The sequence below is a fragment of the Acanthochromis polyacanthus genome, chromosome 21, assembly GCF_021347895.1.
Source record: "Acanthochromis polyacanthus isolate Apoly-LR-REF ecotype Palm Island chromosome 21, KAUST_Apoly_ChrSc, whole genome shotgun sequence".
Taxonomy (NCBI): domain Eukaryota; kingdom Metazoa; phylum Chordata; class Actinopteri; family Pomacentridae; genus Acanthochromis; species Acanthochromis polyacanthus.
In genome coordinates this window covers 17,364,780-17,508,958 of record NC_067133.1, presented here as the reverse complement: position 1 = coordinate 17,508,958, position 144,179 = coordinate 17,364,780, and the positions used below count along the sequence as shown (strand labels likewise).

Sequence of the window (144,179 nt, the reverse complement as noted above, 5' to 3'; positions counted from 1 at the left end):
TAGAGAAAGGGGGAAGACAGGGAGGCGGCTGTGACTGTAATGTACTGCAGATGGCAGTAGTTGAACAGGCACAAGCAGGTGAAGCCATGTTCCGTTTTTTTTTTTTTTGTTGACTTTTTTTTTTCGCCTCGAATGTTAACTCCTCCACAGGTGACAGATGAGAACACAGAGCTTCCCCAACAGTGTAGTAGTACTTTTAATCTAGTTCAGATTTATGATGTCAACAGAGGGAAAATTCTCCCTTGCTTCTTGTCTGGGATGAAATGGAGAGTGTGGAGAGATATTAAATAAAGAGGAGGGTGTTTTGGTGGGTGATAGGGGGAAAAAAAGAGGAGGGGGGTTTGCCTCATATTCACCAAAGTCAATGTCCCATGTGATTCATCCCACAACCTGTTAGAAGTCTGACTGAGGGAAGGCATGAGGTGAACTGATAACCAAGCACTACATGAGACAGGAATGAATTGAAAGACAAAGTGTAAATTGCAGCAACTCCAGGAGTGATGAAAGACAGAGCTGAAGAAAGTTCAAATTGGAACTTAAAACAGGGCAGGAGGGGGAAAAAAAAAGATGATGAACAGCCAATACACATTGACTCTATCTAGTGCCTCATTCAACATGTACACCCTGTGGCTGGGTTCCTCATTTCCATAAAAGTCTAGGCCTTCATCTGACAAGAGAGAAAAAAAAAAAGCACTTGCTGCAGCTTCACGAGAACACAAAGCATGAAGAATATTGCATCATGGCTTTATCCTGGAGACACTCCTATGTGGTTACACTTGACATATCCATTCACGCATTAATGTGCTGTATAAGGACAGTTCCATAAAACACTGAACCGCGTGCAGTCAATCCCCGTGCTGCTGCACTGCAAAGCAAAGCCAATTAAGAGCGTGTTTCCGAAGTAGAAATGAGGAGCCAATCAGCCAAGTCAACGCCAGCCGCAAATGAGGGGTCAATCTAAACGAAAAGGCTGTGTTCTTAAAAGCTTTAGAGGAGCCAGCGCATGAAAGATTCATACAATGGACTAAGATTTACAGTCCTGTCTAGACTCAAAGTTTGTCTATCCTGTCAAATGCTGCACAGAGAGATCTGTCACAATGAAACATCGCCACATCATACTGCCAAGACCAGTTGTTTGTTGCGTCTCGAAGATCTGAGCATGACCTTAATGATCTGTGCAACACTGAGGCTTGGATTACCACGTTACTTGAGTCAGCCGCTGAAAGGCAGGCTCCATGTTATATTTTGATTGTGTGGGCAGGAGCTGATACCCCCTCTGCCCTCCCCACGTGGAATACGACGCCGGCAGCGGGACACTCTGGGGAGGTTTCAGCAGGACAAGGCATTCAGCCAAATAGCGGCGCCACGCAGCTCTTGCAATTTGTCTTCCTCCTCCTCTGGACACACCTCATGAAAACAAATGAACTCTCACCTTTGCTGCTACAGCCAGGAGGTGCGCAACATTGTTAGAGGCAACAGTTCATTGTAGGATGCCAGGGTTGTTATGGGCTCTTGAGCACCGCTCCCTTAGGGTTCCATCCAGACTTTTCCACACTTGTGATTGGATTCCACAAAAATTGAGATAAAAAAAAGATATATAAATAAATGAAAGTGAATGATACTTGGTGACCTCTCATGTCCTGTGATGTTTGGCCTTCGGGGTTTCACAGACGAGATAAAAGACGGGAACGGAAAACAAGTGTTGGAAATTCACTTGAGGGTCAGAGGCCAGATGCTGCATAAGCACTTCTGCTGCACAAAGATCATAAAGCAGTGGGTGGTCTATTGATTTCACAGCCTTTATCAGTGTTTCCATGTGGCCAGTGGCCGAAACACTGTGGAATAGACATGTCTGTCATCTTTATGTGTGCGTTTACAGTGCCCAGGAGAAACAATGAGTGTTAGGGCCTCATCTGTCTTTTTCTTTCAACTGCGGGAAAAATGTGTCTGTTTTTGTTTGTTTTCCTCATCAACAGTGATTTAGAGGAGCTTTTTCTTCATGTTCACCAGCAGCGTAATATAGTGGTATCAATATAAAGTGTTTGAATTGCTGGGAATTGGTTCTCCGGCATACTAAACAACAGAACAAAGCTACAAAAGCTTTGTTGGTTTTTATTAGAGCTTGGATCTCATTGCAGTAGCTTTGGAACATGCTGCAGAATGACTGGAGAAGAAACACGCGTAGTCAAACAGCAAAGCAGGTTGTAAACAAACCAGCTGATTACCTAAACCCCTTTGTTTTGGAAGTAAACCTGAAATTGAGAGCCGTTTGTAATATTCATTTTCCGGTGAAGCTGTAAACGTTGTGATGAAAATTTACAATGGACAGTTTATGTCATAATTTTTTTAAACCTGGTGGGCTTGTTTAAAACTTGATTGTCTGACCACCAATTATTTTTCGTCTTTATTGTTAATGCTGTCATTTTTTTTTTTTTTGGAAATGTTGCATTACTCCCAGATTTTAGCAATAAATTTGGAGATTAAAATGGCTGTCACTGTCAAAAATGACACTGATCATGAGTGGCCACTGCCAGTTAAAATGATAAGGGTATACATACTAAGACGTTAGTGTAACAGCAACATATGAAGAGTCTAGAATTGACTCTGTGACATCCAAAATACAAAAAAATATCTACACAAAGTTTGCAAATGTCAGCTACTGTTAGCAAAAAGCTAGTGGTCACTAGCAGAATAAGCAAGGCATTAAAACTGCAGTGTATCAAAATAAATGCTTTATTCTTAACTTCAACTTGAATTGGTAGTAGAATGAACGTCATGCTTCCTCTTTCCAAAGACCCATTCATATATTTATCACTTAAAGGCATTAGAGGAGTTTTAATTTCCTACTACTTTGAACGTAGCATACGCATGCGCACATACAACCTCTCCCTCACCCCCCCCAACCTCCCCCCTCTTAACATTTACGAAGAAACGCCCCCCTCCAGAAACTTGCCGACAGCCACAGTATAATGCAATAATACATTTTACCTGTCCAGAAGGAATTTAGCAACCAAGGCATCTGTCTTTAGGTCCATTTGTTGCTTGAGCTGACGCCATCGCCCAAATGACTCACCAATAATCACTTTCGTTTTTGCATTCTAGCGATCCAGTTGTCTTTTATTTTCTCTGACCTCAAAAAATGCCTTTCTTTTACGGCTGGGTCCCCCTGGATCTTTATCTGCCATTATGTAAAAAAAGATGAGCAAAACAAGTCGCCAGCTAACTACGAAGCTATACCAAAGCAACACATACAGAAAACACATAAGTCCAAGGTGTACGTAATCTACGTAACTAGGCCTGAGTTGGAAGATTTTTGATTGACAGGAAAGGGAGCAAACCAAACGCCTCGGTCCGAGCGCATTGATTGGCTGATGTTTTTCAGGTCCTGCCATGTCCACAGTTACTTTTGTTTTATTTTTTATTCTTTTAGAAACCATACATACAAGTCCACTAAAGGTCAGTATATTCATTTTATGTGAATCAGACAAATTAAACAACAAAAACATCCTCCATAATGCCTTTAAATAGAGGAGGTGAGGAGTAAGGGGAGGAAGAAGACCCCGCCTTCTTTTCCCTCTCCCAATAGGTAGAGATCCAGGAAGAGGAAGTGCAGAAAAAGTGGGGGAGTGGCCTGTGAGAGTCTCTTTGGGACCATGCGGTCATCTCGGGTAAGTTTGTGTTGTGAGATAATGGCTGTGTTTTTGCTGTGTCTTGGCTTTTCTTTTGAGATAGCATTAGCAATTAGCAGTTAGCAATTGCTACTAGCATCTTAGATGAAGTATGCTTGTATAGTCTGTCTGTGGTGAGCTTGGTTGGATTGTGTAGGAACAGTGTGTACTGGCACTGAGGGGGTGAATCTGGGATGCCAGAGTTCACTTCCTAGTTTCAGGAGGTGTTGTGGGACTAAAGAGACGAAACACTGTTGAAGGGAGGCTTTCTCATAATGAAGCACAGAGATGTTAGGAATCACTGCTCACTGATGCGTATATTGTAGGTCAGGGATCAAGGTCCTTCACTGAGTGTGTATCTTTGTTGTTTGAAGCACAAGTGTCTTGTGTTTATATTAACTGCTGCATCAATTAGACAACAGAACAATCAAACCACAGGACTTTAATATGGGAAACTGCAGTCATTTTCCTGAGTTAAAGGCAATTTTATCTTTTCTTAAAGCATGATTGTTTTGTATCCTTAGCCATGAGTTTATTGTTGCCATTTTGATGATAATGCTCCCCTGACTTTAAAAATCATGGTAATCCAAACTGCAATGCTTCCCCAATTGAACAAAGTGGCTAAATGAAGCCAAATTACAATCTTTTTCTAAGCTGTCATGCTTGTGACTAAACCATACCAAAGCTTATCTATAATACTGTCAGATTATTAAATAGTGATTTGCAATGGTTTTACTGATCACAAATGTTTTCTGCAGTGTATGTTGTTGTGGACATAATACAAAAATGACATATTTTGTTTAATTTGGAAAATCCTTTCAATAAATCAGAAGAATAACAAATTTCCACTAAAATAAATGTCAACTTACATAATAATATACTATACTGCAATAAGCCACAATTCTACTGTAAACCAAAATGCTCTAGAGTGCTTTCCAAAGTCCTTGTGTACACCAGTTATACTGGTGTGATAAGGTGTTTCCAATTTACTGTACCAACAGAGCTTCCTATGCTCTTCTTGCCTTCCCATCGATGCACTCGACAAGTGTGAAGAAATGGCATGAACGGTTCTTGAGAAACAGCCCTATCTATTAAAAATTACATTCCTATATACAGATTTCTCGCTATTCAGGGAAACCTATTTTCTCCCAGGTTATGTTTGTCACAAATATGCTTCTAATCAACATATCTTTTCCATTCATTTTGTTGCGGTACCGTCGCTCTATTTCAGCAAACCAATCACATATGAGATGAGGCGGGACTCGTCACCCTGACAACCCAGAAAATGGAGAATAAGCTTAAAACATTTTGTGAAATGTATATATTTTAACCAGCAAAAAACTTATTTTTCAACTGACAACAAGCACACAAACATAGTTTTTAAAAATTTAATAGTGAGGTTTAAAGATTAAAAGTGACAGATTTCCATCAGCACATCAGTTTCCCAGGAAGCCTGAGCCGACCTCGGATCACATTCAGGTTAATTATGTCCACGTCTGTAAATAAATGCAGGTAGTCCCCTCTGTAACCTTCAGCTGCTGCTCATACTTACCATGATTGACTTCCTTTGGAGGCTTTGGGGATTAGGTTGACCTGGTAGACGGGTGGATCAACTGTTTCTGTGTAACTCTGCAGCGTAATTACGGGGGGAACGTCACAGTTCAATTTATTGAATACCTCACCGCTGTCATAATTTTATGCGGCGATTAACTGTTGTGACTTCTTTTCTCTCCAGCAGTCTTTACAATCAAGTGCTGTTTTCAACTCCCATTTTGCAATGTCATCGGCACTTTCTACCCAACAACCATCTTAGAATTTAATTTATAAGTACTCAAACGATGTGTAAGCGCAGCATTGTACAGCTGTTATTATAGTAGCAATATTTAGATAATCTATAATATATTGGCCTTATTTTTTAAATTTAATAAATCTGTCAGTACTTTTCAAATGATCAAAGTTTGCTCAGATATGAAACCCATACATATGTTGCGATAAATGAGCTTGACTTTGTATTTTCAAGTGAATACAGTCAATTTCCAAGTAAAAGTGCACCTCAGCAAAATAATTTTGCGCTTTCTCTAGATTCATTACATAGATCTTTCTGATGTCTGTCTCCTTGACCTATTCGCAATTCTATATGAGTAATGGATATGCTCTTCATCCCATTAAGATAGTAGATAAGGTACTTAAAGGCCACTGAGTGTAGACTGCTATCAGATTTTAATCCTCTTCCCTGCTTATTGTAAGGTCGCTCCGCACCTGACTTACTAACGGGAGAGAAAAGATTATAAAGTCAAATAGACAGTAAGTGATTTATACTTTGAATGTCTGAAATTCGACCACAGAAAAAAACCTGATAATGATCACTTTTATTCCACTCTAAAAATACTAAATAAGGCCGCAAGCAAAATAAAATGAGCGTTTTTGTCTGACCTTACAATGAAAGTTAAAGGAAAAGGATCTAATGGAATATTTTCATAAATGAATTAACATGGATAAGTAAAAAAAAAGATTGTATTGGCAATAAGTTTGCCATAGATTTGTCCAAATTAAGAATATTTTTTTGTCCTGTCATTAGTAATTGCCATAACAGTCGTCGCAGTCATCATTTTAGTTTCCTTGACACCAAAAACTTGACAGAAAAGAAAGAAGAAAAACAATAGCAGGCACCCTGAGTGTATAGTATAGCCTTGATTGTAGGTACCTTGCCGTGTTGAGATAATTCAAGTCTTTAACCCTGCAGTTTAATCAGTGTGTTGACTGAAACAATGTTATTTAAGTTTCCAGTAATCATCACTTTGCAGTGAAAGTGTATTTTTTTAGACAAAAACAACAGAAATAATTAGCTTTAGAGAAAAGAAAAGACCGGTTTTGCATTTGTCAAAACAGATCCTTTAGTTAACATATTCAAATATTTAGCTTCACTGTCTCCTTTACTTGCTTTGGAGAATGAATGGGATTGAATCCGGAGGAGTGGAAGGTCAGTGGCAGTGAGCGTGCAGGTGTGCATGTGTCAGAAGTTAATAGAGGCAACGGTGGCTCTGTAACAGATTACAGCAGCTCTGTCAAAGGAAGAAGGGAGGCAAGGCCCGCGGCCCATTCATCACCAGCCCTGTCTTCTCTTCAGCCTCAGTCTCCTTAAGCCATGTGATAAAGGTGCATGTCAGCTCCTCTCTGCTGCTCAACTGCATCCAGTCCCTGCAGAATCCATACACAGAGGATCAGGTGCCTTTGCAGTTTGACACTGTAGCCATAGCAATACCAACACTGCTGCCTGCCTGATAATGTAATGTACATGTGGAACGGACCTGCTTCATAGACACGGGATTTGAACACCTCTCAGAAGTACTTTACTTATTGAAATACCTTCACGTTCAAGGCGAATCTGTGCAGAGTTATTTATACATCACTGTGTAACTCAGCAATCTTTATTTTTTACTATAGGAGATTATATATGCCCAAGCTTAAAGTTTCTTTTAAAAAAAATCCCCAATCAGCTCGACTACTCAGGGGGATTCTGGCATTAACTTTGCCTGAAATAGACCGGCACTGTCTTACTGTGTGGCATTAAAATCATACGATAACTTCATTCAGCCTTACAACCACTTGGAAGTCATTTCTGTTTGACCTAGATTACAACATCAGGGGATATTTTCCCCCCATTAGTGACACAGGCTTATGTTTGCTCTCAACTGGATGTGTAGGTGGCTGCTGGTTGAGTCATTTCATGAAGGATAATCACACCATGTTTCAATATAATGCTGGCATTTCTACATATTAAGTCAAGGGAAATGACTGCTGTGTTTTCTATTATTACATCTCAGAGAAAAATTGTTGACATAATCACGATAAAGCGTCTGTAAATGACTGAGTCAAGCCTTTTAAAACAGCAAATAAAACAAGTATATTCGCTGGAGCTCTACATATCGTTAAATCAATCAGGTCCTTGGTAAAACGCACCTTCGGTTTTGTTTGCTCCAGATCATTTCTTATCTTATAGATTAATTTGATTTCACCATGTGCAACATCACAACCTCCCCATTATCACCTGCAACAAAAGAGAGGCACATCTGCTTGTTGCATTCAAGGAGGGCTTATCTGTTGAAAAGTTTCGAGATAAAACACAAAAGCCGGTTACGAATAAACTACTCAGGTGTGCAGTTCAGTCACGGCTCAGCGGACATCTGCAGATGGTTGGTTGCTGAACAAACATTAGAGTATTTAAAGAGTTCTTTTCAGTTTTGACAGAAGTGCAAAGGACCTGCTCGAAAAAACTGAATCGGAGAGTTTGTTGTGTTCAAATGTTTGTGACATTAATGTTCAAAATAAACGATCCGATGCCAGGTAGACATTTGTGCTGCATGTCAGGGATTCATTCCATGCAACCATACATGTTGAAACCTTAGCAGCAATTTGAAAGAACGATGTGCAACCTATGTGGACAAGGATAAACAAAAATAATTACTTGTCCTCCCTAAGGACTCGCATATTGGACCGCTATTCCACACATTGCCAGACGGCTGAAATTCCTCTGTGCTTTGATTAAGTGCATGCAAAAGCAATCAATAAAGTCACGCTTTGCTGTTTAAAAACTGAGATCACCCAATCTGACACATAATTTCCTCCGTTGTTTATAGACCCAGGGCTGAAATTATCACTCGATGACCAATATGTTACACACGGCATGCGGACTGCGTCGTAAATGCATCTATTTGTTTTAATCCTCTGTCTCTGCCTTTGCATTATGTCTTTCCATTAAGCCCGAGAAACACAGGCATTAGGCCGGCTGCATTTCAATTGCAAATACAGACACGTGTCATAACTTCAGTGCATGCAGGTCATACATAAAAAGCACTAAATTCATTTACATTTAATAATGAAGCCATCTTTCTAAGAGGATAAAGACTGATTCTCTCACAATAGCACGGAGGCAGGAGGAGAAGTATAATTTAACATTTCAAAGGCATAACAGTGTCTGGCATAAAGGCGGGCTGCAATATGATGCTTGCTTCATAATGAAACTTTACTTTTCATTCTACAGTCCATTTCATTTTCACCCCTCTACTATGTCCTGGGTCCTTGAGGTACGCTAGATGAAATGTTCCCCCAGAGTGAATAAATGTCGTGCAGAAACCTGGTTAGGCGTGCGTTCATTTCGCAGTCAGTTCCCTTCTGTGCCTCCAACACAAGAAGGGTACTTCTGTTAACAGCTCTGCCAGCTGAAATCTAATCCAGCTACTTGAAGTCTGCTCTGAAATGATATTCCCTCCTCCATCTAACAACACATGGTCTTAGAAAATGCAGCTCATATCAAAGTAGCGACAGCAACAGAGACATTAGAGGAGAGGCGAGGTGTACTGTCCTCCAGAGACAGCAATTTTTGGACTGATGAGGATTAAGCTGGAGGAAACTATTTCTATGATGATGGGGATCAAACAGATCACATGAATTATTAATCACAAGCATTTTGTCCCTGATGCCCTGGGGAAAAAACAGCGACTGCTAACACAATCCACATCTCATTTATTTTATGAAAAGTTATTAAAGTATATACTTGAATTCAAAGTGTTGGTGCGAGGAGAAAAACATGGAAGTAATGAATGTCATAGTCCTGCTGTATCAGAGAATATGGCTTTTTGTAGAAAAACAGAGATTTATTGCTCACCTATGGCTAAAAAAGTATTTGTTTGCTCTTTTTATGCAGCACAGAAAACAATTTGATCCATAGGTTCATACAAGGACCTCTGGTCTATTCTTGAAATGAAACCGAGGCACCAGAGGAAAACATCAGACTCAGAGCTCTGAAAAAAAAACAAAAAACACTAGGATTGAACAGGTCATCTGTTGTCATGGATGCTGTGGAAGAAGAGTCTAGAGAAACAACAGTTCACTTGGCTTAGTGCTGCTATCAGCATGCAAACATGCCTATAATAACATCACTTAATCCTCATTAGGGTCACGAGGGAGCGGGAGTTTATCCCAGCTGACTTAGGGCGAAGGCAGGAGACACCCTAGGCAATTCACTAGTCTATCACAGAGCTACATATACAGACAATCACACTCACATTCAATTTAGAGTTACCAGTTAACCTCAGCATGTTTTTGGACTGTGGGAGGAAGCAAGAGTACTCGGAGAAAACCCAAACATGCACAGGGAGAACATGCAAACTCCATACAGAAAGACCCCAGGAAGGCCAGGACGCGAACCGTGGATCTTCTAGCTGCAAGGCAAAAGTGCTAACCACCATTCCACTGTGCAGACCCACCTACAATAATAATATAAACAATGTATGTTTATCATCTTCAACGTCTCAGTTGTTAAGTGTCACCATGTTATCCTTTGAAATGATAACTTCATGTAAATTAAAGTTGAGGCTGTAATAGTTTTGCAGGCATTCATTTAAAAAGTGCAAAAAATAGTAAGAATTTTTACCAAATTATTGCAGTTCAGGGCACCAGAGTTGAGGGTTCTCCAAATTTATTGCGTTTCACTCAGAGAGTAACATGAATTTTAACCCAATCAATCCAACAGCCTTGAGATACTTCCATTCTGAGGGAGGAATACCAACCTGTCAGCGTAAGAGGAGAATTTGGAAGATTCAGTTGGACTACAAATGGATGTGCCCAAATTTGTATCAATCTATCTTGTAGACATGGAGGTACTGTAGTTCACTTGATATATGAAAACTCTGATCTCTTGGTAATGCTACATGCTAATTTGTCTTACTTTATTACATTGATATGCTACTTATGCGGCTGAACAATGGTTTTGTGGTTAGTACTTTCGCCTTGCTGCTAGAAGACCCCTGGTTTGCGTCCCGGCCTTCCTGGGATCTTTCTGCATGGAGTTTGCATGTTCTCCCTGTGCATGCGTGGGCTTCCTCCCATAGTCCAAAAACATGCTGAGGTTAACTGATACTTCTAAATTGTCTATAGGTGTGAATGTGAGTGTGATTGTCTGTCTGTATATGTACCCCTGTGACAGACTGGTGACTTGTCCAGGTGTCTGCTGCCTTCCCCCTAAGTCAGTTGGGATAGACTCCAGCCTCCTGCAACCCTAATGAGGATTAAGTGGTGTATAGATAATGAATGGATGGATTGATGGATGCTACTTCAGTCCAAAAAAATTAAAATTTTGAGACATGTTGTATTTCTTGGAACAAACTGAGAAAATATTGCTCAATGCATCTTCCAAGTTGGAAACTGTTGATCATTAACATACAGTATCAATAAATTGTTCATTGTCTGATAAAACTTCATGCATGATATTGACGTTGTGTTTTTTTTGTTTGTTTTTTTGTAACACACCCTAAAAATAGAACTAGCAAAGCAAATCAGTAACATATAAGGTTATGTATGATAATACAGGAGGTCACCAAAGTCGGTGACACTATAGAAAAAGTCAGTGAATCGGCAATATCTGCAGAACTTATGCTCTGGGGATCACAAAGATATTTCATAGCAGTGGACTGAGAGGGCAAATGCAACGAAATGACCAATCTATATACCAATAAGATGTCAAACCAGATAACCTCATGCTCTTTCACTAAAAGCAGGATCTGCTTCTGACGGCGCGGGTGCTCTCTTGAGAATTGGTGCTGTATTCTAAATTTATATCATTGCTGTTATTACTGCACTTTATCTAGATACACACTTACTTTGATTGTTTAAAAAAAAAAACACCCCAAAGCGTGTGTGCAAACCTTCGCTTGCGTCGCCGAGCGCTGCGGAGCATCTCTGAAAACCATTAAATCAAATTGCCGCTGTCTTGCTGAATTATCGTCATCCCGCATTAACTATGTGGAGCTACATATAGTCGGTGTTTTTCTTCCATATTCATTAATATAATAGCCTTGAGAGAAATATTAATGTGAACCAAACATCCAATCACGGTGGCCCAGCTTGCTTCTGTTGATAAAAGCCTGTGCCACATTACAGTGTGATGTAAACTCGCTGCAATCAAATTTTGTTTTTCCACCTCAACGCCTTGGGCACTTGGGCCTAAATTTTGCCAAGGAAACATCACTACAATTCAAAGCCCTGCACTCCAGAGTATAGAGCTGTTTTTTCTCTCTGCGCCACAGAGTTTGGTGCTCCCCCTCCTCTTGAGAGGATGTGGATGGTGCCCTCAGCACTCGTCTGTGATGGCGAGAGCTGATGAAGAAGTACAATGCCATGGCCAGCGGTCAGCAGTGTTTATGAGGAGTGTCATCACGGCTGACAGGCTTCCTGCTCCATGATTTATACACTTCCAATCACAACAGGCACCTGCCGAGAAGTAACAACTCGCCCGCGGAGGAGTGGGGCATTGTTTCATGTGAGAGGTGTCCTCCGTTCCTTGTGGATGCAGTGGCATTGTTTGATATTTGAAATTCAACAGCTGGAGTACTTCAGCAAACGGTTGCAGAGACACGTTTCAGACATGATCTGATAGAAAAGTGTTCTTTTTTTCACTTTATAAAACCGTCACATTGATAATTCTTTCATAAAAGCATGAATATTTGCAATACTTCGCCCCTGACACAGCCATGATGTCACGACCCAGTGGTTTGTTTGGTTAGTCTAGTTTGCTGCCTGGTTAAAAAGCACTCTTGAGTGTTGGGTTTGTTTGGGAAAATCGCTGCTGATGGTTGAATAGCTATACACTACCGTTTGAAAGTTGAAAAAGAATGCAATTTTTTTTTCAATGAAGATAACATTAAATTAATCAGACTAAACATTGTTAATGTGGTAAATAAATATTCTAGCTGGAAACAGCTGATTTTTAATGGAATATCTACATGGGGATACAGAGGAACATTTCCAGCAACCATCACTCCTGTGCTCTAATGCTACATTGTGTTAGCTAATGGTGTTGAAAGGCTAATTGGTGATTAGAAAACCCTTGTGAAATTATGTTAGCACATGAATAAAAGTATTAGTTTTCATGGAAAACGTAAAATTGCCTGGGTGACCCCAAACCTTTGAACGGTAGTGTATGTTTTTTGTGATTTAGATATAGTGGTGCATAACTAGGTATGGATTATTTAGCTTATGTACTATCTTGTGATAAAGACAGTATTTATCAAGTATGATGATGCAATAGATCTATATTATTTTATGTTTAAATTATGATCAGCATTATAAATCTGCATACAGTTGAGTGGATATTCTTCTCACGGTAATATATAAATATATTTATAGTTGTTTGTCCCTTTTTTTGTTGTTCTTTGCAGTTTTATTGTAAATAAGTAAAAAAAACAACTTAATTCAAGACAGCATATGTGATATTAACTTCATTAATTTTGTTTCCTTGTTTATTAGAAAAAGTTTGTGTGATGCTCCTGAGGTTGTGTCAGAAGGCTTTTGATGCATGATGTAGAATGTATAATCATAATCTGGATTTTTTTTCTTTTTTTTCCCACCGAGAAGGGAAGATAAGTCAACCTATAAAGCCCTCCTTATGAATCATCCTCTCTACATTGTTTTGCGGCCCATTAGGAGGTTGATTCATCTCACTGTTTCAGTCACATGACACTTCCTCCTGCAGCTTGATGCACTATTACGGATTAAATAACGCACCCACTGACTGCATAGCACTGTGTCTATAAGACAGACCGGTCTAATTTTTCTTGAAAGCCATCTTTAATTGAAATCACCGTTTGTCATTTCGCCTACAATCACTCATGGCACCTCATAAAACAGGCAGTGACACAAGTAGAGCTTTGAAATTATATAATTAAGTATTAAATAGGTGATATATTCCTGATTCTTTGGGCAGTTACAGTCGCACATTTTTATCACTTTTTTTTCCCTATTAAGTGACACATTTTTGTTCTTGCAAAGCACAGATAAGACTAATTGGACAGTTGAGAGTCTCATGAATTGATGGCGTGGCTGGAGTTGCTTTTCATTCAAAACGTGGCGTGAATTGATAAAAGGTCGCTCTGCAGCTCCTCCGTTCCCTGTGACCTTCACTAGGCTTTAGAAAGATGTTTTTGTTTTGCTCCATTTAGGTCTGTTTTTGCTCTAATTTCTGCAGACTTTGCTCAGCTCTTTTCACCCACACATGCAAGGTGCACGCATCGAGCTCATTTTTATTTTGTCTACTGTGTTTTTAAGATATTTTTCTGTGATTCCTTTTATATGCTTTTCAAATTAAAGTCACTTGTGTGCATAACCTCCAGCTTTTCAGATACATTGAAAGACTGCAGCATTTAGTAAATAACTGAGGACACATACAAAGAACCATTTTCTACATGTTTGTATGTGCCGCTTTTCTGATTGAAAAGGCAAAACATAGTGATATGGCAATGAAAAGGAATGACAAAATAAATTAGAAAATGTCTGTCTCTGTTCTAACCTTGGCATGTATGGCTTAGCCAATTTCTGCAAAAATTTAAATATTGCCATCTGCATCTCCATGGCCAAATTTGACTTTATAACTCAGAATGATCCTAATCTAATATGTACTCACTGCTATGTTGCTTCTCCCACACTGTTCCAACAACTTCAGCCTGGTCCTCTGTTCTTCCACCATGTCACACTTTAGTGATAAGGACTCAGTATATCCTGGAAGAAATGGAAAAACCAAACCAGAATCTTTATCTGTCGACATAGTGGATAAACTTAACCTCTGGCTGGGTGTTATCAAACACCAGTGAGCAGGACCATAATTCTTGTCCATGTGAACATTTACCCTGTGGTCTTCTGTCAATGGGAAGGTACTGTACATTCTGAAATCCTCCATCAGGACAAATGTTCCTTTTTGCACTCTGCCCGTCTTGCCTATGATAAATCCTTTAAATTACACTCCACGCGTGTTCAAAGGAAGAAGCACGACGTTATTTCTCCCATTTCTCCCAGCACAGACTAGAGGAACATCATTTGTATGGAACAAGACAAGGCGCAAACATTCCATTTTAAAAAGTCTGTTTTGAAATGCGTGCACGGAATATTTTAGCACGCGCTCACCAAACTTTAAATGAGGCATTTATTTAAAGAAACGTCTTTGTTAAAGTCGCTACGATATACAGAAGAAATGACGCACTATTTCAAGCAGCGCAATTAGGACATAAGGGTTAAAACTCCTGTGGTTAGAAGCTTAAGAAGGTGCATCAGGGGGGGAAAAAAACGAACATGCAAGACACAGGGAAAAGCTAATGAATTAGAATGCCGTTTAGTTTAACCATTGACTGATGTGCTTTGGGGACAGCTTTTCTATTACACAGTCTCAGGGCTGCTACAGTTAAAGCTCCATCACCTATCAGTCTTGGACATTCAAACCTAATTAAAGTGTAATTTGAAGCTAAACGTACACAGAATTTCTTAACATTTCATGCTCAGTGTTACCAGATTGCATGGTGGAATGGCTGTGGAGATTTGCAGAAGAGTTGGGGGGGAAAAAACAACATTCCAGTTTGGAAAGAAGCCACTCAAGAAGAAACTTGAACTGACTGTTCCCCTATATTTTTCCTGAAGCCTGCTGTAAACACTGACCCTCGTGTTTTTCTGACATCTGATGCAGTGTGTGAAACTAAATCCCAGCCCAGCAGAGCAGAACAATTGTGGAAACCCGCTCTGCATGTCAGTTATTGGTAAATCAGGTGGAGAATCAGAGACAGCTGCCTCCACTATTCTTTGTGTGCATGAAAATGTGCAGCACTCTTCCCAGCTGATCTGGGCCTCTGTCTTTGACAAAACACTGCAATGTCCACACGCAAACAGATTATGGAATGTGTATTTTCCATGCTGGTTACATCCTGATTTTCCCTTTGATCTACATAAACAGACACTGATCTCAGTTATAAGAATTATATTATTACTTTTAGCCTTTATCTCAAAAGGTAAATGAACCAGTCATGATTAGAATCCACAGAGGTACTAGTGCATCCCTTTGAAGTTGTGCTTAGACACAGTCGCAGCCATGTACCGACAGTGTTTTCCATGTTCATTATCATAGCTTAACATATTAGGCTGCTGACATTTTGATGAGTTGGGTGGATATAATACTTTGTGTAATTGCATCAGCTTGATTTTGTGTGTAATTTAAACTCAAATTTCTTCATCAGTTCATGTAAAACTATGTTTGACTATGTTTAACTTCATGAAATTAGTTTGATAACTTCATTTTTTCTTTGTTCTTGGTTTAACCTTTCAAGTCCTCTCTCCTGTCTTAACCTGACTATTTCAGAGAATTAAGACTGGTTATTAAAATATAGTAAATGGCTATAGCTGATTCATTGTTTTTGTAGTCATTTGGCCAAAATTAGGCCCAAAATTATTCTCAAATTAAAAACAAATCCTACCATAGTTTTTGAGACATTTTAATCTGAACCAAAGTGTTGACAAATAAATGTTGACATGCCAGTTTCACCAGATACAGAATAATCTCTGGGCTCGATGAGGAATATTTACGCAACAATTTGCATCAGTCTTTTTAAGTTATCACAGCTTCTAAAGAAATTATATTCAACCAATGCAGTAGATTGGTTTAGATGAATCCGATTTTTCTCTACAATCAAAGATGTTTTTTAATTACCAGTGTTAACCCTTTAATGCGCAACATGGCTCAAAAGTGACCCAAATCCAATAGAAAAATAGTGTCTGCTGACCCACACTGTGTGTTAACTCTCTAAAATTGTGCAGCCCGGTTAAGGCAGGGACTTGAAAAACTAAACCACGTACAGTGTAAAGAAAAGTGAAGCTATTGAAACCAATTTTTTGAAGTTGCCTCAATTTGAATGTAGTTTTAAATCAAGAATATGTACATGTGTGTGTACCCATCAAAATAGTGTTTGCAACGGAAGAGGTTTATCCAAACCAGTGAATTAGATTTCACATCTCTCAATTATGCATTTCATAAAGTGCTGGGGAGAGGTCACTTGAATTACTTTTTAGATTTTATGGGTAAAACATAGTCAGAACATATTGCATCAGACTGCACAACATGCATCTAAGTTAACTACTGATACATACATCTTTTCTGACTTGCTGTTTAACAGTAGGATGCATGCTGGTCAAGAGAAGATATCAGTTTTAGAAAATGAGTTATTCTACATTATTAATGAAGCATTTTATGTGTAGCAGCTGATCTGACCAGACGCTCTGCACCTGTTCCCAGCAGTAAGGATAATATCATCGTGCTTTACGAGCTGACTGTGTGCTGAATACTGCGTTTGAAGGCAGATTCTATGGAGTGAGCAGAAAGCACGGTGTTCGTCATGCTGCCACAAAAACAGAAACGTTAGCCAAAAGCGGTTGACTAATTTCAGTAATTCACATAGTTATTGAAGACTGGTTAAAGTAATCTGCACCCAGCTGAATGGATACCTGCAAAAAAAAACAAAAAAAAAAGAGAAAAAGGCTTAAGCCTCTATGAACTCTATGACTTCCCGTGCTCTGCCTGTCCCTGGCAGCAGTTATGCCAGCCATTGCAAACCCATAAACTGATCTCACTGTATAAGAGAATTTGACGTAACAGCATCTTTCAAAAAAAAAAAAAATCTTATTTGCACATTAATAATTGCAAGGGTTATTGGCCAAGTAGCCTGGCCCTACCTACAAGTCATTACTATGTGGAAGTAGGGAAGAAAAAAAAAGTGGATTTACATATGCATGACCAGCAGAATGCAGATGCATTTCTCTGCCAGCGCTATTAAGGGTGTTCTCCATTCACTGCACATGGTTTGTGAACAGTATGGCATTCTAATTTGGCCATTTCAGAGGTATGGAGTGCACTCTATGCAGCTCAGCCCCGGAGTCAGAGTCTGCATGTCTCATTTACTGCAGGAGTCGAGGCCGCAGGAATAATTTGTTTGTGAAACCCATCATAAAATCAACCGAAAGTAAGATCTCACTCTGACTTATGTCTCGCCGGGTCATTTTATCTTTCAGCTCTTGCGGAATGAAAGAAACATACGGTGGCGTTTCTTATTGCCAGACTGTCTTCCTAAAAATGAAAATGGGGTCAGTTTAGGAAGGAATCACATGCAGTTTACCCTGCAGCCTGAATGACTTTGTGGTCGCAGCTTACAGATGGTCTGCATTAGCAACCAGTCAGCTAACAGGTGTAGCGGCGACACCAACAACGGAAGAACGGAGGATTTGTCCACCTGTTCCACCGATTTACACCGCTTTTTAATCACTCGTGTTTGTTAATGTGACAGAAATATTTGTTGCAGCAGCAGAATTAATCCTTCTGTGCATTGTTTCATTTCACTCAAAGTGTGAGTCCTGGAATCTTTAAATTTCGTGTCTACCTACCAAAACAATGTGGATAGATTCCACATGGCACTCGCCCATGCACCCACACAGACACGCACACAAAAAAATAAAAATAAAATAAAACCACATACAAACACGGAACCACACAGAAGCAGACCTTTTCTCACCAAAGCTGCCAACTCTCATTCAATGGCTTTGTATCATATAGCACACATCCTTGTAATTACACAGATTGTAGTCACAAAATATGCAAATGCTTCATATTGGGAGATTTCTTAAAATATCAGAGCAAGACATTCTGACATGAAGCCAGTTGCAAAAGTGGTCTCTTGTTCCTATTTTTTTCCCATAAAGTCTTGAGTCATTTTTACGCATCATTCAGATATTTTCAAAGTACAAGCTGCAAAATGCTACGTTTTGTAAGTATTCATGCTGTGCCAAGTTTCTGATGTGCTCTGCTGCGTATTTGTTTATATCTTGGAGACAGAATATGTGATTTATAGTTAGACTGGTGGGGGTGGCAGCAAGGGAAGCTGTTATGTTCTTCCTTTTGCTGCTTGTCGTGCGCCGCTGCTGTTCTCTCCAGCTTGCTGTACGTTCACCCCAATATGCACCCTCAGGCAGTATGCCTTTCATTATTTCTTTTGAAACTTTCATCTGAAGTCTCTGAGGGATTAGCCCTCTTGATTCCTGACACAGTCAATGAAAAACAAGCCTCATATACAGAGAGGCTTACAGCCAGAAAAGCCGTGCTCAGCCCTCCCCTCGTCTCTCAATGTGAAACTGTATAATGGTTTGCACAACAAGTGGAGTCTCCTCTCGTGTTTTGGCCGTTTTGGCACACTCACAATTTGTCTTGGATTTTGTTTGCGAACGGGATGTTCCAGAAAATTACCAATTCAGATTCTGCGAAATCATTTTATACATTTTACGACTGTTGCGTAATAACAAATTGGTGCTTTTAGCGCTGAGAAAAGGATAAAGAACACCCAACTTTGCAGCTCTATGTAAGCTTTAAGTGATTTTTTTTTTAGCTGTTTTTGGCCTTACAGAATGGTTGATTGGTAAGCTCTGACTAATCCACTCCAGCAAGATAGTCCTGTTGATTTGTGTTTGCTGAAGGTGTAAGTAGGCTATGTTATTCACCAGCGTGTTTGCCATGTCCACTTGAAACAACAATAGTTTTTTTTCAGTGTTTGTTTTGTTGCATAACACGGAGATAAACCCTTGATGCAATCACTTGATGCTTGATCAGAATTAAATAGCTGTCTTATATGCCAATAAAACCTACTGGACATACAGGAGGAGGATGGATGAATAAGAGGCGATAATGAATATTTTTGTATTAATAATGTATCCGGTGTGGATGTAAAAGCATGTGGAAGGGGATCATTTGCATTGACCTGCAGAGAATTATCACCTGCCTTTATGGGGCTTTCGTTGAGAGGCCCATCTGTGATGCGATGTGGCCGAAACTCCCCCTTTTGATCATTCACGCTGGATTTGGACTCAAAGCAATAGTGGCAATTAAATAATGATGAGAAAGGACACACAGAGAAGCATAAAAATGTGAACTCTGACTTTACACAACGCTGTGTCCATCTGTTGGTACGCATTTAGCTGCCAGCAGCTCACACTTTAACCACAGCATCATGTACAGCTATGACGGTGCAGCGTATCCTGAAGATTTGATTCATGTTTCTGATAAACATTCTGCGTTAACCGATGAAATGAACAAATTGTAATTATGACCTGATAAAAGAACATCTTGTTGAGCGGTTTGGCATGTATAATCATGTGTTTGTATGATGTAGATGAAGTGAAACCAGGTTGTGTGTGCTTTATCTTTTAACCATATTTAGAGGAGATTTTTTTTTCTTCTCAGCTTTACATGTATATGAGTCATTCCAGACTTGGAGAACATTTTACATATCACCCATCAAATTTAAACAATCCATGTACACAATACTAAAACATACCGTTGTCGTGTGAATTCACTTGTCCTGAGACCAAATCTCAAAAAACTAAGAGAAAAGAATATTTAAAAAAAAAAAAAATTAAAATAAGTCTGGATTTCCCCTTAAAATGCCATTTTTCTCTTGTCCCACCCCTCTGATTCACTAATGGAATCTCAAATTAAACAGGTAAAATGAAGTTCAAATCTCGTTTTTTTTTGGTATTATTGTTTCACTGATGTCTTTTGAAACGGTGGGAACATTTTTTAAAACAACATAATATTTTCAGTAATAATTATTATGCATGAAAAGTGTATCCCACAGCCACTCTGTTAGCATAACCTTTTTAGCTGGTAGAAAAAAAGAACAGTGAATCACTGGAATTAACATCATCAAACAGTTTTCCTGTGTCTTGCTCAGGGACACTTCGACATGAGTACAACAGGCCAAGGATCGAACCAGCGACCCTCCGGTTGCAAGACGGCCGCTCTACCCACTAAGCCATACCACCCCAATGCTTTGTGTTCTCTTCTGTTTTTCATATTTTCATAACATTGTCAGTCTTGATTGAATGTCTCACTCTACCTCACTCAATTAGCCTAGCCGCGCTAGACAACCCACGGCAACGAATTTAATTCTCTGCCAGGGTGGGTCTAGTTACCCTCCATAAGACTCGAGGCTGGATTCTCCTAAAACTGGCCGGACCAATCACCATGAAGTGTAGAGTCAGAAGGCGGGCGTAACGAAGTGACGACAGAGGCGCGATGATTCTGACAGAAACAACCGGCGCACAATAAACAGTTATCTTTCGACTTGGCTTTGGCCACAGCCCTTAAAGATTTGAAGCTAAAATTCAACTTGAAAGATAAACAAAGGACGGCACTGAAGTGTTTCATTGAGAAGAAAGACATATTTGGACTTAAGCCGACGGGATATGGCAAATCCTTAATATACCAGTTGGCTCCGCTGGTTGGGAAGCTAATGGGACTTAGCCACAATCCGCCGGCGCTCTAGGAACTCCGTCAGCCTATTTGTTGCGTTGATTGGTTGTATACCTACCCAATTGCTGCAGAGTGATTTGAAAGACAACCTTTTAGCCCGCCTCCCTCCCTGTTGAGTGGCCCTACCCTTGTGCCTTCAGAACATGGGTCTAGCGCGGCTAGGCTATCATTCAATATCAGGATGAGACAAATTCTTTTTAGTTTTTTCTTTACATGTTTCCAGCAGTAAGTTTGTCCTCTTAGTCAGCAGTAACACTAGCTAAATATCTAACTTCTACTCCCAAGAAAAAGCTAACATTAGCATTGATTAGCAGCCCTCTGATTAGAGTAGGGTTAGCAAACAACAAATAAAACGTCATAAAAATGGTACCATTGTTTGTAAGCGGAACTAATCAAACATTTGATAGTTTATTACCTATTATTGATGAATATGTGGCAGAAAATCGTTAGAAAAAAATTTGAAGCCCAAATGTCCTCCAATTCTGAAATGATCCACAAAATGGAGACACTGCAAGAAGTAACAAGCTTCCTTTTGACAGAAATCAGGTTTTTTTTAAATAGATTTTTGTGCTCCTCTTTATTTACTCAATTGTTATGCCTTCTACAAATCAAATTCTGCACTGTAGAGTTGAACAAAAGCTCTCGATTGTGAACCTCATCTCTGTATATTGACACAAATTGGTCTATTTTCCCTTTGTGGCTCCAGATTTATAAACCGAGTTGACTTTTCTTCAAGTAAAAACATATTTCTGTGTAAAGCTACAATGAAATTGGTGTTTAAACATATTGTGTTGGTTCTGAGTTGTTGTAAAATTGATGCAGTCTGACTCACATAGGCTATATGTATAAACTGGCTTATGCTTTTCCTTATGTTGCCATTTTCAAAATCCACATTGCTACCAGGAAGAACAAGAACCTCCAGGCAGCTAGCAACCTGCCACAATAAAAATTTAAAGTTTTGCATAGGGTTTGTGGTCTGAAATAAGAGATACAACTGAGCTGGTTTGTTAAATTCAGTTATCCAGGAATCATAAGCAGCTCTGACATGCTCTCTTGCTGCGAATATTAATGCCTGGTCTGATAACTATTTTTTAATAAGTCAACCAGACAGCTGTCTCCAGGTAATCATATCCATTAGTGAGGAAGAGTTTCAGAGAGCAACCGTGGCTCTTTATATTGAATTTCAGCTCATTGTGTAGCTGTCCAATTTTACTGTTTTGGTTCACTCTCACCACTCTCTCATAGAGATGGTTTCCACTGAAGTCACAGCTTTTTTCAATGGAAAAGTTGTTAACCCCCATGTAGACGACACGCTGATGAACATGGAGGAGCATGTAGCCGCTGCACAGTCTAATATTTCCCCTAGGAGCAGGCAGAGACCATAAACAGAGCTAAAAGCATGAATATTGAAATATGCCCAGAAACAATATCTAAATGAATGGTAATTTACCTTCATAACTGCTGGCTATGTAAATGAGCAAGATTGCCATATTAACTAAAAAGGTGATAATATGTCTGTGTTGTTTTCACAGTTAGCTTTCATTGCTCCCAAGTGGCCAAAAAAAACCCCCAAAAAACGTTAGGGGTTCATTTAAAATGGAAATTTGCGACCCCTGACTCCTGCACCTTAAGACTTGGCTTGGAACTGTGATTTGACTGGCAAAAAGACAGTTCTTGTTGGGGAAAAAAAGCAAAACTACTGTTAATTTCACAAGGTTATGCTCAATTTGGAAACAGGAAACTGATGGACCATGTTGAGAATGTAGATGCTGATGTAGTTCAGAGTGTTAATGCAATTGCTGCTCTGCAATCTTCATCAGATTGGTACAATATTAATTCCACCCGACGGCTGCTACACGAGATTGAAGGTAACACTTATTTCAAAACTCTTTTAAGTGGTGAGATATAATTATCAGCAGGATCAATGCTACCAAGGCTGTGTTTGAATGGCGAAATGTTGCAATCCTGCCTCCTTGTGCTGTAAAAACTGTGAGTTATTAAACAGAGTCTCGGAGTCCCTTTGGGATTTACATGCTGTGTAATGACGCACTCCCTCCTCGTTCTCTTTTGAGCTTACTTTTGTCAGCAGTTTTATTACTTTGCACTTTGCTACTAAGCAGGTGGAGCTAATCTATCTAGTTTGCCCTTCAGTTATGGTTTACTGTCCGGGGGACTGGACACAAGTGTCTCCAATAATCCCTTAATTAGGCAATGATGGACTATTCATTTAGTATGCAAAGCTGCAAATCTCCCCATCCACTGAGCGAAGCCCTCTGCAGTCATACGGAGGCCAACGCTAATGATCTCAGCAAGTGGCAGCAATCCATTGGAGCGCTGCAGCAAGTGCACATTAATCTTGCGGGTGATCCAGTTGATGAATGACCCCGGCCCAGAAGCCCTGGCAGATCCCACCTTAATTATGCTGAGGGAGCCACACCTGGGAGGCACCGGGGGACGTTGCTAACTCAGGAACATCGAGTCAGGAGAAGGCCTGTGGTCCACAGGCGGCTGGCTCCATGCAGATCCAGTCCAAGCAGCACAGCATTGCCTTGGGAAAAGAGAGTCTTTCCAGCAGCTCCGCGGAGGACATTAGAGCCGGGCCTGACTTCCAAAGCACAAATTGTGAAAAGGGCAAATGGATGTCATCAGTTCAAGACACTGAAAGATCATTACCGTGAAAATGTTTTTTAGGCCAAAGAGAAACTCATTCGAGATTTTGCTTTTTCTGTGATGACGCTTCCAACTGAGGATTTTCACCACTTGCCCTAATTGTGCCCCATTATCTGGCTGTGCCCTGGCATGTTTAAAGAATAGAGCACAGCGGGCCGAGGATTGCGTCAGTCTAACATCAAAACCCTAAAGATAGCACAGTGGCACAATGGGAGGGTGAGGGAAAACAACAAAAAAAGCGATCGAAAAAGCACAAGTAAACAATATGAGTGAAGAAGAGAGACACACTAAATCCTCCGCAAACTATTTGATCAGACGCCGTCTTCCAAAGTAGATATATTCACTTCACAAAATCCCTTATCTTCAAGGTTTATATCTATATATTGAAGAGGGAAAAAAGCACTGATAGAGCTAATATGCTTGAATTTTATGATCTCAGATGCCTTTTGGCTTGAGGACACGTGGTTTTCAGTGTACAACGGACAGTGTGAGGGGACCAGATGATGGGAAGAGTCTTAAAATGAGTTTTTGATCCAAAACAGAGTATTGGTCATTTGGAGCCAGGGGAGAAAAAAAATCTTGCTTTTGTCCCTGTCACGGTAAAAGCTGTTCTCTCTTGCCCCAATTTTAACTACACTGAATATGCTTCAGGTTTTTGTGCAACGGACACCTTGGAAATTACCTTGATGGGGAGAAAAGGCTGAATCAAAACACTCTGCGGTTTAAGGGCTTTCTGGTTGCCTCTCGACGATCCTTTGGGGAAACTCGGTCCATGTGATTTACACCTTCATTTTCCCCTCCAGTAATGGACGACTGGTCCTCGTGTCCTCGTAGGATGCTATTGAGGATATGACCCATTCGCAGGGGTTATTGGATTCTCTGACACAACAAACTCCAGGAGGGTTAATTTGTCCCTTTTCATGCAGCAAAGCCACTGTGACTTATCTGGGAGCAAATTTGCGAAATCTCGTTAGCTTGTGTTTCGAAATAGGGATCAATAGGGATTTCTGCTTTGTTTTATTCACATACAGGAAGTAGGATTTTTGAAAATTGTATTTTTATTCTATCTATCTATCCATCTATCCATCCATCTATCTGCAAATAGGCCAATTGCTGCATCACAAACGTCCAGCAAATTGATATAACTGCATCCATGTACAATAAAGTTAAGATCCAAAAGGTCAGCTGAAAATGGTACAAAGCCCAGAGGAGTTCTCTTAAGGGCCGGCTGAATTTAATACACATCCATCACTTTTTATCATCTAATTAGTCCACAGTGTGGCAGCCTGGTCAACACTGGAGAGAGGCAGAATTATTGATCAAGTTAAGGATAGTATCTATCATTTCACCTCAGCATTGACTCTCCGGCCGTTCGAAAACCGGGAAGACAATATCGCTGTAGCGGCATGTGATGAGAATCGTGAATGCCATTCACAACACGGGGTGCACCGAGGCAATTTGTTTGTTCTCCTCAGCTGGCCCACTGGCTAATAGACTCGTTCCACTGACTCTGCACTGCAGCAGCTATTCAGATAGTGAACCACAACTAAACAAAAAATCGTAGTCAGCATTTAGAAGCTTCATGTAAAATATAATCCTGTAGTTAATGAGCTTAACTGCTCTGTAGGTAACTTCTGATAAATACTGCCGTGCCACGCTTTAATGAATCATATGCACCCACCACAGACTGGATAATGGTGGAATTGGATTATATAGTTTAAAAATTTCAATTTAATCCATACAGACCTAATAAGACACTTCTTTATTGTTGCAATAAATAAGAGTATTGCCATTATTCTATATTAAAAAGCCAGACAGTGTTTACTGTGGCAGCACCATGGGACAAAAAAATATGAAATTATGTTTTGTTTTAAGCAATAGTTTTTTGTTATTGGAGCGTATGGGCAGAGGTATTAGAGATGTATGATTTCCACTACATAGAAACACAAGTGGAAATGATGAAGCAATATGTAGATTTAGGTGTATCTTTTCTTTTACCACACTTTGTTGTCTAGTTTGAGAAAGCAAAAACAATTCATTTCTCTGTTGAAATGAAAACCTGTAATTCAGTCCAGGGAAGTTCCTAGTCAACTGGACGTATGGAAAATCATAATCTAAGCAAGAAAACAAAAGCAGAAATGAAACCGATAGTGGATGAGTCAGCATGCTACCATTTAAATAAATAAATAAAATTCTAAATGCAAAGTCATGAATTTCTCCATAAGAATTAACATCGCACTCTGTAAAGCTGTCGCTGCATTCTATATAGAGGAAGTACATAATGATTCATTCAAGCATTGTCTCAATTCCCAAGCCTTAAATGATATGTCTACACCATACATATCCAATGTAGTCATGTATTTTGCAAGTTTCCTGAAATTACCACCAGCAATTTTGCTATAAATTGACTTATATAAATTGTCTGATTGACAAACTGAGTTTACTTCTGAAATCAAATTTGCAGTAAACAGGTGCAATATTATACTAAAGATCTATTCCTGACTTCCAAAAAACAAGCAAAAATACTCGGGCTGGGACTTAACCACACTAATTATGATTAATTAATTACAGAAAAAATAACAAGTTAAAAAAAATGCGTTTAATCGAACCTTTCTCAGTTCCCTAATTTTTGGCACACTGTAACAGCAATGAACTGTCCAGTCCAGTAGGTGGCGATAATGCACCTGAAGTCTGTTTTCCAGCAATGAAGAAGATACACAGGATGCACTCAGTGCAGAAACGTTGGACCAACATGGCGGCTTGGCCGCAAACTTTCTCTTTTATTATGAAAACTGTTCAGCAAAAAGTATTTCTGAAAACACGTGATGCAAGAAGTAAGCTGTCGTATCTGTCCTCATTTTATTTCAGTAACGGCTAGCTTAGATGTTTAACCAAAGTTTCTTGATTCGTCGCATCTCTGTATTTGCGCAAATGAGCTCCAGGGCGACGCACCATACAACAGTCCTGGTACTGGCAAACAGTGTAGCCATTCCATAATACACCGCTTTTCAAGACATTGAAAGCGCTTGAGAGTACAAAAAGTCTTAAAACATTGAATATAATCGCTACAAATGCACTTTGAGTTTGCACTAAACTGTGAATATAGCAGACAGATGAAAAATGCACACATAAATATAAATGAAACAACACACATTGTTAAGTTCACTTATGTCTATTGATCGATTCAGTCGTCAACCAAAATTTGCTTCTTATGTCAAATATTGCTATTTGTCAAAAATGAGATCCATCATGATGAATTAACTACAAGGCCTCTAATTAATTAGATTAATTTTCTAAATTGCATCAAACCACTAAAAAATATGTTTATGAATAAAAAAATGAAGACTAACCAAAGACAAATACCACGTACAGATCTTGCACTTGCATTGTGTATTTCAACATTACATTATTTTTCTCAATTCCCCCTTCAGCAATTAAGAAGAATACCAAGGTTTGCTGAATCCTGAGGGTCATGGATAATGTGTCCTCTAAATGGAGAGCAAGGCTACATTTCCACAGCCTCACCACAACTAGTTTTGCTCCTGAACCAGGCCACGGTTACAGTCGTCTCCACTGAGACGTGTAACATTAGAACAAACAAATCGATACTGTCAATTAGTCATTCTGACAGTTGACCCTGCTGCGTTCCACCGGCAAATTCAGCAGCTCAAAAAAAACAGCTTTCTAGCAACAATAATAAGGCAAAATGTGACGGCTAACTTATCTGTTTTCAAACAGCCCACTCAGGAATTTGGAGTTTTTGCAGCTGTGCAAGAATTACAACAAGACGACAGTGGACAGTATATCCAGTGAGGGCTGGCGAATGTGTCGGTTCTGCAAAACTGTTTTTATTTAAAGCAGGATCAGAGGATGTAGACAGGGTAAACATGTATGCTTTTTCCTCCACAGTACAAAGGATAATTTCCATAAATCACAATTGTATGCAGTTGTACATTCCAAAGCAACACGCTGAACAGTGAGGTAAATCAATATGTCTGTTTGGCCTTCAGTTTCATTTCACTTTATTCCTTCTCTGTCAACAAAATGCACATAACTCACAACGACAATCCTAAGCATCCAAACTGACTATAAAGCAGATCTTATGTTGACTTTTTTGAGCCCTCGCAAAAAATAACATAGATTTATACAATAACTAGGTCAAGGGTGTGTCAAGGATTATCGTCAAACACTCAATTTACTACAAAACCAGGACCAATTTTTTATTTTTTTGTCTGAGACCTTTGCAAAATGCAAGAATGAATATTTTAACTGCATCGCTGTGGTATAAGGAGTTTTTTTTCTATACATTAATAGAATTTTAATTTTGTACTTTACATATTAAACTATATGCAGACATGACCCATCTAAACCAACTCATGCCGACAAATCAAAACCAACTCATCTCTCTTGACTTTCACTGTTTTCTTTAGCGTCAAAAATCAGTCAATAGGCTTTTTGTTCTTGACCTTCCAAATAGAACTGAGGTGCCTGCAAATTCCTTCGTGTGCTATGTGACATGCTGGATGCAAAGAAAAGAAGGGTGGAAAAAGAGGACAGAAGAGGAGGCCGCTTTACAGTGCAGACCTTGAGATCAGGTCAGGATTTTGTGATGACCTAAGCATACTGCCAAATCCAGGGTTGTAGCTCAGCAATGTTGGGATCAAAGTGCTGAACGGAACTCTTGTCTGGCTCCATTTTCTCCCATTCAGTCACTGCCATTCCCAATCACTCACTACATTTGTTTACAAATGCACGAATCGCGCCTGCACATACCAAATAAGCAACAACTGACTCAACGGTCAAACCAAAAAATCTGTGGAATATTTTCAATGAAGACAAAACTCCAAAAGTGTGAACTGACTTGTATTAGTTAACACTTGGTCCAATTTGTCCAAAATGATGAAACAAACGGCTTTTACGACTTGTACTCATAAATTTGGCAGTGTACAGAGGGTCTTCGGTTTATGACGCCCTCGACCTATGGCGTTAAATCTTTATATGGAAGTAGTTGGTGAGCAAAGTGGCTGAATTTGTCATCACATGGCGCTATAATACAGCTTTGTTTACACTCACCAGTTGTACACCACCTTGGATTGTGCTACATTTGGTAACTTTTTTCCCTTCATTATGGCTCCCAAGCATGATCAAGTAGCTCAAGTTGTAAAATTAGTGCAACTTATTTTTTTTCTTGTAAAATGACTCAGACATGTAAGTCAGTGGTATTCATGACTGTTCCAAAGAACTGATCGATATCGTGATGCACATGACGGCATTGTTTACATTTTCGTCGAAGTTCCGACTTACAGCGAAAATTGACTTACGTTGGACTGTAGGAACGGAACTCCAACGTAACTCGAGGCCCCCCTGTTCATGACCTTTTGCCCCATTGCTGTACAAAGGAAATACATAACATTGCACACATTAACTCCAAAACTTAGGTCAAACAAAACCAGGTTGCTGTCGAAAATGAGGACTAGTTCTCAACTAACTTACCTGGTAAAATAAAGATTAATTAAATAATTAAATAACTTCAGCATAAGCTCGTTTGTCCAGCACTCCATCTTAAAGGGAAGTTTTTGCTTTCATTGGACAAACTCTTCAAGTCGCTGCAGTTATTTGGCACACCCAAACCCTCATCAAAATGTACAGTACATGCCCGTGGTGTGCAGTTGCAGAGTGAACCACATATTTGCAGATTTTGTTTGTGTTTATACATCCCAGATTCTGTTTATATGCAGGGCCCCAGGCCTCAGGTCTCTAGATGCATGGAATTCATGTCTTTGCTTTGCCCATTTAGTTGCTTAGCTTCACATATGCATTAACCAGATTTCTGATTATGTTTGGTTTGCTTCCGAAAGAACCAAACGCTTTCCACAGAGGTTCGTGTGATTCTGCTCCAAATGCATTTGCCAGGCCCCCAGAAATAAATCACAGGAAGTCTCTGGCAGAATGTAAAGGTGATTTATAGTAATAAATGTGTCATTTCCGTTTAGTGTTTCAGTAGAAGTTCCTTATTTTCACAGCAATTTGACATTATGTGCTCTGCAATATTTGGTTTTAATTTTTTATTTATTTTTCAAAAAATACATAACATCATGTAACAATTCTTCTACCCCAGGCCCAATAATAAAAAAATCTTTATTTTTCCAATCTTTCTGCAAAGAGATTCTACAAAGAAATTCATGAGAAAAATGCCTTCAAGTATCACTCGAAGGCATTTTTCTCATGAATTTTGTTATCATCATCAAATGCAGCCAACACCAGTGTGGATTCTCCTCAGCCTGAAAGAGCACTGTTTCTGTATCCAGATTACATTGCTTTATATATTTCTTCAAGAATGAAACACGTGCCAGGTACTTTATTATAAATGTATAGTCTATGATTAATTTAGAAGATGCAAGAAAGAGAGAAGAATAAATTAGAACATTGTATAAATATTGCATTTGTGGCCAATGAAAAGATGATTCTTTTTATGCTCATTTCAATTCATAAGCTGGGGTTCCTTTAAGAGTTCACGGTCACTCGTATTCATTCTATCATCTCCTGTCTGGTTTCAGCCTGATGAAACATGCTTGCAGGCGGCAGCCCCAGTAGAACAGCAGCGTGGGGTTCTGCTGGCCTGGCCACAGCGCTCTGACTTAAATTACACCGAGCACTGTAACAGTTTGCACGTCTGTACCTGCCAAAACCTCCCCACAAAAGCCGTTCATCTCACCTCCACCAGACAAGCTGAGATGGTGGCAGAGTTCAGAGTCAGGTCATTTCATATTGGAAGACCCAAATCTCAAAGGTGGTGCAGCGGCTCCTGAGCTGTAACTATATCGAGAAAGCGCCAGAGGCCTGATGTATTTTGCACCGACGGCACAGGAGCTTCATGTGTGTTGTTGTCTTATAAATCTGGACAGGAATTATTTCACAGTCTTTTGGGCTTAGGCATGAGAAAACCAATAGACTCCTTTGTGTTGCACCTACTGATGCTCGCTCAGACAGTGAAAGGGCTCTGTTGCCACATTAATTCACTGTAAAAGAGGTAGTAGGTGTTGTGTAAAATGCTATCTGCCTCTTTGCAAACCAAGCTGTACAACCACCTGCCACAAACACAATGCACTGGTTAGCTACAAGGGGAGAAGAGCTGATTAGTTGAAGCTTTTTAAAGCCTGGAGACATGATGAACCTGATCTGTGCCATTAATACAAACAAAAGTCATGCTAAAAATATTTTTTATGTTGTCTGTTCAGTTCTTTTCCCTACAGATGAATGAATTGAGTGCATTAGCACATATGAAACTTGCACGTGTACTAGACTACATTACATAGGTACTGAGTGCTCATAAAGCCTCCTCTAAAGCCTGTGAACTTGCACCACCGTTCAAAGTTTGGGGTCACCCAGGCAATTTCATGTTTTCCATGAAAACTCACACATTCATTCATGTGCTGACATAACTGCACAAGGGTTTCCTAATCAATAATTAGCGTTTCAACACCATTAGCTAACACAATGTAGCATTAGAACACAGGAATGATGGTTGCTGGAAATGGGCCTCTGTGTAGATATCTAGATATTCCATTAAAAATCAGCCTTTTCTAGTCATTTACCACATAAACAATGTCTAGACTGTATATTTCTGATTAATTTAGTGCTATCTTCATTGAAAAAAATAACTTTTTTTTCAAAGCTAAGGGCATTTCTAAGTGACCCCAAACTTTTGATCGGTCGTGTATATTAATAACAAATTGGATTAATAATTTTGTCTTATCTGTGAGTGTATGTTTTTTCAGGATCATAAATCTAAATTATTGTGGAGCTAAAGACGTATTGGATAGCTGAAACCCATTTTCAATTCCAGGTGAAAATGTAACGTGGACAATTCATACTGGGATCATCCATGAGTCCAGTGTTAATGTGAGCTGCAAAGTTTCATGTGGGTCAGAGTGTAATCCTGACTAACACTGACCATTTGATGGTACATTGTGAAACTGATTAACCTGTGCCATGATTACATGAATTAAAAAACAAAGATCGGAGAGCAGCTCTACACCTGATGGAGTGAGGAAATTACATTTGATTAGCTTAGAATTAGTTCAAAGACCTTTAGCTACACTTACAGTTCGAAACAAAAGTTTACATACACTAATGAAGACCATGTATATCAGTCTTGAGTTTCTAATGACTTCTGTAACTCTAAGCTCTCCATCATAGAAGCATTAAAACAGATCCGTCTTTGTCATAAAATCACTTATGCATTTTGGTTCTTTCATAGATTTATTACAGGTTTTCTTTAAAAAAAAATGACTGTGTTAATCTAATTTTCTTTGTAGCTCGGCTGCTTACCTTTCTGTGGGTGATTGCAACTGACTACAGCTGATGACTCTTCTGAGCCAATTTAGGTAGGGCCAATTTGATACACTCATCAGACTCAGTCGCAGATGCTACAACTGGATAGTATTAGCACAGATCTGAAAATGCAGTTCAAGGACTTGTACAATTCAGGCTAGTTACTTGGAGCCACAGATCCCAAAATCAACTGTGCAAGCAATTGTTTTTAAATATATAGTGCATATCACAGTTGTGTCACTAAAACACAACCGATCACCTGCTGTAAAGAGAGAGTTGATCAGGATGGTTCAGAGCTAACCAAGAACGACAAAAAAGCAGGTCTACAATGAATTAGAATCTGTTGAACCCGGAATCAGTGTCGAAAGCCAAGTGTGCTTTGTATTGCCATGGGCTGAGAGGCTGCTGTGCAAGTTGGAAGACCCTTCTGTAGAAGTGGCATCTTAAAGCTGGACTGAAGTTTGTTGCTAAGCATATGGACAAAGAAAAGGCTTTCTGGAGAACTCCTCTGTATTCAGATGAAACAAAAATGGAGCTATTTGGCCACACAGAAACTAAGGCCTTTAACCAGAAGAACACCATGCCCACCATCAAGCAGGGTGGTGGCAGTATTATGCTCTGTGGCTGTTTTGGAATAATGACAAAGAAGGATTACTTCCACATTCTTCAGGAAAACCTAAAATCACCAGCCAGAAGGCTTTGTGTTTGAACATGCAATGACCCCGAACATGTCTCAAAAATTGTAAAACAACAAAAATTAAAAATAGCTGAATTGGGCTAAAGTTAAGGCTTTAGCCTAGTCTCCCCAAAGTCCTGACTTAAGCCTGTGTCAGAAAGCCAACAAATTCTGACACCAATTCTGCCAAGAGGAGTAGTCAAAGATACAACCAGAAGCTTGTGGATGGCTACCAAAAGCACCTAAGTGAGGTGAGAAAGTCAATTTAATCTATATTAGCAATGCTGTATATATATTTTTGACCCACCATATTTTGTCATATTTCTACAAGATTTGTAATATATCTATGAAAGAACCAAAATGCAGAAGAAGAATAGACATATGCTTCAATGGAAATTCAGTCAAACGAGTCATTAGAAGTTTGAGACTGCCATGATGTGAATGGTCTTTACATGTGTATGTAAACTTTAGACATAACTGTACATTCTGACCTGCTGTCTAAAGCTAAAGTGGAAATTTTTCATTTGACATTGTGCCTTCAACATTATCAATAGATTCTCTTTGTGACAAAGCAGCTGTCTGGACTCCAACTAAACTTCAATAAACACCATTTTTCCTGAGTGACTGCTTATTTGTAAATGCAAATAGACACAATCTGAGAACTCAACTTCCACAGGGAAAGTCTGAGCGATTTATGAATGGCTCTGATAACAGACACAACAAAGGGGAAGATAAAATGGCTCAATATATTTTCTCTTGAGCTCAGATAATAATTTATCGTCGACACTGAGTAGCAGCAGCTGTCCTAATACCACTTCACTTCTGCTGTTAACATCGAAACATTTCTGCCGCAACCGCTCGACGACAGGAGTGTCTGAGCATGCTCAGAAATCTCTGACAGGGCGACTCTTAGACGGGTAGGTAGTCTGATAACAGTGGGAATTTCAAACGGGGCAGTTCGCGTTGGAGAGCTCTCTGCTTCTCCGAGAGGCAATTTACGAATACAACAATTTCAACAAACCCATTGAGCTCTCCTACGCTCTCTTGACTGCCAAACACCCAGTAACCATTGTGCTCCAAACACTTGTCCATGCTTCCCTCCCACTCACCCAATCACCTGCGTTGCTTACATATAGTTTAGAATTGCCAATTCCTTGCTATTTCAAACTGACTGAGACATGAATTTGAGTCTGAAATGAGAACCGGCAAAGTGTTTCCAAAATGGGATCCATGCCACTTTGGCAATTGCGTTGTGGATCACGTTTTCGCCTAAGGAGATGAAGGCTACAGTATAGTACATGGAAACTAATGATTTAGCAGATATTCACAACTCCTTTTTTGTCCTCGTTTTGAGAGCAACATTATCATTAATATACTTGAAGTTTTGTTTGCTGACTTGCTGAATGATAGTTTAATCTTTGCTTTCTTTTAGCTCCATCTTTGGTCACCTCCTGAGGCAAATATCTGTTTTTTGTTGGGGTTTTTTGTTGCTAAATGCTCTACTATATTGACCAGATGCTAACTGTACCTGCCTCTCTTTCCAAATGGGTTTTTTAGGACAAATTATTGCCTCAATGAGAGCGATGAGACTCAAACAAAATAGCAGTAAAACAAAGAGAAGAAAATCATAAAACTCCATTAAATCCAGGTGATATGACTTCCCCCCCCAACCTATTCTGCAATGTAATTTGAAAAACTCATATATTGAGTTCAAAAACCTCTACTATATGTTCAGAGAGCCAGCATTACTAGGTATTTCCCCTCCACTGGTGGCTCCTATGATGAGCTACCAGAGGAAACGCACTGGCTGAATGCTAAAGAGCTACTTTGGTACATCGCTGTCCCTTCACTAACACTCAAAATAAAATGGCTTTGTATCACCCCTGGTTTGCATGCTGAGCCGGCTACAGGCACTTAGAAATGACAAATTTGGTCAAGCGGCATATACATAGAAATATTTTCTCCATTCCAACACAGAGGACTTTAAATATAGTGGCTCGCCTGGCATTGAAAATTATTTGTGACCCAGCACTTATTGTGGCTCTCCTGGTGTGTTGGAGGTGTGTGATGAATGAGATTCACTAATATGGGGAGACATTTCGGTGGCGTGCAATTTTAGATCCCCCGTATTGTGCCAGCTAAGTGTACAAGTTAAGGTCTACTGCATATTCTCCTCAGTAATTATAGTCTGCACCCATGTATAATAAATTCAGTGTATAATACGCCCAAGCAGCATCCCAGAATAATGCACAAGTCAGGATTGTTTTCTGCATGTGCTTTCTTCCATTTAGCAAAGATGTAGAGGAGAACTGACACCCCTCCTCCCAGCTCATTATTTTAATTTAAAACACACTGTCACTTATTATCCACTTTGACTGCATATGAGGATAAACTTTTCCCATTCTCTCCTCTGCTTTATTTTCTCCCCCTGCAAATTAAGTATGTAATGCAATACTCCACAAAAAACCAGCAGGGTGCAGACATGAGCTTTCTGTAAAAATAATCTCTATCGAAATAATCTTACTGAGATTGACTTTAACAGTGAACTTTATACAGTGTGAAGCAATGCGCGCTGCAATAAGCTCTCATATATTCCAGCAGCGTGGGTCCGTGTGAGTGGTCGCAGGGATGACGAGGAGCGTGTTTTTTCCACGCAACTCTGTCAGATTAGGAAATCTGACGTTCGTAGCCCTACTTGTGCGCGGACAGAGGCAAAGTGGGTGTACACACTAGTTGTGCTGTGTGTCTCTCCACGGCGCTTCGGCTTCAGATGAGCTCACCCAGCCGATGCGCACATCGGAGCAGCCTACCAATGTGAGAAGGCGCAAGGACAGCGAGCAGCAGCCTGGCGTAGTCACAGAGAAGTGTGGATGATTTTTTGTTGTTGTTGTTGCGCAAAAACGCGTGCAGGATTGTGCGTAAAACTGGAGAGATTGTGGATTTGTTGCTTGTCTGGATGGCTTGGGATCCACTCTTTTATTTTTACAGTCGGGACTGGACTTGGGGCTGAGCCGCTGATGAGAAGAAGCCCACTTTAAACAGTGTTCATTTTCTTTCTCTCTCTTTTTCCCTCTCTTCTTTACACCTCCCTCTCTCTCACACACACACACTCTCTCTCTCTTCATAAAATGCCTGAATTTCGCTCATCATACACTGTCCAGTTCAAGCCAGGCTGCTCATTTGGAAGGACGCCAGACCTCCAGCCTCTCAAATCTGCAAGTTCAGTCCAATAAATTGTGACATTGTCTGTCAAGCCTCGGAATAAGAAATCGATACTACAGAAAAGAGACGCGATATTCTTCCGGAATTTTAACGATCTATCTCCCCCCTCACACTCTCGATATCCTTATAAATATGCGATTTGCTCGGATTAGGATGGTTTGGTCCAGCTTCACGCTTTTTTAGCTGGAGCAGAGCTGATAGTGACTGATTATTGCTGTTGATTTTGTCCATGCAAGACTCGGGGTGGAAACATGTCTGGCCACTTCTTTGAGAGGATCACTGCTATCAGAGATGGCATTCTGGTCCAGCACTTCGGTTTTTACCTCTAAAGTGCCCCGGAAAATCTTATTCATGTTCACCCTCTCCCTCTCTGTCACCTACTTGTTCTATAGCTTGATGAGCTGCTACAACTCGCTGCAGTTCCCTCTGCAAGAGAACTATGTGTATCAGGGGAGGCTGGTGACGGAGGAGACAACTTTTGTGACATTGAGGGAGAAACTTTATTCCGCTTCCCAGGGCTTCACCGAATTCACCGAGGCCGAGAGGACGACCTCGGTTTCCATCCTGCAGGAGCATGCTGAGGCCGAACAAAGGACAGTGGAGTGGATTAGGACTCAGGCGTCTCCGACTAAATCGGCGGCGGCGGCAGCGTACCGCACCACCGCGCTGGAGAGGGAGCACCAGGAATTCAGCACCACGGACAGCGAACTCAGGGTGAACTGCACGTCGGATTACGGGGAGAAGAAACTTCCCCAAGCCATCATCATCGGGGTGAAGAAAGGGGGAACCAGAGCCCTGCTGGAGGCTCTCAGGGTGCATCCCGACGTGAGGGCTGTTGGAAATGAGCCACATTTCTTTGACAGGAACTATGAGAAGGGGCTGGATTGGTACAGGTGAGTCCCTATGCCCAGGTATTTGTCAGAGGACTTCACTGGTGATGTGCGTAAAAATGTCACAAACACTTACACTTTATGTTTTTGTTTGTTTTTTTTTAAATCATCACGCTTCAAAAAAAAAAAAGAAAAAACAAGTATTTTACAGCTTTCCACAAATACTTTATTTCTCTGACAGTGCTAGCATGCACATCCATCACAGTGGACACCATGTGTGGCTGTAAATGCAATGTTGCATTCAAATGCAAACTTTCCAACTTGTCTGCACTCCCATTTGCATCCTCTACACTAAAATATTCAGGCACACATGAGTAGGATTCAATGGCAGGCCGAAACTGTGGGAAAATGTAACAAACACCATATAATAATGCACACAAGCTTGCTAATGGCAGTCTAAAACATATTACAGCTCTGATATGGTCTTGCACAACAGCAAATGGACTGAGCTCTACAATTTTAGAGTCAGTTTTATTATAAGGCATAAAACAGCATGTTGCAGTGCATGGTTTGTAGAGACACCGAACCCCATTTGAGGTTTCACAGTCCTCAGCAAAGAGTTTGACATCAAACCTCAGGTCTGTCTGTCACATATCAAATGATGTTCGGTCAAATTTAGACCTTTGACAGTTCATAAATGCAGACCAAATTCATAATGCAAATTCACACAGAGGAGTGTCACTATGTAGCTGAAGGATTTCTAAACCTTTTAAATGTTGTTTTTATCCTCTATATTAAAATATTTCGTTTTGTTATTGAAATGTTTAGGTCAAATAAGAAGGAATGTCAATTAAAAGAATAATCACAGGGTGTTTGTATTTAATGATTAAGGCTGTGTCGGTAATCTTCACGTTTTTCATTTCTGACATTGAAAACAAACAAAAAAAATGACAGCTCATTATTTCTCAGTTGTGCTTTTCTTCATGATCTCTCTCAAATACATGCACACACAGTCACGGATTAAGAGAAGGCCAATTTTTCCTACATTTTTGAGTGATGCATATCTAATAGATTAATAATTATTCATGCACGCTGTTATCCAGTTTATATGTACATACATGGATGCTGTACATTCCTAAATTGAGAAGGAATAGCATAATTTTTCCCCCCGTTCTGTTTTGATGTTACAAGTCTGCCATTTCTCCTCTTTTCACATTGAACCCATCAATTACTGGAGCGTCTGCTTCACATAAACAGCACATAGTCTGAATGTGTGTGAATAGTGCCACAAGTGCTGCATTTCTTCAAACACCTCCCTTCTGCTTTGCAGCTGGCTGTCAAACATGTGTGTTCTGTTTACACCAGCTTTTATGCGTGTGATGGTTGACATTCACTTTGACTCCGGCTTTATTAGCCATAGAAGAGCCTGTTTATCACTAATGTGTTTATGGGAGGAAAAATCAATTTGAGGGTTCACTCATGGTCAGCTGGTCATGGCTCAGTTCGCCGTCGTTCTCCCATAATAATGTTTGACCAGAGGAATTGTCTAATGGAGTCAATGAGCTGATGAGAATGACGCTGACTCAAAGTCCCTTCTGTTCCTCTGGAGGACTGAGTCTGTTATGCCGGTGTTTGGGTTGTGGAACATCTGCTTTCATCTCGCCGCGTAGACATGGGAGCTCTCGGCTGTTCATTTAGCCTGTGTTAATGCAAGCTGTTTCATTATGCTTACGGTGAAAGGCTCATTAGACAGGAGGATGACATGCTTACATAAATAATAATAAATATGCGTGTGTGTTTTGAGGCCCCAGAGCCAAATATTGTCAAAAAGGAGCACTCCTTTTATATCTGCCATTGTCCCGTTTCGAACATTCAACTTTGAATGACACATTTAAAGAGGAAAATACGCCAAACAAGCAGCCTAAAAGCAGGGGACACATCTAGATGTTTTGGTTTGCTTTGATGGTGACGGAAAATGGATAAATAGTCCAAAATATTCATGAGTTGAGCCAGTATTTCTCAGCGATGTAAAAACTCAGTCAGGCAGTTTGTTTGTTTCTAAACGATGCATTATACCACATCTCTCTTCTCTGTCCGTGATGCTCTGGCTAATGTGCACTTAATGGAAGTGGAATTATGATCACTTACAGATGTTTGCAACCGTTTGACATCGGTGTAGTTGAATGAGAGCAGTAATCTCATAAAATGTGATTCATAAATTTGGGCCTGTCTTCAAAACACCTGCTCCACATTTTGATGGATATGATGGAAGAACTATAGAGAATGCAACCCAAAGACATGTAGGCGCATGACTGTTCAGGCTCTCCTGCCTGTGGGTTTTTGTGCTCAGGGCCGGTATTGACTAAGCACACTTGTCCTTTACAGTTTACTACACAGTCCTACACATATTCAGACTTAGTAATCTTTAGAAAGAATTCAGATTGTGTGTTTCGTGTGCATCAGTGAGAGCTACAGACAGAAAATTGTCCATTCTGAACAGTAAAAAGCTGTGTTTGTTTGACAAATGGTGTATTAAGGTTCAAGGTAATTGGCTGTTGAGACAAAAGTGAAATGTTTTCTGGGAAGTTTGAGTTTCTGTGTCACTTTGTTGGGTGAGAGGATGCAAGGTACTGCTTAAACCTGCACAGAAAATGATAAATAATAAAAACAAATAAGCATAATATATGGACCAGATGACAAAAAAGGAGTTAAAAATAATCAAAAATGTCATTTTTATGAATATAACGTGTATGAGTGAATGTTGATTGTGCCCTGATTCAGTTTCTATTGTTGGATCCCTTCATAAGCATCACATAATGCCTTTTTTTTTTACTGCTATTAATAGTTTAGGCTGTGAAATGTCGAAACCTCTGAGTAGATTTGAAAGCATCTGAGGAGCTGGAATCGCAGATTTTTTTCTCTGTTTTGTCACGATAAATGGTTAAACCTATGTTTGTAATTCTGTTGAACTTTCTCACGCAGTCAGATCGATCTCCATGGTGCAGTGCCAGTGCTGGAGAAAGGTCTGACTGCATCCATTATCATTCTGCTGTAGGGGGGAAAAAATGCTCTGGCTTGCTTGTATTTCTTTAAACCAATCATAAATGTTGTGGGTGGAGTTAAGCCCAGGATGCAGCCATGGTGGTCCTGCATATTAGTGTCAGATCAAACAATGTCATTAAACTGGTTAAATTTCAGCATATTATTTTGGTAGCAAAGTGGATTTTGGAAAGAAGTAAAAAAGACTATTAAAAATGCACATATAATAAGTTTGACATGACTTGATTTCCATATAGTTCTATTTGAAAATGATGTTTTTACTGCTCTTAAATGTTTTTCTCATTCGATCCATACTAAATAAATGAGGAAAGCTAATTTGCAGTACATGCTAGGTAGGTAATATGTCATTATGTATCAGAATCAAAGCTGAAAGTTTCCCCAGTCCTTAAGAGAACAAGAAGGGAAAAATGATGATTTCAGACCTTTGGAGTTTTTAAACGGAACTTTGGCTACTTGTTGGAATCGTAGTGCGAGTATAAATTTGCTCCGTAAAATATTTCACTTGTGGATGCGACTCGAAGCCTCATGTAAATTCTAGAAGTGAAATGCAAAATTTCTACATAAATCCACCACACATCTTATATTCACATCAGGACTCCCAGCCTAGTGTGGGTCTGGTATGAGCCTCCATAGACGGATGCAGACTGGTGATTGGTGCTGGGTTCTTTTTTTCATTTATTTCTAATTTTTTTTTAAACTCTCTTGGATAGTTTTTCCACTGTGTTTTGGGCTTACTTGAACAAGCAATTTGCAATGTAGTGCCATCATTACCGCACACAGAGGACTTTCATCAGCCAATTGGCACTTCTAATGTTGCCGCTATTTCTGAGTAAAAAGGATGAGCCATTACCACGTGGATTTAACTTATCTAGTCTCTTGAGCTTGCCTCAACCTGGTGCAAATGCCCATCCTGGAATAGGAATTATTTGATGCATGATGACCAATGCAGCAACTGTTCGCTGCAGCTCTGTGCCAGTGTTCATATATACTATCGTGGGAGGATAATGTGCCTCATAAATTGTGCTAAAGAATGTAATTGATTATCAGTCATACGTTAGGATTTGTACCTGCTGTGAGTCAACATTCTCGGCAGAAATTCTCACTCTTTAGACCGGCCTAATGAGGACCTATTAGTGAGGCTGACTGTTTGGTATTTTCGTCACTTTCGCAAAATGTCAAACAATTGTGTTCACATTAATGTTAACTAATAGCGTTTATAAAGAGTGAGTGCCATAGCAAGAATCTATAACTTTGCCAGGGTAGAAAATGATCGGTTGCAGTATTATATTTGTGAAAAATGACTTCACTGTTGCATTCCAAAATAGAAAAATGCACTTTTTCAAGCACTTAAAGCATATTTGACTTCAGTAGAAGATAAACAGTGACAGTTTCGGCCGACCACATTGTTAAAAATAACACCAGCTTGAAGGGTGTCAGATTGTCCATTTTAGATTAATTCCAGTTGAAAAGCATGTGCGGTCAGATCACATAATACAGCAGGAGGCATGAGGTTTCTCATCTATTGAGGCTCAATGGAATTCTGCTCTGCATTGATGTGTGCACTGGACATTCAGCAAAGTGGGAGCGGTTATATTAGTCTTTTCACAAGGAGTGGGAAAGGCTTTCTGTAGGCTGAAAGAACACGTGTGCAGCAAATGTGCGGAGAAATGTACTATGGAATAATGGAATTACGCAATAAATATGCAATTACGAGGCGGTGAATGCAGAAGCATGAGTGCAGTTTGTGAACAAATCCAGGATTGAAGGTGGATTTCACACCAATGTCCTGACTTCACATTTTGGTACCATTTGTCACTGTTGGGGATTTAAAGTTGAACTGATACCTATCGAAAAATCCATACAGGAGCCAGAGATATAGCCGCATCGACGCAGAACCACGAATCCTAACCGAATTCTGTGTGAAATCCATCAAAAATCAATACAGCTGTGAAACACCGATGTTGGGTAACTTTCAGGTAACTCTGCCTGTGTGTCCTTGTGCCTCTTGTCCACGTGTGCATGCAGTTGTGCGTATGTATGCGACCCACACCTCTCGTGCTTGTAACACAGGTCATGTTCCCACCTGGCATTAGCATGCATCTCGGTGTCAAGCGACCACTTGCGATGTGATCTCGCTTCCCTGCTCTATATGCGAGCACATACATCATTTTCTGTTCGCAAAGACCAAGCGCTTTGTTGTTTCCAGCTGGCAGGAAGCGGCTTCAGCGTGTGCCGGGCGAAACCAAGCCGCCCGAGATGTTTGACGCACTCTGCACATCCACTTCCACAGAGATGAGAGTTGAGTAGGCAGTGGTTCGATGTGAACGATGCAAAAAGAATGCAGCCATATGTGGTCCAAACCACATCCAAATGAAGCAATGGGATCTTAATGCATCCTCAAAGCGTCATTCACACCTGTATTTAGAACGGCACCCATGCTAACACCATGTGTGAAAACAATAGGCGTCTCAGACTTTAGTTTAAAGAATGAGTCATCGTATGGAAAATTAAAAAGAAACTTCACAAGGTCTTGAATTCAGTGAAATCGATGCATGCTGCTGTGTCAGATTGTGGATTATTTAGCTAAACACATGTGGAATCACCGGAGAGGTGCAGACACACCCCCCTAAAATTGACTTCACATAAATCTGCCTTAAATACAGCACCGCTTACCTTTTGATATGCACTAAAAGAGTTCATGGTTTTACACTTGCGCTCGGTCCCACAATAACTGCCCAAAAGCTATAAATTATCCGTCACTCGTAAAGATTCTCAGACTTAATGGGATATCAAATCGATTTATGTAGTGGACTTCATCAAATAACTTGCACTAAGAGTGGCCGAATACTCCAAGGTAACAGCAGCCAGGAGAAAATACAGAAGGTTTAACAACAGGTAGCAATCCTGAATAACCTTGCAAAATCACAGCCCCACAGTATAAGATTTCAATATTATTTCTGAGTAGAATAAGGCACAAACTAAACAGCTCTATCTGGAAGGAGTTGAACAAAAAGAGATTAATAGATTGCGGTGGAAACAAATCCGAGAAGATTCTGGTCGTCTAAACTGTAGATATATTTGGTGGACATGTGAGCAAATCACCGGTTTAGTAAAGGTCTGCATGGAAATATCAATTTTCTCCTGTGAAGTATGTTTAAACACGAGATAAATCAGCTACCTGTGAACCAGAACCAAAGTTTTACTGAGATTTGCAACCTCTAATATCTCTATGTTATTAAAATGACACTTAAACCCCCTATGCAATAAAAGCTAAGGGGATGTGCCAATAAATCTCTGCAAGAGATGTTCTTACCCTTTCAGGGCTGCATTCCTGAGCTAAGAAACGAGTCGGTGATAGTTCAGCTGCATGACGATTAATCCCTGCAGACATTTTTTATTCTTCTCCAGCTTCTTCTGAAACTTTTGTTGTTGTTTTTAATTATTCTTTCTTGATACTGTGTAGGCAAACGTGGCCTTTTTTAAAAAAAAGCAAGTCAGAGAATGAGCTTTGCCATTTCCAAGGACTCTTCTCTTTGTGAGTTGTGATGTGCTCTAATCAATAGAACCTACGCAGCTACAAATTTTTACCTTAACCAAGGTTGTGCGATGTTGTGTTCGCTCTTCATCTCAGCCTATCAAAGAAACAGATTCCTTCTTTGTACTGTATTGTGCAAAAACTATATCTCTGTTTGAAAGCTTTCTATTCAGTGAATCATGTCTGATTTAGCTGCTGTGGGATATTGAACGCACAGTGTGCGCTGCAGCGTGGGCTTTAGTGTACCTGCAACCTTCGGTCATAAGGCAGGACTTAGTGACAGGATGTGTGTAATGGAGACGTGGATCCATGGCCGAGCGCCGCAGCAGAAAGTGTAAATCCAGCCTTTATCCCTTGTTTAGCCCTGCTTTCCCTCTCTCAGCTGCTCCATGGGCAGCTTAGCCCCTGACTCCTGCCACCTGACTGGGAGCCCATGACTCCACTCAGTGGGGAGATGGGAAAGAGCAAGGTGGGCCAGATCCCTGAGTAGGCAGCATGCCATGCCTTCTAGCTGGGCCCGTGTCCTGCTGCAGTGCCTCCCTGTCCTGCGCCTTCCCAACATGGCAGAATCTGCCTACGCCTGATAAGACAGCGCCAAGACTCACAAGGACGCACCTCGGAGTGCTCTGATGCCAGTGCTGCAGTCGCGGAATTAAACTTTTTAATTAGCAGCGTACCCCTGTGCTGTCAAGAGAGTGGACCGCTTCACTCAGGTCTTTCTCTTTGCCCACCCTCTTTCCACTTGATTAAACTCCCAAACATCACAGAGCTGTGAGATTCCAGTTACCACGGGGGCAATCCTGTTTATTTCTTCTTTGAGAATCTCTTCAGATGCAGCATAGCAAAGAGGGAAAACACTCATTACATCTTATACAACTAGAAAGATTAGCTCTTCTCTCCTGGTCTGCTACATACACAAAAACTTATAAATCAATATATCGAACAGCGGGGCCACTTCAGCGTACTCCCATGTTACTCCTGTCCACCTTGTTCAATCAACAATGTGACGAATTTATCTAGTCTATGAGGTCGAAGTGACTCTTTATTCTGAAAGGGCACTCCTGGGTGATTACATGCACCATTATTGCACATGGAGCTGATTGTCAAGTGTAATGGCAGAGTACCACGGAGTGCCTGTGCAATCTAAAAAATGCACATTTGCATGTTTTACACTTGATATAATTCTAGTTACAATGTATATAGTCTCCAGTATGGAAGAATTCAAACAGCGAGTTACACAGACCATTAACTGTTATGCATGTTTGGTGAGTTCCCGCTCTATTTATGTGTTTATTTATTCTGTGGAAATCAGTTCAAGGAGTTTTATGTGCTGCAGTAAGTGTGGGGTCTGTTGATAACCCAGACATCTACTGGAAAACAGAGTAGATGGATGTTTTATTTTAAAACAAGCACGATAACAGTTTTCTTTGTAACTTATATTGCTTGAGTTATTCACTTGTAGCAAAAAAATAAATGAATAAAAATTTACAAAAAACATATTTTACAATCCAAATGGTTATCCAAAGCAAAACAAAATTATATTATTGGTTAGATTTTTTTTAAAATGTATGCTGACTTAAATCACAAGACATGATATAATACACTGTAAAAACTGCAATGTTCTGTTAGCTGGGGAAAGAAAGCTGCTCAGTCGTTGTATGATTCCAGTGAAATCTGTAATAAAAAAATGACCTTGCACTGAGCACAGGCATGTGTTATGCATGTACACATTATGTACAGATTCTGAATCACATCACTTAAATATGTGGCAGGCAGCGGGAATTGACAGGACTTAGAAACACTCCCACAATTTAATCAATTGTTCCTTGTATCATTTCTGATGGATAAGTCTCGATAAGTCTACAGTGGTCAATTTGTAGTAGGATCGCAATCGTGATCGTCAGCAGGCAACTGATGTAGTGTTAACTTGTTGTCATAGCTACAGTGACGCTGTGCCTCTATCTTTGTTAAAAAGACAGGTCTTTAGAAAGGTCTTTAGGCTATAAGCCACATCCCTGCCAAAACAGAATCACTTGGCCCTCCATTTCTGACCTTCCCCGAAAATTTCATCCAAATCCGTTGGTCCATTTTTGAGTAATGTTGCTGACAGACACACAGACAAACATACACCGATGGTCACATAACTCTGCAGTGTTCCTTGGTGGACTAACAATAGCCATCTCATAAGAAACTGATTAATTTTCCATTATTAAAACACAGTTTCTAGGCTTAATTTTGCATAATTTGGGTAACACTTTACAATAACCATCATTTGTAACTTAAATTAATAAACTACATATTTGCCATTTATAAATGATCGTTAAGCATTAATAAATGATCCAATTACATTTGTTAATGGTCTATATGCAGTTTATAAATGATTATTAAGCATTAATAATCTGTTAATCATTCATAAACGGTCTCTTTACCATTTACAAATGATGGTTATTGTAAAGTGTTACCATAATTGGTACTATTTTTGGGCTTCTCAATTTTTAATGAAGGGAATTTGCATGTGTAGAAATGACTAACTATAGCGGGATACAAATAATCAAGATTGATAATGCAAAAAACTGACTTTTTTTAGTTGGATTTTATTTAATCGTACATAAAAAATCTTCTAAAAGCTTCTCTACTTCTTCAATATTTAGTCCAAACCGTGATCTTTCGTACAGGATTACACAGAGTCAGGCTTTGTGGAACATTTTCTATGTCGGTGTGAACATGTTGCCACTTATTTTCATAGGTTCATTCAGAAACATGACCTCATTGTGCAGCTAAATACATTATTAAAGGGGCAAAATGCATTTCTGGCTCACCATTTCCTTCTGCTGATGAGTGATTCAGCACCATCACTTTGTGAAGTTTTGAAACCTCAGGTGATATTTCTCACTTTCAACAAGTACAGCCACGAAGCTTGCACCTATTTCAGTGCAGCTAATTAGTGCAACCGTCACAACGCTCGTCTGTCGGTTTCATATTTTCTGCAGCGACGATCCTAACACGGTGGATCAACACATACAACACAGAGCACGGTGCTGAAATACCTTTCAGGACGCATTTCTTTTCATTGGTGATTTGTTTTGGCTGAATAGAGGCTCCTTTCATTCGGGATTACAGATAGGTTTGATCTTATTCTAGTGATCTGTATTGTAAGACGAGAATTATGGAAGAAGTAATAATGCTCCATCCTTTTTTTGCATATGGAGAAGAAAAAAAAATCTCTTGAGCAGTTAATGGGTATAGCCAATTTCATTCTGCCTTTGGTCGTGTTCAGAATTCATGCACATTCCTCCTCTCTCGCACACATTCGCCTCTTTCTCTTGCCCCTGCTGTAGCTACACTCCAGCGCTTTCAAGTGGAAGTCTATTTTACTTATGGTTGGAATTTAATTCACCATTTTTGTCCCCTTCCATTGCTGTGAAGTGGCCGTGGGTTACGGTTCACCATCAAGGTTCATATCCACTTTTTTTTGTGTCCATCAAAAGAGCTATACAAAATCCAGAGCAGCCGCCTCCTCTGTTGTTGCCGGGATCGAAGGAAGGACTTAGGCGCGCGGTTTTGTTCCACAACATGGACAGATTGTCTGAAAATGAAAGACATGGCTTCATCTGTTAAATTATTTATTTTGGACCCAAAATAAAGTATAAGCTGAAGTCATTTTATGCTCAAAGGGATTCATTTCTCCCCAAAGATTATTTTGCATGCGACAGAATTGCCGTGATGTGCTTCTCGTCTGGAGGAACAATGACTCTGTTCGGCAGAATGCTGGTTTACAGACGTCTTTAAATCTCTGCAAATAAGACTACCTTGGGACAAATGCGCATGTCAATCATACTTGTCAGGATTCCAATTTCCCTTCCACATCTCCTGCAGCACTTGGGCTGCTCGTGCTCCTTATTGGCTGCGAGGGATGTGGTCTCATGACACAAGCTGATGCATTTGTTCAGTCAAAGGGAAAACCCTGACAGGAATGGTCATGGAGCCAAGATACAGGGACTGCTGGGAGTATGTTTCAAATGTGTGTCCAGGAGCTGATAGGTGCTTCCGTAGTATGTTATGCTGAAGGATGGCAGGAATGAAAATGTTGGTTTGTCCCTGTTGTATAGGCAGCGTTATCATGTGAGTATTAGGCTGTAGATATATGCAACAATATGCAGCATCTGCTGGCCTTTTTTTCCCTATCAAGAAAAGCCTTTTCACTAGACATAAATGCCCTTTAAGTCAGCTTTCAGAATTCTCATTTTTCAACCAATTACCTTTATTTTTTTCAAGGATTTGACGAAAATGAAAAGTCAGGCCCATTTATAGAGGTGGTCTTTGGAGCCAAATTCATCTCATGCTCCTCATCGCATACAGTTCAGCAGCAACCTGACAGACTTAATTCAATTATGGCTGTGTGATGTGTTGAGACTCCGGAGGTGTGAGCTAATTCCTCTGTTTACACCCCTGAGTCACTGTCACAAACAAAGACAAACACATTCATTGGCTTCCAGGATCTTGTTTGCTGTGATTGTCCCGTCGCCTTTGAAGTTTCTCATCGCTTTATGTTGTTTACTTATTCATGCTCTTTCTTTCCCTCAAATCACCATGGGGTATTCCGTTAGAATAATTTTAGCACAGTGTGAAACAATGTACGGGCCCGGTATTAGACGTGTAAACTGCACTCGTCGCACTTGCATACAGTATAGACGCTGATTGACTGTGAAATCTTCTCAGCGCAGTCCTGATTTCATAACCACGCGGTGAAACATACTGTTGACGTCTCAGCCACCAGCCCTCGCAGTGTGTTTTGGTATGTTGGAAGTCATTAACGCAAGCGGTGGCATTTGCCAAACTCCCCTGAGACTTGGATTAAGCCAATGAAATGCAAAAGGACGCTTTTAGGGATTATGCTAATTGCTAATTGCTGTATCAGGAGGTGATTGTTTTTCTTGGGTAATTTGGATTATTGGCATTAAAGATTTAGGAGGGAGTTCACGTGTTCTGCCTTTCTATTAAGTTTGTTACCTGCTCTCATCCATGAAGGAAACTCTTCCCTTGTGGGGCGCTCAGTATGTGCGATATGTTCTCCATACGTCTGCTGTGTATGCATAATTCTCAATGAAACCACAATAATGCAATAAAATCAAGCATTTATTTAGTTTTTTTCAAAAGAAGAGCAGCAGTGGTAACGCTTTCCTCTGAAATAGTGCTCATGACAAAGGGTTGGTGCAGCCTCGGGGCTAATGGGTGGAAATCAGTAGGGCCTTCAGTGCCTCTTGTCATTCTGCTGCGGTATAGTGAACATTCACAAACTATGTTTATTGCAGTGTTTTTTGAAGTGTGAAAGAAATAAATTCACACTGCTCGAATCACATCCTAACATTAGATTTAAGGTCATTTTTCATATCATGCTAACAGATTTGTGTGTCTGTGTGTGACCGACCGTTGGCCTTTTTCAGGCTAATCCACCCGGCAAATGCACTTTATTTCTGAAATCACACCCCTTCCTGTAAGGCTAGAGTTGTACTTTCTGCATTGTGATGTCAGTTCCTTCTGTGACTCTGTGGATGTATGTTTACTCTCAAATTTGTTGCCAGTACGACCAAGGGCGTCAGTTTGTTTTTAAAAGTGGGGGGGGTGGAGACCACAGCACTTTGAGAAAATGTCGAAGAACGGCAGCAAAATGCCACAAGCTGGGCTTGAACTCACAACTACCGCACCAAAGGCGGAGGCTCAAGCTGTAGAGCTATCGATACATGCGGGTAGAAGGGTCTGTGGGCCGCTATAGTACTAATTCTCCCGGGCCGAAATTTTGCCCCTGCACGCCTCTGGTCGGAGCTTCCACTTGGCACAGGCGCAAATTTAGCATCTGCGCGTTTTTTTTTGTTTTTTTTTTAACCTCACGAAGGTGTGCTGCGTGTCTGTGCAACTCTCGGCCGAGTGCGGATGGTGCGTTCAGGAGCGTCGGAATTTTCTATACTACTGAAAATAACTGGGTTTACAACGGCTTACATGTGAAGAATTTGAATGTGTTGGAGACAAAATGACCCCTGACAAAAAGTGGGGGGGACACGTCCCCACCGTCCCCCCCTAAACTGATGCCTATGAGTACGACCACTATGCAACATGCTAGAAGTATATGAAATGCATCCACTAGAAAGTAGTATAAGAACAACTATGCATCCGTGGTGTCTGTAACTGCCCTTGTCTGCATCCCTAAGGGAGTATAATCCTGGCTTTAAAGCTGCAATAGACAGATATCTGGGGGGGAAAAATGCCAGAATTTGAAAATACAGCTCCTCCCAACCAAAGTTCCTCCCACCAGAGAAGCATGGGCATATGTACATGCTTTGTATGCACAGATATAGTCAAGCCAAAAGCTAACATTCGTTTTTAGGACTCCACTCCCTCCTGACCCACATCCTCCCACTGTGCTGCTCTATATACCATCTAACCTGATCTGCTCTGAAAAGACCTGCGATCGGCCAAAGTCTCCTGTCACGGGTGAGATTTTCTAAAGCCTTAAAACAGAGCTGAGAGGAGAAGAGGTGCAGAGGTCCAGCTTCCTCCCAGGCCAGTTGAATTACAATATGCTGGGGTTATTGAGTAGGGGTTATTGTGGAGATTTTGCCCAATGAAGTGTTGCTTTAGCATTTTTTTCCCCTCCATGACAAATATCTAGAAATCTGTTTAGAAGTTGTCTAATAATTCGATTCTCACTTCCTTCAGTATCAGAGTATCACTTAGTAACTGTTCATTGCTACTAGACATTAGTAAATGCAAATGCAGCATGACTTGGTGCAGATCCAGTGAAACAATTTGAAAGGGTGAAAGGGAAAGCTAAAAAAAACAAACAAAAAAACAATAACAGGGCTCAGGAAAAGCCCCACAGATGACTGTCTGACTGTGTGGCATTTGGCATAATGGGATTCTGAGTAGCCGAACTTATTCTGAAGACAACATTATGTGGAATGACTGGGGAGCACACACAGCGATGATGCCATAAGCCTGTGATTAAAGACAAAGTTTTCCTAACTTCAGCAAAAAGTGCTTTTGTTGCCTCAATCTAACTGCAGACAGGAGTCTGGATGTGTACCCTGGGCTCTAGTCTGAGAGTTGTGCATTTAGTCTGTCTGCCATCCACCTCAACCATCTCTTACCGACTCTGATGCCATTCGGAAAAAAATGCCAGAAACGCTGCTTCGTTCATTCAAAACAAAACATTGCCTCTGAAGATCCTCCAGCCGCTGATTATGTTGCCACTACAGTGTAATTGGGAATGCAATTCAGTTGTGTAAATGTAATTCCGAGGAGGCGGGGTTGCTTTTAACCGAGACAGTGATCTTTTTCTAATCCAACTAAGTCACTTCAGTTGGATTGCTGTGCTAATTTAGCATCACATGTCTTCAACTTTGTCACACTTGGAATGGACAGTAGAAAAATATAGTGGTAAAGTCAATGCAGCCAAACCAGAGAAGCAGTTGTTTTTATGCAACACATTCTTCTTTCTTGTCAGCAGCTCTGGTCTCATGTATAACTGTTACAAATAAAACCAAAACATACAGAAAACTAGAGATTTATTCAGAATCAGAATCACTTTATTCATCCTCGAAAGGAAATTCAGTTGTCAGGGTTCTTATCTGTTTAAAGGGGAACTTCGGCTTTTGAAAAAAACCGAAGTTCTCCTTTAATTTTCAATTGAATAGCCTGACTGCTGATGGCAAGAAAGATTTCCTAAATCTTTCGGTCTTGCAGCGCAGGGAGTTTATTGAAACAAACCTGACCCTTCTGTTATGTTGCAGGACAAATTGTCACACGAGTCACTACCATCGGGCCCACTAGGGTGGTAGTGACTCCTGTGACAGATATTAAGTCAGCTTTTAAGCTGGTGATGCCCAACTCCATCCTTCCATCCATTATCTATACACCACTTAATCCTCATTAGGGTCAGAAGGGGCTGGAGTCTATCCCCGCTGTCCAAAGTTAGGTTATGCTTTCTGCATGAATGTGACACCAGTAAATGAGATGCTTGGAAGTCCACTCGAGAGAATGTGTGACTTTATACTCCATGAGGTGTCTGCTCCCAAACTGCAGGGGCAGTGTATCACAAACACATGTCTACATAGACTACTATAATACTTTTTTATTTTCTCTGTCTGCATTTATTCTCATTGTTTAACTCCACGGAAGGGGTATCAACATTTTGAGATTAATGCATATTTTAGTCTTGCAGCCAAATATTTTATTATTTATTGCATGCGTGTGACCATCACCAGCCCTTCCTGAAAGCTAAGTTGACATTGTTTATTACGATTCCCTGTTAAGAGCCAGGGAGGGCAGTGCTACACCTCAGTGGTGGCGTGAAAGGAAACAAAGGGTGGACAGGACGAAACAGGGACTAGCAAGCGGTGCTATTACATCCGAAGAATATCAGGTGTTGTGTTATTCCCGACTATTAATTACCCATCAATAAGACACACACACACACACACACACACACACACACACACACACACACACACACACACACACACACACACACACACACACACACACACACACACACACACACACACACACAAACAAACAGAAAAAACAAACAAAAAATAAACAAATGAATAAATAACCAAACAGTACTGAACACCATAGTTGTGGGTCATGTCAATATAGTGGAATAGGCCAGAAGAAGATACTAGAGAAAAGTCTACTATAATACTAAAGTAGAGTAGAAGGAGCTTGCCATTGTTTACACCACTTACAACATGGCATTTTACCGAATAGTCGCATTTCAGCAGTAGAAAAATTCAGTTTAAATTTCATGCCATGAATTGTTCATAACTCGGTTTTCACAGTGATCTCTGTGTGATAAATCGCATAAACGCCTGTATTTCTGAACTTCCACTGCTCGGAGCTCCTTTTCTTCTGTCAGTTTTCCGCGTGTCTCCATCTGCATTGTTAGAAAATTTTGGAAGTGCACGACACGAAAATTTTCCACTTGACAAGGGCCGTGTGAGGGGGCATGGATGCTAAAATGACGTAATTCATCCACACCGAGTTGCATTGACCTCACCGACGCGCCAAGCATAAAACAAGCTTTAGGGTGAAGGCACCCTGGACAGGTCATCGGTCTAGCACAGGGCTACATGCAGAAACAAACACTCACATTCACACCCAAAGACAATTTAGAATCACCAATTAACCTCAGCATGTTTTTGGACTGTGGGAGGAAGCTGGAGTACCCGGACAAAACCCACGCATGCACAAGGAGAACATGAAAACTCCATCCCAGGCCCAAGATCTTCTAGCTGTGAGGCGACAGTGCTAACCACAGATCCAGTGTGCAGCCTCATGCCCAACTCAGTACAGAAAATCATTCTTGAAATGATTAATCTAGAAGGAAGGTGTGTTTTGGGGGAGAAGTGGAAGGAGCTGGATAAAATGCACTTACATGCATATTCAGGGGTCCTTATCCTGGCTGGGGTCTAAAAGTGACAGGATGAATCAGCAGCAAGTCTGGGATGCAGAGACAGACAGGGCTTTATTTTGTGCCACAGTGTCTTTGGAGACAAATCCTCAAGACTCATTTTTCTTAATTTTAAGTCAGCAGGTCAATTTGACCTTACACAAAAGAGATGTCTTGTGTTAATTTATTAATATCACTCCATAAAAAGAAAAAAAAATCTAAATGCATAATAATGTATAAAAAAATCTGTGTAGATGTATTTTATATGTACGTCATTCAAATGTACAATAATTTTTTTTTTAATGAAAAACAAGTGAATATCCCCATTGAACCATGATCTATGAGAGGTACAGAACACCACTGCACTAATTATTGATAGAAATAGTTTGTAATGGAATAAACAATGAGATATAAACAATGTTTATTGGGAGTTTTTGGTTTCTGACAATTAAACATGTCGCAGGTCAAACTGACCGCTATTCCTGAGAAATGAACATAACGAAGGATTAAAGAATGTGCACTTTTTAAATTTTATTCTGGCCATAATGAGAAATTAGTATTGAGGCCTGCATGTGCACCATTATATAAATGTAATATTTTTGGGAGGGCTTGGGCTATATTTGTCTTTTGTGCACACATAAACTTCCCACGCGCTTTTTTTTTTTTCTTTTTAATGAGGCCTCTGGTGTCCACATTGTCTGAGGTTTGTTATGCTACTTGGTGCTAATGGAGCTTTAAGCAGGCGGCAGTGTTGTAAACAATGTGACATTATGGACATCATCAAGATAGCATTGATTGCTACCTCTCAGCACTTTAATAGCCTGTAAAACAAAATAACCTTCGTTAGCCTTTAATGTTTGTCCGCGGTAACTAACGGACAACTTTCAGATGACGCACAAAAGCTAAAAAAGAAAAAAAGTTATTAAAATGAATCCATGAATGTGTCTTATTCACAAATACAGATGCCTGCCAGTCACAGGAAACTATTTTGATCATATTAAAAGCACCTTATGATGACCTCGAGCTATAAAAACATGGGCCAAAACTCACTTTCTATCTGAGCTGACTGTCAGAATCAAAACTGGGAAATGAAACCAAAAAAAGAGAGAAAGAAAAAGAAAGACGTGTCTGCTCTGAGGCTGTTGCATTAGGATCCTTGACTACTTTCTGGGGCTTTTTTTTCATACAGAATGTGAACTGCACTTGCGTATTCATTCCATGCATTTTAAGTATGCCCAGGGTGAATCTCCCAATAGCCGCTCTCTACTCTAATCGACCTCTAGTTTGTTTCATGTCTACAAGACAGGAGGGGGCAGAATCCTAACTATGAATTGATTTTTGAATGAGCATACATTTACTTTTAAACACCTGCAGAACACACTGAGGCTGTGCTGCGCAGCAAACATGCTGTCCTAATTGATTTAAGTAATGAACAAGGACACGCTTTCTGTCTTTTGACTCAAGGTCACTTTGTCATCACAGTCTTAAGCTGTGTCCTCTGGTCTTTATAAAGGACCAAGTTACCATGAAAGTGTATCTGGGCCGAGGTGAGAAGGTAGCTGCTGTAACTAATGGGTTTATTTAATTCAATTTATTGCTCCGGCTGCTGCATCATATGAGACATGCTGGTCACTGTAAGATTGAGGTTTCTTCATGAAAGAAAGAGAGATTAACCTCCTTTTCAAAAGGGCAGAATATATTCTCATGTCATGCTGGATTTTCCTGCCCAGATAGCTGGATGTATAAATCTGCAGAACTAAATGAATATAGGTTTGTGGTGAAATGGGGCTCTCAAGCTTATTTTGTACAAGCCTTCTAATCAGCGTCACGCTGGGGCTATGCTCCCTGGGCTGGGAATCTGTAATAAATGAGGGCTTTGTCAACATGTCCACTGTTGGATGCTGGGAAGCAGTGTCTTTTGATTTCTGTGTGTCAGCTGAAAGGCGTTCACGGCATATTTTTTCCGGGCAAATGTTTAGCATTTCCTGCTATCTTCATTTCATCTATTATGTATTTCTATGGATTGAGGATGGCATTCTGTTCTTGCCCTCAGCATAATGGAATCATTAATTTATCCTTAATATTATTATGTTGCCTACATGTCAGACCATATCTGCCTCTTAACACTTTGTCTCCAATTAACATTTCCCAAATTTCTGATACAATCTGTAGAATACAAATGAAGCAGGCCCGCCAGCTGCTGGTTCTGTGTTGGCCCGGCTCAAAGCAAATACCCTGCTTTCTAATTTGTTCTATAACACACCTCGCTTTTACAGAAATAAACATGTATGCTCTGCACATTGAGTAAACTCAACAAAGACCTCGGGGTTTAGAAAATTAATGCAGCATGATAATTAGTTAAGCAATGGAGCAATGCCAGAGGAAGGAATTTCACACCTTGAGTTTAATAATATATAGTGTAATTTTCCTGGCTTGTCAGTTGCGTGTGTTCCTTCATGCTATTTCATGGTCTCAGTGTTTAGTGAACATCACAAGCTGGTACAATGGCAGCTGCTTGTTTCAAAACATTATTTGTGAGGCTATTGTGATCTAAGAATGTCTGCAGTCTTCTTGTTTCATACCCGCATGATTATGAGATGTATTTATCTGCATCCCTTTGTAGAGGAATGCATTTATTTACTGTTTTTACCTCCTGACAGCCCAGAACACGCAATATACAACAGCATTGTGGCAGAAAACACCAAATGATGTTCAGTGCGGCAATATTTTCACGATAAAAATGCTGCTTCTCGGACAACACTGAATGCAACTCTGAGGACACAGAGCACTGCTTCCTTCTATCCTGCCAGCTAGCTGATTGCAGGTAATTGCCTTCACCTGGCATCCCAGGTGTAAACCACTTCCTGATTACATTTTCAGAATGAAAACCAGCAGGCCTTTAGGTCCAGAGGACTTGGAAAGAAAACTACCTGCCTTAAACACACAACTACTTCCAAAACCATCAAGTCTAATTGCTCTCCTGCATTTCAGTAAATGTTTTCTTTAAAAAAAAAAAATACAAAAAAAACATCATCTGATATTAAATTTCTTCATAAATGAGAGAGTGAACATGTCGGGGTGGGGGGTGGGGGATTTTTTTTGATGGTTGCCATTCTTTGCTTCACAGACGAATGTCTGCAGAGGTGTGCTGGCAAACTATTCTGATGTATAATGAGACAGTGAGTTGTGCAGACACTTTGACATCACCGAGGCTATGCCCCCTGCCCTGTATAAGTGCTAACCCACTTTTAAAAGCTCAAAATCTGAAAAGCACAACAATGTCTGCCGCACGTACTGTCAATTTTTGAATGTTAGCAGAGAAATCGTGCGGTGAAAATTAATGTAATCGTCCTACCTCCTATTGTTTTGACGCAATAACAAAAAAAGAAAGAAAGAAAAAGGAATGTCAAGTCTTGGAGTTGTGAGCGTGTAAAAAAGAAAAAAAAAAACCTCATCATCACTTTGTGTATTTGGGAGAATATCTTTAACTTTTATGGTATAAGGAGGAGATTGAAGAGGTTGCAGAGAAAAGAATGCTGTTCTCGTATAAAAGAGAACTCCAAAATAACTGTGTTTGCATTTAAAATGTTTCAAATTCACAGCAACAGACAATGTAACTGTCCTGTAGACTTCAGATTAATTACCTTATATGTGACACTATCCTTTCATGCATTTGACTGACACTCGCATGTTACACATAATTTAGTTTGGCCAACACAACAAAACATTCAGATTAAATGTCAGTTGTGATGTGAGATATATTTTTCAAACAGCATCACATGAATGTTTATAATGTAGAAGTATGTTATTTTTCAAAAGCATGTGTTACAAACCTGAGAAAGGTGAGAAATAATCACAGCAATGATTCAATGTGAACTTTCCTCAACACGCACTTTACTGTAATGAAATTATACACGCACATTCAAAATATTTTCTTACACATTCTCAATACTCACATTTTACATTTACACCATAAAACTATTTTAACTCAAGCAACACAATAACAACTGGACTAAAATATTAATAATAAGTGTACATATGTACATTCACCAAATACGTATGTGGCGGCTACATGCTACACTTGCTTGTGACCAAGGCTCTGTTCACACGCGTGCTCAATTTCACACGACAAAACTAGCATTTAATTTATTCAGAATACAACAAAAACTCATTCCTGGTACCCTAAAAATATTAGCAATGTATCCGAAAATACTACTTTAGTCATGAACCTTACCAACTTGAAAAAGAGGAAAATTACACCTGCTTTACTGCAACGAGGAAAACGCCGCAATTCCCCAGTAAAGTGGGAGGAGATAAAAGCAATCAATCTCAGACTAACCAATTAAGGTGCATGTGTAGAGCACAGATTTTAACATCATAACTTTAACAATAAAGCACACAATGTGAATTCAACAATACTCATAAAACACTTTTACCATTTTTTAACAATGTTAACTTTTTAACACACTTTTTTAAAGCCACAGTCTGACACTTTTAATCCTGTTTTTAAGCCTTTTTATCACTCCATCTGTTTTTAACCCCAATATCATGAATTATGTATTTACCACATTTCAACTTTTAACAGATCACAATAGTATTTCCATTTGGTCGGTAATGTACACAGTTTTCTAAAAAACATAACTGTTTAGTCCAGATTCTCCTAATGCATAATCTAATCTATCACACTTTCATTAAAATTGACTAAAGAAAATGATGAAGCTTGCACATTTTGAGCTTTCTTCCACACTTTGCAAACAGCTTTAATGTCAATTTCTAAATTCTTGGCAAACATGCAAGCTTTCAGATGCAGACGATGCTGACGTAATGTCTACATAAATAGTGATTTTTGCAAAGGCAACCACGGGAAGCTCTCAGACAGACCAAGTAGATGTGAGCCGGAGACAAAACACCGTTGGCTGCACGGGTGCTGCATCAGAGGGAGGTGGCATTAGCATGTCGCGACAGCTCTGGGGATGAAATGTCACTTAAGTGCATGGATGCACATTTTTGGCCATAATGACCGCAAGAATCAAGAAAAGTTGTGGAGCACACGGTTGTTGGGGGGGGCCCCAATTAAACGTACGCTAACCGTGCAGGGTTGAAAACTGAAATGTGGACTTGGAGGCAGAAGGTAGGAACGCACCGATCAGCGGCGATGACTAATGACATTTCCATCAGCCTCGGCTCTACGGTGTTTGGTGCTAATTAAAAAAAGGCTGCCATGCTAAACAAAATAGTGAAGATGGTAAACATTGTACCTGCGATAGATCAGCGTGTTTTCATTGTCACTGCAGGTGTAAAAGCATGCATCAGTGATCTGCTAGAATAACGGTTTAAAAAAAGGAAACAAAATAAATATACTGCTATGCTAAAAAAAAACACAATCCTGCCATTGTGCAAAATTAAATTCAATACAGATACAATAAAGATAATAAGGTGTCGTGTTAAAGTGTGTTCATTAATTCTGACATTTTTTCCCTTTATTTGATGCCTTTCCAGAATCTGAGAATGAGCAGACAGCAGCTGCAAGGCTATTGCCATGTTGACTTCTTCTGCATGACATAAGCCTCTGGGTGCGATTTCAGCCTTCCTCTAAGCTAGTGTTGTGGTTTGTTTGCTTTAGAGTGGGTTCACTGCCTTTGCCCGGCCTCTTTATTACTGCATTCCCTAATGCCTTGATTTAGTGCACTCTCAGAGGTCAGATATTGTGCTGGCAGCCACAGACCACTTCCTTCAACACTGCCCCATTAATAACAGCGAATAAATCAGGACACGCAGTGAACTTCCTCACTTGCATATTGGACCTATTTGGGGAGCGCTACGGGGGCATCTTTATTGCGCAGGAGGTATAGCGCCAAACATTCACCTGTTTACACTTCAATGCCAGGATTAAAACGTGTAGTCCCAGTCCAGATTAATTAAAGGCACTATTCCCTGTGTGATACTTACATTTACAATACATTAGAAATCCTCTGAGGGCCACAAATTGATCCGCGGAAGTTGCAACGTTCACTCAGTCTGGAAATTTTTCAACAAATGATGCACTCAAAAAAAACTTCTCTTTTTGTGTTTTGTGAAAAAAAAAAAACATATCAAGCATTCTGTGTATATTTTGAAGTAATCATCTGACCAATATCCGCATGTATGCAATATAGTATGTGTAAATAAGGTTTGTAATTAATCTGCTTGAAATGAAACCAAGGGTAAAATGAGCCATTATCATAGAGCAGTGCGGTGCCTGAGCTTTGCTTTTGCAGCAGCCTGCTCTCTGCACATGCATATCAGATTTCGTTCATCATCCAATGATACGGATGTGGTCAGACAGAAGAATTATTATTGTTGTCAGCATGTGTTTATCTTGATTTGGCCCTGCATAATCAACTTTACCCAGCGAGCACCTTTCGTTTTACTCCGGCGCAAATGCGGCATCGACACCTTTGTGTGTCTCGAGATTAAACTTTGAATAATGACAAATGTCCCCTCCTGTCGCCTGTACAGTCAATTTCTTTGTGGCAGAGGTGCAAATGCGGTTTAAATCATCCCATGCAAAAGCGGTGCGGCTTAAAATGACTGAAATTATCGAAAACGGGCCGCCAGACAACTGGATGAGAAATGGAGTAATGAGTCAAAATGTTCAGAATTGTTTGTGACTTGAATTTTTAGCCCGAAAGTCTACATTTGGAGCAGTTCTAGCTAAGGTCAGAGAACCCTCGTTGGATTTTTTTCGAGCATAAAGTCGGAGCAAATCTTGAATCAGTGAAGGGAAGGTCTGCATGTGCAAGTGTGAGATAGGTTGCACATTTCACTTACAGATACATCGTGGGGATGCAAACCTCTCGGGAGGGTTTCTGCCAGGGCCCTGCATTGCTTCCACATGACAAAATAAGTAAATAAATAAATGCGGAAGGATTACAAAAAACAAGCAAACAAACAAAAAAAGTAGGACACCTGTCCGATGCGTGAGCTGTTTGTGAAGCTTTAATCTGCCACAGCGGTTCACTTTTCACACGTAAGCAGGCGCACACAATGCTCCCTGGGAGCGAAAAGAAAAAGGAAACATAGGACACCATTGTTCACGGCTGGACGGATTTTATTTAATATAATTATGATGTTGTGAAAATGCATTTTGCCTTGGGTTGAATATTAATTTCAACCTCTTCTGGAAATGAAGCTGAAGTAATCAAAGACTCTGCATTAATTACAAAAATGAACAAAGGAAATCGCGTTACTGGCGATAAACACCATCAAAGTTACAGAGAGAACTTAATGCAAATGGGATCACTGGAGAATTATAGAGTGTGTGTGTGTGTGTATGTATGTGTGTGTACATGCATGCTGACAAGAGGACCTCTATAAAACAAGTCCATAGTTCTTTGATGATCACACTTTTCTCAAGGAAATCCAAACATGCTCATCTGCCCAAGTGGATAATCAACATCATTAACCGATCTATTTTTCTCTCCCCATGCTATTAAAAATGCACAAACCCTCTATAGCTGCAAAACTTGGCAGCGGGGACTTTGTCTTGATTTGCAAGGCAGCCAATGAAATGGCTTGGAGTGGGCGGGCATTCTCTCAGATGTTAAGATGTATGAATTATGCAGAAAGCAGCTATTCCAATATTTATCACTATATGTGATATTGCATAGGGAGAAGCAGGCGTGACATGTCATATATTTAGATTTCACAGTTTGTAGTAGATGGCGATGCAAACATTTTAGTGACGAAAACAGCGTCCAATTATCTGTTTTTCACTTGTTCAGTCACAATAATCTCATTACAACTCTGCAGTCAACTTAAGTGGATGCTAAGAATACAACTGGGAGAGCGAGAGTGAATGGATCTCATGTTTTTTTTCGCTCCCGAGCTCAACTAAATTATGCACTGGAGCATTGTTTATCCATCAAACTAGGCCCCGTTCCAGCAATCCACTCACAAAGAAAGTCAGAATTAATTGGCAACTCCAAAGCAGAGTCACAGCAAACAGACAACTTTCTTCCTCTGTCCATGATGCAAATAATATCCAGCGAGGGGAAGAAGCAGATCCCGCTGCGTTTTACGTCTCATCCCCATCGGTTCTCTCGTGTCAAAACACAGTTGCTCCGTGGAGTGTTTAACCTCTCCGCTCCCCCTCCAGTTCCTCCCGCAAGGCTCCGGCAAGAAAAGTCCTTGCTAAAATTACTGCAGTAGAGACGACTGAGGAGGTAAATGAAGGATTGTGAATGACAGTGCGATAACCGGGGTCTGCTGCTGCTCTCCGTCCTCGCTCTGATCTGCGGACGGGAGAGGAATGGGACTCAAAGAGGAAAGAAAGCGGCAGGGCTTACTCAGCAGAGGAGCCCATTTGAAGTAGGGACACACATCCTCCATCTACTTTCTGCTCTTATAATAGCCCCTTTAGTACACTCTTAAGTGACTTGCTTAGATATACTGCGTGTGGCTTACCTGTTTTGAAAGTTACTCGTCAGCCGTGCTTTCGGGGGCCCTTGTGGAGAGTGGACTGTTCATGCTTGAGGGGAAAAGCAGAGGAAGAAGGGGTGGTGGTGGGGAGCTGAAAGTGGCTGTGCACCTTGGTGGGAGCTCGTGTTTACCCACGAGCCGCTCAACACGGTGACACATGCTTTCACTTTGAATAATAAATCATTGAGGGTCTGATGCACGTCGAAAGCGGTGTCAGTTTTGATACTTGATTAGCATTTCTGTCACTTCGCCTTACGTTTAACATAACTCCAGCTGTGCAACTCAATTCACACTGCCCATGGGCATGACTGCGATGAGCCATTCCTCAAACTGACAGCCGGTCGCAGCGACATGTCAACAAATGTGTAATTTCGCTGAATATTTGAAACAAATATTCCAAAGGGGAATTTGCATACTATGACAATTAGAACAAGGGCTCACAAATGCATTCTTCCCTTCCTTTTTTAGTAACACTTAGTCATTTAATTCATTCAATATTCCTTGTTTATGACAAACAAACTTGTATTTTGCTACTGTTCAGTTATTACAGCAGGCATGTTTTCGATAGCTGTTATTTGAAAAGCATTCCGTATACAAAGTACTGGAATTACGCCGTGCAAACATGTGACTGTCAGACTACATGTCCACTCCTTCACTCCCTCTTGACATTGAATTAAAAACAAAGCAAATGCTGAGCACAATCCATTTTGTCAGCCAGAACAATTCTATTCAAAATACTTCATTCCTTCCTAAAGTGCCAATTTGACACCGGTGAGTTTGCAAACAAAAGCATGTGTAGACAATTCGCCTACACACGAAAAACAATTGCAAATCTGACAGTGTTAGATGGAGGTGTAATATAGAAGCAGGAACTACACCGGCCAGTCCGCTGTAAGATATAATTTAGAACAGATTGTGTATCCAACACTGACAAGCTCCTGCAGATTTCTGAGGGAACGGATTGAAGCGGGTCTTCTGAATATTACAGAAGCCACTCAATAGCACCACTGCAGATTTTAGGCGAACCACGTTAAAAACATGCTCCTCATCATCTCTGGGTTGATTTGGCAGCTGTGAGTGCACTTGAGGTGAACTAAAGTCACGTTTATGTTAGCATCTGAAAACAGCAGCGTGCCATCCTGCCTTAAGTACCCTTCCAAATTGCTACACTTCGGGTTTAACAGAATGCATATCGTCAGCGGCGGTGCTTAGGGAAAGCGGTCGCGTCCGTACGACGGAGCCTGACGTGTGTTGAAAAAAACATTCCCCTGCGCCATTTCATCCATCACGTCGCCTTGGCTGCGTGTTTATTTTGCTTCATCACGCCACGGTGTGCCAGAAACCTCTGAAGGTCAGCTGTTAGTGGGAGTCTGGTCATGACACGTTAAAAGTTGCAATCACAACTCTTGCCCGTTCTAGCGTTTCGATGAGCAGTGGCTGAACCTTTTACCCCTGCTGCAATGTTTCACACACATGCCTTATTTATGCACTGTATGACTCACTGATTAAAATGAGCTGTTTGCATAGCTAGTAATGTGGAAATTGTGGAGTGTATATTAAGTAGCATGCAGTATGAGGCTCACAACTACCCCTGTGATATTATATAAACAGTGTGGCTCTGCACAGATATGGGATTTAGCATCCTGCCTCAGCATATGTTAACCTACACTTGGCTCGGTTGTCCCCATCTGTCAAACTCTGGTGTTAAAAACAGCGAAGGGGACAAATATGTCTGTGACTGTGCGGCGGAAATTGCTGCAACATCAACGGCCTTATTTTAGCTGTTACATTCCTAATAATAAGATATCTTCTGCGGCACTGAATCACACTTCCCAATTTCAAACATACCGTTCCACGTTTCATTTCGGCGACTGTTCCACCACATTTTCATTCTGAAGTAGTATCCACCATCTGAGTAGAAGTGATCCCTGCTCTCAGCAGACGCACAAGGAAGCAATTATGCAATAGAGCAAACACCCTCACACTCTAGCACTTTATTCAACTGATAAAGCAACACCCTCGCATTGTTGACCCATGCTTCTTTTTTTTTGTTGAATATACTGTATATCGCATATTGTGCATTGAAAAACATAATTATAAAGACCATCGGAGGGATCAGAGGTAATGTAGCAGCGACCTTGGAATTCAACTGTAATTTAATTGAGGTAAGTGCTTGAGCCACATTTTCATGCACACTGTTAATATGCTAATGAGAGGATATGTTAATATCCACCTTCATTCTTGTCCTCATTCATCCTGGCTGTAGTGATACCAGTCTGAGGTAATGCCCGCTTCATCCCCCCTGATAGTGGCTGGTCTCCCTGTTAACAGTAGGGCTGTCAGGTCAGAACCAGAGGTAGGATGAGTTTATTAACCCTTTCACTGCCAGAACTGGAAATCAGTCGCTAATTGGGGGGCTAAACATAGTGGCACAAAACTCTGTGCATACAGTAGAACTAAGTGTACACATGTTGTATCTGTGAACCGTGTCACCAATCAGAGAATTTACATGTCAAAAGTCTCCTCAGTCTGAAATCTCCAGGTATTTCAGCTCCCTTTTCTCGGCATGCCGTAATTACTGTGCAAAACTGCGCTGTGAGATTTTACAACAGTGGTTCTGTCACAGCTTTTTCAGGTCATCATTATGTCCTGAGCATAAGGGAAAAACTGGAAAACCATCATTTTCTGAATGCTATACTGAGAAATGAGAAGTGCATTACTATATTTCATGATAAAATAAACTGAAATAAGGCCAGTGAAAGGCATGCGGCATTATTTATACACAGAGATAATTGAAAATGCCTTAAACTGGCAGAGAAAGTCGTTATAATGACATTCAAAAACAGAGTAAACAAATAGACGGACAGGATAACTTCCCTTGAGAATTAAAGAGCAAGATCATTAACGTTGTATCCAAAATAAGGGTTCGTCATGATGAGGTTAGGTTTACATTAATGACCACTAAAATTTCTTAAATAGCTAAAAGTCTCTGTCATGTGTTTCAAAATCAACTGGAACTGTTGCAACAGTTGTTCCTCATCATAAATCTGATCTGATTAGATATGAGTTAGTAATTACCACCCTGTTTTAATGCATGCATGTATTAAAAAAAACAAAACATTCTACTTTAAATGAAAAATAATATGCATCATGGATACTTTTAAATGTATTGAAATCTATAACACAGGGAGTCATAATGCTTTGCAAGTTGTTTTATTATGGCTTTTTTGACTGTTCTAATATTGTTTTAGATGAAATAGTTGATGTTTGTTTACAAAAAACACTGTTTAATTTCAGGCATGATAGTGTAGTTCCACTATTCCATTGACTCTAACTCCCCTATATCTTGTCCACTAGTCAGTTATCCAAACAGACCCAACAATTTTTGGAAAGTTGTATTTCAGGCTTTGTTACAGGTTCTGCAACATTTTTTCCCCCCCGTATTCCCTGTTGTTTACTGTCCTGTGTGCCATCCTAACCTCAAATGAGCACCCTAACAACACTGGTAACAAAAGCAAGCATAGCATGTATTGTGTTGCTCTTTCAGCGCAGGGCATCTGGTCTCGAAATGTTTTGATCATTGTGATTTCTTTGATTCCAAATTGTTAGAACTTCACTGGAGCAAAAATCCTCTTTTGAAATGTGAGATGATGAATGTGTGAAACACAGTCGTCCATGGCAACAATAAAACCGACTTTTTCACTCCGCTAGCCAGCTAATCAAAATCAGCTCTTGACACTGCACGACAGATTAGGAAAAGAACTACTCTTGAATCAAGGAAAGTAATGAGTGTCACTGCTTGCGATGTTATTCAGCTGAAGAATGTTCATATGATTTAGCGCTCTGTGATGCTACATGGGTAAATAGAGCTGCATATGAATGCAAAATGTGCTGAAAATCCCTGAAATCTTTTTTCTCCCTGTTGTGTTATTAACTGACTACATACTGGCATGTATAAAGTGCTTTGTAGTTGAGCAAAATTCTCACATAATAGTGTGAAAAACAAGGGATGGCTTAGGAATCAGCATCGATGCTTAGTTATGGATGTACTGAATACTAATGCCTAAACTCGTCTAATTGTATTAAGCCCTAAGCATATTAAGTATATCTCATAATAAAGCAACATCATTTCAAAGATTTTGAAGTGTGGAAACCCAGCAACTTCAAGTGTTTACTAAAAGTTTAATATACTGTAAAGCAATATTTTATAGATCGGTTGTAGCACCATTAACCAACAATACTATAGGTTGCTGTAAACAGTCAAATATTCCAATCAGAACTGCTCCTTTGCTGCTGCAGTGATGAATGATGTGACTGTTTGGTTTTCTGGTGGCAAAGGGAGTAAAATAAGATTTTAATCTGCTACTTTCATCCTACAGGCTGTCTGCACATGTCAGCTGCAAGCATGTCTTTTTCAGATGTCCATTTCATTTAAGTCTAACCGAACGGAGGCTCTTCAGTTTCAGTCAATACGTGTGTTTGTGCCATGGTTTTCAGGCGAGTGTAACTACACTGATTTACTTCTGGGCGCTAAGCCCTGAGTCTGAGCCCATAGTGGCACCACGGCTGAACACTTCCAGTGTAGACAATGATGCAGGACTGGAGCTGCTGCTGACAGGCTGCTTATACTATGTGGCCAAAGTAGACAGGATGCTGTTTGCAGAGACACAGCAGACTTAAGGTCAAGATTTCTAATGCCGGCGAGTGAGCGGTACCGCAGAGTGAAGGAAGATTATCACTGCACGGTATTTAAATGACTCTCACTCCCTTTTAACATCACATAACGCTAAATGCTGCATCTCATCGCCAGTATTAAGCTTTATTCTTTCGATGATAACCGACTGGTGCTTAATTGATATGCACGTATGTATTTAATGAGACTTTCACAATAATTAAAACTGTCTTTGCGGTAATAAGTAAGTGTGACCAACAAATACTAAATTATTAATTGAAGATAAATCCCTGGGAGATAAAGATGTTTCATAGATTATAGGATATATTGATTTGGAAAATGCAATATGTTTGCAGGATAAAATAAGACTGAAGCATGTGATTTTTAATCATTTCATAAACATGCAGTTCATTCCTTTCCATTTTGAAGCCGTATCTGGGCATGTGACCTTGTGTTGTTGTAGAATTAAGTCTATGTATGAATAAATATGTGTATTTGATGATAGCTGCCTTTATAAAGGTTCAAAATGTATTAATTAGGTACAAATGCAGAATCACACCAGAAAGCAAATCTCACCAGCGCCAGTCTTCATGTCTTATAAAGCCTTGAAACCCTGCATAAATCCAGTGCTTCTATAGACTGCTTTGATTAGCATAATTATCTAATAAAAATAGAGGTCGTTTAAATGGTTAATCAAGGTTTCTGTGTTGCACACTGCACACCCACTACAGTCCACTGCTGCATACTGGCAAGAAAAGAGAATACCACAAAAGTAATTACAATATTTCAATTGTTTTGGGGAAACAATTAGTACTACTAACCCCAGATCCTAAATGAGAGAAACACCAAAAAGCAGAATCATATCTCACATAAGAAAATAATGCAATTACTTGTGCTCACTCATGGATTTATTTGCTTTAGCGCTGCATGTAATAAGTGAAGCGAGTGTAAAACCCCCACCAGACAAGTCTGAGTTTGGTGGTTTCCTCTGATTCTTTTCCAGAGTTGGTCAGGGAATACCCTCTGGGGCTTGACCCTTGCTTTAAGGCTTATGGCCTACATTGTATTGAACAAAGTAAATCTTCTTTGTCTTCCCCTCTGAGGGTATCTGAATCAGAACATAATGGATACAAAAAGAAATGGTACTGGAAGGGGGAAGGAACAAAATGCTCTTGGGTATGCTCTTTTGGTGTAGCGTCTGTCTGCATTATAATTATATCTTGGTGTGTCCTTGTGTTGGACATGGGGGTGGAGCTATACGATAAAACACTTAAATTGTGGCTTTATTCACAGGGACCAGCCTGTGAAGTCAGTCAGCCCGAGATGAAAGCATGACATGGCTTTCAAACCTTCACATCTTTTACAAGGACACATCATATACTGCAACACAGAGGTCTGTGGTCGGTGATAAATCTGACAGTTTTCATATGTAAAGGCTGTTAAGCGTGAGTTTCAGCAACACATATGTAACTGAAGCTCACGCTGTTTGAACTTTGATCGCAACAGATCATTATGTGCAAATGTGAGAATGTTTAAAACCACTGCAACAACAACAAAAATACAATTAGAACTGATTGAAATTGGTAAATGCTGACAGAATCCAACATTTTCTGCCTCAAAGTAACAGATTTTGTTGACATAAACAGCAGTGAAAAATAGCTCAGTGTTAAGTGGTTGCTTTTTAGCCATCGGGTTTAGGAATCCGTCTGTATTTTTATGGCTGTTGACTGAAGCTCCAGTAATAGCATTTTAGAGCTAGCAGCTGTACATTGGCCCTGCCCGTTGCAGACTGTGACAGGTTCGGTGGCACAACTGCATTAAGCCAATACTGAGGGAAAGAGCTGAGTCTGCCAGTCCCCCAGTCCCATTTTCACAGACTGATCACACACCGGACAAAGCCTCACACTTTGATCTGTTGAGTGAGTTCTGCCAGAATGTCTTAACTGCCTCCGACTTTCCTCCTCGGTCTCCTCTGCAGCTCAGACGTGTGCTTGTTTTATAAAGAACTGAAGATCTGAAAGGTTTAGGCTGAAACAGTTTGACTGCCACTGTAGGCGAAATTATAATTCTCAGGTAATGTTCATCACTATAATAACTGATGTAAATTCAATTACTTTATCCCGAGATTACCATCTATTACCGAAGGTATAAAACATGTATAATAAGCTTGGTTGGCTCATGATTTAAGTCGCAGGGAAAATCTGCTGATAGTGGAAAGCCTTTGGTGGTGCGTGCTTTATCCAGGCTCTGTCGTCACTTTCAAGTATAATTAAAATAACTTTTTTTAAACACTTGAACTTCTCTACACTCTTGTTCAAAACAATTTACCCGTGTTTAGTCATCTCTGTTTCAGTGGGGCCACCTGCCTCTGTACTACCACTCTACAAACATGAATTTTTTAAAATAATAATAATAATATACAAAGTAAAAGATTCCCACTGAATGGCTCACATGTCACATAAAGTGTTGACATTGAACAACTTGTGTGATCATACTGTCAAAATGTAGGATTCATCGTCTTTGATAGTCAATCTAAAGTGGAAACTTTTGTCAGAAATGGTTGGTGACTGCCTGTGAGTGTCACAATTTGGTGGATCAGCTACTGGTTCTTGTAAGGTAGGTGGTGGTACACACCCTATACACTACCATTCAAAAGAGTCACTTAGAAATGTCAGTTATTCAATTATTTTTGAAAGGAAAGCTTTTTTTCCTCCAATGAAGATAACATTAAATTAATCAGAAATACAGTCTAGACATTGTTATTGTGGTTAATAATGTTTCTAGCTGGAAACGGCAGATTTTTTAAATGGAAAATCTCCATAGAGGTACAGAGGAACATTTCCAGCAACCATCACTCCTGTGTTCTAATGCTACATTATGTTATCTAATCGTGTTGAAAGGCTAATTGATAATTATAAAACACTTGTGCAATTATGTTAGCACCTGAATAAAGGTGTAGATTTTCATGGAAAACATGGAATTTCCTGTGTGACCCCAAACTTTTGCACGGTAGTGTAGTTGGGTCAATATATAATTGAGGGACTTTTGAAGTCCATGGGATATATCCTCCATACATTTTTATTAAACGTAACTAAAAGTTTATACTTACTATGATCATGTCTTTACAAATTATATAATTATTTATTTTGGAAACAGTCACTTATTAACTAAAATTGACTGGATATCACTAAAATCTCAACTAAATAACCGTCCGAATTTAATAACAACCACCTTCTTATTAGCTAAACAGTGATTTTTTTTTTTAAATGAAGTTGAGATAATCATGACAGATGTTTCTTTATTGGCAATATATCAAATTTTATATGAAAAATAACAAATTGTATCTGTGTCCAAGAAATCACTTTCAACGAAGTTACCCAATACACACCAATAAATATCTCTGAAGGAGTTGTGTTAATTCCAAATCACATGACCTGCTCCATATGATGTCATTTCCTCCTGAAGAAAAGACTGCCAAGACTCCAAGACTTTGTTAGTTATTTAATATAAAGTAGTGTCTGAGTCACGTGAGGATTTAACACGTCCGCAGCTTATATATATATATATATATATATATATATATATATATATGTGTATATATATATACAATATTTAAAAATATCTTTCTTATACGCGGCCATGTTGACTTTATGCCTGAAAACAGCAAAAATGTCAATTACGATACCCGTCAACTGTATTACATAAAGTCGTGCAATTACATATTGACTTATGTAGCACTTTATTTAGCTTTAGCATGCTAGTTATATTGGTCCAGACATTTGAAATTTAAGAATGTCTGTCTGTCTGTCTCTTTAAAAGTGTATGTTTTTAATATTTCATTTATCTGAGCTGAGTTATTATCAGCTTATTTTTGGATGTAAAGGCTTGTGCAGTTACCCCAAGTGGGATATTTGCTTTTTTATGTTGTATTTTTGCGTTGTCTTACGTTGTGCTTGTTGCCGAACTCTCCATCTCGATATGTGTGTTGCATCGCTACAAGTGGCGTCATCAAAATGTGTTTCTCATGACACATGGAGCGTGAACAGTGTTAGAAACATAATCAGCCAATGAATTAGGGTGAGGAGCTCAAGCATCTGTTGGGAGTTTGAAATAGAGTCGCTGCTTCTTCAAGTCAAAAGGACCCTGCTGAGACGGTGTCTGATTAGGATGCCACCTTGGCAGCTGCCTTTGAAGGTTTTCTGGGCAACTGGGAACTAGACACAGGAGGTGCCGGAGGGATTACATATCTCATCTGGCCTGGGAACACCTTGGGATCCACAGGGACACAGTAGAAAATGTTGTTTTGGAGAGGTTCCTCCCGCTGCCACCACAATTAAGGGTCAAGTTGAGAGACATAACATAAACTGTCTCATTTTTTACCACTTATGCAACCATGGCAAACCACAAAAATCCTCTTTAACACAAACCCCGCCTTGCAAGTGTAGGTTGCCAGTATTGTGACCGTCAAATGCAAGCAAAGTCAACTAGGTGCAAATTAAAAGGAAATAATAGTCCCCTTTCCCCTCGCCTTCACATTCTGTCCTTTATCATTTTTAATGGAGTATAATTTCATTATTATATAATTTCTTTCTAAGGACACCATAACTACAGAGTTGCAATGCCAATTTGGTTACTGTTAACAGCACTGAAGGTCATATATTTGGAGCAATTGTTACTCAAAGTCTGTGTAATTATATAGTTGAATAGCCAATTAAAATCCTTGTTAGCGGTTGAGATATTCCTTTATTTACCTTCTCTCTGTGGACTTCCTTGCTCTTGTCAGTCCTTACAGCTTTGCATGAGTACACCCCTCTCCACGCATGCACACACACACACACACACACACACACACACACACACACACACACACACTCACTCACTCACTCACTCACTCACTCACTCACTCACTCACTCACTCACTCACTCACTCACTCACACACCACCACCACCACCGCCGCTCCCACGTCTGCTCTTGTCATGCTGGTTGAATAAGAGATAGCACCGAATTAGGGAAGAGACAATACTGGGTGTTTGCACTCGCCCATACTGGGGTTATGGTCTGGGGAAGCTGATTAAATACCACTGGAGCTTCTGTCCAACCAGCTTAATCGGGCAATACAGTATGTGGGTGAGCACTATCCCATAGTGTTCACACCCGCCTATACCGAAGAATAAAATTAGCCACACATCCCACATCCTCCAGTCTTTTCTTTCTACGCAGTTTCTTTACATATTTTTCTGTCACGCCCAGGTAATTATATCAACTGCAGAAAGCTTTATCTGTTGCCGTCGTGCTTTGGTATTAATTAGAGAAGCACAGCCACCACACACCTGAAGCTACAAGAATACTCCGCCGAATGTGTCGCCACCTGGAACCTCCAGTAGTAGCAGCAGTGAAAATCCAGCCCTCAGGTGAAGCTGTGAAGAAGTGGGAGGGCACATGTGGATCTCAAAATACATCTCCTGTTGACTGAAAAAACAGACTGAGCCTATGTGAATAGATAACTCAACGCATGTCACTTGTGTGTGAGTAAAATAGCTGTTAGAAATAATTTGATATTGTTTGTTGACTGTGTTTCTTATTACTTGCAATACAATTCTCAAGCCTTGCTTTGCTTTACATTTGTGATATCAATTTAGAAAACGTGTGTGTGGAGTTGCACTCATTTCCCGTTGAGTTAAACACAAATTGCATTCTACTATGAGGAGCTGTGAGGGCAAAATATGACATTATGCAGCTCTGTGCACAACAAGTTGCTTTTTTTTTTCTTTAAATTTCACATATTTGAATTGAGTAGTGGCTCTGTTGGGTGTCTTGTGTCTTGCTGTATACTGATACATTTGTGTGGCATCAGCCAATAACAACCACACCACATATGCGCTGCAGCAGTAGCCCCCGAGGGTTCTCCAACGATGCCACACCGTGCACGGCCCATGATGCTATAGAAAGAGCTAGAAAGCCACTGCTGATCCTCTCTCATTTCAGTGCACTCAGCACGTTGGGCCCATAATGCCTTGAGTGCTTGCCTGAGCTACATGACATCACTCAAAGCAGCCACTCTCCAATTCTAGTTTCTCCTCCGTTATCTAGGGTAACAAGAATAGAATAACTGGAAGAGAGAGAGAGAGGGGGAAAAAAAGGTGGAATAGAGGTTTTGGCAGGGGAGGAGAGGCACAAGCAAGAAAAAAGCTCGCCCGGGGCAGAGCACGGCAGAGAGCTCTCACTGGTACGCAGTAATCCAGCCACCCACTACTTGTGACCCGTGTATTCCCGGTGTGAGCAGCGTACTCCAGGAAAAGCCCACCCTTCCATCACTGTCACATGCTGCACTAATGAGTGCCAGAGGGCATAAGGTCAATGACTAAGCTGATTTGCCTGCTGATAAGTGATCGCTAGGAGGTTCTGCAGTGGAGAAACTGAAAAGAAGTCCAGCCTGCATCTGCCAGGACAGCTCTCTGTTTCCCTCCCTATAATAAAAAATAACACAAATCATTGCCCATCTCCGTCTTGTTCCATAATCTCAACGCTAAGGGGACCAAGCTAAGCAAATAGCTAAATCACCGCTAATATTGCATTTTCATTTAGAGAACAGGGTGTTACCATCGGTGTAATCGCACCCCAGGCATTTTTTCACCTTAAGAAGTGTTTGGTGCATTAAGGATCCGACTCTTTATCATTCTCCGTACATGAGTCTTTGTTATTCCTAATGGCAGAATAAGTGATTTGTGAGTTAAATTGCCCCTCCGTGGTTTCAGCATGCCATTCACATAGGTAAGTGATAACAGCTCCCGAAACTCATTTACATGCGATTATGCAGCTGTTACTGTCGAATTGTCTAACTTTTTTTGCATGCAATTACATAGCAATTTGCTCTCTGTAATCTGAGATGCTATAGTGAGAGCTGTGTGGCAGAATTAATTAAAGAAAGAGGTGTGTTGTCTCGATGCACATTCCCGATCTTTGTTCACATCTCGCCGCCGCTCACATTTGTCTTTTTAATGAAGCGTGTTTTTCACCTTAATACAACAGGCAGAAAGTTCTTTAAGGGACAAAAGTATGGCTTCTAGTTTTCCTTTTATGCTGCATTGGACTCCATATTCTGTCAGAGGCAGCATCTAACACTGCAGTGGATGAAAGGAAGCGGGGAAAAACTGTGGAGTAATTATCTTATACCTACTAGAACAGAAAAGATTTTTTTTTTCTTGTCGCGTTCTATGGATAGCTCCCTATCATTACTTTTCCAGCTTATCTCGCTCTCTTTTAACTCCAGCAAAAGCAGCATCAAGCTGTCGATGACTTTAATCTTCCTAAAATGAGGCCCAAATTCAAGAGAGCGACGGCGACGAGAGCATTTGAAATTTTAGGCATCAGGTAGGGTTGACGCCGCGGCCCGCTTGGAGAGGATCTTCGCTTTGTAATTGCGCAGAAACACTTGATGCCTTTATTTTGGCAGGACATGGGATATTGGCAGTTCCCAGGGAGACTGGCAGTAGTTGTAATCAATCAGGTCATCTGGTGTCAGGGGGAGACAGCCGAGACCAGAGGCAGGCTGTCCATCAGGGAGCGTGGCAGCCATCCCGGCCTGCAGGACTAACAGTGCACATGTGCATAAATGAAAAGGTTGTTTAAATTAGTTGGTGCCTCCTTGATGTTTATTCAATTTTCCGTCGCTTAGTGTCATTAGAAGGTGGTTAAATAATGCATCAGGTACGCAGAAAAGAGCAGGTTTCTTTAGGGCTCCCGCTTGTAGGATTTACAAGTAAGATTTCACAGTTCAGTGCTGTGAAGCTTTTACATCAGTCACAGGAAACTCGTGCAGCTGTTATTGGCAAACAGAGTTTACAGGTTTCTACTGAAAGCTTTAATTTGAAAAGACACATTTTAATTAAAGACACGAAAGATAAACTCTTAAAAAAAAAAATAGTGACTAAATAATGCCACACACAAAAAGCTTCTGCTTCTTATTTTTCTTATGAGCGCAGCAGTGAAAGTTGTGTACTCATTATGGATCTATTTTGAGGTCATTGCACTTGATTCGTTCGAGCAGGAGGACGGAGACAACATATGCCATTGCAGGTGGTGTTTGTTATGAGCCTATCCAGCAGCAAGTCTATGAAACCAAATCCATCAAAATTCACTTTCATTTTGTTACTGTTGAACAAAACACACGCTGGAACGTGCTGTAACTGCAGCCGCGGATGTAACCACGGAAAGTACAAGAAAAAGAAAAGACTAGATTCTGTATCTCTGCAATGTTGGAATACATTAAAAATCAAATATTAGCAAAGCCGACAATTGAGTTTGCAAAGTTGTGAATTCATGAAATTAATTTAGTCAATCCCTGACAGCCTCAAACTGTTCCAAGTACAAAATAATAGACTAACAATTAACTACTGTTAGTCATTGTGTGGTAAGAGATAAGATATTTAATCACATTTCTGTAAAATGTCTGCATTTCTACCACCTGTGTAGACACAAAGAGGTCTGATTTGTGTGGGTGTCGTGTGGGTGTTGTACTTATTTCCTCTGAAATCTGGCACTCCATTCCCAAAACTTTAGACAGCTGAAGTTTTTATGGATTTAAGAACTGTGCCAACATCGAAGGTCTAGGATAGACGGCAGCAAGTTTAGGGATCAAACACAGGAGAAGAAAAAACTACCGTGTCTGTTTCTTTAATTTCACACATATACACTTTTCACAAGCTGAATGTTTACAGGCATTGTTGTATTTTTTGTGTGTGCATCAATCCACGGATGATGCATACACATACAGAGCTGCAGAGGCTTTCTGATAGTGACCCGGTGTTGCTTCGCTCTCAGGACTGCGAGGGGAAAAAAAAAAAAACAAGTGGCCGCCTGGAAGCGTGTTGACATTTTGGAGTGAGTGATCCACAACAAATGTCCATTAATGGCGCGGTGCTTTTCATGGAAGTCTGTTGTGTTTCTCCAGCCCAGCGCAGGTCACCCGCATCACGCCAGCAGAGGCGATGCTTCACCAACCTGCACAAAGCAGTTTTCCTTTTCACTCTGCATGACAGATGTTTAAAAAATGGATTTCAGTTCGTAAGTGGCTGCTTCCCATGACGGGAATATGAGTAATGCTTCCACTGGCATTGAACAACAGACTCACAGTCGTAGGCTCACGTTGCTGTGCGTCTACTCTGCCCTGTGTTTGGTAATCAGTGGAAATGGAAGAATGGGAGTCATTAAAGTTTAATAGATATGAAACAAGATAGTATTGTTGTCCTTCTGGCCCACAAGAAAAGAGCAGTTAATGGGCGTACAGTGTGACCTCCAGAAATGTGTTTTTAGCAACGACTGTCCCTGCACTTGCAGAATGTGCTTCTTGAGGTTCCAAAAAATCTCCACATTGAGGTCTAAATGACAATGACAACACACTCACTTTATTTAGAACTAGGGCTGGGCGATATGGCCAAAAAATAAAATCTCGATTTTTTTTTTTTTAAGTCATCTTGGACGATTACGATTTTAATCGATTTTTGTTGTTTCTTTGCGGTCTGTTTGCTATGGCTAGTGCTAGCCATGCCGCACTCCCGTAGCTGCGAGCACTTTTCCCATTCATTAGGATGCCTCTGTCGGAGGTGCTGAAAGAGGTTAGTTGTGCTGCTACTCCTCGTTTTCACAGTACTTTTGCAAACTTGCACATGACTGTAGTTTGCTCTGTGTCAGTCTTGTCAAAGCCGAACCACTTCCATATAATCGAAGTAACATGAGGCCCTTTTCTCGCGACCAGCTGTTGTCTCCGCCATGATGGGGGTGTGAGTGTTTTGGCGGAAGGAGATAAGAGACGGAAGCAAAAGCCAGTGCACAAGACGTGAAAGGCAGAAGAAGAATCTGCATGGCTATATATTTAAGCTCGCCTCGTTTTTACGATTTGGCAAATTTTCAAATCGTCAGGTTTTAAAAAGGCGCATTAATCGAATTAATTCGATTTATCGCCCAGCCCTATTTAGAACTCACAACAAAACATACCAGCACCATTAATCCTTAGATGCACGAGTGATTGGACCCTACACTCTTCCATAAGTGGGTCAAAAATGACCCATATAAGGATCAATGTGGGTTTTTTAAGCCATTTTTGTTCAGATTAATCATTTGTATTATTGTTTGTTTTACGTTTTTGTCCACACAAGAATGATTTCGTGTTTGAAATCTGTTTATTTTTCACTTTATTTTGAACATTTTAACAGTTAAAAAGCAGCCATTTTGTTGAAATTTTTTCACTCTTTTCTTCCAGCTGTTGCTGCTCTCCGTCACTCTAAGTTTCTGCATCACCTCTTCTATGGTATTATCAGTGATAAAGCGCTTGGCTTAGTATTATGAATATTACAGTTTCTTTAAGAGTATAAAGGATTACTTACAATTTAAATGGAATGATAGCGAAAATGTTTTTTGAGGAGTAGCTGGAAAATGAAATGATAAAAACCTTTCATTACAATGATATTGCAAGAAAACCACTTTTTACCCACTTATGCATCTAAGGGTTAAACTGGCCTTCAACAAAAATTCCTCATAGACTTCAGAATTGATGAATGCGAGCACAAATGATGTCATGAACTTGCAAGATCCCCAGTATTACGCTACGATTCGATGCCTTTACATGTGTTCTGCCTGTGCAACAATGTCTTCACAGTGGGAGGTTTGGAGCCCTATAGGCAAACTGTCACTGCATCCCATTTTTAGCGTATATTGCTCAGAGTTTCTGAAATTTGCATCACAGAAGGTCACGCTGTTTGATCATGCATAATGTACAGACGACTCGAGCTGCAACTTTGAGCCGGCACATCAATTCAACAGACGACTAATGAGCAGCTTTTCTGATGATAGGTTATTTGTTTCAGTATTAAAAAAATAATAATCAAGCTTTCCTGTGTCTATTTGTCAAAAATAAAGTGTTTGTCTTTGAATCGTGGACGTTTCTCACATTGGAGTCTGGGAAATTAAAATTTTTCAGACATCTAATATACAAAATCATGAATCAGTTCATTAAGAATCTACCAGATTAATACCGATTCATCAGTAATGGAAATAATGACTAATTGCTGTCCAACAAAACAGCTTTAAGTGGATTACTTTGGATATTGAAGAAAATGTCGAAACACAATTAGTACAAGATGAAGCACATTCAAACCATTTTTCTTCTGCGATTTTGAAGAATTAGTCGGCATTTATCATCATTTATGCACCAATAAATCAGTCAGATCAATTAGTCTGTGCTAATTTTAGGACTATTTATAACATGCAAAAAGAAAGTGGTATGAAGGAGCAGCCATCCATTTTTTTATTTTATTCTTTTCTCACCTTAAACCCGCCTGCATCCCTTATACCACAAACCTCCACTAGCTCCTCAAGCTGGGACACTACTTGAATATGAACGTCTGCCTTCCAGATTACACTTAATTTGTACCATACATCCTCAGGGAAAGAACGATCCGCACATTGTATTTCTTGAAAAGCTCCGGATAAATCATGATAATGAGAACAATGTCAGCGTTTTGGAATGAGATGAAACACTTCTCGGGCACAATAAGGAAGACTTCTATCGAGCCGCCACACCCATTCTCACGGAAGACTCCCCATTCTTAATCTTGCAGGTTTTAATTGAAAACATCAGCAACGTTCGTGTGTAAATTCTAATTGTTAACACGTTTCGGGGCGAAGATAAAATGGAGCTTCAGGTAGCAGCTTGTGGGGCTACTCCCAGTTATCTTGGCGTGTGGAGAGAATTCTTGCATTCTCTGCCTTCATGCATACAAATAGAAGCAACACAGGACATTATCCTGCCAAAGGTCCAGAAATACTAATTACCTGCTGTTTACTGGGCTTTATACACCCCACCTTTCTTGGGGAAATCAATAATTACACACAAAGGCCGAGGGAATGAATTCGCCCTGATAACCATTAGCATGAAACTGGATGAAGTTCATTAGCGATTCCACGGGCATGGCGTGTAATATCCAATATCGGAGACAACTCGCTCTGTTATGCCTTTGTCTTTTGTTCTTATCCTGTGAAGAAGGTGCACAAGTTGGTATTCTGTGACAGTTCATTAGAGTCTCGCACAACATGCAGTCTAATATATTGCCGCGTAACTGCAAGATGAACCGTTTTTTGATGCACCTTTATGCACGCTCCGTCTCGCACATTTTGACTCGCCAAACTGACTGGCGACATTTGTTACTGAAAATAAGATTGTTTCTTGAAGTGTCACCTTCTGGCAACTTTGATGAAAGTGCAAATGCAGAGGTGATTGATGAAAGACAAATTAAAATAATGACTATGTAAGTGGGATTGTGGTGTAAGGTGAAACTGGATATTTCTGCGCCTCGTCATTATCCTGGTAGCTCGCATGTGTCTGCATTATCTTTCCATTATTATGTGTCAAGTGCCAGGATCACAATTGCCACCTTTTTCTTTCCTTGTCAGAGTGCCTTCCAATGCATTTGCAGGCATACTTCACATCTGTACATTATGGAAGGAAAATGAGCCAAATGGAGTTTTTTTTTTAACCTAATTTGGTTAATAGTTTAGTAATTGTGATATAATAATTTAATAATTAGGCCATCTGTCGTAAGGTTATTTACCAGGAATGATTTGTTTCTGTTTGTAGATTTTATGTTCGAGTGTCTCATCGTGTGTCACTACTCTTATCTGCTGCATACTCTAACATTATCACTGCATGACTGGTTCCCTATAGCAGAGCACCAGGCAGCTGCTTTCAAACTGGGATGGACCTCACAAAGAGCCCGAGCATGCAGAAAATAAATAAATGAAGAGATATGTTAAAAATTAACCTCTCCTTTTCCCTCAGCTGACCAAGTGCCTTCGACCGCTACTAAAGCTTTCAATAGACGAAGCAGATCTCTGCGTTCGGAGTCGTCATTTACTTGAACCTCGCTCGCTCTTGGCTATTTCTAAAGTCAGCAAACACACGTGAACAATCCGCATCAGAAGCAGGAAACTTTCTGGCTTTCGGTCTTTCCTGGTCAAACTACTTTGCTTCTCCACAAACTCATTTTCGATTCAGCGCCCTTGCTCATCATCCGTATGTGCTACGTTTTCTCGCAGTCTGGGCAGTGAACCCCAATTTGTACCACGTATAACCCGCTGCAGTCTTTTAATTAGTTTGTGGAGGCACATTTACATTTACTGAATATTTATACTGAATTGCATCCTATTAAATCTTGTCAAAATATCTTATCAATTAGAATAATTATATGCACATGGTGCTCATTAAATCAAGTAAACTGTAACTGAAACACAGCGCAAACAGCTGTCAAAACATTGGAAAATAAGATATAAATCATCTCTTTAGCCATGTCAGCAGCATGGCTCAAGCGACCGCGGTGCTTGTCTGTAGATCGGTCCGTCTGGTGGTACGGCATCGACATTCAAAGAGTAGTTAGGAGTGAAACATCTCAACAACTATCGCATGAGTCCCCGTAAGCGCTCTGTCCCACGAAGCAGTAATACAAATAATTCATATACACCCCTCGAAACATGCTGTCTGAGCAGGAAAAGGTTCTGACAGCTCTGACAGAAGATGGCCGCTGTTCAACAAATGATGCGACTGCAAATCTGTATTACATATCACCTGTGTGAAGGCGAGAAACGTACACAATGTCATTCGCCATTAAATCCTGACCAATCCAGTGTCTGTCTGAGATAATCAACAGCTATTAATGATTATGCAGTTAATGCTGCATCAAATGCATAATTTACTACTCCAAAAATCTGCTCTTTTACTTTGGAAATATCGATCCTGCTGCTCAGTATTAAATAAACTAAGAGAAAAGACTCCTACAAACAGCTGGAAGCGACGACCAAAACTTTTGTGTTTTGACAAAACCCATATTAAATTCTCTGGCACAAGTAGATATTACTGGTGAGGATTAATTTAACCTGTTTTAGATTTTGCCATACGTAATGTTAAAGTCATTCTGTTGCAGCTAATGCAACATATTACAAAGTTCTATGTTTTTCTAATTAAATGTTTTTGTATTTCACTGAAGGCATTAAGAGTGACAGGAAGTTGTCAGTTTCAGGAAGTAAGTCAGTATGTAATTGAAAACGGCTGTTCTGGTTGCATCTGGGCTAATCCAGCAACATCTACATACATACTATGTAGCACCGCAGTTTATTGTTGGAAACTTTCTCCAGCTACTAGCATTAATGGTTGCCGATTGATATTCTACAATAAGATCATTTAAGAGTAATTGCAAATAAATGAATCCAAAGACAAGTGATTTATGTTAGAATATATTGTTGTACATTTCGTCTTTGGGTTGACAAAAATAGAATTAATGCAACTCGTAATGTTAAAAGGTAACATCTACAAATTTATTTCATTTATTTTGGATAATGAGTTGAGATGTTTACAATGTATATTTGTACAGCAAGCATGGCATTTATCATGCTTTTTGTCTGTTTCAATTTCATCCTTCTTTTGATCTCAATAAACCTGTGAATAAGGAGTTGAATGTCTTCAGAGTCTTGACGTTTGAAAGCCGTTTACCTGACTGTCAAGTTATATTCAGCACGTATACTCAGGACAGCACAAAAGTACTTTATGGGCATTTCAATTTTTGCAATATGTGAAACTTTAAAGCCAAGCGTATGAGGCAAAATCCTACATACACGAAAAGTGTTTTGAGTCTGTCTATCCTTATCTTTCAAATACAGCTACAGAAATTGCATCTTCTCTGTTCTGCAATGTTTTTAAACTTATATTGGTAGTGAAATGCAGTAACAGCCTGATGCTCCAGCTTTTCCCTTTGTGTAGAGAAGGGCTGTTTTGCCTGTATAATTATAATATTCCATAAAGAATAAGCTTCGAGGCCTCCTCTAATTTGACATGAGATTTGTTTGGGCAGTGTGAAGGCCTAATACTGAGCCTGAAAGCAAGTGTCTCATGTCAAAAACATGAGAGTTGGCAACCCCGGCTTAACATCAGCATTTTAACACTGTCCTTGTGAGCGTGTTAGCAGCCGACGTTTAGCTTAAAGTGTTGCCGGCGCACTCCATCGTTTGATGGTCGAATGCACGAACCGATTCCTCCACACCTTTCCAAAATTACATTAGGAGGAGCTGTGACAATGACAATTCCCCCGATTTACATAATAGTGTTCCGACCAACCATAAACACTTGTGATTTCTGACAAGGTCAGACAGCATGTCTTACAAACTAGTTCTGATTGAGGATAACCTGGCCTTCGGTCTTGTTTGGTTTTTACTGACGAGACGCTATTTCAGGTGTTATGGATAGCCTGTTGGTGTATTTTGCTGTCTTCTTATAATTTTTTTTATAAACAACAACACCTTTTTTTTCGTTTCAAAAACATTTAGTGCCAGATTATGCAGGTGTCTACATTCATAGCTGTATATTCATACTGATCTGATTTGAAATAGTTTAGAAGAAGGAAATCTACATCATCTTAATCTGTAGCTTTCTGTATATGTGCAGTCTTGCATCAAATCTTTGCTGCTCCACAATGCAAAACATATTAGTTTCACAATGAAATAAAACCTGCCAGATGGCTTCATTTTTTGTAGACTGTGTCTTTAATTATCCATCATGTTGTGTCTATCATGTGACTTGCAAGTTTTTGGGTTTTTTTTGCCTTTCCACAAAAGGAGATTAACAAAAAGTGCATTAGATGGTTAGGTGAGGGTTGGTGGTATTACCCCAGGTCTATTTTAATTTCACCGTATTTTTTTTTTTGCCCTTTCAGTCGCTGGTTGCTTTTGTTTATGCTACAAAACTACTTGTTCAGTCCACAAAATTACATTCCTCAGCAGCTAAATTACATTCTCAGTCACATATATCCTGCAGGATTTGTATCACAAATACATTTCCAATAAACATATCTTCACCATGTACTTTACTGCTTCACTGTAGGTCCTTTTCAGTCACACAAACATACATTAGATGGAGCAAAAACCCGTTCTCCTGGTAACCCAGAAAATGGAGGACATGCTTCAAACTTATAGTGAAATTCTTAACCCAAGCTGTGAGATTTTCCTTAATGTTGATGCATAGTTTGGTTGTCTAAACCTAACCAGAAAGCGATTGAAAATTGAAAATAAAAAATGATGGAAAACAGAACTTTGGACTAAGACTGATGGTTTCTCATCCATCATAGGAGATGAACCTTGGTCTTCTGGGTAAAAAGCTGGCTTATGACTCCATCCTCCCCTCCTATCTCCTAATCCGGATGACTTTTATTTCAAAATAAATAAAAAAAAGATCCTCTGAGAAAACAAATGAAAATGCAATTTAGCTGTTTAGGGACATAGTTTTGAGGAGACAGGGTAGCTTGGTTAGGTTTAGGCACCAAAAATACCCATTTAAGTTCATTTAGAGCTTTTTTTTTTCTTTTTTTTTTTTTTTTGCTGTCGACTTACTTTTGTCGGAAAGGATAAAGACATTTGCTCTACTCAGTAAATGCCTGACTGGGTTTTCCTTTTTCTTTGTTTAACTGCCTCTTTCTCCTGGTGAACCTATAGGAAACCACAATCCATTTAAAATGTTAAATGTAGAGAACGTTTGCCACATCACCACATGTCAGGGGCAGTGAGAGGAATCTTAATTTATCAGAGGAAAGGCCTCTCACCTCTTTATCAGCCCCTGAAGACATATTAAAGCTCCTGTGCTTTATAACAGGAAATTTCAGGAGAATATAAATCTTTTCATGGCAAATCGTAACTTTCATGTTAAAATATTTCTCGTGCAAGATCATGTCTCCTGCGCTTGTGCTGTGAAGCTCTAATTAGCAGCCAGACAGTTCCAGAAAACGGGAAGTGCCAACTCTTGGACACAACGGGCACAATCCAGTGCACAATTCAACTGCAGCAGTCAGACTTTGATTAAAATGTCACAAAGAACAGCATTGGTCCTTTAAAAATGTAGCTTAAAACACAGTTTATTGAAAAATAAGCTCTAAAACGAGAAGGAAAATGTGCTCCACTGTGTGTTTAGAAAATGGTCACCAATTAAAACTAGATTTTAATGAATTTCAGTAAGCATTAAAATAATGACCGCACATAGAAAAATACAGCTAGTAATACTTAGGATGTAGACATATACAGTATTGTTCTGCCATAAACATATCACTCTGAAAGATGTCCATCTTCTCCCCCCCCCCCCCCCCCAAAGGCTGTTTTCCTAGTTCTAGTTCTGCTTCAAAATTTCAAAGTGAAAAAGATAATTTACTGTGTGCCGGGGGAAGTCTTGCTTCACTCTAGTAAACCTGCGTCTTTCAAGTTTTCTTCTTTGCAGTCTCTGCAGTAAATCAAATGAGCGCACCTCTTTCCCTTCTCTCCTGAGACATATTTTGTTTCAGTTTTCTGAAAATCACACAGTTTAGTCAGGGTTTGAGGGTGTTGTTTACCGCAGTAGAAACACTGCTCAGGAGGAAGTCTGTCATGAAACAAATATACACTTTTTAAACAGAATATTCAAACTAAAGGTGTTGTTTTTTATACATGTATTTTGTATGAAACACTGTCACATCACGAAGCTACTTGTTCTTGAATTGTGCTCAGTGTGTTATCTCTTAATGGCCGTATGCGATGGCCACAGATAACCTTTGAGCATGCTTGACATGTCTGGTTGGATACTTGATGAGAAAGAAAGAGTGTCTCAAGAACAGAGGGATGTTAAAGTGCTCAGCATACCCTTCCACTGACACTATCTTAAGTGAGACTTACGGCAAGTGGACAAGAACAGAGCGCGGAAAGAAAAAAATCACACAAAGAAGGAAAGATTACATTGATCAAGAAGAAAAATAGGATCCTCCTTCGGGGTCGTTCATCATCACCTTACTGTGCTACTTAGACTGCAGACAGCTCGAAAGGATGTTACTGTTTCAAATAACAATGTTGGAAACCTGTTTCCCCCAAGAAACCACAATAATTAAATCGGTGCTTTTGTCTATCAGTTGTTTTAATCTCTAAATTAATACAGAACTATATAAATATAATGTATCTGACATCCACAGTTCTATTATTACAACATCATTCTTTTTTTTTTTTCAAAATGAAAGCTGTGCGAACATTTAAAACAAACACTACCGTTCCAAAGTTTGGGGTCATACAGGTATTTTCATGTTTTCCATGAAAACTCACTTTTATTCAAGTGCTAATATAACTGCACAAGGGTTTTCTAATCTTCAATTAACCTTTCAACACCATTAGTTAACACAATGTAGCATTAGAACACAGAAGTGATGGTTGCTGAAAATGTTCCTCTTAGGGCTGGGCGATAAATTGAATTAATTCGATTAATTCGCGTTTTTAAAACCTGACGATTTGAAAATTTGCCAAATCGTAAAATCGAGGCGAGCTTAAATATATAACAATACAGATTCTTCTTCTGCCTTTCACGACATGTGCACCGGCGTTTGCTTCCGCCTTTCATCTCCTTACGCCAAAACACTCACACCCCCGTCATGGCGGACACAACAGCAGACGAAGAATTGGTCGCGAGAAAAGGACCTCATGTTACATCGATTATATGGAAGTGGTTCGGCTTTGACAAGACTGACACAGAACAAACTACAGTCATGTGCAAGGTTTGCAAAAGTAATGTGAAAACGAAGAGTAGCAGCACAACTAACCTCTTTCAGCACCTCCGGCAGAGGCATCCTAAAGAATGGGAAAAGTGCTCACAGCTACGGGAGTGCGGCATGGCTAGCACTAGCCATAGCAAACAGACTGCAAAGAAACAAAAAAAAAATCGATTAAAATCGTAATCGTCCAAGATGACTAAAAAAATCGAGATTTTATTTTTTGGCCATATCGCCCAGCCCTCGTTCCTCTGTACCCCTATGTAGATATTCCATTAAAAATCAGCTGTTTCCAGCTTGAATAGTCATTTACCACATCAAAGATGTCTAGAATGTATTTCTGATTCATTTATTATTATCTTCATATAAAAAAAAAATGCGTTTCTTTCAAAAATAATGACATCGCTAAGTGACCCCAAACTTTTGAACGGTCGTGTATGTGGCTGTTCATCCTGGCGCCTTCTTGTTTTGTGGTGGATTTTTTGGTGGGGAGATAGTTTGTAGTTACTCTCAAGTATGCTTGGATGGCTGAGGAGCAGCTTCAGAGCCCACCTGTCTCCAATCATGCCTGATTTTCTGGAGCTCCTGAGCTGCTCTAAAGCCCTTGTTCCTTTCCCCGCCTTCTTCAGTGCCGGATTGGACCACCTCCCAGTTCCCTCCACCTTCATCCAATCCAACTGCAGCAATTGGCAGACCTGGGGTTTAAATCTGCAGCCCAGCTCACAGTCCAGGTGGCTGTGATTTGGTGTGAGCAGCTCGCCTTGGTGCCTTTTGTTGTCTGTGCGTTGTGTGTAAAATGTAGCTGCTGTTAGCAGCTGTTTAGGTGGTTAGAGGTTACTCATTGTGTCATGTCATAGTGAGGTACAAAGCTTACGAATTTTAACAGACGACAGCGAAAAAATAAAAACCTCCAACCGAACCAGGCTCAGGAAAGGCAGCCGTCTGCCTCGACTGGTTGAAGTGAGGGTGGAGATGAGGGCGGTGGGGGATAGCAGATGGAGAGCAAGCAATCCAAACAGAACAATGAACATTTTGGATGTCAGAGTTGCAGATAGGGGACATGTAGAACCGGAGACACCCACAGAGAGAGCAAACGTATACTTACCTGTGCTCTGAGGCGCTCGTTTGTTTTGTTCATTTTACATTGTTAGCTGTTGGTGTTGCTATCATGTCTTTAACTTCGGCTAGGAAGCTCTGTTTAGTTATTTTGTTTTAGCCACGTTTTGTAATTCTGTTAGCCTTCGTTTGGTATTGTTTGTTTTTTAAATTTAGCAACACCCACTATCTTTGTTTTCTTTGTTGAATTACCACAGTTTCTGTTATAAATTGCATCAGAAAGCAATGAATTGCTTTTCCCAGCCAACGACACCTGGGTTTTTGTTATTCCCAATTGACCATGGAAAGGTCAGTTGTAACAAAGACGAATAATGGTCCAAGTAAGGAACATACCTGCTGCCCTAACATTGGTATCACTGCGATCTCAACAATCAGTAGTTGCACAAAAAGACCCACACCACAAAGTGCAATTGCAAACCAGAGACTTGCACAAAAAAGCCAGCCATGTGGCACACTATCTGATAGGAATATAGTTTTTATGTGGGTATACATAAATGCACCAGTAGCACTGACTAAGCTAATTGTTTCATGACACTGTTGGTGGCTATGCAAACAGACTAGCCTCACCTGATTAGCTGAATGCTTCACTCATCAGCTGTCTGCTCCTGGATTTCAAAACGAACTGACATGGCCGTTAAATTTGGAAACTTTCGTATGTTACGAAAACCATTCACGAATGCGTGTTTCTGAGAAAGTAGTCTAGCAGCTGCAAAATCTGTCTTCATTTTAGATTAAAAAAATGGTTAGTAAAGATGTTTTGGGGAGTTTTCAGAGACATCAAGGTGGCCCGATTAGCGTAAAGTTGCCTAGTGGATCACTCTAAATACATTGCAATGCTCCCAGAAAGCATTGCAAGGCTACTTGCGTAGACAATGAATGGGAAGCACTGAAGTGATGAATCCTGTCAGCACGTACCATTATACTTTCAACATCCGCAAGTATTCAAAGGTCCACAAATTTAGTGTTGTGCCCACTTACAGATTGGCAAAATTTGTGCACTGTCTGCACAGCCACACATGTATGGACTGCATCTTACGAGCGGACAAGTATGTAGTAATATTTCGAGCAGCTACGTGTTTGTGTTGTTTGTAGCTGTTGTGCACATCTGTAAATAAAGCAATGCGTGCTTTGTTGGTCTGGAGGTGTGACGTAAAAAAATCACTGTGGACTTAATCAAAAAAAAAAAATCAAGTTGTCTAGATGAAAGGGAAAGAATCACCAAAGAACAAATCAAAATTTCCTCTTAAGTGTTTGGTATCAGTGTAAGTTTTGCCTTGTTTCACACATTGCAGGTGTTGTTAGACAGGATATGATGACACAAATGTTTATGTAAAACATGACTTATTTTGCAGTTAAGCACATGACCATAAGTCACCATCATAAGCTGTCACATTGTATTTTTATAATAACTATTTTTTTGTGAAGTCATGTTATGCAAAAGACTGATGAGAAACACACTTTCTTAATGTGCATGACAAAATCTGACCCATGAGCATTTGAGTCTATGGAAAGACTTTAATACCCCCAGTGTATGATGTAAAAAAAAATATATTTTCTTTCATTTTGAGAGTTCAAAAATTGTAGCACATCAGATAAAAAAAAAAAGCACTTCGATCCCTTTGACCTTGTTAATTCCTCAAGCACGTATCAGACGGGATGCTCTCCCATTACACACACAAACATATGACCTTAAGTGTTTCCATGCCATTAAGCATACTGAGGATCAGTCCGGAGCTCAGAGCCGACCTTAGCTTTTAGCGCCTTTTCACCCCGGGCGGATTGCTTACAATAACAGAACAGGGCATTTCTATTAAAGAAAAAGTGGCCCTGTCTTATTCAAGGGATATTTTCAGCCTTTCTGAATCATCTGTAAAAAAGAAAAAAAAAATGTTCCCTGTCAAACAACAACTAAAACGGCACAATAAATAAATAAAACCGCATCCTGGTTTGCCCACCCAGTCTGAAGCCACTGTAGTACACTCTCTGTTACGCGGTATGACAATTTAGGAACAGCTCTCATGCTTTGACGGGGCCTGTTTACTTTAAGACATGATTTGAGCAGCAGCTAAAATTGTTTGCTTGCTCAGTTCTATTCAGTGTTTATCCATTCAGTCTCCCCATCCCACCCGGATTAGCTGTAAATCTATGTTCCAGTTTAGAGAGGGGTTAGCTCTACTTGACAGTTTTTTTTCCCCCCTCCCTATCTCTCTAAAATGACAAATGCCATCAAAGAATCTTTGAGGCTGTAGTAATAGTGTTTGGCTTGCACTTTCCCAGGTAATTAAAATGGGAGGGCGGCTACCTCCCTAATGTCAGAGGGATTTCGTTATCAGTTTCGCAAGGTGCTATGAAATGAGCCTGCGCGAGCCACAGTCTTAACCGCTTCATATCTCCGTCCTCGGCTCTGGCTGGAGTTGCAGTTTTCGACAAGGTTGCCATACCGGGCCCGTGACTCGATCATTAGAAGGTCAGAGGCGCACAAAAAGAGACAGATTGTGCAGCCACCTCACAACAGGACTCATCTCATCTCGTTTACAGCACAGTGGGTCGCTTTCACAGTGCTACGCTCAGGAATGTGATATGGCTAACACTGACAACTTGAAATGTACATAAAACGCAGCGAGAGTCCGCCATTCCGTCCTCCTCGCTAGAAAGAGAAGGGGAAAAAAAAACCTGATTTGTTTTGAGATGCAAATATTTCATTAAGCGCAGTCCCACCTCACATTCCTGACAGCGTTGTCACATGGCTGAGTACTGCTCCCGGAGCCTTCTGCCTAATGATGCCGCCGTTAATGAGGCAGTGTTTGATGACACGCTATTTGACGTCCACTGAATGTGAGCACCTACTCTCGAATCATGCCATTCAGGCAATATGCACGGAATTAGTATGGAAATGGGGGCTAAAAGTGTCCACTTATAAATACTTTTAAAACGTGTTTTTTTATAGGCATAGGTTTCAGTTAGAGATGTCACTTAAATTATGTTTGGGATTTCCTCAGTAAGGATGAAGGAGGAATTAATGAAAATGCTGTGTGCTTTTACATAAAGCTAGGCAAGTGCTGCCAAATTTGAAACACAGATTTTATCTACAGCTGAAGAAAGCCAAACTATTTTGTGCTGTTCAGGGTTTAAAAAATCTTTTTGTTTTGGACAAACAATGTACATAATCTATATACAATGATGTTTTTTTTCCACCTAAACAAGCTGTGTAATTTGTTTTAATCGATTAAATTGGATGCCGTGAGGTACTTCTTCACAGGGACACTACTCATCTTAAGACAAGTGTTAAGGTTACAAAATGAGGCCAGATTAAACCCTCGGCCAAAGTATACCCGGGAAGAAACCGGCCTGGGCCACTTTATACCCAGATATACTTTGTCCGAGGCTAGTTTATACCCCAGGGGCTGGGATAGTGTAGCCCAGAATATACCTCTCCAGGTCACGTGTCAAACGAGACTATACATCACATATTTAGGCAAAAACACAAAGACATGTCATGCTGATATAAGCATTGACTCATGGAGCACAGATCAAGTCAGTCTCCGTTTTGGATGCTCTTTGATAATGTTTTTGCTCACAGCATAAATTTTTCTTGGTTTTTAGTTCAGTTTTTCCTTTGATTAGAACTTTTTCAATTGTAATTAGCTCAAGGACATTCTACTTATGTTCTTTCATAATGATTTGCTTGCTGAGTTTGAAGGAAAAAAAAAAGCTAAATAACCAATTAAAAATATGACATGCTTTGTCTTCATGTGTCAACGGGTATAACAGGCCTAGGCCAGAATATAACTTTGGGTATATTTTGGCTCAGGCCTGTTTATAGCTGGGATTACTTTGGCCGGGGCGTTAATCTGGCCTTTTGCACCGGATAGAACACCTTCATATTTTACTGCTTGGAGAAGGCTTTGCTCTTGTCAGTGTCTACTTTTTTTTCTACAAACAATGCACAAAACCTGTACACACTGGTGAATTTAGACAGAGGCAACAGAAACAAAGCTGCATAACTATTTACCATAAGAAATGAATGAGAAAACATCTTTTTTTGTGTGTGATTTTCAGTGAATCAACCTTTTGCTGTGGATCACACCCTGTTCATCTCTCAGTATGCAGTGTTAAGTGTGTGAGGAAGGCTATCCAGTGACATGCAGAATAGTGCTACATGCTGGACAAAGGATAGATGGATACTTTATTAATCCCGAGGGAAATTCAAGATCATCAGCTTCACACCAGATTGAAAATCCTGTCAAGTATTTGTCGGACAGCTTCTTCTCTTGCACCAGAAGTGTAACAGGTCTCCGCAAGCGTGTCAACCTCTTGTTTGTTGAGGCAAAGCTGTGACTCCGATGCTGCCAACAGAAAACATACAGCGAGCTTCGAACCGTGCATCCATATTGCCTTCCCAAATTAGAAGCGCTTCCTCACACGCATGCTGCTCGCTACCAAGAATACCCTCACACTTAGTAATGACTTGTAACATCTCAAATAATGGCTTTTCCCCCACCGAGCCAACTTCTTTCTGATGGCTCTGGCTGTTGCAATTTACACTGCAGGTTTCTGGATCTGGGCTATGCTAAAAGCGACTCCCTGCAAGAGGCACACACAGAACGCCGTGCCGTGCTACATGGCGACCGGACCACAAGTGTCATGTTAAAAAAAGTGCTACATCACCGAATAAAAAACAGCACTTTTTCTTCCTTTTTTTTTTCTTAACGCTCAGCTTTGGGGAGTAATTAAACCTGCTGCATATGTTGCAACTGAGTATTTAATTATATCGGTTGTGCACGACGAGGCGCTGCTCCTTCAGGGCTAAATTGATGTTCAAATAAAATTAGCCCTTATTGTCCAGTGTTTAGCAGACACCTTGTGTTATTTTTGTGTGCGTGTGTGTCCTGGGTACAAGAACCCACAGATTTAATTGGCATTCAGGAAGTGCTGTCTTTTGTTTCCCATCAATTTTTCATACTTGTGCCCCAGCCGGCTTTCAGCAAGGGAGGCGAATTAGCTGATTTGTGAGACACAAACTGTCCAGAATGAATGACCCACTTTGGGTTGTAGAAATAAGAGGTTCCACAGATAGGTGGGGAAGTGAACAGAAATGACCACCTCGTCTCTATGCAGTTTCTACTCCCTAAACCCGGCTTTTTTCTTCCCTGGATGCTCTCTCTAATAGTGTTTCTCTCTTGCTTTTAGTTTTTACGACAAACCCCCCTCTCTGCCTCTCGGTCTCTCCACGTTTATAAAGCTTTTAAACATTGATAGCGCCTGCAGAGGGCACAGATGCCCACGTAGGAGGACAGTTGGTGACCTCAGGTGATTTCGAGCACCTGGCTCTCTCAGAGGAGACATGCATGGAGCGGCTTCCGCGTTTTTTAAAATTTTTTTTATATTTTGCTTTTAGACAGACATGCGCCGCAGACCCACTTTCTCCGACTGCTGATGAATTCTTTTTCTTCTCACCAGTCCCAGATGTGCCTTTGATCACCGTGTCTATTTTTACAGTCTTTCATTGTCACCAAGAAGTGAAAACTAATAGAACACATAAAGACACCACTATTTTGCAGTATGGAAATCGGCAGGAAAAGAGTTCCTTATTCACTGGATCTCGGGCTTATCTCAGATGTTTGACACCAGCCTTGTAAGTTAGTGATAGTATTTTCATGTCTGTTTTCTGCGTCTGACTGCCTTCTTTGGCTGTTTGAAACATAACAGGCAGCACAGCGTAATGAAACAGACTCGCACGGGGCTTATTTAGGATTTTCAGTCCATTTAGAAATCATGAGGTTCTTTATTTGGCACTCTGTATTCTGCTGATTGCTGTTTTCATGTATCTGGCGTGGAACCATATGCGTCTGTATTCCGCTAGCGTTTGGTGAAGAATGCACTGAGTGTTTGTTTTCCGAAGCCTAATGCAGCTTCATATTTCCAAGGATGCATTTAGTCATACCTCATTTGGTTTGAGGACACTTAACACCCTCAATTAGTTTGTCTTTTCCATCATTCATTTTTGATAATGATTATTGTCTGCTTCATTCTCAAATAAAATAATTACGGCTTACACGGCGCAAACCAATGATCGCATGTGATCTTTTCCCACAGAATAGATTTTTTTTTCCCCAACAGACTGGTGGAGCTGCACAATACAACTGTCTTTCCCCACACACGTGCTGACAGACTGTGATTTGTATGTCAAAACAGGCTCTGTTCTCTGCACAGTTCCGGTAAAGCGACATAGGCATATTGGAGCGGTCAAGCGTGGCATTAGTTTCCCAAATTCCCTGAATTTGTTGGGTTTTAAAGGATTACCAGGGAGTACACAGCTCAGTGCTGCTCTAAAATTTCCAGATTTTGCGTTTTGTCATGATTGATACATCCAGCCTCTTTATTGTGGCTGCTTTTAAATGTGTCCTAATCTACAGGATTCAGGTTATGTATTCTGTGCAAACCCCCCATTCCCAAAAAGCAGAGCCCCTGAAAATAAAACATGTCATTCTCTGTCTGCACACACACACACACACACACACACAAATTATATCTAAGATGAATAAAAGACTGACAGAAACCAGAGGTGATTTTGGCTGAAAATGTTCACCAATCATTTCAGCCGTATGACACACTCCAGCGCTTTATAAACAGAGAAAGGTAATTTCCATAACTATTCAACTCTTTTTTTGAAGAAGAAGAAATTATAGTGTTTTTCCTCTTTGGCTGTCAGAATAAAAATCCTTCCCTGAGAAAATGTAAATACATTTTATATGCTACATAATACATGATGCTATCCTTCACGGCCACGCTCGCAAGGGTTTATAATTCAACAACAATCCATTATCCCTTCTCTAAGCTCTTGCTCATTAATAGTTGCTGAAAAATTCATGGCGTTAGCAGTTAAGCATCAGTTAGCAATTAAGGGCAATGTAGGGACAGGCAGTACAAATCCGCCCTGGGCTCTGAGTGCTACAGGGGCTGAGTCGAGTCAGTGGATGTTCAGTGTTTATGGATATATCAGCAATGTCTCATACTGATCAGAGCAGAGCTTCTTATGAGCCTAAATAACCAGGTATTTTTAAGAATCAAATGGTTCAAAAGGTCGCTTGACTCGAAAAAATACCCGAATTCTTAAACAGAGGATTTCCTTGAAAGAGAACGAATTAATACTTTCTGCTGTTTCTCAGGTCCGGTGGGCCATTAGGACCATTTTTATTACCGTAATTGAAAAAGAAACCTCTTTCCCCAAATCTAACGTTCGTTCACTTCACTGAGCCAATTTATTGTCTTTTTGTTTATGGAATTCAGTCACAATCATATTTCTCTGCTTATTTGCATTAGTTTTGTTTTAAAACAGTCGAAAATCACACCGTTATATTAAAAAAGAGAATACTTTCTTGACCAAAATTGTATTCTTTCCTTGTGTTTTAGTGTTGGTAAGATTGAAATATATTTCAAAATAACTATATTGATAATTAGCATGGCACTCATGCTAAAGGAGTCACCCCTAAATATCCTAAAAGCACATTTTCTATGAATGATTCATACTTAAATTTGTTCATGTATTATGCTATAAACACATACTGTAGAGGCTTTGACCCAGCTTTGAACCCTCCATCAGCTGATTTGTGCATTCCCATAAAAATGAATATATATTTGCATCTGTTTACTTTCTTTCTTTTCATGTATTTTTTCTCTCCAATAAACAGATGGCTTTATTTTGATCCTTTCTTTATTGTTACCATGGTAACCACCCAGTACAGGGGCAAAAACATCCCCTTATCCAGGTCTTGTTGGATATGAGTCTCAAACAGGTTCAAGGATACATGCTCATACTTTTTCCGCTTTTTTTTTTTTTGATAAACATTACTCATGCTTTTCTTTAAAAGCAAAAAGCACACCCGTTGGTGCGACATGTCACTACTGTGTCTTCACTTTTATCGTGGCTGTTGTCGCTGTCATCGGGCACGTTTTTCCTTGCATTTGTGCGTCTAAAGATGAAGCAGTGTGAGTTCAGAAGTGTTTTTGACGTGTGGATGATGGACGAGGGGAGTAAATCAAAGCCCCAACACATTTTAGACAGGGTCTCAAAGCAGAACTGTACAGAGGTTGCGGTTGTGTTCTTACTGCTGATGGGGAAATTAAGGAATGCAAAAATCAAAACAAAAAAATGAATACCATTGTTTTCCACCTTGATCTTAAAAGATGAAATAAAAGGAGGAATATTTATAGATAATCTTGATGGCTGAGCTGTTGGTATTGTATATTAGACTGCTGCTCGGAAGACAAATTGTCAGATGTTATGAAGAAGAAGGGCGGCGGCAATGAGTGATAACAGATAAATCCATACTGATCTCTGACCCAAGCAATCTAAAGCTTTGTCCATTTTTCACCTTAAGTGTACTGCACAAAGTGACACTAAAGCACAAAATCCCTTATTAGTCCTTCCAAGCACATATTTGGTGTATTTTGTGATCTGACTATGCCATAATAGGAACCAAACACTCTAAACGTTCACATTTTAGTGTCATCAGTTTAGTGCATTTTTCACTTATTGCAATGCACAGGTTTTTAATTAAGGATGCGCACTCATCAGAAGAGAGAAATACCGATGCAGCAGAAGTGTGGCATTTCCAAAACACCTTTATTTTTTACTGCATGCCACCTTTGAGAGACATCAGTCAGCTCTGGATAGCTCACAAAACAGACAATGAAGTGAGACAATAAAAATAAACTAGTTATTAGTTAATGCAAGCACAGAATAGGCAGGTCTACATGTACTGCAACATGTAAAGTCTGAGTACTAGGACGGACACCCATAAGAACAGAATTAGTGTCCAGTATCCATAACTCTTAAGTTTTATTTTCACTATTTTATTTTCATTTTTTTTACTCAAAACATTGTCAGGTAGTAATGTCACTCAAAACATAATTAGGAATGCAGTTTAACTGTATAGAAATGTCATTTTTAGGAGACTGAGTTAGCTCCTCTCACACACGTAACCTTAATTTAAACAATCTTTAAAGTAATTCTGTTTGACTGTTGGGCAGGAAGAGTGCAAAAGCACACTTACTCATAACATGAGCATGAATAAAAATCTATTTATCCACAATTTACTAGTGAAAAATCTATATTAGCTGAGTGTACTGTACAGAGGCAAACCTAATCCCATTAATATCAGCAAAGTATTTATCATAGAGGCTGACAAAGTTTGCTCTCTTCATCAACCAGCCTTAACCCTCTGAACATCAAGCAATTTCAGAATTTTTTATTTTATATTTTTGCTTCTATCATATTTTTTCTCATTGTGAGCTCATTTGTCACTGCAACATATAGTTCTGGACCTCTAAGAAAACAGAACGGCCACAGCTAGAAATAGAGATGACTCAGAAAAGTCTTTTGTGCCGCATGATGCAGTTATAATGCTATAAGGATTTTTTTCTGGGGTTTTTGTTGAAAAGAAAGTTGATTTTCTTTTTTTGTTTGTTTGTTTTGGCTTGTTTACAATTTTTAAAATTGAAATGTACATTATTTCCTCTTATTTCTTGCACTATTTATCATTTTAATTTGCTGTGTAAGCACAGCCTGCCGTTCAGCCCACTTCAGCGGAAAATTCTCAATTCTGAGGACAAATCTTTTTTTTTTTTTTTGCAGTTTTTTAAAAAGGACATTGAAGAACAAAGTGATTTTGATAAAATATCATTATTTTTACCGTCGCTCTGGTTACATTTTCTGACAGAAATTAATAAAAAGAATGAAAGAAAGAAAGAAAGAGAAAATTAATTTTAAAAAGTCAATCTCAGTCCAAGAAATGTATGTTATGGATGAGCAGGACCATCAGTACTGAAAGATCAAAAATGATTTCCTATTTATTTGTTTATTTATCTATTTACAGTTTATAGCTATGTTTAATTGCATAATTCAGACTTTTGTTTTGGGGTTCTGAGGGTTAAACATGTATTTACAGGGTGCATTACCTCACCTTAAAATAGATGCTTCCAACTGCAGTGATAGTGCAAAAAAACAACAACAAAAAAAAAACCCTTCCGCAATCATTGTAAAATCTATGTATGATTGCTCGAGCTAATTGGCAGGCTTCCTTCTGGGAATGAACATTTTCACCCAATTTGATTTCTGGAGTTTAAGACGCAAAAGCAAGCGTGCATGCTGATCTTATCCTAAGCTCTCAGACACTCTGATGAAGCTGTTGAGGAACGTACAGTGTAGAGGCCCTTCAGACAAAAGCTGTAATAGATGGTTTCCAGCAGCAGACTTGATGAACACTGGACATCGGCATAAAACATCAAAGAAAGCAGAGTTCATCACGAGTTGAAAATGTAACAGTCCTATCCTTCACGACCTCACCACTGCTGCAGCAGTGGAGTACGTCGGATGTACGCTATTTTTTTACTGCGATCATGTACTCTCAAAGGGCTGCATTGTTTTGCTTGAATAGCCGTCGTCTTTGTCTCTCAATTGCTATGTGAACAATCCATTACTTGGTCAAATACACTGTTTTAGAAGAGAAGACAGGCATTCATATTTAATGATATTGTTTGTTTCTGAATCTGTTGTTGATTCTCTTGAGTGCCATCCTGGCTTGTGTGCTGCACGTATAGCATCAGCCAACTTCAAGTGTGTTTTTTTGGGTTTTTTTATGCATCAACCTGTGAAAATCTGTGCTTTAATGTGGCTCAGTGATTAACCTGTTAAACTCCAGGCAAAGTGGGATGACTGCCTCACAAAGCTGACAGAAGGCATCAATAATTCAGTGTATGGTGTGCAGAATGCTACAGGCGGAAGATTAATGTTGCATTCTTTGTTTAGTTGTAGCTACTACACTACATAAACTCTGATATTTCACAGGGAACATCAGGTTTTATAACAAAGCAGCCTCTGGAGCCTCAGGGTGCCCAAACGTGTAATTTTTGCACGAGCCAATGAAAAGACAATCCAGAGTAAAATACCAACACAGTCATGTATAAAAAAAAAACACATCAGTTTTACATAATGCATGTAATTTGACATCAGCAACAATGACGCGATGTCGCTCGTAAACACAAGAAGGTCAGAAAATAAAACATGAGTGCATACTAACAGCGAGAAAATTTGAAAAAGGAGACTTTAATCCCCACAGCTTTACATGTAATCAGTCAGTCTTTGATCTCCTTCTTTTTAGCTACTTAATTTCCAGTCAGATAAAATCTGAAAAAGGCAGCATCTCCTCAGTTTCAACCATCCAGTCACATTTTCATTCCCATCAGCTGATTGTCATCGTCGCTCCAGTTGTTGCCTTCATGTCCTGTTCCTCAAAAGCAATCACTTCAAGTGCAGTTTTCTGTCAAAGTTTAAAAATCGCTCGATCAAACGCAGCTTTTAAAAAAAAAAAAAAAAAAAAAAAGTGTCCCCCTGATTAAATTACCACCCGCTGCTGTAATAATGTCACACGAGTGTAAATATGTGATCGCTTCTGTGACATTCATCATCTGGGAACTTTGCAGAGCGGGGACACGGGGTACATATTACATTCTCCCCTGTACAAATTGTACAAATTTCATTCACCGTTGCTGTTTCTATATTAGCAATGTTAGCATTACATTTTAAAGCTGAACAAAGGTTAATCGAGTGCAAGCGATGGAACAAGGTGAAAGTGAAGCCGCTGCCTGGCTCGCATTTTGATCTCTCATAGCAAAGCTGAAAACTCGTCATATTTCTGTTAAAGCCAATGAAATCATGGTGCAGTTTATGTATATCAACAACAGATTTTGCTATTGTTGTTGTGCATTAATTGGTGGTATAGCCCTGGAACCTGAAGCTGTTCCTGCAACTCTTTCTGCTCTAAGGCAAGAAAGGTAAATCACCAGACTCACAGGTCAGGTTTAATGGTAAAGGTAGAATATTTAAAAGGTTGTGTGAGGTTTTTCTATTCTTTATTTATTTTTTTATACTCTGTAAAGGTCAAGTGTTGTACAGCATGAAGGGCATCAGCAAACAAGGCCTAAAAAGTGGCCTGTTCATCAGAGCGGGGGTCACGAGGTCAGCCCTCTCTGTGATATGTACAATCCGCAATCGCAGAAAACATGTGCGGGAAATATGACACCGTTTTTGGCACGAAAGGTCAGCGACTTTGATTTGAGCTAACTGATGTCAGGTCTTCAGAGCTCCTCACATTGTGCTGAGCGGCTCAGCCTTCACGAGAACTTTGACTCCACGGCGGGCTAATTGCTGTGAAATGGAAGTGACCTGATAACCCGACATCTCCTATCAGCCCGTGGCATATTTATCTTTAATTGGCTGCAATGAAGTTTTAGGCGCTGATCCATGCCGTGCGCTGGATGACATTTTACAGCTTTGAATGATATTTTTTTTCTTCGCATTTTTATTCACAAGATTCCACAAGGCCACCCTATCAAGACAGCTATCAAAACACCTCTGCCAGCGTGGGTAATAGGCTCACCATCTCCTTTGTGCGACATTTGAAACGCCTCTAGTCTGGAAGAATGACAGCCGTTTAGACAAGATTTATTCTAATGTTAAAGTACAACAAGTCGTTCATGCAGAAGTGCAGGCGAGAAAGGAAAGGTGGGATCACCTGACAGTCAAACTTATTTCCTCTGTGGCCCTCTTGTACACAAGAGAGGCAGAGTGACAGTATTCCAAAGGCTGTTATAAGACAAAAGCATAAGCATTTGTAGCTCTCGCTCTATACCTTTCCTTGGCAGATTTAGAATACTTTGATTTCGGATTTGTCATGCAGAACACCAAGGGCATTTCAGACAATCTGAGCGCTATTCCCAGTAGAAATCCTGGGTTTGTTGATCAGTCTCAGCTGGCTCTAATGACTATGAGACTCAGTAAGCAGTCAATCTGCCGAAATTGGTAGGCACACGACGAAAAGTAATGTGCAAAACCGGCTTTGGCACGGCCGGTCTATCTTAGTGTATGCTGTTAACAAGAAAAGAGATACAATTCTTAGACTTAGACGCCACAGGATGAAGGCCACAGCCAGCAGCTCTGACACTAAAGCATGTGTCACCAGTTACAGTCACAGCCGTGCAGTCAGGTCATATTTATGCATTGAAATATGTCAAAACTTAAAGTGAAAAGGCAAATACTGGTTCTGAAAGACTTGAAAAAAGTCATATTGGTTTGGAAGAAAATTTACTTCAGAATAAAACAGATGCACTACAAAATCCAACCTTTTAGTAATGTTTCTGACCATGCAGTCTTTCTTTTGTCTTATCTGATGCTCTGACACACGCAGCTTGTGTTTGTTACCCGTGGACTACATCAGGCTAGCTGTATCCGTGTATTTGTGCTAAGCTAAGCTATATAGCTATTGTTTATAGACTTTTGTCGGGCAGACTGACAGAAAAAAGATCACTCATTCTTCTTTTCTAAACGTGCAAGAAATGTTATGTATATGTTACGTGACACCATTGTTCAGCTTATCGATAAGAATAAAATCACTGAAATCGAGTTACTTCCTTTTAAATGATAATGAAAAAGGTAAATTCTTACCATTTCTTTTCTGTTTTTGGTAGATATGATGGACTAAATTGGCAGTGGTGTTGTGACTGAGTTGTCTGATATTGTCTTCTATTCACAAGGTTGCAAGTTCCTCCGTTCCATGTGGTAAATTGTAAAAGTTTTAGGGAATGCAAGCAAACAAACAGCTCTCAGCAATCACACTTGCAGTTTCCGCAGGAATTGCAGGTTTGCGTTCTGGATTTTCTCCTTACATACACCGTTCAAAAGTTTGGAGTCATCCAGACAATTTCATGTTTTCCATGAAAACTCACACTTTTATTCATGTGCTAACATAATTGCACAAGGGTTTTCTGATCTTCAATGAATGTTTCAACACCATTAGCTAATACAATGTAGCATTAGAACACAGGAGTGATGGTTGGTGGAAATGTTCCTCTGTACCTCTATGGAGATATTCCGTTAAAAATATTCCATTAAACATCAATTAAAATCAATCAATTCATGAGAAACAATAAAGAAAAAATCAGGACATTTCTAAGTGACCCCAGAGTTTTGAGTAGTAGTGTATCTTATCCATTTCAACACCGATCATGAAAACACAGCACAGTTGAATTATTTTCTTCTCTACAGCATTGCCCCAGTGGCAGAAATAAAGAAGAAGGTGTTCAGCAAAAGTACAGCATGTGTTAACTAAAACAAACCAGTGACAGCGAACCTAACTGCTGTGAATGTCTCGGCAAATGAGGCATTGAATTTGAAATTCATATCAAATGGAGAGGTCCCTTTCCTTCATGCTAACATACACAATGTAAACTTTGATTTGGTTACACGGAAGCCAGCTGTTAATTGCAACTGCAACAGAGCCTATATGACATAATTTAAAAAGAAAAATATATATGCTACCAGTCAAAAATTTGGACACACTTTCTCATTCAATGCTTTTTATTTATTTGTATTATTTTCTAAATTGTAGATTAATACCAAAGATTAGTACGTTTTTTGTTTACAACATAATTCCATATGTACCCTATTCTTTTATAGTTTTGATGTCTTCAGTATAAATCAAACAATTAAATAAAAAATATTAAATGAGAAGGTGTGTCCAAACTTTTAACTGATTGTGTATATATTTGGAGAATAAAGCAATAAAGTTTTTCAGATTGCTATTTTTTTTTTTAGCTTAGTTGGCAGCATTCTTACCTAAAGCGGTATCAGAGATGTGGGTATGCTGGTATGAGGAGGTGTGCTGCTTCTTTATAAATATTTACTCCAAAACATCAGCTGATGAGGCTGTCAGCTGCAGGGCAAGAGTTTAGCGGGCCTATATGAGCCTCTTTGTGCTGTTGCTTTAGTTAAAATGGGCAAAGAGGAACAACAATGATGCATCTTGACAGGTATTCAGAGGCACTTCAAAACTACTCCTATTACAGACAGTATTGGCTCCCAGGGTCTGAGCACAGCTCATTGCAGCCGAGATGGAGTGTCAGCGTTGTAGGCAGATGCGGTGCAGTGGGACGCAGCTCACAGCCATGTGCTTCTCTGTCATGGTCAAGGCAAATGACAGCCAGACGGGATCCTCTGTCACATCGGCTTGCGGCAGAGGTGGAGGATTGTCTGGGGCCAAGAAACACGCAGCTGAAAACACGGCAAGAGAGTGTCATATCATCAAAACATCGCAAAGCACTCTACCTGCACTCTGCCTGCAAGGGAAAGTGATGCTTTGAAAGCACAAAGGGACAAATTTAGACAGAGTTTATTAGAAAGCATGTAATCCAGTCGACCATTTATGAAGCAATACTGTCCAAAATATAACAACAGTCTCTCTAATTCTTTAATTCTCAAATTGTTGAGATTTTTCATTTCTAACTTTAACTCTCAGTCTTATTCTTTTTCAAACTGCAAAGTATCCTTGTTTGATTTGAGTGCTAACCTAGCTAATTATGAATTTAACTTATTACCATTTCCAGTATTTATTTTAACTGACTGCTCTGACTGCTCTCCTATATTTTGCTTGATCGTCTGTGTTGCATGTTTTCACTGTCAAAGCACTGTTCTTAAGTGTTCAATATAAATAAAGTTATTATTAACTATGAGAATACAAAAATATCAGGAAGTGGATTAAAAAATCAGTTCACCTGTTCAAAATAAGCTGCTATTTCATAAGCGTTTGCTACATTGGTATATTAGAAAATTGAAGAAAGTAAGACAAGATGTCGTAATTTGGAGTAATAATGGTTTTCCCCTGATCTTTTTCTTTTTGTTTTAGCAACCCTACATTTCCACAACCCCAGCTCGCATGAGAAAACATTTCATTTGTCACTCTGTAGCTATTTTTCCATGTCATATTTTCCTCTTTTCTAAAAGTGTTAAATATTAAATGATATATTCAGAATGTTGCTTGTCTAAATATGTATTTTCAATAGCCAAATTAGCATCCAAAACAGTACAAAGTAATGTATATTTGAATTATTTAGTAGAATTCCGTTACTTAGAAAGCATTGTAACAGTAATGACCCTCCAGCAAGGGTCATGCTGCTCTTTTATTTCCATGTCTTCTGTAATACTGGCTTTTTATCTTCGACAGGTAGTTTCATCCTTTGTCTTTCAGCCATTCAGTGCACACTAAAATCCCCTCTCACACTACTTGTTTCAAAATGAATAGCTGGAATATTCTTTCATTTTTTTTTGAACGCTCATGAAGTTAAAGAATTACCTCGTATTAGCGAGTTTTAAGTGATAACTGATCTTCTAGCGACTCATCATTTCAAACAGCTAAAACCCCGGTTGTCAGAGAGGCTTCAGCGTGAAAAGTAGGACTCATTGTTCTAAAAATTACTGTCATTTTCATGTTGAATATGCCCGTGTTAGCGTTATGAAATGTGCAAAAAACCTGACATGCGCTGAATTCACTAGCTTAGCAATGATTTGTGTTTGTACCAAACCTCAGAGAAGGGACGGCTTTAATCTTTTTGGCCTTTCCAAAAATTTTAGGTTGAGCAGGATGGTAGTAGAAAAATGACTGTTATGACAATTACATCTCTATTCTTTTTTCTTTTTTAATTTTCACTCAGTAAGTCTGAATATTACATCTGTAAATGTGCAGCGTATATGCTCCTAAGCTTGACGGATCTCCTTGATATTTGTTTTAACAGCTTCTTTTTGCTCCACCAGAGTACGCCGAACATCTGTTCTGAGAGTAACAGGGAAATATCATGGGTATGCTATGTTGCTAAATAGTAATCAAATCAACATAATAAGTGTCTGATTTGATTACTAGCATGTCAGGGACATTAAAAAGACACAGCCGAGGACAACAAAATTAACCTGTAAGGTGTGCAGACACACTACATTTTCATTACCTGGGAGCACTTAGTGAAGCTCATGAACCCAGAAGTCTTTGCCCCGTGCATGTCAACACCTCGTTGTTTGGGTTTGCCAGCGCTTTAGGTTTTGTCTCGAGAAGCAGTTTTGAAATGTATAAGGAATCCAACTGTTTCGAAAAAGAAAACAATCCAAATTTCTTTCACGCGAGCCTTGGTAAAGTGCGTCAGACCGAACACTTTCCTCCTTTAAAGCACTTAAGCAACATGAATAATTACAAGCTTTATTGGGAATGTCTGACAATGTGGTCATGAGATTGGTTGTGCTTGTCAGAAGCCGCACATTAAGTCATCACGAGCACAAAGCTTTGCAAATGGGACTTGTACCGTATCTTTATCAATAATATAAGTCTGTCTCTCAGACAGTCATCTTCCTGTCCCAGAAATGTCTGAAGCAGCTTTACCGAGACCTTTGTTTTCTGTTCTTGGCTACCAGGTTAGACAAAGATCGATCTGAGAAAGGCAGTGTTTAAAAGAAGTGTACATGTCTGCATAAATTACATTATCATGATGGTACCTCATCATTTTTGGTGGAAGGGGGGAAAAAAAACAAAAACATGCATATGAGGCTTATCTAAATTCCCTCTGACAGGCCTGAGGCTGGTCACTTCAGGGTTTTTTGTTTGAGATGTCAACATCCTTAGCTGTGAGAAATAATGAACATCCAGAAGGAGAATAAAGCATCTTTTAATAGCCCTCTGTCTTGCTGAGGTAAAAGTCAATGTGGAGACCATTTATAATGAGGCAATCATCAGGTGGAGCTTGCGATAATATTGTGTCTCATAATATGCCCTGAAATTCTCCCTGGCTCACGTACCTTCCCCAAGACAAGCGGCACAACTCTTCCTGAGCTTGTTACAACCGGGAGGGGGGGAGGGGGGGAGGAAACCAACAACACATTGCATGCCTCTACAGTGTGCGAGTGTTAACATGAATCATGCAAATTGCCGAGGTTTTGCACACAACATTCAGCTGGGCTTGTAAAGATTAGTGGTGCCTGTTGACTTGAAAATGCACATTTGAAATGTGACCATGTGAACAAGCAAGCGGAGGATTAATTGAGGGGAAAATTCTTCCTGACAGGCTTTTAACAGCTACGCTCAGATATATAAACTGTCCATTAAAAACATTAATAACTCGATACACATTGCCGTTCAACTGAGATTATCCTTGTTGAAGCCGCTCTCAGTTTCATAATTTCTTCAAGGTCCGAGCGGGCAGAGAGGTCAACAGCTGATATTTCCAGCTGAAGCCAGGAAAGCATAAATCCTTGTGTGAAAGATGACCGTGGTGTGTAATATTAATTACAACAGCATCTGCTACAAGAAACTCACAAAAAATGAATGCAGTCTTACAAAAAAAGGAGCAAAAGTATTCTGTTTAGTGTGATAATGCAGGAGTGGCTGGGTTGTATCATGCTAAGTATTACTTGTTGCTCCTTCTGCTTGGATGTGATTGTTAGACATGTCAATACAAACACCTCGGGGATTAAGATGCAGCTCTTCTTTGAGAGCTTTGGACCATGGCTGCCGGGATCTTTTCTCATATTCATCCACAAGAGCATTGCTGATGTTGGGCAACAAAAGGTGTTGGATTAGGTGCATCCACATGCTCCACAACTAACTAGAAGAACTATTTCTTGTCTCAAAGAACTTCATTTCATTAAGCACTAATTTGTGCTTCCTCTTTTTTTTTTTTCCGGTAATGAAGAATAGATGCAAGGGACACAGTACTGTACATTGAGAGGCAAAAGTGGTAGCAGCCAGCTCTGCATCATCAGATTTACCCAAACTGTTGCCTCAAAGCTGGGTGAACATATGTTGTAGCAATTTAGAAACCATGATCAAAAAAGTAAACAAGAAAAGCCCTAAGAAAGCGCAGTATTCTGCCAAGGCTGCTCAGTCGTTGTATGATTTCCAACTGGTAAGTCCCGTTAAATCTGCAGCAACTGATTTGCAGTAGGATCACCATCATGTCATGAGCAAGCAGCTGATGTAGTGCTCACTTGTTGTCATAGTTACAGTGTCACCATGCCGCTATCTCACAATTGGCACGGATACATGAAGTTTTTTAATTCGGAATTAAAGTTTTATGTTTCGCGTTTTCATGGAAATATGAATTCCGAATTAAGGTTTACATGGACCACATGTTTGGGCGTTGGAAAGGATTCTGATTGGACAGGGAGTGCACATGACGTATCCCTGTTTACCAGAAGAAAACAAACTCCATTTGTTGCGACATTTCTTTTCCCCAACAACATGGAGGAACAACTAATAAGCACGCTTTTCGCTTTGCTTTTTATTGTTGTTTTGAAACAGCAACTCAACAATGGTGTACTACTTCTGTTGCGCCAGTAAGGTCGTAGAACGTGGTCGTTGCTACATCGCTCGGCGAGGAGCCAAGCATGCGTAGAATGACCAGAATTAACTAAAGCGGAATTAACTGTATAGATGAATAGAACATACACAGGAATTTGTTTATTTGGAATTAACATCAGAATAAACCAGGTAGTTTATTTAGAATTAATTTTATTATCCCCCACCTCCACGAAGTGGAAAAGGGGGATATAGGTTTGGCCTCCGTCCGTCCGTCCGTCCGTCCGTCCGTCCGTCCGTCCGACATGAAGGGGATAGCTTTTCTCGGAAACTATTACAGCTAGGATTACGAAATTTAGTGTGTAGCTTCACACCATGGACACCTTGATCAAGTTCGAAAATTAGACCTGTGCGATAATATTTAACAGAGTTATGGCCCTTGATCACTATTTTGGATATAGACTCATAGACATCACATGTGGCGGGGGATATTGATGACCATGTCGTCTTGTTTGGAATTAACTTTTTAATTTGGAATTAAGTGTTTACAAGGAGATTTAAAAGCGGAATTAACTTTAATTCCAAATTACAGACAAATGAAAGGTCTCATGTAAGCATGCTGAGTGATACAGAAATCTTTAACAAATCCGTGGATCCAGACTATAAGCTACATCACTGCCGAAATCTAATGAGGTGGTCCTTGTGTCATTTATGACCTTCCTTGAAAATTTCATTAAAATCCATTGATCCATTTGTGAGTAATGTTGCTAACAGTCAGACAAACAGACAAACCAACGCCGATCGCAACATAACTGCGCCTCATTCCTTGACGGAGTAAAAATCAAACCAGGGAGACAGAAAGCATTTGCTGTAAATAGTGTTAATAGTACCCACTGGTGGCACTGTGCTCCTTCTCAACAGTGTTCTATGCAGACAATCAAACAAATAACCTACTTGAAGGCATCTTTGTTGCGTTCTGTGGTCCAGGAAATAAATTCACACAATGTGATGTAGGTATTCAGGAATTTGAGCCAACAACACAAACCTTCTTGGCAACAGCTTCCTCACACAAAAATAAATAAATAAATAAAAGAAATAGATGCAACACTTAATTACCGCTAAATGAAATATCAGCTGGATTTTCCCGCCCTCCTTTTTGTACTTCACACTGGAGCCTCATTTACACTAAATTTCTGACTTGTGGATAATCATACCTCGCTTCACTTTTGCTTTTAAACATCTCTGGCATTTGAATGAGCTGATAAAGTCACTGGAGAGGGCCTTCGGCAGAGTTGCTTTGAGATTTCCTCACGCGTTTATTGCCTAAACAAATGCTTATTGAAGAAGATATGAAGCCACACAGCGTCGTGAATGATATCCGAGCTGCCATTACAAGATTACAAGACACTTCTGCTAGCAGCGTGCCACAAAGAGCTCGTGTTCGCCGCTTTTGTGAGCCCTCCAATAAAGTGGAAGCCTTTCAGAAGCCCTCTGTTCTGACGCCGCTATCGGGAGAATATATTGCTTGTATGTGCAAGAGTCATTAGGCGGTTAATTTATTGTGTAACTTTACACACCCTGGTGTCCAATTGGATTTATGTGAGGATAGATAGTGAAATTAGATTCTTCAAATGAGCGTAGTATTTCTTTCATATAAGGGGAGGGTCCAGATTCACTGCAGCATGACCTGAGGAGTTCAAGGATTGGTCAGCTCAGTGTACACACCAAAGACTGTTTTTCTTGGATGATAAAATAGTAAAGAGCGTAGTGTGGTGATGATGATGCACAGACACACAGAATTCTACAGCACTGTAAAAAACCTGACGACTGACAGAGATAAGACGGCATGTTCATTCTTTAATTTCTGCTCCGACGAGAGACAGAAGATTAAAGCGATGACAATATTCAATGTGTCGTGTTACTGAAAAAGTGCCTCTTCTTCTCTCACTTCTTTTTTCTTGATTATGTATATCCATACGTGCCCACACTCATTAGAAAAAAAACTAGCTCCTTTGTAATATACCTTCCTCACATTACAAAACGGGAGAAGCACCAAAAAGCCGCAATGCAGTTTGCTCTGCCAAATCGTCTGATCACAGTGCTTAATTGAATACTGATGTGAAACGCAGACTGCTAGAGATAGCAGAGCAGGTTTCACAAGTAATTAAAACATGCTACTCAGCCCATATGGATAATTTGCTCTAACTCATTTATCCTCAGTCTTGGAAGTGTACCTGCTTTAAGAGTTAGTTATTGATAAGGGATTTTCCTGTCAGCGGCACGCTTCTGAGAACATTAATATGCAGGAAACATATAGAACTATGCAGCAAAGGAGGAATCACTCTGTTTTCTAGCATTCAGTCGTAGAAATATTCAGTTACAATCAGGGTACAGGTATTTGGCTGCTACCAGGGACGTAGCGCTAATTTACATTTTAAGGCGGCAAATACTGACAGACCTGCTACATGACAAAAAATGACTCCAACACATAGAGTCTACACGTTGCAATATACATTTATCAGATAATTCGTATGTGCATAGGGGACAGCGTTGTGCACAGTGTGCTTCTCAGTGCATTATCCAGTCAGCAACATTTTATTGGCAGAGACGTGGGCCAAATAAACAGCCAAGCTGTGCCACGGATTTGGCAACAAATGACCGGTTCATATCAGCCAAATTCGGAGCCTAACGCTGTCGTGCCATGACCAAAAAGTGTTAACTGATGTGACCTGCACCACACCAGGGCTTGAAGCTGAGGATGCAGTTTGTGCAAAACCAAAGGCAGCAGTGAGCCGGTTGTGGATAGAGTTTGCATGAAGCAGCCTCAGGTGCAGCTACAGCACGCAGCATGGCTTCCTAAGCATCAGGCCTGAAAGCAAACGGTTTCCGTGGTGCTATAGCCACACCACTATATGCCATATGACCCTCAGCAGTTTGTTCACACACGGGCTGTTTACTTTAATGTATCCAGTGCCTTTGACTCTAAGGACATCTGTAAGCATATGCTATATTTGCCCGAGTGCATACATTCCTCACCCACTGCTACTGCTCCAGTAAATGATGTCATATGACCCAATCCTGCCATATTTCAGACCAGATTTGTGTCTTTTCTGCACAAAAAAAAAAAAAAAACTCAGTGGTTGATTCAGCTTTATTTCTCCGACTGGCTGTGAGAGAAAATGTGACCTCGTGATGCTCAAAGCAGTTTGTGGGAGCGATAAAGTGTGACCGCTTGGCCTAAGGAGTTAATCACTGGCTATATTTTGAAATTCATTGCCCCCCCTCCACAACACTGCAGTCTCCACTAAACGGCCTTTGCGGAATACTAAAACGTTTGCTTTCATATTCACAAAACCTTGTTAATATGTATGCTAAATCCTTGTAACAAATATGAAACAATAGGCACTGTTTTCCATTTAAAAGAAGGGGGACAGAATGATGGATGCTTATAATGGTGGAATTCATAATAATGAAAGCTATTCTGTGTTTTGGCTGCATCAGGTTGAGAACTGATTACTGATTTTTTTTTTTTTTTTTTTTTTTTTTTTTAAATAGTATTTTGCACTTGTCCAGTTGGCACGGCAGTGAAGTGGCTGTATAGCTCCCAGGAGAGTAACTTGTGTTGAAATGTCCAGGGTAGCAGACATGTTTTTATGTTTCACACTCTTGTCTTCTAAATTAATTGCAAATTGCTATGTGTTGACTGAAGCACTCACAGAATGACTTGGAACAGGCATTTGGGGGAAGATGACAGGACTTTATTCATTGAAATTTCTCGTTGTAACTTGATTTTCTTTTATCAGTGGCATTTATTCAGATTTTCATTTAAACAGAAATGAATTTGGCGTAATTGTGCAAGAGAATAACACACATTATGTAGATGTGCAAGTAGAGTTGGACATTTGTTTGAACTCGACATGTTTTATGCATCATTGCTATTTAAATGGAATGCAATTGATCTTCCCTACACTCCAAGAATAGAGCACAACATGTGAGGACAACAATAGAATAAAAAGCCTCTGGAGATTAAGGTTTAATATTTGGTTTTATTCTATCTACAAACATTTGACACATTTCTCTTTAAGCTCTCCCTTTGGCAGCCGGGATTACACGAGCTAATCTGTATATCTCTAAAACATTATCCTGCATTTGTGATGTGTGTTTATGGCAGATTCACTTGCTGTGTCAAACTACCTCTGCTGGGGAGATTAAGGGTGTGTACAGGGGTTTACTGGAAGTGCTCAAACAAGCTGCTCAAAGTGCTGAGGGCTATACCGGGATCCATTCAAGGATTACATCCTCATATCTCCTCCCATCTTGAGTATTGAAAACCAGCGAGATGTTCAATGACGTGCAACAACCATTTCACAGCTGAGGTGTTGTCTGTCCATTTCCTCCACGATAAAGAGTATCTTTCTGTTGGTTTGGGGGCCGCAACCGGCAGAAATAATGCGGAACTGCCATAATAAACAGGTTAGAGGTCTCGCGGCAGGGTTTCTCTGTAGCGAGACCTTTGGTTTTTGCCGTTCAACTAATATTATGGTTGAGTCCGTGAGCGCAGGGAGAAAGTTGCTCGCTTTGATCTTGGAAAGTATTAAATATACATGACAGAGACCAGAAAGCTCAGATGCCATGATAGGAAGCCATTCCTCTAAAAAGAGAGACATTTAGTGGAGTGGTTGTTTAGTAGCTATTTTCCTGTTTTCTTTCTTACAGCACAGTGAACCCACTCACACTGCAGAGTCAGGTCCTGCTCATAGTGGACTCTCTAATCCAGCCTTTAATCCCTTCCGTCTTTGCAGGTACGAAACTCTGCGAGGAGAAGCGACCCACCGAGATTAAGGTGTTAGATTAAATCTAGCAGTAATTAAATAACCAACCATTATATGGCTGTAGCAAATTAATTTCCCCAGTGTCATGTCAACTTGGGTAACACAGTCTGTCTATGGAGCCAACTGTGAGCCGCTGATATTAGACACAGTCAGACCTTGCAGACTTGGAATAAGACAGCTAACCTCGTGGCTGGCCTCAGTGCAAAAGTCAGAGTAAACACAATACAAACAAACAAACAAAAAAAAACACCCCAAAGACAAACACAAATTCAAGGCTGCCAAATTGTGCATTTGCATCCTCCTAAAAATTACAGAAGCAACAGAAGGAAATAAAAAAAAAGCTTTTCACCAGACAGAATAAAGCATTTAAGGGCCTCAACAAGTCAACACAGATCCATTAAGCAACCTTTTTCTGTGCTTGCCCCTGTCTGTAGCAGTAAATATAACTGTCACTCAGCTGATTTGGGTGTGATGCAAGTGTGTCAGCTGGGCCTGTTAAGCTTGTGTCAAATGAAAGCACGCTTAGGGCACTTTGAACTGGTCATAGCTGGTATTTACATGGCAAGCATCACGAAAAATGAGCCTTTTAAAGTGGGAAAAAAAAAAGTGGAAAACATCTCGTTCTTGTGCATATATGACACCGGGAGATGCGTATCTTACAGGTGATGGCAGCTCACATGGCGTGATGAACTATTTTAGCTTCTCACCCCTCCCAACAGGCCGACTGAATTGAGCAATCTCTGCCAGCTAAAGCACAATTTGGATTAGCAAAAGCCCCACTGATAGGTCAGCTTAGCCCATAATGGAACAGCTTAGGCCTTGTCTGCATGATTATAACATTCTTTAGCAGCCTATTTCCTCGCATCCAGATGTTACACCACAAACATCTCTGCCTCCCAACACACATGTAGATCACAGGGGCATGCAATGATGCGCCGTTCTAAAATATATCTGCATTCACTTCACCAAGAACGCTAATTGCAGCCTCTAATTCAACATCCGAATGATCTTTTTCAGCAGTAAATGATTTGAAGCAGTTCATTTGCGCACGATTAATTGATTGCAAGTTATCGTGTTTGGCACAATTTTGTCATTTCATCTGTTTGCGGAATCAAAGCATCATATTGTCAACTTTAACTACATTTTAACTGCTTCACATACAGCCGACATTTCAGCTGTGACACTTCATTTAGAAATGCGCGCATGTGAAGAATACTTTATGGTTAATTGATATTCAGCGGTGCCGTTATTTTGCAGGCCCTTTGCATTTAAACAGCCGTAAATTCTTCTCCAAAAACTATATTTCTCGGACCTCTCAGTAGTAATTTATCTTCAGCTGTTCGGTTTGTGACTGCTCTTTAAATTAGAGCTCCCTCCGGACTGTCCCAGCTGTTCGCACGGAACGCACCCATGACAAAGTGAATTTCCACTTGTCCCAGGTAATGCCCCTGCATGTGGGCCTGAAAAGCATTAATGCACTCACCTACCGCTAATATTCAAGGGGGCATTGTTAATAACACTGATTCCCATCTCAGCACAATGTGTGCATTCTCAGCACAATCAATAAGCCGGTACAGCAGGGCCAAGACGAGGTTAGAGGTTTTAGAGGTTCATAAACGGTATTGTCAATGATGGAAATTAGTTGAAAAGGAGCTTACTTGAAAAATCAATAGTTTATTCTCGCAAATGACAATCTGAATGTTTATGCAAACTGCTGTGTGGTTTCAAAGTGCGCTGCTGTTGAAAAAGGCTCCTCCGATCGCAGGTTTCACACCCATCTTTTACCCTGTCTACTTTATTTTAATCACCAACTTTTCTGTTTACGGGTTCATAGATTCCTAAAAAGTGCCTTTTGTTTGCGAGTTTATTTCACAAGCTTCCACCTTTAAAATGAGCAGCACATGCAGGCAGCTACACCTCTCCACCAGACTGCTTCAGGGCAGCCCACAGCTTCATGAATGCAGAGTATCTAGGAGGCAAGAAAAGAGATCAATTTTCTGCTTTTGAATGCACAGATTATGGTGCACATTTTTATCCTGGTAATCTGTGACTTCTCGTTGCAATTCTGTTGTTGTGAAGAGTGTGGAGGGCTCCGTTAGCTGATTGTCGTCTGAATTTACAGCATGTGGTTTATTTTATGCAGCTTTGGAATGCTCAGTTAGAGCTTCTTTTTTTTTTTCTAAAATGTAATTAGTTCAGAATCCTATGCAATAATGGTCTATAGAAGAATGAGGACGGAAATGTCACTGTGATATTTTCATAGTGGAGGTGATTTATTTTTACACTTTCTTGGGTGCCACAGTCCTTATCTAATCAGTGTTGTTGTCCTTGTTTAGGAAGGAGTTCATCTTTTTTCTCACAACCGTAAAAAAAACACGTTTTGTCAGGATCTTAAATGCTTGAAAGAATGATGTCAAAGACGCAAATAAAAGCACTGATTGAAAGAATATCCTGAGTGTAAGCAGCTCGGAGAATTCTACACTTGGCATTGATAATCAGTTTCCTCGCAATGGCAGGTTCACCACATTTCAGCCCTTCCTCCACATTACCGAGGAACCATTTCCATCCCTTTTTCTGCTTTCTGTCACCACAGCCAACATTAATATTTTACAGTGAGTAGTAAGATGGGCCCAGATGACCCTCCACAGCAGCTGAAAAGAATTTAACTTGTGCTACAGTGTTTGACTGGTATTGCCTTAACAGCACACTACACACTGCACCTGCACTGTGTATAAACAGCAGCTAGCGAATCTCTCGTACAAAACTAGTACATGCAGTTTATTTCATTCCACCCTCTTTTTCTTTTTGATTTTTCTCTTTTTTTTCCCCCTGTTGGGAGCAAAAACACACATTCATCAAGATAAAACTGTATGATATATCAGGATTAACACACCTGCAGTGCAAACTAAGCACTGCATTAGCAGATAGCAGTGTCAGATTGTGATGGCAGTGTCATGATTCTGTGCTGCAACATATCATGCATGAGTCACACCGTATTTAAAATGAAATGCAGTGTTTACAAAGGGCTATCAGCACAGCATCATGGCGGCGCATCGCCTGAAGGCATCTAAAATCACACACCAGCGGGCCGACACACTCACCACACAGAACAGACTCACACTTCTCCTCAAGAGACCAGATCATTTCAGCTTGTCACATTTACTTTCTGGCCATTCGCAGTTATAAATTACAGGCAAAACATTTCCATATGCTTTCCCTTTTTTTTTTTTCTAAATGTATAGTTTCCTCAAGTGACGCTACAGCCTTCAATGACAGGATCAATAGCGCTCTTCAATGTCAGGGTGCTGCTGCTCATATGGCCATTATAACAAGGGGTCAAACAAGAGTCAAAAGGCATTGTAAGCACTTCCAGTGATGGAGACACCACTGCGGTGGAAATGCAGAAGAATTACGATTCAATGACGTTTTTATTCAGTTATTAGTCCACTGTGTTCTTCATTAAATCATGTAAATGATTCAATTCAGAATGAAAGAAATTAAATAGGAAAGAACAAGAAGGGGCAGTGTAGATTAAAGCCTGTAGTGGTGATGGCCTTAATGGATGCATAACAAAGAGGTGAACGCACACATCATTACGAAATCTTTTTCTTTCTTGTTTTTTAGCCAGACTAAGCTGGCGCACGTGATCAAAAGCTGACCTCTTCTTCACTGGATCAGAAATAAAGGGAGTTATATGCTAGAAACTTTTTTTTTGGCATTGTTAAAGTTGGATATTTAAAGGTTTAGTGCTGATTTTTTTAAAGCGGGGTTGTATGAGGTCCATAATCAGTAAAGTAGATTGCAGCCGAGGAAGGTGGAAATATCATTTTATGTGTACAATATATTTATTTCATGACTTCACCTTGCCAGCAGACAGCCTTTTCAGACAAGATACTGAAGTCATTATATCCATCTGTGCTCTCTTCAAAGCCACCAGACTCCTTTTCACAAAAAGCAAAACTTTAGTTCACAGAATGTAGGAGTTGATGCTCTCTTTATGTTATTCAGGGTTAGTTATGAGAGGCAGAGAGGTGCAAGCAGGATTAATATGTTTAGCGAGGTATGTTGAGATCAATGTCACGAAGGTGGCTTTTTCTGAACTCTGCTAGATCGCCACAGTAACCTCTGCTGCACAGCCAACCCGCGCTAGGAGAGGTTCTGCTCAGAGTTTGACAGTTTAATCGCTGGCAAAATGCTTCACCCTTTTACTGTGTGTTGGGAATCCCACGAAAAAAGCCACACAAGTAAAATAATGGATGCATTGCATTGCAGCTGGAACTTAAATGTATTCAGTCGGTGATGCTGAAAACACATAAATATGCTTTTATCATTGGTCTTGATTTACTGCCCAGTCTTTACTCTGCTGGTATTGCAGCTGATAGAATGCAGATTAGGTCATTGATTAGGCTATTGGTATTTATCACAGAGAATATTTAATCAGTAACATTAATTCACATTAATTTGACAGAAGTAGGCGGCATGCAATCGATCCATTTTATGTAGAAGAAAACACTGGTCAAGCAAAACCACAAACAAACTATACAGCGGTCGACCATCAACTCCCAAAATTGCTGTTTTTGTTAAAGGAGTCTGATAGCTTTGACTAAAGAGGTGTAACCGCTTCAGTTCCCAGTCAGAAAGGGCCGTCTGACGGCAATTTAACGTGTTGAAAATATTCACAATATAGCGTACGTTTGAATAGATTTTTTTCAGGTGACTAAAATACGTTTAACCGCTGACCCCGTCCACAGCAGCTCTCTGCTTGGCTTCCGTGCCGCTCTCATGTTTGCTTCTCTAAACTGGGGGCACCAGGACTGCCATTTGCTGTAGGTAATATAGCATGGAAAATGGAAAAGTACATCATACAACCCCACTTCAAAAAATCTGACCTAGTCCTTTGATGCCAGAGTCCAAAGAGGAATTAAATGAAAGACCCGTGGCATTGGACTGTGTAGACAGAGACTCTTCAACCATAATGTATTCTGTATTAGGTGGAAATTCAAAATTATGTCAGTTTGTAGACAATGTTAAAAGAAAATGTGGAAAAAAAGGATTTTATTTAAAATCAAGAGACTCAATCAAGCAGCATTTTATGACATGCTGCTCATTATGTGGAGCTTTTTTACATTTCTGTTGCAGCTGTTGCAGTAATTACTAATATTAAAAGGCATTTTTGCATATAATAATATAGTGTCGTTTCTGTTTGCACAGGCTTGCTTATTTATGCTTTTGTTTTTCTTGTTTATAATGACTAAGAAATGGAATGCTGGTTTGCCTCAGGCATTGAGAAGAGTATGAAGAGACATGAGAACTACGGAGTTTGTGTTTAAATCACTTTTTTTTGAGTTGCATGTTGTATGAACTGGATATTTTTGTGTCTGACTCACCAGCTATATTATTCACAGTTGATTTTAATTAGCTGTCTGACTTCAGACTTTTAAAAAAAAAAAAAATGCATCTATGGGAGAAAAAGCGAGCAACCATTAAGTAGTCAAACACCTAAAGGTTGATAAAATATACAGAATCAGCAGAGACCAGCACTGACATTTCCCAAAAGTTTTATGGCAAACATTACCAATTTCTGTAATATGAGAAATGGCAAAAGTAACCAGTTGGCCTGCTGTAATTTTTCCTTGATATTCCTCTTGACATTTTGTGAGTTACCTTGGGCTCCTCTAAAAAGCAGAAAGCTGCCAAAGTTCTGTCTGTATTACTGGATATATGCGTCGACGTCTTGCACAAAATAGAAAGAGTTTGTGCAGCCTTCTCCTTTGTGGTGTCACGCTGACCTACAGCTTCGTAATGAATTGGAAAAAGGGGAAAAAATGGAGGAGTGTGATATGTCATTTCCTGGAAATTTTCAGGTGTTTAACTGACAATGCTGCCTAAAAAAATGTACCTTTTGGATGTAAAAATCTGTCTTTTAAACTTCCATAGAATACCAATATCCTTAGCGAGTGGCGATGTGTAACTTAGAGGACATTATATATTTCCAACAAACCGTCATATCATGTTCAAAATTAAGCAAAAGTCATTTTTACTCTCCTGTTACAGAAAATGAAATCAGACACAGATGTGGCTTAATTTGGTGACTTTAATGATCCATTTTATTCCATTCGTTTCTGTTAATGGCTTAAGCCATATGGCATTGCGCTGATGAAAAGCAGCAGTTTATATCTTCTGCACCCACTTGTTTATCCACACAATTACTGACGCCCTTCAGTCTTGTCATCTTGTCAGATGCCGTATCCCTGCAGGCTTCGTCTGGAGCATGTAGCTGGGCATTAAATGTATACCAGATGCCTTGAAATCACATCTGCAACAGCTCACACACGTCTTCATTTTGGACTTCTGTTACCTCGTGAACCAACTTAATATACTTCCATGTAAGAAATCGGAAAAGGTAAATTGACATAAAGCGTCTGCCTCACATGCTGCAGCCAAACAGGTGCGGAAGTTTTGTCTTCGGTCAACTTAAAATGATTGGATCCTGAAGTGTCTGCCATTTTTCTCAGGCAAGGAGATCTATCATGTTCAAACTGTCATATTAATTGGTTCTGCTTAACTGAGCCGAATCTGCAACATTTCCAGGATGTAAATTTTAGCCTTTGACTCTGACGTATTCAGGTGTGACTTTCAATTAGAGCTGGCCGTTTTGTGCTTCTCTTTGCGCTAACACTCATTCTGATAAGGTTGTAGGGCTTCATGTGAATAATGTTGGAAGATGCCGAGATGAATGAACGAGCCTTTTTTGTTGTTTCACTCAAAAGAAAGTACAGTGCTTTATATTTTTACACTGACAGGCGGAGGACAAAGTGTTGAGAGCAAGTGCATTTAAAGCGAGCAGTAAAGAACACCGGAGGTCATTTTCTATTATATGACCTGTTAACATTGGTTTTCTATGCACCATCACATCATAGTAGAGAACAGATTCTTGTCGTGTTGTGTTTCAGGTGGTAGTTGTCTGACTGCGTTCTAACTTTATAAATAAATGACAGTGACAGTGACGTGCGCCCATTTTTTTATGGGTGTGTTTACCGCTGCCGTCTCAGTGCTGGGACAGGCACATCACGACAGCTTGTTTTTGTACTGGCAACATCAATAACAGAATATTGAGGGCAATTGTGATCAAATTGAATGAGTGTAGCCTGAAGTGCTCTCATCAGCTCATCCAAAAGGCAAATAAACAAACAAGTAAAGAACAATAAAAGAAGACAATCATCTTTCAGAGGAGTGGCGAACTGCTGTTGTTTTATTAGAGCACGGATGAGCCCTTATGTAAGGATATTATTTTAGGTTTGGATTTATGAGGGGGAATCAGTGTAAGACTAGACAGTTTAAAAAAAAAAAGCAATATCCTTGGAGTCTTTGATTTAAGATAAGATTGCTTCCAGTCTCTCTGTGGACTTTAATACGGTTAAAAATAGACTAATTTTCTCGCTCATATACACCGTTATGGACTAATGATGCAGGATGGTGCGGCATTCCAAACATCCTGATAGTATCCCTCATTGCCACACTTTATTTCATGATGTTTTATGTCCAAAGGGCATCTGAACACAGCTTCAGATCTCAGCACTGCAGTCTGGTGATGTGGGGGAAAGAAGTACCTGGCTTGCCCACTGTTGGAAGTGGGATGGTCTTTAGGGGATCCCAGGAAGAGAGTGGGGAATGAGGTTTTGATCAGGACCAGCTGTCACTTCTGTCCTCAACTATTCTGCCGAAGCCCACAGTCCTGCAGAAGCACAAGTATAATGGGTTTATTTAGACTGGGGAGGCTGTGTTGTGTTTTAATTAGTCTCACGGTTTTGTTCTTCTTGCCATTTAACAGACATGGTTTGCTTGTCACTAAAACTTACTTTACTCAGGAGATATTAGCAATAACAACAGAGAAGTTTATGACAGGATAATTTAGCATAAACCCCTCCACCAGCCTCAAAATGTTACATTTAATTAATGGGAAACGTAAAGGCGGAGGTGATAAAAGTGCTGCACTGCAGTGCACTGACAGACGGCATGATAAGCAGACAATTAGGATAGTCTGGTTAAGTAATTTGGAGACACTGTCATGAGTTTTAATCTCAAAGGCATTAAAACTTAAACTAAAAATTTCTTCTTGAATGCAAAGTGTTTTTTAAAAGTTTAAATCAAGCATTTTTCTTTGTCTGTATGTCATTTTTTTCAACCTCTAGAAGGCACACCATGAGTGAAATAAACAGTCCAAAACATAACTGGGCATTTTCTACCTTGAAACTTCATTGTACCGATGATAGCCTCAAAAACATGGATGCTGATTTATGGGGTTTCATATGTAACAAACCTGAGGAACCAATCCCATCAGTTTGCAGGTTAGGGTGTTTTTTATCATCATTCTTCTTCAGAAAACAAAGGTGTGGAGTTACATTTAGGCTCATCGAAGGTATAAAAGATTCAGTTTGGGGAAAAAATGTTCTGAATATCTAACTTTGATGCACAGAGATAAGTTTTAGGAGTTAATTCAATGACTTACTTTAAGCTTTGAAAACAAGCAAAAAAACATCTCACTGAGTCTGTGTGGGTATGGTTTCATCAGATTTGATTAACAGTAACCAAACAACCCACTGAAATGTCCTCGGATTTCTGATTCATACACTCCTAAATAGTGCACAGGAGTACGTGATATCACCTTTGTCCAACTGAGCTCCACCCACTTCAAACCAGTGAGAAGAGAAAAACAGAAAATCTCATGTGTGACTCAACAAAAAACTGCAGAAATAATGTATTCATGGAGGAACCCATCAGTGACAGCAATACTTTGATGTTGCTTTAGTTGGATAATACAGAAAATCAGAGAAAATGCAGAGCTTGGTTTTATTCTGATAAGACAACACACACTTGTCAACTATTCAAAATGAGAGAAGGAAAAAGGATTGAAGGTAAAAATAGTACTTTACAGATAATGCAAAACAAACTACAAGTGTGTAGAAATGCATAAAACTGAAGCATATCATGAGATAAAAACACTACAAGTTGAAATAACTTATGTCTGTAATGGCCCTGCCCTGATGTAATGCGAACATTGTGATAGCAACCAAGTGTGCTCTGTGTCTCTGGCCAAAAGTTGGAACAAGAAGATAAAATAATAAATGCATTCAACCATATCTCCTCTTTTCATGTCTTGAAATACAAAAAAGAAGTTTTTACACCTCTTTTTTTACACCTATTTAGTTTGAAAGACCTCTTGGATTTTGAAGTTAACCGCAGAAAGAGACACTGGATAAATGATTCAAGAGGAACCATAAAAAGCACAAAAAATATATTAACTGTGTAAAGAATATGATGTATAAAAAGGATGTGAAGTACTAATAGGAGTGCAGGCAAGATGGCCTTTGTAGTTGAGCTTTATTAAATAGCTACAACTCATATAAAAGAACATAAAGGAGGATGTAACAAGGTATTTTTCTGCTTTGTGGCGCTCAAGTGTTATAGTCAAGATGACACTTTATCTACAACTGCTTCAGTTTCACCTACAGCAGGTCTATATATTACATAACTAAATCCAAATAGCTCAAAGGCAATCCCAGCAAAGGGATGCTTCCACTACACTCGGGCGGTAAAGGGTCAGATTCAGGTGAAGGAAAACAAAAAAACAAAGCAAATTCTCCGCCATTTACTTGAGCCTGATCTGATCACTCAGACTAGCAGCGCACTCTGCATTTGTTTTCCTCCTGAAAAGTTGCACCTTAACCGTGACAAAACAATGCCTCCCACTCCACAACAGACCCACCAGGACCCTTTGCTCTGGCCTGTGGGCTTGTTTTTTTTTTATGCGTGCCAACCATCCACTTGTTGAGTGCCGAGCAAAAGAATGACTCATTTGACCAACCTTTGTGTGTTTTTTTGTTTTTTAAATTTTTTTTCTCCGCTTTGCAGCAAAACCAATGCCTTTGTTCTCTGTGCTGCTGTAATCACAAACATGTCACTCAGGGTGAAATAATTGGATTATTCATTACAAACTGACCACAGTATCTCTCACTTCAAATGTCCTGACTGACTGTTGTTGATGAATAGGCGCTTACACCCTCGATTGATATTTGCAGCAGTGCTCGGAGTAGCACCATAATACATTAACCGTTGTTTTCTCTTCTTTCTTTTTTTTCTTCCTTCTATTGTTTGCCTCAACTCAAAGTTAGAGGCTTGGAATTTTTTTTTTTTTTCAAGAAAACATTTTTGGACATCTCATCTCTTTTGTCTCTTTCATAAAATATGCTTCTCATGCAAAGGGCAAATGGCTGAAGAATTAATCTTTGTTCCTGAGTCAAAACCGGCAGACAACAACAACAACAACAAGAAGAAAAGCAGTCAGAGAGTGCACTACTCCTCCAAGGCTGATCATTTCCCCATATGGCATTGTTAAAAATGCAGTATTTATTTATTTTATTTGTTTAGTGGTTGTTGATGATAAGAAATCACAGCAGCATAGAATGTGGCCATTTAATATGGATGTACCCACAAACAAAATGACCTTGCGCTGAGCATAGACATGTGTTATGCATGTGTACATGATGTACGGATACCGAATCACGTGACCTACATATCTTGCTGGCAACAGGAACTGATGGGTTTCCGAAACACCCCCACAATTGAATCAATTGTTCCTTGTATAATGTCAGATGGATAAGTCCCGATAAGTCCACAGTGGTCCATTTGCAGTAGAATCGCAATCGTGTGATCGTCAGCAGGCAGCTGGTAACGTTCACTTGTTGTCATGGTTACAGTGACGCCATGCCGCTATCTTGAAATGATACACAAATCAGTCTGGATCCAGACTATACAGTGCATCACTGCCAAAATCTACTGAGGTGGTCCTTGTGTCATTTATGACTTTCCCTGAAAATTTCATCCAAATCCGTTTGTCCGTTTTTGAGTAATGTTGCGCACAGACGGACAGACAAACGTACGCCGATCGCCACATGACTCCACCGCGTTCCTTGGCGGAGTACAAAAAAGAGACACTTCTATAATTCAAACCTCGATATCATCATATTATTATTTAGGCACAATCTAAAGGATCTGCCCACATCACTGGAGCCACCTAGAAAGGAATCAGGAGCTTATTATAAGAGGATTCCTTTGGAGTAACTGATCGTATTTGACATGACATGGAGGCAGCCCGACGAACTGATAGTCTGCAGGTTAAATGTGATCAATCCAAGTGAGAGACTTGAAGGATGGGAGGTAGCTTTTATTCTGCTGCCAGAGTTTATTAGAAACAACTGCGCTCCTCTGGAGAAACTCTATTCCTCCAGAAAGAGCTAGGACCTATTAGTATCTGCGAATGTAAATTAGCGTGATCCCCTCACCTCATCATGCCTCCAAATATTCCCCATGCACCGGTTTGAAAGAACGTAATGAAACATTTGAGTTAAACGCTTGGGCATGTTCCAGAGCACTTCTGCGGTGGGCGTTAAGGCATGAAGGGTTGTGATTATCTGTGCAGATTAGTTTTTGCCTTAACAAACACACACAGAAAAAAATAAATAAAAAATCTGATACGATTTGGTATACTGTGCGTTCTGAATGATGAATCAACCTTCAGAGACGACTGGGCATCCTCCAGATCTAAAATTCATATGGAGTGGGTGTGAAATGGATTTCCTTCCTAAGTTAGAGTATACAACCTAGGTACAAGTGGAAAAAATGCTGTTTTAAAGGTTGATTTTACTCTTATTATTTATTTGACTGGCTTGGACATCTTTTTTTTTAAGTTGTGTTTAATGATTACAACATCAATGACGATATGCTTTTTCTGTGCAGTGAACTGGAAGAAACATTTTGCACGTGCTGTCATTTCACATTATTTACTCGCACACTCGTATGTGCTATATTGCCATGCGGCAGAGGTAATTAGTTATTACTATAGCATGCTTCTGAAGGTAGAGATCATTAAAAGTTACTCTCCAGTGTGAAGCACCTCTCCTGTGTTTTCGCACTCCTCTTTGCTATGTAAATAAAGCTTTGGACGTGTTGAAATGCAGGAAAATAAATGCAACGCAGTGTGCTCTCGGTCTGAGGCGGTAAACAGCAGATGGTAAGCAGGGCCTCTTTAGCGCTATGGATTTTATTTAGCTACCCACCTGAATGACCTGTGTTGAGCTGAGCAGCTGATGTGGGGGAAAAAGGAAGAAAGAAAGATGAAAAAAACAAAACAGAAGCGAGAGTTAACTGTTTGCTCTTGTTTACTTCAGTTCCCCTAGACTGCAAGGCCAGAGGAGTCATTTGCCATGCACGGAGAAATTAGCTTGTTTATCAGCATTTTGATTTCCGTCCCGCCTCGCTGTCCCACGCTGACATTTTGGATGTACATGATCCATGACTGATTCCCAATCAAAGGCACAATAACAAAGCGCTTGGCTTGCCATTGTTTTATAATTGAATGTACGATGATTAGCGTTGAGCCCGATTAGGACAATAGCTTGTTGTGCACATGCCTTCAAAAAAAAGTAACCTTGAACACTATACATCTGTCCTGTCAATTGGATATGCTCCAAAGATTGCCAGCGAGACGCCGCAGCTAATGTCCGTACAGTAGGATACGGGTTGTTTCAAGGTGATTCGCTGTGGTATATTTGAGCTTTTCTTTTTTTCTCCTTTACTGCATGGTGATGTTGCATCTTTGGACCACCTACTGTACTTTGGAGTAAAACAGCAGACAGAGGCTGAAGTCCTTGAAAGGTTACAAAAATCTTTAGCCATTCATTACTGCAAAAAGGGGAAGTGTGGAAAGTGATGGAATATAATGAAAACTAATACTCTTTCTAGTCACTGTGCTATCTGTAGATATGTTTAATATCCCATTACAGGGCCAGAAGTAACCACAGTTCTATACTGTCAAGAGACAAACATAATCCGGAGGGAAATTACCCATCAGGAAGGCAATACTGTTACTGAGATGCAATTACCAGGCCACTTGTGAGACTTTCAGCCCAGTATCCATGAGTGCATGTGTGTGTGTGAGGGTGGTCGATATGTGCATAACAGCTCTTATGTTTAGCAGAGCAAATTGGATTCTTTGCTGGAGAACAGTTAATTTAGAATATGTCCAAGATGCAAATGATTGATGTGACTATATCGTTACAACTGTAGGTTTGTGGTGCAGGGCAGCCTAATGGGGAAAAAAATATTGCAAGGGGAAGGAAATAGCTTTTATCCCAGAAATGTGACGAGTTTCCTCCACTAACTCCTGGAGTCTCCGAATGGAATCGTTTTGGATTTTAGTTGACTGCTGATACATTAATTTCCAAGCAAACATTTCTTAATTTGGTACGGGAGGTGGGAAACAGCCTGTGTGCGCATGGCTTCTGCTTCTTTTTTACATTACACTGCGGAGCTCCTGAGCACGTATTTGTTAGTAGTTAAATAATCTGCATGTCTCACAGAGGATTTAATGTACCAATTTAGCACTGAATCACATAGCCTACAAACAAAGAAAACAGTACGGATTGGAATGAACATCAGTGTAAACATTTGATAAGGATTTGCTTGAGGCGATTGCTATGCTTTATTATTGATACAAAAATATCAACTGCAGAAACAAGGCTTGCCTCGGTGATGCACTTGCCTCTGCACTGTCCTCCCCTACAACTTATTCCTAAAGACTCGAGTTGAACATAATATTTTTGGCACTGGCAAACGGCCTCCTGTTACCCCGCAAGATAAATTTCTCAAGTTGGGGACATTTCAACTGTACTACAAATTATCACCTTGAATCTGATAATTAATCACTGCTGCCTTCAATGAACAGCCGCTAACCTTAAATGTGGTACAAAGAGGGAAAGAAAAGAGCTGCCTGCACCCATTACCGAGGAAGTGCATGTGCATAAGAAATAAAACTGCCTGCACAGAGTGTGAGCCTAGCATGCATAATAAATGTATGACAAAACAATACCCCAGGCACCCCAGTATTAATGATATGCAGTGAACTCATTATTAAAGTTCCAAAACAGCTCCTGGAGTAACACAGATGGAGTCAATTAAGCAATGAGCATACTTGCTTGCCTGCCGTTTCATCTTCCTTCTTTTATCTCTCGCATATTACTCCATGGATGTAATTAGCTGTATGTTTCTCCTCACAACATAATGTCCAGTGATAATAACAGTTATTTTCACTTGTAATTTCAAATAATGTACTGCTTAATAAATGTACCAAATTTGCTTGCACCGTGTCCTTGGGTATTTCATTTGCACTGTACCGTGCTACCGTGCTAAGCTGATTTTTTTCTCTCTCTCTCTCTCTCTTTCTTTGCCGTTTCTGTTCCCAGAGACCTGATGCCTTCGACGCTGGAGGGGCAGATCACCATGGAGAAGACACCCAGCTACTTTGTGACTAACCATGCCCCAAAGCGCATCCACTCCATGGCTAGGGACATCAAGCTTATTATTGTGGTGCGTAATCCTGTCACTAGAGCCATTTCAGACTATACGCAGACTTTGTCCAAGAAGCCCGAGATCCCCACCTTTGAGGTTCTGGCTTTTAAGAACCGGACGCTGGGTCTCATAGATGCCTCATGGAGTGCGTTGCGTATAGGAATATATGCACTTCACCTGGAGAGCTGGATGCAGTATTTCCCCCTCTCCCAAATGCACTTTGTCAGCGGGGAGAGGCTCATCGTGGACCCGGCGGGCGAGATGGCCAAAGTGCAGGACTTCCTGGGACTGAAGCGGATTGTCACCGACAAACACTTTTACTTTAATAAAACGAAAGGCTTCCCGTGTCTGAAGAAGCCAGAGGACAGCAGCACTCCCAGATGCCTAGGCAAGTCTAAAGGGAGAACTCACCCTAAAATTGACCCGGACGTGATTCGGCGGCTGCACAAGTTCTACAAACCCTTTAACATGATGTTCTACCAAATGACTGGCCAGAACTTTGAATGGGAGCTCGAGGAGGACAGTGAAACCCGTAGCTCTCAGGACTAGCATGGCACGGCTCAGCCACACCACCAGCCTTCTCACGGAAACTACCATTGTCTCGCTTCATCTTCTTTAGAGAGAGTGCTTGAGCACGCCAATCAATCATGGCTGTCTTTGCTGTGTCTGTACCCATTAGCAAGAGTTTACTGACATGCTTTTTCTTGATGATGGCAAATCATTATTGTATATACTAAACATAAAATATATTTATATTTGTGTAAAGGAGATGATTTATTCCTTTTGTTTTTAAAGCATAGAACCGGTATAAAAATCATGTTGATTATGGCAATGCATGCGATGAGTTAAGTGTCCTTACCTCATGAGCCCTAAGGGTAAACTCTGCCTGTTTCTTCTCCCTTTACTTTCCTGCAGTTTGTTGCCCTCACACCCACTCACCAGCATTCAGTACAAAAGATATTCTATTTCAATGGCTAAGGCCATGAAATGCTCTGCATTATTTCTTTTAACTCAGTTCTGCTGCTTAAGAAGAGAGAGAAAAGCGAACATGACAGACATATAGTGCTATAATCCTTTGACATGTGCTCATCTTTTCAGTTGTCCATATCCTGAGTGGAGACAATCCTTTTAAGTTTACCAAAGTGTTAATTTACTCTGTGTCACTGTTCTGGTTGCTCTGCACTCATTAATTGCACACATATTCAATACGAGAGCTGATGTACAGTGCCCATCACTCAATAATTGGATTGTTTCACTGCACAGTTGAACATTAGCATACTGATGACAGTGCACTCCGATGTGGTGCAGTATCAGTGGTTTTGGTTTAATTTCACAAATCCAGTCCATCTACGCCCTGTGCATTGAACAAATTCTGCATCCTGACAACAAGAAAATGAGAATTTCCCCGCTGCCAAAACATCCCCAAAATATCAGCGAACTCTTACGGTCCTGCTTTGCCTTGTGACCCTCCTCTTGTCGCAGTAATACATGTCAATGAGGGTGAAGAAAATCACCGGAGGACCGAGCAGAAGTTTGTTAACAAACATCTGCTGCAGCGCGGTCTTCTGTCGTTAGAGATTAATGGCGTGTTAAATAAACTGCTGCTGCTGGAACAATGTCAATGTCAGAGAGAGTTTGCTGTCAAGGAAAAGCTACATACGTGCCCAGGTGAATTACCAAGCCATTGCTGTATGTGCGTAGCTTGAATGAGATGCTTGTCTGCCAGGGAAATGTGCTGTAACCAGAGGTTTACTAGCAAACACTTGATCACCAGATCAGCAGTGCTAACATGGCCAGATGCTTGTATGGAAATATTACAGGGTTTTTTGCTGTGAAATGCTCATTTGCTCATGCGATGAAATAACATGATCCATCATCTTTTCTATATTTTCTTTATTTTTTTTTTGTTGATTTTTGCATAACTCGCTGTGCGTCTGTCTGTTGTCTCTGGACTTTTCATCAATTGAGACAATCAATACAGTCAATGAGTCAATAAATACAGTCTGCTACACATCACTGGTTGCTACAGCTATGATGCATTGCTGTGTTAATCCTCCCTGTTCTCTTGCCATGGATGGCTGGATTGGTTCACTCTCTGCAGACCTCTCTGTCACCCTGGGGAGGCCGGCACCAGCAGCTACTTTCACAGAGCAATTGATTCAATCAAAGTAAGCACTACACTGCCCTTTGTAGCGCCGAGCCTGAACACTTACCTCCGAGTCTCACTGTCCCAGAGTCACAACTTCCACTTTGAGGCGTTTCTGTGCAGCCATCCCTTGGTGTTTTCTCAGCAATCTCCTTGCACTCCTACCTCCTCTCCTTCACCCCCTTCCGCTCTGTTTCCCCTCTCTCTCTCTCCCTCCTCACACATGTCATCCGTTGAGCCGATATGGTGCGACGGGAAGCTGTTTCACAAAAGGCGCGGCGCTGCGTATGAAGATAACTGAGCTGCAAGCAAGACGTTCTAATCACACACGTTTAAGGGAAGCCTTTAGCATGATTTATTTATTCACTTTTTTTCTCTTGAGTGTGTATAACCCACCTTCCAAACCAGACGCTCCCTCCTACTCTCAGGGTAGAGATACTCAAAGAAATCCACAGAAGGCATCCTACAGTGTTATTAGGACAGATGAGGACTCCATTCTCCATCTATGAATATGCACTTGTGCTGTCATTTGCATTTCCAGGATCACACGCTTGAGGGAATTCCTCTCCAAAGTAAAAACTTGGATCCAACCTCTCATTAACAGAAATGCGCGCACACCTTTTTCTTTTGTGCCTCTTGCTTGTTTTAGGTACGGGCGGAGTACTGTGATTCATCCTGCGAGAGTTACGATGCATGAAAGACATGCTAAGCTGTCCTTCATGTGTTCCTCCCGATGGGGGTCATGCTGTGTTATGTGGTTCAACAGTGTTTGCGGCATCAAGTGAGGATGATTGCGATGATAAATTAGCATCACCTTCTCATCAAACTGTCACCGCTTTAGTGCGTGCGTTTCAGAAACAAGCTACAAATTCGTATTTGTCAGTCATTACCGGCAATTTGGTAAAGAGCTGAAACGCTAATTTATGGTGTGGAAAAAAAACTACCTGGATTTACCTAGAACTGATTTGCAGCAGCGGTTTGTGTGTTTACTTTCAGCTAAAGGGCTATAATCTGTGCACGCTGCAGTGTTCTATTCACTTCTGTTATATGAGCGACGATTATATACAACATAATGAAAGGGTACAGCAAAAATGAGCTCAGTTTGAATCCCAAACGAAAAGTGTGGAAACACGAATGTTTGCAAAGATGTAGCCAAGTCTCCATTACAACCAACTAATTGGTTTTTCACTTCATTTGAGTGAATGATTACCCGCTGTGTAAAGAGGCACAATGGTGTCAACTTTTACAACTTTGCACTGCTCCACTCTGAATTAGTTCCTAATGTAGCCTTTTAAATTGCTCCTTTTAATGCCTACTGACATCCACATTAGCAAAAGGAAAAAAAACATACTGATATGTGCTGGTTTAGACATTGTATGTGTATTTGTTCCTTGCTAACATAACATACAGTAAAGGCTTCTCTGCAGCTTTGAATCATTGCAAAACAAATAGCCACGGAATGAAATAAGCTGAAAATGAAATGCAACTGTACACTCTTCCTTCATGCTCATCTTTTTCATCTGTAATGAAATCATTTATCCATACTGCAATTGTATCTGCATGGAAATGTTCCCAAGGTAGCTTACACACTCATTGAATTTAGCTGCTATCCACGCTCCAGAATCTTATTGATTATCAAATTAAGGATTAAGCACAACAACCCTCTCCCTCTAAAGCCGTCCCTTTTTTTGTCTGCTTTTTCAATATTTTCTATCTTCAGGTGTATGGACGGGTCCAAAAATGAGGGCAAAACGTCTTCTGGTTGGACAACCTGTGTAGTAACAGAACATAGCAAGAAACGGAGCTAAACATAAACATCCAGCCCTTTGTTTCTTCAGCAAGAAACCACATTTCCATCCTAAATGTATTCAAGTGTTGCCCTGTTTTGTGGAGGAGAAGTAATCCCAACCCATTTCAGAGTTGAAACGAGGACTGAAGCAATAATCATTACAAAAGTTCATAACAACACAGCTGAAACAGTTCTTCAATCACACACTTCCTTTGCTCTCACAGCCACAGTTTCTGCCTCTTCCACAGGCCCAAGACAGTACCAGAGGTAATCACTTCATCTAATGCCGCTTCCTGAATCAGGAAGTTCCTCTTCAACCATCTCAAGAGGGGAAAAGCATCCTCTCATAAATCTTGACTCCAAACCCATTCTCTTCTCTATGCGGTGACGGGTGATTTTCCATCCCTGCTGCCCCACTACAGTCTGCCTCCTCTGGCACAACATCCTCTGTGACTCTTTTTTTTTTAACAGTGACTAAGGTTTGAGTCATCTTGTGTTCTTGTAAATGCCTAGACAAGGCTTTAAGGCTCTGAAATACCTTTGGAAACTTTTGTTTCAGCGCTGCTCACAAATCCGGATGTTAATATTGAAGAAAAAGTGACTAAAAAAACACACACTTTTGATTCCAATACACAGAAATATAGTTTACTTCTTATTGACTCTGGACTCTTGACACGATGTTCTACTATTTCCACCCTCATTGTGTTGTTTATTATTCATTTAGCTTTCTTCTAACAGCCTCCTCTTAATTAATGAGCTACCGTGTGTTCCGTGCAGGTACTGTGGGATGTGTAAAGGTCCACTTCAGCAAAGATAACTTCAAAAGCCAAAAAAAAGAAGAAAATGACACTCAGCATCAGTGCTCACGGTTATCATCTAATCACCAATTAAACAGTAATCACTGAAAGATAAACATGTTGATAATGTAGACCAATAAATTAGGCATACATAATTAATGTATGTTTAATGAAATTGGCAGAAAATCGCATTGACTCCCCAAACTGTGCTGTGATAATGTGCAGTAATCCAGTTGCAACTGAATAATATTAACCCAGTAGTTTCCCCCCACCCTTCCTCTCCTTCTATACTAACGCTCACAAGAACAACAACAACAACAACTCTCTTTCTCTCTCACTCCCTCGATCTCTCTCTCACTCACACAGGAGCTGATTCTGCTGTTTGCTTGTTTTGGTGGTGTGGTAGATGTGAATCAATGGCCAATGCAAGGCTGTGAAAAGTTGACATGACCCAGAGCAGTAACTCTCCATTCTAATCAGAGAGCAATCAAACAGAACCAGGGGTCTGTGCTATGAAGAAAGTTCAACATACGTGAAATATATTTTTGATATCTGGATGAAACGGCTGCAATCACGCTAAACAGCAGCACGAAGCTGGTTATTAGCTCAATAAGTCAACCTAGCAATGAGCGCCAGAAGAACCACTCACCAACATGGACAGATCTACATTAGAAGAACGAATTATAATAGAAATTCAAAACTGTAATACAGCCTATAAGCAATACAGCTGTCTGGTTAGGCCGCTGCAGCCAAAGTGGGAACAATGTTGGCAAAGAATTTTGGACTCTCTGAGCAATAAGCTGTCAATATTTCAGGCATGATCTGACAAGAATTTCAATTGTGTATGAGTTGCTTAGATGTAGAAGTTTTTCCTTTCTTTTTTATTCAAGATATAGTTTAATTATCAGTATGCAATACCAGATAGTATAATGGAATTACAGATGAAGTCCCTTTATGCTACTCACAAAAATACTAATTATTTAAAGAATTAAAAAAAACATCAAGAAGCGCAGTAAAAGTTAAACTATTTTCATGGTGATGTGGAAGATTAATTGTGCGGTCTGACTTTCAGTTTCATTTATATGGCATGAAAGGCAATTTCAGATTTATTCTTTCAGCTGCAACCCTGATGATGTAAAATAGACTCAGGAGCAAGTAAGGAACAAATATAAAATCATAATTAAGACTGGTACGTGATGTAAATCTTATTAAGTCAAGTATACAGTATTTTTGTCTGTGGCAATCTTTCGTCAGTTTTAGGATTGTGTTGCTATAAAAATGGCAATAGAGCAATTCAGTGGCTTTGAAATTAGTTTGGTAGGAAGTGAACCTTAATAGTCATAAAATAGAACAAATCCAAGTACTGCTTTGTACTTCAGGCTTTAGGTGACTCTAGTTAACAGGCTAGTAGGTTAGATAACCACCAACAAACTACTATAATTTAAAGACGCACTTTGCCTTTAACTTAAATACAATCTTGACATTGTGGATGACCTTTCTAGCTGGAAACAGCTGATTTTTTTAATGGAATATCTACATAGGGTTCCAGAGGGCCATTTCCAGCAACCATCACTCCTGTGTTCTAATGCTACATTGTGTTAGCTAATGGTGTTGAAAGGCTAATTGATGATTAAAAACCCTTGTGCAATTATTTTAGCATGTGAATAAAAGCATGAGTTTTCATGGAAAACATGGAATCGTCCGGGTGACCCCAAACTTTTGAAGGGTAGTGTAGATATATATGCATATTTTTCCTCATCATTTAAAACAAATGGCTGACAAATACAATAGAAACCCCTAGTAAAGAGTTGTGTCACCATATGCAACAACGGCTTAAAGGTTTCTTGGTATTTCATCGAATCGCTCGATCTCTACTGGAGGGATAAAACACCATTTTTCTAAAAGACATGCCCTCATTCTGTGTTTTGATGACGATACTGGAGGGCGCTGTCTAACACATTAGTCCAAAGTCTCACATAGGTGTTAAGTTAGTTTGAGATCGGATGACTCTTAAGGTCATTGGGCATGAGTCATCATTTTCATCAAAGCATTCGGTGTCTCCTCGTGCCCGATGGATGGGGCCTCTGTCCTCCCGGACGGATCAAAATGCTTCATCTTAGGATAAAGGTGATCACTCAGAACAACTTTGTATTGATTTGTAGTGAGTTTGCCCTCTAAGGGGACAGGAGGATCCGACCCATGCCAACAAAATGCCAGAGCAAAACACAGCCACCAGATCCCCTTAATGTCAGGGTCAAGGGTTTAGGTATTTCTTTTGACTTCATTCAAATTTTTTTTTTAATGATATTTCTTATCAATTGGCTGTGTAGCTTAGTCAAGTTTTTTGTGTGTGTTTCATCGTCATATGACTTGGACATGCACACAATATGCCAAGTATGCTGAGACTGAACGAAAGCATAAACAGAAAAAGAAAAATCTGACATTTCATGTTGACTCCTGCAGGAAAAAAATGAAACATTTCAAGTCCCAAGGGGCTCAGTTGTGATCCTTCAGGGCTGGTGTCCTGCATGTGTTTGATCCCCCCTGACAGTTAACAAGCCATACCTGGTCTGCATCTACTTGGCACCAAGTGTGGCACCTTAACTATCACGGAAGATCAGAAGGAGGATCAAAGGCCTGAAGGACACCGATGCCCCAGCAGAAGTGAGCGTCTAGGCTCCAGGCCAAAACAAGGGATCCTGCTGAAGCCCGGCACTCCACTGGCACAAAAGCTCCTCTAAGGTGGTCCTCTGTCACCTGGAGTGGAAGGTGTTTACTCAGAAGCACAAACAGCGGTGTCTGGTTTCTCAAGATCTTGAGAAATTATCTCTGTGTGTGTTGTTTATGCTGTTTTCAATCATATATTACATCACATACGTATTGATTTTCATTCTGATCATGATGAGTCCTCAGCAGGCAGTGTGAGTAGGCCTGAGGCAACTGCGTCACACTTGGAATCAGTCGGATTCTTATGCAGAAGCCAAGACTCGGTGCTAATGAATATAGAGAGTGCAGTGTTGGCTGAAGGACAGTGATGTATTTATGAGCTCTGGTGGAAAATCCAAGCTGGAGGACAGACAAGCGCACATCAGTGTCATAAAATAGTGTTTTTTTTTATATTTGTTTTTAAAAAAGAGCCCAAATACAGCATTAACTGTGTGATCCGTGTGCTCATGAGCACTGAAGGGGTTCTGTGATCAGTGGCATGAATGTTGGTTCCTTCCTAAGTGCGTAGAAATGACTGATGGTGAAAACATTTGCAGTCTGTCATGACAAAATGAGAACATTTCCTTGAAGAAATTGGGATCTCTGCAGACAGTTGCTGAATGCTGAGGGGAAAAAAGGGAGAGACATTTGCATAACTGAAGTCGCTTAGAGTTGTAAAAAGCAACAAAACAAATCAACCAAACGTTATATTAGTGCAGGGTTTCAAGAGTAACAGTTAGCCAGTTTATAGACATTTCGGTATAATTATGTTTGTGTCAAGGGCTGCACAGTGGCTTGGTTGTTAGCACTTCTGCCCTGCAGCTAGAAAATCCCCAATTTGAGTTCCGGCTTTCCCGGGCTCTTTCTGCATGGAGCTTGCATGTTCTCCCTGTGCATGTGTATGTTTTCTCCAGGTACTCCGGCTTCCTCCCACAGTCCAAAAACATACTGAGGTTAATTAGTGACTCCAAATTGTCCATAGTTGTGAATGTGAGTGTGATTGTTTGTCTCGATATGTAGCCCTGCTCCTGGTGACCTGTAGAGGTTTTCCCTGCCCTCACCTAAGTCAGCTGGGATAGACTCTAGCCCCCATGACCCTCATGAGGATTAAGCGGAGGGGGAAAAAAGCAGGATGCTTAAGTATGAAAGGTTTGGAATGGTTAATGAAGCTGAGCTAGCTATTAATTTTGATAGAAGTGGCTGGGTTAAGGGTTTTTTTTGTAATTGTGGATGTTTATTGCACATTCATCTAGAGGAGAAATAATGTTGTTGGAAATATTGGCTAAAAATGAAACAAAACAAGTGTAAATTTGCGCCTCCTAAAAAGGACAACAGGTTGTCTCATTACACTAATACATTTGTTCAGCATTAGCATAAGTACTTTGAATATTTTCCAAAAATTACACGCTTGTTTAAAAAAAAACGACAGATCTGTTGAGGCAAATAAAAAACTGAGATGCACACAGTGTCATAAATGCACTTCTGAAAATGCCTCGTTGAGAGCCTTGTCACCTTCTGACACATGAGCTTATCTTTTTTCCCCTCCGAAGGTGTATATTATAGCATGAGACTCACTTTTTTTCCTTCTCTCTGTTTGCTCCCCGTCTCGCAGTATCGCCACAGCTCAGCTGCTGCTCAGCGTCTGAACTGTGTTACATCATTTACATAAATACACACAACACAAAAGAGAGATGCTGTAAAGGCCGGAGGAACCAGCGGCTTCAGACTACGGTGTTGATCTCTGCCTTCATCCATCAAACCCCACTACAACTGTATGATGACTTACAGCGATGACATATTAACACTAGTAAAAGTCCATTACAGGGCTTAATTTGTTTAATTGTCTGATTATAGAAAGAGGAAGGTAATCAGCTGTCCCTTTTGCAAGTATTAAGTTTAGATTTATAATCTTGTGGAAACTCCACCTACTGGCTGCTGCTAATGTGAAATTTCAGATTCAATTCGACTGCTTAACTTTGAAGTGCTGTTCAAATGAAGAACTGATACATGAATCAACCCATCTCTAGAGTCTACTCCAAGTACTGTCTGACTCCCTGCCAATTAATAACCCGGTACAATTTTCTGCAGAGACATTATTTCACGCATATGAATCACTGCTGATGACGGTGGGGCCTGCTGATAGCAAGACTGCACAAAACAGGCTGGTGCACGAAAAAACCTTGACTCTCCTCCACAAGAATAACGGTACAACTTTCACATTGTTGGAGGAATCACCAACGTCTCTCAGTTATGCAACATTTAAAGCTAAACACAATATTTTTCTGAGGTTGGTTGAATAGCTTTGTGTGGAAAGCGCAGCATTCTATTCTATGAAGGACATTTCGTTCTCCTTCTTTCTACGGCTGCGACCTCCAACGTTAAGGATCGCTCAGCGCGGGCCATCTGGTCAAGGGCTTCACCAACAGACACATTATTTTTCAAATCAATACCTCCGCATCCCAGAAAAGTACGGCTTTGAAAGAAAGACTAATTTCATTATCAATCCATGCAGGTAATGATCTCATTAATTCACTGTTGATTCATTTTCAGCTGAGTGGATATTAACCTTTTGCCAGTAATCATTAATTTTCTGTGGGAGAGGTGTGGTATGTTGTGATTGGAGCTACATAAACAAAACAATTAATAGGCTCCCGACATTAGAGGTCCTTCATGATGTCCAGCTGACTTCTTACACTCAAATGATCGATTTATTGATCCCGCCACGCCTCATCCACCAGAACGGCTAATCTCTCACCTCACACGAGGTAAGTTTTGCCCCAGAAGTGACAGGGGGGATTATTTGTGCTGTTTTGTGTAGCCATGCGTGCATTTTGAGGACAATTATCATGCTCTGAATACCCATAACTTTGTAGTTAGGGATTACTGTGTCGCACCTGGTCACCGCATTCCACTTTGCCTCCAAGTAAAATGCACCGAGGGCATTAACATTAACCATTTAAAGGATCTTAAGCTCCTGTTATTGTGGAAGCATCTTTCGTGCTTCAACCACCCAAGCAAAAGTTTAGAAGGGGAATCAGGATTTTAGTGGACTAAGCTATCTATCACGAGCCACCTTTGGGGTTATTTATTCTTTAAAGTTTCACATCACAGGCTGGTTTTCTTCTCAGAAGCTGCCACTGGATCTTTTCTTTGAGCTGTTGCAACTTAATCATTTAATAAAGATTCATTAGTTTTAAAATTGCATCCAGGTTCTGTCAAACTGGGCCATTACTGAAGCTCACAGTCACTGCAGCTGTGCGTGCAGCTACCCTGAAAGTGACAAATGAGGAGCAAGGCATAGAGATTGCGGCTTGGATAAAATTCTCCAAAAAAAATGCTCATGAAGCAGGTGAGTTTGAGCTCACATGGTGCACTTGCTACCCTGTCAGTTACCGCCCACAATCATCCAATTAGCCAATACGAACCATTCACACAGCCCACACAGTTTGAAAGCTGCCACCAGAAAAAAACTTTGGCCATGTGTGTCAGACAAGCAAGTGTGTTGATCAGTGGAGCAAAAGGAGCTTTTACCACAGAATGTGATCATGTGTGAAGTCCGTTTATTGTAGCTGCTCAGGATCCAAAAGGAGATTCTTTTGCAGTTGGTGTCTAGAACAGGAGTATCCACTGGACTGAGTATTTCTTTGCTGGAGATAACCAGGAATTGCCAGCCAACACTACAGTTCCAACTTTTAACTCTCTGACTGATCCACGGCGAGTACCTGGTGTAAATGTTATCCATATTGTCACTGTTTGGTTTGTTGCATTGCATTGAGAAGCTGGTTGTTCAGTGTGTGATTTCCTGGTTGTGGTTTACCGAAGGTTCGCAGTAAAATCTGAAGTGGATGTTTTTGGGTTAGTATTTGAGTTGTGATTGGAACAGGACTGAACTTCACTTTGTGGAAAACCAGCATGGACTTTTACCAGACTGGATTGAATATGGAACATAAAACCTGGACCCCAACTCATTCACATTGTTTTGCTGGTTTGTGCCCTGAATGCTGAATTAAGTTGTGATCTGTCTTTCTGTTTGTGCATAGCTGTTTTGTTGTTTTGGGCTGAAATTATTTACTGACTAGTTGCTTACTTATTGTTTCGTATGATTTGATAAAACTATTTAGTAGTATTTTTTCCTTATTTGTCCGCCTTGACTCTGACTGGCACACCAGATTATTATTTTTTATCAAAGCCCGATACATCAAAGTGGCACCCCAGATTTTTAGATCCGCTAAACCCCGGATTTTATTGCAACAATAGAAATATATACTTGCCACCCTCTTCAGCTTTGTACTGTGAAAATGTCCTCAGCAGAGGATGGAACTGTGTTACATCAGTTGGAGGATTTAGAGGCTTTTCCTGAACTCAATGTCCTTTCACTAGACCTAAACATTGGGAGTGGAGTGCAACAAATCCACCAAACTCTGTCAGCTGCTCTAAAAACTGCAACCTACTCTTTATTGGACACAAAGTTGTGTTTGGATTCATGTATCTCAACCACTCATTTACATGAATAATGCATCTCAAGATAGAGCAGCTGATCAGTCTGTAGGGATGAATTGGATTAATGATACTGAAACTAACCATTCACTTAAAAACTGTAGCTATAATGTGTAACTGGTGTCTGTGCCACACTGTCAGTTCCTGAGAGGCGTGCATGAGGTGGACTGGTGAGCACAACCTGGGATCATAAATGGTTCTTTTCTTGATGTCTTTTTGTATATTCTATGAGTGTATGTTCACTACAACTGAGCAATCTTGGTGGAGCACTGTGCTCTCTGAGTGCTCTTCTTGTTGAAATATGTATCTGGGCAGCTTGAGACACTCCATGAGCTAGGTATCTAGCGAGCATTAGCCTAAAGAACATGCTGCTCCCTTTTAGTGTGCGGTGCACGAGACACCCACTGACCAGAGGTTTTCTTATATTTACCAGTTACCAGAATAAATGGCACAAAGAAAACGTCTCAGCTTTCCAAATTCTTTAAACAAAAATTACGCAAGGGGGTTTTGAACCAGCCAGTGACAGTGTGACTGCATGGTTTAGGGCTGGCCCGAATAGTGGTTTCTGGTCTCTGGATATTCGGGCCCTATTAAAGACAAATATACGAATATTTGTTCCGCCCCGTAACGTCCGACGGGGCGGGTGGGGTGGAGGAGACGGCCCGAATATTTGGATCCATTCGTCTGGTCTCCCGGACGCAAGTTTTGCACACTGCCTTCGTTTTGTCTTCAGTTAAACTGAAGAATTCCCAAACAGCGGAGGTCTTCGGCATCTTGTCTTGTGTTTATGCAACGAAGTGAAGCGTGACGTCAGAGTTGGCAGCCACCCGGCCATTCGGGTGGTGGTAACAAACACGAATGGATGAGCCGAACACAGCGGGATGAGCCGAAGTGGGCCGAAGGCTAAGGGAAGAGATGGGCTCCAAATATTTCTATTTTCGTCTGGGGGGAGGAGGGGGTGATCACACAGACATTATGTGTATATGTTTACGTGATCACACGACGGCATGAGCCGATGTGGGCCGAAGGCGGAGGGAAGACAGTAACGCCGAATATTCATTCCGCCTGGTAACGTCCGACTAACGTCCAATTAATTTTGGTATTCGGATACCAAAATGAATATTCGGATATTCGGGTCCAGCCCTAGCATGGTTGCATGTTCACTTACAATGGTACCTTTCCCAGCAGCCCTAAAGAAAAATCACTTGCAGAAGGCTCTGAGGTACTGCATTCAGTCTACCGTAGTGTTGGATAAGGCAGGCCTCTCTGTCACCTCATCTACCTGAAATCAGGGAATGGTTGACGGGAAAATGCCCTGTCAAGCTGCAGTTCCCATCATTTGGGAAAATGGAAGATGAGCTGGATTCCCTGTTGCATCTGCAGAAATGTGATGATTTTCTGGCTTTAAATCCACTCACTGCCTTCATGGAACTAGTTCCATTAAACACACATATCTCGTCAGACTTTCAGAAAAACTTCTTTTGTGCGAGGACTATGAACGAACTGGCAGAAAGCATGAGGACAAGGGTTCAAGGCGATGGTGAAACCATCCATGATTTTGCCTTCATGCATCGTTCTTTGTGGACAACGGTACATGAAGAGACTGGGATAGCAACTAGAGAAGGACAGAGCAAGTCAATCCCACTATGATTAATGAAAAAATAAAAAGTTGTAAAAATGAATAAGAGAAATCAGATGTATTGGGAACTGAACAACAGCACCTCCCCATGGATTATTGTCAGAGATGTAAATGCAATCAGGCTCCGTATTGTTTCAAATTTCAATCGGTCTAAGAAATCCATATTGATCCAGACAAGACTGAGGCTGCGTGCAGCTTACCTACTATGGTTCTTCGGCATAGCATGGTGATATCATCGATTTGTCCCCAACTTCTCTCACTTTGCCGAGCCACTCAGTGCCTTGAAAGATAAAGGAGCAGAGTTCCCTGGTCACTGACATACCAAATTGCTTCTGACACCCTTAAACAGCATCCCAACATGTAGAGAAATGGCTGTATAATACCCCAAATCATAACATTTTCTTAAACCTAACCGCATAGTTTGGTGCCTAAATGAGTAAATCCTGAATGGGAGTCTAGCAATAATGGTTCCCTTGGAAATGCAACCTAAGGTTTTCTGGGAGAAAGTCCAGCTGCTGATTTATACCTTCATCCTCCTTTGACAGATTTTGTACTTGTTTCAAACTGGAAGCCTTTCCTATCATGCACAGATAAGACAATGTGCTTCTTCCAAAATGTTATTTGTGGATATTGTTTAGTTATATAGGAATGCAGTTCTGAGGAGATGGGGTGGGTGCTCGTGATCCAAACTCCATTTGAATTTCAGATATGACACTACTTAATGCTGTCAATTGCAGGTCCCTTTTTTATGCTCCTCACATGTGCCACATTTCAGCTTATGGGCTTCCACATTAGAATATCTGTCTCATTCATTTTTACCGGCTCCTGTGACAGGCAGCTACAACAGCAGTCCAGTAAATCCTGCACCAAACAGGGAGATTTACAGAAACAAGACAACTGCAAGAAGAAGTGCATAAACGGAATGTGTTCAGAATACTAAGGCCTGGTGTCTTGCTGTAAATTTTAGGAGTATTGGCAAATGCAACGCACTGTTTTAATGTGTAAGAGAGAAGTTTCCACTAAATAATTTTATTGAACATATTCGTGGCATAAATTGTTTAAAGCTGCGAAAAGTTTGGAGAAGATGAAAAAAACGCTCCCCGCTTTATTCCCTGACTTTAAATCAAAGTAGAGTTTATAGCTTAAAGAAATCTGATCACGGTGTTTGGGTGGAAGGAGAATACACTGCGTAGGTAGAAGAAAGGAGCAAGTGTGCCGCTTTACAGCGAGAATTAAGAGAGGCAGAAACTTTCACACTTCAGGGAATCAACACCCAGTGGCCCATTGTCTGGCACTAATGAGGGTATTTTGTGTGGGACAAAGTGTAAAAAGTGTGTGCATTCATCTTCCAAATAGATTTTCTTGCGATTGGAAAAAAAGACGCATTTCTCACAGAAAATGAAAGGAAAACTAATGACATTATAGAAATATGGAGCAAATGAATGCACGCTGTGACAAATACATCTTAAATTCAAACAGGAGTATGTCTGAATTTTTATATGGGTATTTCAGTGTAGGATATTGTACCCTGCAGTTATTTGAAAACCTAATAAACTGCATAAATAACATGACAGATGGACAGAGGACAAGTGGAGCTGCACTGTAGGGGGTAAAATGCTGAGGAAAAAAAAAATTAATAGTCGTAGCGAATTGGCACTTATGAAATACAAATGACAAATAAATACATGTCGATATTGTTTCCCTCCAGTCAAAGCTGGAGAGGCGAGCTGACAGCTTAATCTTTTCATCACGTTTGATCTCTCACTTTTCCATTTAGTTTTGACAACGGTTTACATTTTCCATCAACATTTATCCCCTAATTGTTACTAACTGATGAACTGTCCACTTCTGCACCGGCAACTACATCTGTCGGCCTGGAGATATAGTTTGAAGGCGTATTCTTGACCTCACACATGACGGGTATAAATCTTGGGTTGCGGAATAGCATCCCGGTTCTGAACGCACATAAGATCAGAGTCATAGCTCGAGGACCCGCAAACCGTACGATGCATAGAATCCCTTAGACCAAATAGTTGCAGTTGAGCCTCAGTTTCACCTTAAAGATTTAGTTTGTCTTCTTAAATTTCAAATGCCAGCCGGATTGGTTAAATCCATACTTCCTATTCCACTCACACACTGGTCTTAAAATTTGAAGTTTGTCAGAAGACTTAATGAACACCACAGCCTGCCTTTTCTGCATTTACACACGCATCTCCTAACATTTGTATTGTATATAGGCTCTGTTGTTTTATTTAAGTGGCATTGGTTCTCTGGTCATGTTTTCACATCTTATTGAGCAAACGGACTTCTCAAGGAAGCTGTTTTTCTAAAGTATCATGAAGGTTTTCATTCCTGCACATGTGCTTTATCATTTATTTCAGTCGATTTAAAATGAAGGAACACTCTCTTTCACATTATTTTGTTTCTGTTGCCACATTGACACTACTGACTATACATTAATCCATCCTGCTTTCTTTAACTCATTTTCAAATACACTAGAGTAGCAGTTTATTGGGTAAGATCTGCTAAAAATGTGATAGCATTCCACAAATATTGCACATTTATCGTTATTATTTTTTGATTAAACTACGCCCACTTGGAATGTGGCATATTGTGGTGCTGTTGAATTGTATTGCACTAGAGCAAGAGGAGTTTCTGTTATTTTGTCCACTTCACTGAGTGTAAGGAGGATGGGGTTTAATGCCAGAAAAATTAATTTCCAGCTCAGTATGTCGGTCTCAACCCTTAACCTGCAGGCAAAGGAAGACAGGTAGTAGTAAAAGCGGTCTTTATGTAAAAAATACAAACAAAAATGACGCCATTGAACAAAAAGTGCATGTGCTATAGGCAATGTTTCCATTATCTCTATATTTTTGGCCTTTACTTTTACTTGTTTTCATTCTCCTTCTGTCAGCTCTCTTCATCATTATGCCCCCTTTTGCTAAAGCTCGTGGTTTTTAGTTCATGCCGTCAGATTTCTGTTAAACAAATGCACTTTAAATAGAAAAAAAAAAAAAAAAGCGATTGTTTCCATCGGAGCAACGTGGGGCAAATGACGGCTCTGATTTAATCTTTTAGTGGGTGGCAACATGTCAATATGTTTGTTCAGTGGACTGAGTCTGTTGCAACCACTGCATGCCGATGCTGACACTGCATAAATGATGCAGGACTCAAAGTCTTGTCAGGTTTTCGCCTCGAGCAATCCAGCGCCGAAGCAAAACACTGTAGTCCAAAGTGAAAAAGATGGCAAGTCCATGAAAATAGCAGGAGTCTCTTAGAGATAAGCATTCTTGGCTTTGTGAAAAACATGCTTGTTTATACTAAAGGCCTTATTTAGGGTGTAGTTTTCACTATGTCAAATCATAAATGTATCATTCTAGCACAGAACAAAATGCTGACTGAATGGCTGAAAGGGAAATACTACGACGTAAAAAAAAAGACACAGGGCACACTTGTAGACAAAACAGTATGAAATATCAAGCAGTTCTACATGTGTGTGTGTGTGTCCACGTGTGTTTCTTAGATGCGTCCATTTGGGAATGAGCTTTGAACAGGTTTAGTGTAATGAACCTTCTTGGGATTACACAGAAGCAAGCAGGTATTCCCGGTCTGCTATCTGTGCTGCAAAACAACAAGCAATATGTTGATGTTTTCAACAAATAAGAACATCTCCTGTTTGCTGGAAATGCCAATTTGTGTATTTTTCAGCCGAGAGTGGCTCTCAAAGACTGTGTTTATAATCGCACAGAAAAAAGTGGATTCCCAGAGATGCACACAGACTGTGCAAACCTATTGATTAGGCTTCTTCTAGAGAGAAGCCTTGCACAGGTGAAAGCAACTAAGAAAGTTTGCAGGTTTAAAGTTAAATCTTTTTTTTTTTTTTTCCCTCTTAACAAAAGCCCTTAAATTGAAGCAGAATAACCTCTGTTCCTGAAAACTGTTTGGACACTACCTTCATTTGAATAGTGAGAAGAAAAAAAAAAAAAAGAGGCTTATCATTTAATTGAATAGGAAATTGACAGCAGCGGAAATCACAGCAGATAGTAAGATGTGGACACAAAATAACTGCGTCCCATAAGGGTCTAATGGAAAGACGGTGCAGGTGGGAGGATGAAATGGAGTTGTGTTGATCCAGAGCTACTGGAAACTCCACTAAAGCAGATTTTGCAATACGTGGATGACTGGAGCGTGGAGTAGTACAGTATGCGCGACTCCCAATTATATTTTACATGCATAGCTTTCAATGTCGGCGTCATTGATCTGTTTCAGGAGGAGGGAATTTGCTATGCATGGGCAACCGGGCTAAAAATCCTCATTCTGAGCACAAACACCCTCTGTTGTTTTCATGGTATGCAAACAGGATATACAGCAAGAGGGAACCTGCCCCTAAAAACGAGACGAAATTCATTTAGACGAAGCCAGTCTGCAGCGAGCTGAATATAGCTCCGTGCGATGAGTGGATGTCCAAAGGCATTTACAGTGTTGTGACTTGACTCAAATGGAAGCCTGAGGCCATGCACAGACAAACTAAAACATTTTCAAAACCATTTCGTCTCCTTAAAAAATAAAGAACCTTCAACATCACACCTTCAAATGGGCTTTATTTTCTGACCTATTTTTTTTGGAAAGCAGCAACACTAAATGACTTCACGGCTACCTGGGAAGGGTTATATCATGAGTTTGCACCAAAAAAAAGCATGTTTTCACTGTATGGGAAATGCTTGGTAATTAAACTGCAATAAGAGCTTCCCGTGTCATGATGCAGGAATTAATAAGTAACTTTGTGGCACCACTGGAGAAACAAACACACCTTCCCAAACACAGCGGCGAGCCAGCACGCATCCTTTCACCTTTCTATTTTAACCCTGACTCACAGGACGGAGCTTCTAATTTTGAAGTGTTTGATTTGGCTCAGGATCAAACCTCATGAATCCTCCTTCGGCACGCACATCCACATCATCGCACAGTATGGTCCTGCACATTTTTGTCATCTCGGTTAATATTTCGTGTCGGCGATTGCTCATGCAGAAATGATCTCATGTTAACTTCTTTGCATGTAAAAAATAAATAAATAAAAACACTCATACTGTGGCAACCTCCGGATGTGAAAGCTGAGGAGTGAACAGGAGAAGACTTTTTCTTTTTTTCCTCATATAATCAGAGGCTAATACACATATTCCCTTATTGCAGCAGGGAAATCTTGACTTCTTGTAAATGCTAAACAGAGAGAATCTATTTTTGATACTGCTGTGAGCTATTGTGATCATGTGTATACATCTAGATAAGTGCAGCTAAGATAAATATACAAATAATGCCTCTAGTGTTAAAGAGGTCAAAAAATCAAGAGGAAAAACATAAATATCACCATGCACAAGAGAGAGACTGAAAATATATGAAAAGCACCTAATGTCTGTTCAATAAATAGGATCTAAACGAATAAATTATCTGCCAGCTAATTCAAATCGCAATTGATTTTGACTGCAATGATATTCAATTCTCTGAAAATCTGCAAAAGTAGTCAGAAATGAGTACATTCTACAATATAAAAGGGGAGACGATTGCATATTGTTCCTTAATTAACGTCTCAGATGCATTTTCCGAACGCATTAGCATAACATTTTGGTGTCCCTGATAAACACTGATGTTCGCAGTGGAAGAGTGAATCAGTGTACATGGATGTTTAAATGTTTAATTTTGTCCGGGAGCTTAAATCAAACAGTCCCTCTGTTGTTTGAGGCTTAGAGAGACAAGTGCAGGGCTGTTTCCAAGATTCGTAGAATAAACCGTCCTGTGCATACAAGAGCATGTTTATACTGTTGCTGCTACAAAATCATATTTTATCTCAAGGCAGAGGTCTTATCTACAACAAATCAAGGTTATTCCGAGCGACAGAGGATAACTCATCATCTAATTTCTGTGGAAGAAGTGTTCGCTCCTTCAGTGACAAAACATCAACTCTCCCCCGGCTGTGGTGTGCTATAGATGACGAGGTCAAAAGGAGATGGCAGAGGAGTCTTAATTAAAAGTCACTGGTGATACGACCCAAATTCAGCCTGTCCAGTCATTTCTTTACTGACAAAGAATCATTACATTAGATGTCAGAGCGGATCAATATTCTGACAGGGTGAGGTACCCTCATTCCCATCTCTCTCAGCAAACCTGTGCATTGACTGCAAACCTTAAGCAACAAGAAGGATGAGGTCAAAGATTTGTTCAAATCAGCACCTCCATCCCCGCAGCTAAGACAGGGGGAATCACTCTTCGTTTGTTGAGGCAGACTGTACCAGCGAGGCATCATTAAATTCCTTCTCACTGCTTATTGTGCATAATTCATATTCAGACGTTGAAATATAAATGTTGCTGTGTTGCAGAAACTCTGCTAGACCGAGGCACAAGATGAGGGCCAGAATCAAACCCCAAGTGGGAATTCAGGTTCAAGGAAAAACGTACGGTGAGGACTCCTTTGGACGGTTCCGGATTGCCTGCAGCAAAATCAATTTTGAATGTTATTCTGAGACACACAAGGAACAGGCAAACAAAGATGGTCATTTAATTGCTTGCAATGTGAAATATTTTCTAATTTGGTTTATGCATCGCATAATGTGTCATGTAGGTGATAATGCCATGCAGGACTAAGATATTTCTACATCAAAATGCTCTGAAGAGAGCGTGTGATGTGTTATTGTCATTTTCTCATTGATTGGACTAGCTGTTGAGCAGTCTGAACACATGCTGTTTGGACAAACAAGCTTTGGGTG

The 144,179-nt window shown here is 40.1% G+C and overlaps 1 protein-coding gene across 1 annotated transcript; it reads left to right on the top strand.

The window, feature by feature from the left end:
- Window positions 1-35,066: 35,066 nt before the first annotated feature.
- On the top strand, window positions 35,067-125,863 carry hs3st4 (heparan sulfate (glucosamine) 3-O-sulfotransferase 4). Its single transcript, XM_022195149.2, has 2 exons — window positions 35,067-36,624; window positions 123,742-125,863. Exons 1-2 carry the CDS (start codon window positions 36,023-36,025, stop codon window positions 124,394-124,396), a joined length of 1,257 nt encoding a protein of 418 aa, XP_022050841.1. The 5' UTR covers window positions 35,067-36,022; the 3' UTR covers window positions 124,397-125,863.
- Window positions 125,864-144,179: the final 18,316 nt, after the last annotated feature.

Coding starts and splice junctions, on each gene's coding strand:
- hs3st4 (XM_022195149.2), top strand. CDS start 36,023: ATGGCATTCTGGTCCAGCACTTCGGTTTTTACCTCTAAAGTGCCCCGG. Junction 36,625..123,741: donor AAGGGGCTGGATTGGTACAG/GTGAGTCCCTAT, acceptor TTCTGTTCCCAG/AGACCTGATGCCTTCGACGC.